The 144,179-nt window shown below is 36.9% G+C and overlaps 1 protein-coding gene across 8 annotated transcripts; it reads right to left on the bottom strand.

Annotated features, from left to right (window-relative positions):
• Positions 1-82,643: 82,643 nt before the first annotated feature.
• LOC126721174 (uncharacterized) lies at positions 82,644-108,859 on the bottom strand. 8 transcript variants are annotated; one of them, XR_007653864.1, is made up of 10 exons: positions 90,901-91,081; positions 90,395-90,539; positions 89,351-89,735; positions 86,775-87,240; positions 86,535-86,612; positions 85,760-85,858; positions 84,610-84,802; positions 84,000-84,424; positions 83,456-83,881; positions 82,644-83,327 (listed from the first exon to the last, which is right to left on the bottom strand). XR_007653864.1 is itself a non-coding variant. In XM_050424197.1 (7 exons), the coding sequence occupies exons 2-7, from the start codon at positions 87,183-87,185 to the stop codon at positions 83,666-83,668; spliced, it is 1,422 nt and encodes a 473-aa protein (XP_050280154.1). In that variant the 5' UTR covers positions 87,186-87,240; positions 89,351-91,081; the 3' UTR covers positions 83,375-83,665. The 8 variants fall into 8 exon arrangements, 1 of the variants encoding a protein (XP_050280154.1); XR_007653863.1 differs by lacking the exon at positions 90,901-91,081 and adding an exon at positions 108,491-108,859 and having other exon boundaries at positions 89,351-90,539; XR_007653861.1 differs by having other exon boundaries at positions 89,351-90,539; positions 90,898-91,081.
• Positions 108,860-144,179: the final 35,320 nt, after the last annotated feature.

The raw sequence follows: 144,179 nt of genomic DNA, 5'->3' as shown, positions 1-144,179 counted from the left end.
TCTAGACCATTGCAAAAACTAGGTGACGACTCCAAAAACCCCTTGTGTCCGTACATGTTCTCTGATGTTTAACTCTATTTAAGCTAATATAATGTATTTAATTATTTTCCTGGTTTCTTTTAGTATTTTTACAATGTTTGGTTTATTTGATATTTTTTCCTCGTGTGTTTTATTTAATTGTTATCTTTTCCTTTTTTAATATATATGTTTGATTATGTTTTATTTGTTTACTTTTATATTGTGATGTGATAATTAACATGTTGTGTGTGTTATTTTATTTAAGGGTATGATGTATGTTTAGATTAAGGATTAGGGCTCTTTTAATAACTTCTTTATCTAAATATGGCCCAACAACACATAATGGAGGCCAGCCCACAAGCTAGGCGGTCTTGGGTGTCTAACACCTTCCTAAGCAATACCTAAACTCTGGACACATAATCTGGTATATAGATCTATGTATGTAAGCGAGTGGCCCAAAAGGCCCAATATGGTTCCTAGACCTAATCTAGGTGGCAACTCCATTTTTCACCCTCTGTTACGGTCCACTCCTAAAGGCTGAGGTGTACTCCCATGCACCCACAGTTGCAACCCCATTGGAGATAGAGATGAAATTTAACTTTGACCTGTTGTTAGGCCATAATTAAATAAATATTTTATTAGTTGAGCCAAATCTTGTTTTATTTTTTTTCACGCACATGCTCTTTGTACCCATGTAACCTTGGTTGGTGATTAGTGGGAAAGTAGAGGCTCCATTCAGGCCAAGACTTTCCACAGTTCATCCCACCAACTCACAATCTGTGCCACTACCTATGATGGGTTTTGAGTACATTAAAGGTTTGCCACCAATCCATTACTGTCCATTTAGATCGAAGGTTGGAATCATGGCCCACAAAGTTGTGGGTGACCTACTGATCTGTCCCCTTAACTTTAAGGATCTTACTCACACGTAGATGAGCTTGAAATCCAACCATGTAGAGTTACCCAATTGTGTGTGCTTGGTGTGCTTTGTTTGAATTGTTTGTTGGGCTAGTAAGATGGATCAATCTCTTTAATAATAATAATAAAAAGAATTCTTTTATTTTTCAAAAAAAAAAAAAACCAAAAAAAAAAAGTAAAGTTTTCAAGTTACTTTTTTTAAATAAATTTCTTCAAGAAAAAAGTGTGAAGTTTTCAAAAAAAAACCAAATCAAATTTCAAAAAAAAAAAAAAAACTGAAAACTAAAAAAGAGACAGAAACCTTTTTCAACAAAAGAAAACTCTTGCTATTTTTCCAGAAAAGAGCCCTCTTCTCTTCAAAAGAAAACTCTGTTTTTTTTTTTTTTTTTTCAAAAAAATTCATTGTCATGATTTTCTTTTAAAATTTCTACATTTTTCAAAAACTAGTCATGATGGTTGAAAGGCTTTTTTTCAAAATACCCTATTTTTTAAATAAAAAAAGAGAAGAAAATCATTTCAAATTATCTATTTTTCTTTTAAGAAAAAAAAAACTTTCTCAAAGAATTTTATCAAAGTCACCTCATAACCATTCCAAAATAAAATAGGACTAGAAACTAGAAAAAGGTGAAAAATGCTGACGAGGTGGATAAGGATAAGGATGGAGCTGGCGTTGGTGTACTAGGGCACACCAATGCTAGTCGCCCCTTTGAAGGGGCAGTGCTACTAGCACTAGTGTACCATGACACCCTAATGCTAGCCTCCGCTTTTGTCCCTTTTTGCTATAAATATTAAATACCCCCCCCCCCCTCATATGTAGATAAAATTTAGAAAAAAAGGGTAGGAAATTTATGTAGGATTTGAGTGAGAAAAAGTGAAAAAAAAAAAAAAAAAGAGAGAGAAATATCCAAAAAAAAGTCCCTTAAAAAAAAATCTCTCTCTTGTTAGGAAACCCACACAAAAAGCCTTCTTCCTTTGTTGTAATCTTTTGTGGGTAAGGATTTGGGGGTGGGTTTAGTTCTTTAATAACTCACCCATCCCTCCCTTTTACTTTTGTAATCATCTTTCTATATATAAAAATGCTATATGTTCTTTACTTTGTTGCTATGGACACAAGGGGAGTTGCCACCTAGTTTTTGCAATGGTCTAAGAACCATATATATAGCATCCTCTCAAGGAAGGACCATTGATCTTATTGCCATAGATATGGGTTCAAAGTTTAGGTATGTTCTCCCGAAGGTGATAGGCATCCAAGATCTTCCAACCTTAAGGTTGGCCTCCCATCATTGTGTCTTACGTCTTAACCTTAATAAAATCACGTTCAATACATGTATCTTAAACCCACACTTATGGCATCAAAATAAACCCTAGTGTCAGGTAACCTTAAACTCAAGAAAATAGCTGAGGGTGTCCAGATCTTTCATCTCAAAATGCTGACTAAGAAAGTGCTAAAGAGATCGGATTCCTGCATAATCATTTCCAGTAATAATCATGTCATCAACATAAAGAAGAATAAGAGTGGTATTAGCAGAGGATCTTCGAACAAAGAATGCAGTGTCATGAGGACTCAAAGTGAAACCTTGCTGAGTAATAACTAAGCTAAACTTTTCAAACCAAGACTGAGGAGCCAGAATGAGGCCATAAAAAGCATAGTGAAAGCAATAAACTTGACGATTGGAGTCAGTATAGCCAGGGAGTGGTTGCAAGTACATTTCTTTTTAGAGGTCTCCATTGAGGAAGGCATTCTTCACATCCATCTGATAAAGAGGCCAATAGTGAATGACGGCCACAACAATGAGACATCTGATAGATGTAAGGCAAGCAATAGGAGCAAATGTTTCCTCATAGTCAATGCCATATTCCTGAGTAAAGCCTTTGGCAACTAGGTGAGCCTTGTATCATTCAATAGATTCATCAGCCTTGGTCTTAATATTGTAAACCCACCTACATCCTACTATAGACTATCTAGGAGGAAAATCATCCATGTAAGGTTGAATTTAATCAACCATCTTGTTGGCTTTATTCCGTGCCAAATTTGCTTGTATTTCAGCATTTAGTAACCCTGTATTTAGGTGGGTTTGTTGTAAGGGTAGTGAGTGAGATAGAGTGTTGAATGCTCAAGAGTGTGCAAGAAAACAGAGTCTCACGGCTGGATCTTGCGGGTGACTCGTGGCTGCAAGCCGCCAGATGCAGCACACGTGCCAAGCATGCCAAAAGGTGAACAGTCATGCTAGCTGGAGCACTACAGGACAAAATAGGACAACTAGCCATACGGTTATCTCACGACTGGATCTCGCGACTCAATTAAGTCGCAAGGCCAAGCCGCGAGCCACCCCTGTTTTGATAAACCTGACGCTTCACATTCTCTTCTCACCCCAGTATAAATACCCCTTATACCCACAAATGAAAGAGAGCTTCCAAAGAGAATTTTGAGAGAGAAACCCTAAAGTAAAACAAGATTGATTCATCTACAATCTATACATTAGAGTCTCTTCGAATTCCTCAACTCTCTTCCTTTCCATTGTCAAACCCTTGAAAGGCATTTTACCAAAACCTTGTTCTCACCCTATTCATTACTGTGAGATTGCTGTTTGGTGTTTTGGGAAGCAGTTAGGAAGGAACCAATCTACATTGGTTGATGCTACGGTCAAGTAGCGAAATCTGGGAAGCTAGAAAAGAAATAGGTTCAGCGCAACCTCGTTGGAGCAAGAAGCTTGGAGGGTTTAGGTGCACTGGGTAGATTAGGCTTGGAGGGTCTATTGCTATCCATGTATCCCAACTACATTTTCTAGTGGATTGTTTATCGCTTGGAAGGCGGCGGAGAGGTTTTACGCCGAGGGCTTCGGTTTTCTCTTCGATAACACATCGCGTGTTGTCTTTGTGTTTGCATCTTCCTTCCCTTTTATCTATGCCTTTTATTATCTGCTATGGGTTGTGATTTTAATTTGTCTTAGATTGTTTTCCAATTCTGTTTTATAGCTTTTGTTCATTTTCCGCACACTAGTTGTTTAACATAAAGCTTGAATTGGTTAATTTGTAAATTGGGGGTCTAAACGTTCAAGGGTGTTTTTACACTATTTGAACTTTCAATTGGTATCAGAGTGGGTGCACTTGTTGTGGTTTAATTACCTAAGTGTGATCCTAGACCCCTTTGTTTTGGTAGCTGTTATGGAAAATACCATGTTGAATTGTAGTTTAAGTATTTGTGAAAATGACTCTATGAGTATGTTTGAAGGGTGTCTTAACAATGAACTTGTAGAGTTGTTAAAAACTAAGAAACATGCTAGGATATTTGTTCACATGTTGGAATATTTTGAAAATCAGAATCACATCTTACACAGTAGCATATATGAATCTAAATCGTTGATTAAGAAATACAAAAGAAAGAATAGAATGTTGTGTGAGATGATTGAGAGTCTGAAAATGAAAGGTCAATCTAACAGAAGCATGAAAACTGATGATAAGTTTTTGTTTGAAGGTCAAGAATGTTTGTCTCATGTGAGCTTATTTGTGCATACCTCATTGAAGGTATTTAATTCATGCTTGTGGTATCTTGACAGCGATTGTTCTCGTCATATGATAGGGGATAAGTCATTGTTTAAGACACTCAAAGAAAAGGTTGGTGACTATGTGACTTTTGGTGATAGAAGTCATGCTCAAATTCTCGGCAAAGGGACTATCGAGATACCTGGATTACCTTTGTTGAAAGATGTGTTATACATAAAAGGGCTGAAGGCAAATCTTCTGATCATCACTCAAATTTGTGATGATGATTTCCTGGTACAATTCTCTAAGAAGGGATGCTTGATCATCAATGAAGAAGGGATTCAGGTCTTGGAGGGAAATCGGACTACAGACAACTGTTATGGAGTAGTTCCCACGGCACCCATTTCATGTAGAAGTGCTCGTGTTAACATGTTGGAACTTTGGCATCACAGATTTGGGCATGCAAATTTCAAACAAGTAGCTAAAGTGTCCAAACTTGAAGCAGTTGAAGGACTTCCTAAGTTTGGAAAGGTGAAGAAGACTATTTGTGATGCATGTCAAATGGGAAAGCAAACAAAGGCAAGTCATCACAAGGTGAATGTGATTGCTACTTCTCGGTGTTTAGAGTTACTTCATGTTAATCTAATGGGGCCTACCAGAACTGAAAGTCTAGGAGGAAAGAGATACATTATGGTCATTGTGGATGATTACTCAAGATACACTTGGGTTGAATTTCTTAGAGAAAAATCAGAAGCATATGAAAGGTTGGAAATTCTGTGCAAGAAACTACAAAACGAGAGAAGGGTCCCTATTGCCAAAATAAGAAGTGATCATGGGAGGGAATTTGAGAATGCAATATTCAAGTCTTTCTGTGAAAAGAATGGAATCAAAAGGGAATTTTCAACCCCCAAAACTCCACAACAAAATGGAGTGGTAGAGAGAAAGAATTGAGTGATTCAAGAAATGGCAAGAGTCATGTTACTTAACAAGCAAATACCTCAAAAGTTTTGGGGAGAAGCTGTCAACACCTTGTGTAACATTGGCAATAGAATATTTTTCCGAGTAGGAACAAAGAAGACCGCCTATAAGATTTGGAATGGAAAGAAGCCTAGAGTAAAGTATTTCCGAGTGTTTGGAAGCAAGTGTTATATCCTAAATGATCGGGAGAATCTTGGGAAGTTTGATGCAAGAAGTGATGAAGGTATTTTTCTTGGGTACTCTACTACGAGTCGGGCGTATAGAGTTTTTAACAAGAGAACTAAGACAGTGATGGAGTCCATCAATGTTAAGATTGATGATGCCTTATCTAAGGTGGAAATGATTGATGATGGAGAAGGGCCGAGCACCAAAGAACCCGATGTTGAGGTCCAAGCTCTTGATATAGAAGTTGAAGAATCTACACTAGAAAAAGAATCAACTCCCTTGAACCCAAGAATGGAAACGAGATCGATGTCTAGAACATTGAGTCTTCCTACTCCTCCGGAAGTCCATCCTCTCATCTCACGGAGTGATGAAGTCTCCACATCAAAGAAGCCATCTTCAAGAGTAATTAAGAACCATCTAGAAAGCAACATCATAGGGTCTCTAGATGAAGGTCTTCACCTCAGAAAAGGAAGCATCCTTTTGGCCAATCATGTAACATATCATTGCTACCATGCTCAATTTGAGCCAAAAAGGGTAGAAGAGGCTCTTTAAGATGAGAATTGGGTTGAGTCAACGCATGAAGAGCTAAATCAGTTTGTGAGGAATGATGTGTGGGAACTTGCTCTAAGGCCTGAAAATGTTCATGTCATAGGCACAAAATGGATTTTCAAAAACAAAACCGATGAAGATGGAGAGATAATTTGGAATAAATCTCGGTTAGTAGCTCAAGGATACACTCAAGTAGAAGGAGTAGACTTTGATGAATCCTTCGCTCCTGTGGCAAGACTTGAATCTATTCGAATTCTCATGTCCATTGCATGCACTATGAACTTCAAACTCTATCAAATGGATGTAAAATGTGCATTTCAAAATGGATACCAGAATGAAGAAGTGTTTGTTGAGCAACCAAAAGGATTTGAGGATCCTCACTTTCCTGATCATGTGTTGAGATTGAAGAAAGCCCTTTATGGCTTAAAACAAGCACCTAGAGCTTGGTATGATCGGCTTACACATTACCTCCTAGATAGAGGATTCAAAAGGGGATATGCCAACCAGACTTTATTTGTCAAAAGTGATGAAGATTATCTCTTTGTGGCACAAGTTTATGTTGATGACATAGTGTTTGGGGCTACCATTGAAGATCGTGCTATTGAATTTTCTGAGGAGATGAACAAAGAGATGAGTATGGTGGGGGAACTCACATTTTTCTTAGGTCTTCAAGTCAAACAACAGAAGGAAGGTATATTTGTTTCACAAGAGAAGTATGCTAGAAACATTGTCAAGAAGTTTGGACTAGACTCCAAAAAACATGCCTCCACTCCCATGTGCTCATCTACTAAACTGAATGTTGATTCTTCTGGAGTAGAAGTAAGTCCTACCTTATATAGGAGTATCATTGGGAGTTTACTCTATCTTACAGCTAGTAGACCGGACATTGCATTCAGTGTTGGTATTTGTGCCAGATATCAAGCTAATCCAAAGGAATCTCACCTGACTGTAGTTAAGCGAATCATTCGATATATTAATGGAACTTCAGACTATGGTATGTGGTATTCAAAAGACTCAAATGCTTGTCTTATCGGGTATTCAGATGCTGACTGGGCTGGTAGTGTGGATGATCGGAAGAGTACTTCAAAAGGCTGCTTCTACCTTGGTAACAATCTTGTCTCGTGGATAAGCAAGAAACAAAATTCCTTATCTCTCTCTACTGCTGAAGCAGAATACATCGTCGCTGGAAGTTGCTGCACTCAGCTTCTTTGGATGAAGAAATTACTTCATGATTATGGAATTTCTCAAGAGACGATGTGTGTGTTCTGTGACAACACCAGTGCCATCAATCTTTCCAAGAATCCTGTCCAGCATTCAAAATCTAAACACATAGAGATACGTTACCATTTCATTCGAGATCTAGTAGAGGAAAGAGTTGTGTGTCTTGAATTCATACACACCGACAATCAAAAGGCGGACATCTTCACCAAGCCTCTCGATGGTCCACGGTTTGAATCACTCCATAAGACCATTGGTGTTGGTACAATTCCTTGACTCTCTTGTGTGACGTGTGCTTAACATATTTACAATGTGTTAATTCTGTTTGTGTTGGGGCACACATTACTTTGTTGGCTTTTTGTATAGCATGATTCTGTTTGTTTGTTTTTGTTGTTTTTACTCTGTTGTCTTTGATCAATCTTTTTCTTCTTATGTGTCAAAAATCCAAAAATCACATAAAAAATAGAAAATCAAAAAGTTTGATTGACATTGTTGAGTTTTGTCTCAAAACTTGTTTTGCCTTGTACCTTTGTGCTAATGGCTTTGTGCATTTTCGAGCGTAGCTTGTTTCATTGCACTCTTATCACTGTGGGAGAAATCTTGAAATCTATGTAATTGTTGTAAATAGATCTTCAAACTTGTCATGAATGATTAGTGAATGGTTATGTTGATCTTGAGACATGCATAGACTTGTGACTATATATCTTCCCACTTTTTTTTTTTTGCTAAAAAGAGCTCACCAAATGTAAATCTCCAAATGAAAAGAGATATTGAGCTGCAAAAGCCTGTCACACATACTAGTATTCGACTAGGAAAAAAGGAAAGCGACCAAAAATTAAAGTGAATGTTTATTCAAAAATCCAAAGGCTATCTCATCAAAGTAAAATATCAAATATCACTCTCACAATGAGAGGTGATTGTCTCAAAAGGATCAAAAAAATCAAATGTTATGATTGAAAGTGGAGTCAAATGTAAAGCTCCAAATTATGTTTTCAAGTCTTGTGGGAGGTCATATATGCATATTTCTATAATTGAGACGGGTCACATGATCTAGTGCTAATTGTATATGCCTTGGTTGAATTGATCATTGAAACTTCACATTAGACTAAGGACTATCTCATTGTTGATATCCACAAACAACACACAAGTCTATGTTCAATAAATGTCATATTCATTTGTGTGATTGTACTTGATGAAATGTGTTTTCACATGCTCAATCTTTGTTGATTCAAGCACAAAAATATTTTTGAGTGTTTTAAGTGTTTTTGGAAAGTATTTTGTTCTTAAAAACTGAAAATTCCAAAAATCATTTTTGCCCTATTTTGGCGACTCAGTCGTGGGTAAGTCAAGTTGCATGCCACAGTCGCGAGCTTGTGGGTCAATTTTGGCGACTTGTTCGCGAGTGGAAGGTCCAGTTGTAAGGGTTACACAGAGATTTTCACGGCTCAGCTCGCGACTCCCTTGCGGGTAGACCCTCCAGTCGTGAAAAACACTTAGAAAATTTTTCAAAATTTTGTCTTTGAGTGTTTTGTTGGCGACTCATTTTAGTCGCGAAAATCGCGTGTTCTACAAAATGAGCTCATTTTCAACACTTTTCTCAAAAAGAGGTTCTCATTTTCTTGTCTTGCACTCTGTGTCTGTTCATTTGCTGGTCTTACTTTCACTTATTCAACATCACTGTGGTAATCTTCAAATTCTTTCACCATCTTGTTACCATTCAATCTATCTTCAAGGAAAGGTATGTGTTTTGTCCTCTACTCTTTGTTTGGCCTTTTCCTCATGGTTTTTGTGTTCTTCTTGGTATTCATATTTCTCTTACCCATGTTTGGTCACTTGAGTGTGTGATGTTCTCATTTTTGTGTGGTTTTAATCTGATCCACTCTATTTTGTAGCTACATTTGGGTCATTATTGTCCCTCATTATTATTTTCTGGACATTTCCATCTAGCTTTTAGGGTTTCTTCATTATCCCTAATTTGACACTAACCCACTGCTAATAATGTCTGTTGGATTGTGTCCTTTCTTTTCCTCTATTCATGATACAGACTGGAAATGTCTCCATTCAAGAAAGCAGTTGTGAAAGGAGGTAGTTCCAAAGGAAAGGAACCTGTCCTTGATGTTGATGACTACTCACTTCAAACAAAAGGGACTCGTTCTTCATCAAAAGGGTTCAATCCCAACAAGTTCAGATCCTATGCTGCCTTTCAGTCTCATGAGAATTATTTCCGAAATGCTACACCATTACTGGAAAGACCTGTTGACCAATCATCACTTCATGACACTGACATTCCGAAATGGTTTGCTCACAAGGATTGGAATTACCTTCTCTCTGATCTGGATGTTGCGTATGAGGATTTGGTAAAGGAATTTTATGCCAACACGATTGTGGAAGAAGATGAACTTAAGTGCTGGGTTAGGAAAAAGAGTTTTTCAATCTCTCCTGCATATTTGGCAAAGATCCTTAACATCAATCGACCAATGCTTCGACACTCACCGGTTTATGATGATCTTTGTCCTGATGAGGAACTTCTTAAGGAGGGTCTTGGACAAGACTTGGAATTCTCATCCAAAGGAAACTCCGTCAGTATTTCCTCTCTTCCTCCAAAACTGAGAGTGCTTACAGTTGTGATGTTTCACAATTTGTACCCCTTATCAAGCACTGGGTATATGAACCTCAGACGTGCCTTGTTTCTGACCTAATCTCTGATGTAGAAATTGACATCTGTGCTCGTATCTTTCATGTTCTGCGCAAAACGGTTCTACGAATTGAGTCTCGAACATGTATTTCTTTCTGCTGTCTCATTTCAAGGATCTTGAAACTCAAAGGAATTTATCCAATGGCAGATGAATCTCCTTACTCAAAACCAAGTCCAATCAACATGCGTACATTCAACGCAAGCATTGGACATAGTCGGAAGAGAGCCAAACCAGAAACTTCCACATCTCACAATGGTTCACATTTCAGCACTCTCTCCCTTGATGAAAAACTTGATCACATTGTATCCTCTGTACACGAGTTGAATACAAAGATGTCCAGACTCACATCTACTCTTCACCATCACAGAACTCGATGGGATATGAAGTTTACCTTAATCCAAACTCAATTGGATCAGATTCAGAGGAGGTTAGAAGAGAATGTGTAGCTATTCCATGACAAAAAGGGGGAGTGATAGCCTGATCAGAGGGGGAGGATATTACCTAAGGGGGAGTGTTTCTGCATTTTTCTTCAAATTAAGTTGTTATTTTGTATTTTGTACCCATGTTGCTTTTGTAAGCTTTTAGGGTTATGTTTTATGCATATTTGTAGGCTTATGGTTTGTACCATGCTTTATGCAGCCTTTTATGCTTTGTTTAAATCAGTACTTCTATCTAAATATCTTGCATTTTCTTTTTAGTATTGTCACTCTTGTGCCCTTGTAGGATTGTTCCTAGATGCATATACTTAGTGTATTATGCATTGGTTGAGTGTTGGGCATACAAGTAACTTGCTTTGTTCTTGTTAACTTGTATGTTCAAGTGTTTATTCCAAGTGTGAATAAGCACTGTGATCACTACCTTGTAGTGATTACTTGTTTGATCAAGCCATGATTTGGTTCTTAACTTCATCTTTGCTTGATCACTTTAAGCCTGTTTCATATGCATTTCATGCTTTTCTGCATACAATGATCATGGTGTATTGTTGTGTTTCAGGAGTTTCATGTTCTTATGATTCAAGTGCTTCACAACTTCTAGGATTAGGTGTGAGTGAGTTTTGCTCAATTGTTCCCAACTCACATGTTAAGTCTAGAGTCTGTTTTAGGGTTTTGTCACGGAATAGCCAAAGGGGGAGATTGTAAGGTTGAATTTAATCAACCATCTTGTTGGTTTTATTCCGTGCCAAATTTGCTTGTATTTCAGCATTTAGTAACCCGGTATTTAGGTGGGTTTGTTGTAAGGGTAGTGAGTGAGATAGAGTGTTGAATACTTAAGAGTGTACAAGAAAATAGAGTCTCGCGGCGAGATCTTGCGGGTGACTCGCGGCTGCAAGCCGCCAGATGCAGCACACGAGCCAAGCATGCCAGAAGGTGAACAGTCATGCTAGCTAGAGCACTACAGGACAAAATAGGACAACTGGCCATACGGTTATCTCGCGACTGGATCTCGCAACTCAGTCAAGTCGCGAAGCCAAGCCGCAAGCCACCTCTATTTTGAAAAACCTGACGTTTCATATTCTCTTTTCACCCCAGTATAAATACCCCTTATACCCACAAATGAAAGAGAGCTTCCAGAGAGAATTTTAAGAGAGAAACCCTAGAGTAAAACAAGATTGATTCATCTACAATCTATACATTAGAGTCTCTTTAAATTCCTCAACCCTCTTCCTCTCCATTGTCAAACCCTTGAGAGGCATTTTATCAAAACCTTATTCTCACCCTATTCATTACTGTGAGATGGCTGTTTGGTGTTCTAGGAAGCAGTTAGGAAGGAACCAATCTACATTGGTTGATGTTATGGTCAAGTAGCGGAATCCGGGAAGCTAGAAAAGAAATAGGTTCGACGCAACCTCATTGGAGTAAGAAGCTTGAAGGGCTTAGGTGCACTGGGTAGATTAGGCTTGGAGGGTCTATTGTTGTCCATGTATCCCAACTCATTTTCTAGTAGATTGTTTACTGCTTGGAGGATGAAGGAGAGGTTTTACGCCGAGGGTTTCGGTTTCCTCTTCGATAACACATCGTGTGTTGTCTTTGTGTTTGCATCTTCCTTCCCTTTTATCTATGCCTTTTACTATCTGTTGTGGGTTGTAATTTTAATTTGGCTTAGATTGTTTTCCAATTCTGTTTTATAGCTTTTGTTCATTTTCCGCACACTAGTTGTTTGACATAAAGCTTGAATTGGTTAATTTGTAAATTGGGGGTCTAAACATTCAAAGGTGTTTTTACACTATTTGAACTTTCAAACCATATCCCAAGTGTGATTTTTGTGAAGAGCATCTAGTTCTTCAGATATGGCTTGTTGCCAAAGAGGGTTAATATAGGCCTTACAATGGGTGTGGGGCTCATAGAGGATGGCAAGAGCAAAATAGCAGTAATAATCGGTGAGATAAGGAGGAGGAACGCTTACCCAAGTAGAGCAACAAAGGTTAGGACCAGTAGGAGGCTCAAGAGACAGTGGGCCACAAGATCCAAGACAAGCGAGTCATGTGCCAGGGACAAAATCAAAGATGAGTCATCTAGAGAGGCAACCAATGTTGAAGAATCCTCCACAAGTTTAGGATAAAGAGGGAGGAAAAGATTAGTAAAAGTGGGAGACTTTGAGGAAGAGGACATAAGAAACTGCTAAAGACTCATGAAAGGACGATGTTTCCAGAACTCAACATGACGTGAGACACAAAGGTGATGAGCTATGGGATTATAGCAACAAAATCCCTTTTGGGATATGCCATAGCCAAGGAAGCAATAGAGACGAGCATGAGGCTAGAGCTTTGTTCGTTCATGAGGAGGAAGAGAGGCAAAACAAGCACAACCAAAAACCCAAAGAGAGGAGTAGTCAGGGGTTTGACCATAGAGGAGCTCAAATGGTGATCTGTTATATATTGTTGGTAAAGGAATATAATTAATGGTGAAAACATCAGTGAGTGCTGCCTCACCCCAAAAGTGCTCAAGACTAGAGGCAAAAATAAGAAGGGTGCGGACAACATCAAGAATGTGATGAAAGAACAAGACCAGTGAGGGAAGGTACCATTGCTATCTAAAATGGATAGAAAAGATTTATCAATATATTCTTGAGCATTATCTGACCCAAAGATCTTAATGGTGCGATTGAATTATGTTTCAATCATTTTATGAAATGTTTGGTAAATGGACACAAGTTTAGACCTATGGTTAAATAGATAAATCTAGGAATATCAAGAAAAATCATCTACAAATATGACAAAATATTGAGATCCCCCCTTAGTGGGAGCCAGTACAGGACCCCAAATATCAAAATGTACAAGATTAAAAGGTGCAAAAGAAAAAGAGCACGATTATTAAAGGGAAATTTTTTTTGTTTGCTAAAATGACAAGAAGTACAATCAAATTTTAGAAACTCAACTGAACCTAAATTACCTTGAGAAGCTAATAACTAAAGATGAGATAATGATGTATGACTAAGACGTGCATGCCATAAATCAAGCGAGAGGGTGGTAGTAATAGAAATAATTTGTGAAGGAATCTTCAAGTCGTGAACCTCAAACATACGTCCAACCTTATGGCCTATCCCAAGCACTTGACCCATCCAACGATCCTGCACATCCACGCCATGATTAGTAAATAAAATATCTACTCTAAATTCACAAAGTTGACCAACAAAAAGCAAATTGAGGGACAACTTTGTAATATGAAAAGTGTCACTAAGAGATAAACTAGGAGAAGAGATTGTTCCTTTATGACTAACAAGCATAAGAATTCCATTAGCAATATAAATAAAGATGGGATGTGCTAAGTGTGCCTTAACAAAGAATTTTGATTCATCAGGGGTCATATGATTATAACATGTAATAGAAAAAACCAAGAATGCTTACTTGAGGTGACAAAAAGGGCAGTGGAAGTTCGGGATAAAACCTGTTGAACTACTGCCGTAATATCAACTGTAGTAAGTGAGGAAGTCAAAGATGGACCTATAGGAACCGATATATCTAAGGGACACATAGCAACTATCCGAGGAAGAGGAGATTTGTTCTACTCTTGCATGAATTTCTATAGTTCGCAACAAACAAGGATATAATGGCCTTTGGCATGGCAAAACTCACAGTGAGTACCTTTGGAAGACTAAAAGGTGGGACACCTAGAATTTATTCATGGAGGAGCAATGAATGCAGCAATGGGAGGCAGTGGAGGAGGAGAAGGTGTAGCCAACACATGATTAGATGATGACATGTGATAAGTAGGTCGACAGTTATCCTTAGGGATGAGCTCCTTGTTTGTAGCATCAAGAAAAGGAGTAGGAGACCAGCTAAGCAGAGAAGCCCTAATAGGCTCAAAATCCTCAGGTAAACCAATCATGAAATGCATAAATTGATTACGATCCCGATATTTGGCGAGGAGCTCAATGTCCTCAAGATAACATAGTGGAGGATTTGCAGCAGAGAGTTGTTCCCACATAGAGGATGTTTAAGAATAATAATCAAAAATAGATTGACTAGTCTCTTAGTGCATTTGATAAAGCTTTGATTCAATGTAGAACTCCAAGCTTGAATCATTAGTGCAATTGTAGCGATTGGACATAAATATCTAAGCAGCCTTAATAGTACCAAGACGAGGAAGAAGACTATGGATGGAAGGTATAGAGGTATTGATAAACCAAGACAAGATCTTACTTTGAATACTCTACCATTCTTCTAGGCATGCTTCATAATCATCCTCTATTATAACAGTAGTCTTGGAGGAACTGACATCAATTGTAGCTTTGGACTAAGGTATTGGCACTAGCTTGGGAATCGAACTGATTATAGATCTCCATATTTTGCAACCCTTGAGAAAAACAATCATGTTTTAAGATCATGCATGATAGCTACTAGAACCATCCAAGATAATGATGATAGGACGTATAATGTATCGTTCGTTTTATTGAGCCATAGTGAAGAAAATGACCAAAGAAAGGAATTTAGAGACCTCAACCAAAGAAATGGAGCCTAAAATTGGAATCTACATGAGAGTTCAATAAGTGTGTGAAACACCTTGAACGTTTAGATCCCCAAATTACAAATTACCAATTCAAGCTTATTGTCAAACAATTAATGTGTGGAAAATGAATATAAGCTTAATACAGAATTGATAAACAATCTAAGCCAAATAAAATCACATTCACAGCAGAAATTAAATGGAAAAGATTAAGGGAAGAGAGATGCAAACACAAGGACAACACTCGATGTGTTATCGAAGACGAAACCGAAGCCCTCGGCGTAAAACCTCTCCGCCGCCCTCCAAGTGGTAAACAATCCACTAAAGAATGTAGTTAGGATATATGAACAGCAGAAGACCCTCCAAGCCTAATCTACCCAGTGTACCTAAGCCCTCCAAGCTCCTACTCCAACAAGGTTACGCCGAACCTATTTCTTCTTTAGCTTGCCAGATTCCGCTACTTGACCGTAGCATCTACCAATATGAAATTGGTCCTTTCTTAACTACTTCCCAAACACCAAATGGCCTCCTCACAGATATGGGTATGGTGAGAAAAGGTTTTGGTAATGTACCTCTCAAGGATTTGACAATGGAGAGGAAGAGAGTAGAGGAATTTGAAGAGTCTCTATATGAAGATTGTGGATGAATCAATCTTACTTTTCTCTAGGGTTTCTCTTTCAAAATTCTCTCTAGAAGCTCACTCAATATCGTGGGTATAAGGGTATATATATAGTAGGGTGAGAAGGAATGTGAAAAGTCAGTTTTTCCCAAACAGGGTGTTCTGGCAACTTGACCTCGCGACGGGGTTGAGTCGCGAGTTCAAGCCACAAGCTAACGGCCTAGCCAGCTTAGGACTTTTGTCCTATAGTGCAACAGCTGGCGTGACTCTTCAGCTTCTGGCATGCTTGGCACGTGTATAACTTTCTAGTGGCTTGCAAGCAGCGAGCCACCCGCGAGATCCAGTCGCGAGTTCTTGCTTCTTTGCACAATCTTGAGCATTTCTTCACACTCTCTCACTCACTACCCTTGCGTAATTCCCACCTAAATATAGTGTTACTATTTGCTAAAATACAAGAAAATTTGGCACGGAATAAAGCCAACAAGATGGTTGATAAAATTCAACCTTACAATCTCCCCCTTTGGCTATTCCGTGACAAAACCCTAAAACAAACTCTAGACTTAATATGTGAGTTGGGAACAGTTGAACAAAACTCACTCACACCTAACTCTAGAATCTGATAAGCTCTTGAATTATATGAACAAGTAACTCATGAAACACAACAACACAATTTGATCATTGTATGCAGAAAACTTGTAAGGCATATGAGGCAAGCATAATGCGATCAAGCAAAATGGAATGAGAAATAAACCATGGCTTGACCAAACAGGCAATCACTATAAAATAGTGACCACAATGCTCATTCACACTTGGAATGTACATCCGAACATACAAGTTAATAAGCTCAATGCAAATCACTTGCATGCCCAACACTCAACCAATGCATAATACTTAAAGTATATGCATCTAGGAACAAAATCCTATTAGGGCACAAGAGTGAGAATACTTAAAGAAAATGCATAACATTTAGCTAGAAGTATTATGCATAACATTTAGCTAGAAGTATTATGGCAACAGAACATAAAGACTGCATAGCATGGTACAAACCATAAAAGCCTACAAAACACATGGAAACAAACCCTAAAAGCTTACAAAAGCAACTTGGGCACAAACTACCATAAATAAGTTTCATAAAATACTGAAATAGCATAAGCTAATAAAAAGCAAAATGATAAACAGAAATATTGAACATAGGCCTGCTTGTTGAAATCTCCCCCTTTGATAGTCTTCTCCCTCTTTCATTGTTCTCCCCTTATGAACATCATCTCCCCCTTTTTGTCATGGAATAGCTAGTCCATATCTTCTTCTAGCTTCCTCTGAATCTGATCCAATTGAGCTTGTAGGGAGGTGAATTGCATATCCCACCGAATGCTGTGATGATGTAAGATAGATGTGAGTCCGGACATCTTGGTGTTCAATTCGTGGACAGATGTCATAATGTTGTCGAGTTTGTCGTCAAAGGAGAATGAGCTGAAGCGTAAACCATTGGGAGGTGTGCAAGTTTCTTATTTGACTTTCTTCCGACTATGACGAATGCTAGCGTTGAATGTACGCATGGTGATTGGACTTGGTTTTGTGCAGGGAGAGTCATCATCTATTGGCCGAATCCTTTTAAGCTTCAAAATTCTAGAAATGAGACAGCAAAAAGGAACGCATATCCTTGACTCAGTTCGTAGAACCGTTTTGCATAGAATGTGAAAGATATGAGCACAGATGTCAATCTCTAAATCAGAGATTAGGTCATGAAGAAACAAGGCACATCCAAGGTTCATATACCCTGTGCTGGATAAAGGGTACAGGTTGTGAAACATGACTATTGTAAGTACTCTCAATTTTGGAGGGAGAGAAGAAACACTAACGGAGTTTCCATTGGATGAGAATTCTAAGTCTTGTCCAAGACTATCCTAAAGAAGTTCTTCGTCTGGACATAGATCATCATAAACCGGTGAGTTTTTGAGCATCAGTCAGTTAATGTGAAGGATCTCTGCCAAATATACGGGAGAGACTGAGAAGCTTTTTCTTCTAACCCAGCACTTGAGTTCTCCACCTTCCACAATTGCATTGGCATAAAATTCTTTTACCAAATTCCCATAGGCGACATCAAGGTCGGAAAGATGGTAATTCCAATCCTTATGGGCAAACCATTTTGGGATGTCGGTGTCAAAAAGTGACGATTGATCAACAACCCTTTCAAGTAAAGGTGTAGCATCTATGAAGTAATTCTCATAAGTCTGAAAAGCAGCATAGGATCTGAACTTGGTGGGATCGAACACTCCTGATGATGAACAAGTCCTTTTTGATCTAGGTGAGAGGTTATCAACATCAATGACAGGGTCCTTCCCCTTGTTACTACCTCTTTTCACAGTTGCTCTCTTAAATAGAGACATTTTCACTTTGCATCATATTTCATAAAGAAAGAAACTCCATAATACCACAAACATTATTAGCAATGGGTCAGTGTAAAAGCAAGGATAATGATGAAAACCCTAAAAACTGGAGATGTATGTGCTAAACATTACAATGAGTGTGTGTGTGTCACTAATGACCTAATATTAACTCAAGATAGAGTAGATCAGAAAATAACCACCAAAAATCACACAATGATTTCACCAAAAAAACATAAACCCATGTACAATCAAGAGATATATAGATATCAGAAGAAATACACAATCCAAGATGAATATGCAGGAAATGTGAAAGACAATGAGTAAGAGACAAGACCCAAACCTTTCCTTGAAGATTGAATGATGAAATGATGCAAGAACGGAGGATGTTCGAGAGAGACACAGTGATTTTAAGAGTGTGTCAGGTAAGGAAGAAGATGAACAGTCAGAAATGTTTGAGGGAAAACTGAAAAAGGTTTAAAAATTGACCAAGTTTGCCTAAAACACGCAATTTTCGCGACTGAGAAAAGTCGAGTGCAAGTCGCCAGGACTAGCTGAAAAACACTAAAAAGAAAACTTTGAAAAAATTTTCTAAGTGTTTTTCGCGACTGGAAGTTCCACTCGCGAGAGAGTTGCGAATTGAGTTGCGAAAATCTCTGTGTACCCCTCGCAACTGGACCTTCCACTCGCGAACAAGTCACCAACCTGAGCCGTGAAAAGCATGAAAAACCAATTTTTGAAAAATATTCTAAGTTTTTTTCGCGACTGAAGCATTTACTCACCAAGGAATCGCTAGTGAGTCGCAAAAAATCTCTATAAAGGACTTGCGACTAGGGCATACAATTGGTTCTACCCGCGACTGAGTCGCCAGAATAGGGCAAAACAATTTTTGAAATTTTTGGACCATTTTTGCAAAAACAAAGTACTTTCCATAAACAACTAAAACACTCAAAAATCTTTTTGTGATAGATCAACAAAGATAGAGCATGTGAAAACACATATAATCAAGTACAATCTCACGAATGAATATGGCATTCATTGAACATAGACATGTGTGTTGTGTGTGAATATCAAAAATGAGATAATCCTTAGTCTAATGTGAAGCTTCAATGATCAATTTAATCAAGACATACACAACTAGCACTAGATAATGTGATCCATCTCAATTATAGAAATATGCATATATGACCTCCCACAAAGACTTGAGTACAATAACTTTGAAGCTTTTCATTTGGCTCCATGTTTGACATATCATTTGATCTATTTGAATCAACACATCTCATTTTGAGATCGATGCCTGAAATTTTTTATATTTCATATGATGAGTTAGCCTTTGGCTTTTTGGGCATCATACACTTTTAATTTTTGGTCGCTTTCCCTTTTTCCTAGTCAAATACTAGTATGTGCGACAGGCTTTTACAGCTCAATATCGCTTTTCATTTGGAGATTTACATTTGGTGAACTCTTTCAGCAAAAGCAATAAAATAAAGTGTGGGAAGATATATAGACACAAGTCTATGCATGTCTCAAGATCAACAAAACCATTCACTAATCATTCATGTCAAGGCTGAAGATCTATTTACAACAATCACAAAAGATTTCAAAATTTCTCCCACAATGATATAAGTGCAAAGGGAACAAGCTATGCTCGTAGATGCACAAAGCCATTTGCACAAAGGTACAAGGTAAAACATATTTTGAGATAAAACTCAACAATGTCGATCAATCTTTTTGGATTTTCTACTTTTTATGTGGTTTTTAGATTTTTGACACACACGAAGGAAAAGATTGATAAGAAGCAACAATGAGAAAAAAAAAACAAAGAAATGAAACTAACAAACAATTTTCAAATCTCATAATCAATAAACAAACCAACAGTCACATAACATAGGAAGTATTAATGCACAGAGATGTGGTAATGCTTATGCATGAGTACCCTTCATCACCCACACGTCACGTGTGTTTGGGGTGATATCCTTATAGGATTGGGTACGAGGGTTAGGACTTTCAAACCTTCTAGTGAAGCTTTCCAAGCAGTTGGTGAATGCACCAATCATCTTCATCACGTCCATCATTCTGAGATCAACATTTCGATCTCTTGATGACTCAATAGCCCAAGTCCTTTTGTCATTTCTTGGCCTTCTTGACCTTTGGTCACTAGCATTCCTCAATGCTCTCAGCTTATGACAATTGGGTCGGGTATGCCCTTGAAGTCCGTAGTGATGGCACATATGGGTCATTCTAGGACCTCTTTGCGATCGTGGAAGAGATTTTGATTTGCCTTCAAACCTGACCACAGATTGATTACGGGGCTTGTTCAACACCCGCTAGTCAGTTACATTCTTCTTCTTCTCAATATTTTCCTTTTCAATAGTAGAGGCAACTACAACCGGCTCTTTGGCCTTCACAAACTTCACTTCTTTGAAGATGTTCACAGTTGAACTACTTTCTTCGGTATATCCTAATCCGGTTTTTTCGGAGAAGGTCTTTTGAGAAGAAAGAACATCATCAAGCTTCTTTGTAGAGACTCGCTCTACCTTGGCATTTGCTTGAACCACCTCAAGTTCAAGGAATTTTTTCTTGGTGTAAGCTTCGGTTAGCTCGCCATTTAGCATCTCTATTTCACACTTGGCCTCCTTATATCTCACTAGAAGACTTTTATAGTCTTCTTCAGCTTTCTTTATCTTTTTCACAGTTGCCTTGGCCACCTTTGCATATTCTCCTGACTTCTCAAGTAGAGAATTGTAGTTCTCTTTAAGACCGGTTGTATCTTCATCTTCTTCAGCATCTGATTCTTCTAGAATTCCTATAAATTCCTCATCACTATGCTCCCCAAGTTCTTCCACAAGCAAATTCAAGTCCTCCGAAGACTCAACATGAGCAACAGTCATGAATGTTGAGAAATTCCCTTCTTCATCACAGCTATCTTCTGAATCAGAGGTGGAGGAATCTGAGTCACTGAGAGTGGTGGCATACACCTTGCCCTTCGATCTCAGATAATTAGGACATTCCTTTTTGAAGTGGCCCTATCCATTACACTCAAAATAAGTGACTCCTTATGTAGATTGGGACTCCTTCCCTTCTCTCTTTCTGAAGTCTTTCTTCTCCTTTCCAGAACTCATAAATTTCCATTTATCACCAAATTTCTCATTGTTTTTGAACTTTAGAAATTTGCATAAATTCTTTGCAAGGTAGGCAACATTCTTTTCTACTGCATCCTCATCCAATGAACCATGACCTTCTACCTTTTCATTTATTGTCTTAAGAGCCAGTGATTTGCTCTTTCTTTGATTTGGTAATGAAAGTTCATACGTTTGGAGAGAACCAATAAGCTCTTGGACTTTGATTTCATCAAGGTCTTTGCTCTCCTCAATTGCTGTCACCTTTGCACAGAAGCTCTTCGGCAATGAACGAAGAATTTTTCTTACAACTTTCAAGTCCTCCATTTTCTCTCCCAAGTTAAACTTACCAATGACCACTTCATTTAGCTTACTATAGAAAGAGTCAAAGGACTCATCCTTGCTCATCCTAAGCTCCTCAAACCGGGTAGTCAACATCTGTAGCTTTGTGTCCTTAACTTTCTTGGTACCCTCATAAGTGGTTTCTAAAATCTGCCATGCTTCCTAGGCAACGGTGATATGAGAAATTCGATGGAATTCATCTAGGGACACACCACAAAAAATTGCGTTAAGTGCTTTATTATTAGCATTTTACGCCACGAGGGCTACCTTATCCCAAGTGGATTTGACTGCCTCTAGCTTTGTCCAACCTATTTCAACAGCATCCCAAACAGCCTCATCTATAGAACACAGAAATGCTCTCATCCATACCTTCCAAAATACATAGTTGCTACCATCAAAATATGGTGGAGCATTTAAAGATTGAGATCGGTCCATCTCAATATGGGGTCGAGGATCACACTATGGTAATGAAACCAAGAAGAGCGTACCCACTCTAATACCAATTGAGAGTTCAATAAGTGTGTGAAACACCTTGAACGTTAAACCCCCAAATTACAAATTACCAATTCAAGCTTAATGTCAAACAATTAATGTGCAGAAAATGAACATAAGCTTAATACAGAATTGATAAACAATCTAAACCAAATAAAATCACATTCACAGCAGAAATTAAATGGAAAATATTAAGGGAAGAGAGATGCAAACAGAAGGACAACACTCGATGTGTTATCGAAGAAGAAACTGAAGCTCTCAGCGTAAAACCTCTCCGCCGCCCTCCAAGCGATAAACAATCCACTAAAGAATGTAGTTGGGATACATAAACAGCAGAAGACCCTCCAAGCCTAATCTACCCAATGTACCTAAGCCCTCCAAGCTCCTACTCCAACGAGGTTACGCCGAACCTATTTCTTCTTTAGCTTGCCGGATTCCGCTACTTGACCATAGCATCTACCAATATGAAATTGGTCCCTTCTTAACTACTTCCCAAACACTAAATGGCCTCCTTACAGATATGGGTATAGTGAGAAAAGGTTTTGGTAATGTACCTCTCAAGGATTTGACAATGGAGAGGAAGAGAGTAGAGGAATTTAAAGAGTCTCTATGTGAAGATTGTGGATGAATCAATCTTGTTTTTCTCTAGGGTTTCTCTCTCAAAATTCTCTCTGGAAGCTCACTCAATATCGTGGGTATAAGGGTATATATATAGTAGGGTGAGAAGGAATGTGAAAAGTCAGTTTTTCCCAAATAAGGTGTTTTGGCGACTTGACCTCACGACTGGGTTGAGTCGCGAGTTCAAGCCATGAGCTAACGGCCTAGCTAGCCTGGGACTTTTGTCCTATAGTGCAACAGCTGGCGCGACTCTTCAGCTTCTGGCATGCTTGGCACGTGTGCAACTTTCTAGCGGCTTGCAAGCCGCGAACCACCCGCGAGATCCAGTCGCGAATCCCTGCTTCTTTGCACAATCTTGAGCATTTCTTCACACTCTCTCACACACTACCCTTACATGATTTCCACCTAAATACAAGGTTACTATTTGCTAAAATACAAGCAAATTTGGCACGGAATAAAGCCAACAAGATGGTTGATAAAATTCAACCTTACACTACATGAAATACTGAGCAAGATAAGCCCTATTGAAATTTTTTGACTTTCTGGTAAAAAGTCAACACTGGGTTAATAGTCAATGGCTGCTGGTCAATGCTGACATGGGACTCTGATGCAAACTAATGACATGGTAAGATAACATCGCTGTTAAGCCAACTAATGATATCACCCTAGGGCTGACGTGCTATAATGGACTGGATTTGGCACGTGGAGAGCGTAGTGGCACAGTTCTAGTGCATGGCGATTTCTGGTGGAGCATGGAGGTATGTGAGGCGCATGTTTGACTCACTATGAACCATTGGCGGCACATGTGGCCATGTAAAAAGTCAGATTAGGATATTTCCAACTGGGCTTTGCTCGGGATAGTCTAATCTATCAATTCATGGCTGTGGTTCAACGATTTGATGGGAGAACAGACTAGATCCAAGGGTTGTAGGGGTTGTGGCTTGACAATAAAAATTTGCTTTTGATAGTGGTTACTAGATGAAGGCGAGGGAAATGGAAGAATACCGAAGATGACCATAGGTACTAGAAAGTCAAAACAATGGCTCTAATACCATGTTAAGAATATAAGGTGAGAGAGAGAAAGACTGAATAGTCTGTATATTGATGTATATTTTGTGTAAATAACACTGTACAATAGAAAACCTTAAATAGGCTAAGTATGTGTGAAGTACAGGTAATATGAGTATACTACAAGTACAATATGCTGGCTAAGCCTAGTGGGCTAGGCTAGACTAAGCTATATACTAACAAAAACAAGCCAACCATAGCTGAGTAGCATTACTGCCACTTCTAAACGCCTCCCTCAATTGTGCCCCACATACCCCATAACAAGCCTAGCATCAAAATCAACACCACCATGACTGCTATGATGCTTGCAGCTGTCCACCCTCCAGTTGTTGCTTGAGCTTGAAGTTCCACTTCTTGTACACGCATTTCACCCTATGTTGCATAGACATGGATACGGGTATGGGTACGACATAGGTATGGGTATAGGGGTACAATAATTGTTTAAAAATAAGGATACGATACAGCATGAATACGATAATTAATTAATTAATATTTATATTTAGGTATATTTTTTAATATTTTTAGACATAAAATATGTTTATGTCTTGAATTCAAATTAAGTAAGAACAACAAATAAGTAAACTAACACCCAAAGTAGTACAATAACACCCATAAAATGTTTAAAGTACAAGCCAAAAGTTTAAATAGATTACGTTCAACATCAAACTAAAAATATAAAAGAAAAACAAGCTTTAAACTTTCAAGATGATCACAAAACAACAACATCGTCGTCATCGCCATAGTCATCATTCTCAACAAGACTTATCTCAATCTTTGGCTCGTCTGGTATGAGATTTGAAATCTCAAGCAACCCATGTCCTCCAAATGGCTCATCCCAAGTATGTCCTCCAATGTCCCACTTTTGAGATTTTCCTTTAGTGTACTCTTCCCTCCTCCTAGAAAGAAGTTGAAGATTAGAAAGAACAAACACTAAGGTTTTTTTTATTGTTTTTAGTTTTCAATTTTTAGCAAAATAAGCGGTATCCATACTCATCCTAAATCTTCATCATGTTTATGAGTAATTTTATTCCTCCTCAAACAATGGATGAATCCATATGCACTCCGATTCCTCTCAGCACATGATGAAGAACAAGGTTGTCCAAGAAGCTTTAGAGCTATGGTTTAAAGCATCAGTAACTTGGACCTATTGACTAACCACCAAAGCGATAGATCGAAGGTACACCTTTCTTCCATGCTATCATCATCATAGCTCATAATTCCTTAAAAAAAAAAAAAAAAAAAAAAAGGAAAAAAACTCCACATTTAACTTCTTTCTATCATCAATATCAAGAAAAAATCTATTGAGGCACTTGTTTCTCTCCTTAGAAATTTCAGCATCCTTATGTGGAGCAACACAGCCTTTGACTTCATCAATCCATTTATTGGCATAATACCTAGTTAAAAACAAATAAATAAGTACAACTAATGAGTTTATTTGTTTCAAAATGCCTAGAAGAAAAAACAAGATTAAAAAGATAGAAAACTTACTTAGGAATCAAGGAGTGAGCTAGGCAATGAAATGGTGTGCAATTTTTAGTCCACCAATCAAGGAGTGAGCTTTTCCATAATCATCTTCTTTATATGACATCCATTGCTAACCAATGACCATCTCTTGGAGATATTTTTTAACTTGATGTAATCTTTTGTTGAGGACCAAAATTTCACAAGAAAGCCCATTTCATGAAAAGTAAGGAAAGACCATGGCCCTTAACAAAAGAAGACCCAATTCATGAAGCTAAGAAGGACCATGAAGGCCCAAAATCCCAAAAATAAGGAAAAAGAAATGAATAATAATAATAATAATAATAATAAAGAAAAAAGAATAGGATCCCAATCAAGCCAGAAGAGGATCCCGGTCGGGCCAGAGGATATGCAGTAAGAAGAAGGATCCCAGTCAAACCAGAGGATATGCAGCAAGATGTATGTTCATATTTCCAAAAAAAGCCATTAAAAAATCCAGCAAAACCAGGTATTATCTTTGTAACCCATGGTCCAAACCCGTGGGATCTCGAGTGGATAGTAAGGGAGGAATGGTTTGGTCGGTAGGGGAGTGATTTCTGGTGAAAGGAGGATCCCGGGGGTTTCCCTTGGTTCATACATTTGCTTGGAATGCATGAACCAATGGAAAACTCAGTTCCCCCATGTGCATGACACCTCCCTACAATCTCTTCTCAATTGTCATTTTCAACAAAGCTGTCACAGTACACTGAGCAGCCCACCCACTGTTTTGACTTTCCAAGAAGGAATCTTTCACTTAGAGCTAAAGCCAAATGCCCCTTTTGAGTTATAATTGCCTAAATAATCTAAACCTCTACCCAATGCACCTTTTCAGGTCCCAGAGGACATGGTTTTACGCAGAAAACTAGGGGCGTCCTGGCCCAGGGTACCAGACCAGGTCTGCTATAAAAGGAACACTAAGGCATAGTAGAAAAGGGGGAGATTTCGAGGGAGAAAAATGGGATTTAAAGGGACAGTTTAGAGGTTCAAAAGATATATTCTTAGAGCTTTAATAGCCCAGCAAGGAAGAGAAAGAAAGAAACAAAATAAGAGATCCAAGGTAAAGGAATTTGTCCCATATCCTTGAGATCATTCAAAATATCACTTAGCTTCCAAAGAAACATATGCCAAAACATGCACACATCAGATATCACTCTCTCCCACAAAAATCCTCCTCACCTAACTATCTTGGAACGCAATGCCTAAGCAAAGCCACTTGGACTTGAGTTCCAAATCCCACAAGTCTTGTGCAAAAGCACTAAGTCTGTGAGAATTGAGGTTAGGATCCTCGTGGCTGAATCATTCTCATGGAATTCATTTACATATATGTATAAGTATTAAAATGTATATCCTAATCTAAGAAACTAACAATTATTTGAAGATATATGTGTTGTATAATTGTTCTTGTGCAGGACCTATAGAGGTAAAGGGAAATGACAAAACTCCATTCCATATAAAGCATGGTGAAAGATTGTAGAGTTCAAAGAATCAGCATTCTAGGTTCTTACAGGCCTAGTACCGCTGGGAACCACAACAATACGCCTGGGGTACCACGACAGTACGCCCGGGGTACCAAGTGAAGGAACTTTTTAAAAATGTTTACACAATAAAAGATAAGCCTCAAATACTATATTTCAATCTCTTTCTCATTGTGAATATTATGAATAATTATTTTATTTGTTTCATAACAGTAAAGGGTCATTTTATGACACTATGTTGAGGGCCAAAATTTCAATAGAAAGCCTATTCCATGAAAAGTAAGGAAAGACCATGGGACTTAACAAAAGAAGGCCCAATTCATGAAGTTAAGAAGGACCATGAAGGCCCAAAGTCCCAAAAAGAAGGAAAAAGAAAGAAATAATAAAGAAAAAAAAAAAAAAAAAGAGGATCTCGGTCAGAGGACATGCAGCAAGGATCTCGGGCAAGACCAGAGGACATACAGCAAGGATCTCAAGCAAGACCAGAGGATATGCAGCAAGAAGAATCAACATCAAGGCCCTATATATGTTCAGATTTCCAACAAAAAGGCCATTAAAAATCCAGCAAAATCTAGTGAAAGAACTGGGCTGGGATACCTAGAGGCTGCCAGAGGCTCGGGACGTGCAGCACAACTAAAGTGGGATTGAGACAGCTCAAAAGGGGTACCATGAAACACAAGAAACGAAGAACAGATATGTCCTTCTCAAGCACCCAGTGGTGCAGTAATGAACCAGAAAGCTTGGAGAGTAACAATTCATGAACAAAAGGCTGGTACCTCGGGGAACCCAAAATGAAGAACTATAAGGGGAAGTGGCTAGGAAAACCTTCAACCCAGCAGAATGAAATAGATTCTGCTCACTTGGGAAAAATGACAGCAAGGAAAGACAACAAAAAGCTGAGTATAAAAAGTAAGAAGCCTTAAAAGAAGAGAGATTGAAGGTTAGCTGCCTAAGGACACCCCGGAATGGAAAGTCAGCAAGTGACTTTTAGAGAAATAGCACTAAAAGATGAAAACTATTAGAAACAGGGAAAGAACCAGCCATTAAAGTGGTTGACATAACAAGGGCTCTGGTACCCAGGGAGCCAAAAGGGGGGAATCAATGGTATCCTGAACCCTAAAATGACATTATAAAAGGGGAAGGCAGCCAACATTGAAAGGGGATTTAGTAATAGAGAATCAGAACAAGAATCATTGAGAAAACTCTGTCAAAAACTCAAAGAAAGTAGAAAACAGCACCCGGTATCTTAGAAATAGCCTCTATAGAACATACTTGGATTCAAAGGGATTCAAACTTTGCAAGTTTTAGAGGCTTAGATAGCCATCTAAGTCTGTAATTTTTGAGCTTATTTGGACCTTGTAACATGTCTTAGTGTGCACATTGTAATCCACAATTAAGAAAAATAATGAAATATCTCATATTGATTTGAGGATCTCTAAAAATTATTTCGCATATTTCTTTACTATATTGTCTCCTTTACTGTTTCTTGCTGCTCAATACATATATTATTGCTTGTTAGTTTTTCCTTTTACTCAACCAAAAGCTGAGTCCTTTTACCGGGGTCCTCACTTAGCCTCCAAAGAAACATATGCCAAAACATACACATATCAGATATCCCTCTCTCCAACAAAAATCCTTCTAACCTAATCATCTTGGAAGGCAATGCCCAAGCAAAGCCACTCAGACTTGAGTTCCAAATCCCACAAGTATTGTGCAAAAGCACTAAGACTTTGAGAATTGGGGCCAAGATCCTCGTGGCTAAATTATTCCCATGAAATTCATTTACATATATGTATATGTATTAAAATGTATATCCTAATCTAAGAAACTAATAATTATTTGAAGATATGTGTATTGTATAGTGTGTTTTTTATGCAGGACCTATAGAGGTAAAAGGAAAGGACAAAACTCTATTGCATAATAAGCATGGAGAAAGATCATATAGTTTAAAGAATTAGAATTCTGGGTTCTTACAGGCCTAGTATGCCCCGGGATCCCACGACAGTACGCCCGAGGTACCAAGTGAAGAAACTCTTTTAAATGTTTATACAATAAAAGATAAGCCTTAAATATTCTATTTCAATCTCTTTCTCATTGTGAATATTATGAATATTTATTTTACTTATTTTGTAAGAGTAAAGGGTAATTTTATGACACTAAAACACTTATAATGGTATTTTTTTTATTACTTAGTAGGAATTGCATTTTAGTCTTGAGGAGCTTTATGTAACTTGCGCACAACTTTGTTTGTAATCAGCCCTATTTAGCTGCGGCGTACCAAGCCCAGTCCACCAAAACAACAAGTAAAGGGCCCAAGATCCTTGTTTCTACTTGGGCCTGGGTACTGTCCAAAAAGGACCCTCACACACTAAAACACTTATAATGGTATTTTATTGCTTAGGAGGAATTGCATTTTTGCCTTGAGGAGATTTATGTGACTTGCGCACCACTTGGTTCGTAATCAGCCCCCATTTAGCTGCAATGAACCAAACTCAATCCACCAAACAACGAGAAAAGGGCTAGGGATCCTTTTTTCTACTTGGGCCTAGGAAATGTCCAAAAAAGTACCCTCACATCTTTTAAGCATGAGGATTATTGAAGCAAATCGTGTTTCAGGAACAATAAATAATTTCAAAGGGGAATATGTGGACACAACAAAATTGTGGAGTGGCCACCTAGTTTTTGCAATGGTCTAGAAACCATATATATAGCATCCTCTCGAGGAAGGACCATTGATCTTACTACCAGAGATACGGGTTCAGAATTTAGGTATGTTCTTGGGAAGGTGTTAGGCACCTAAGATCGCCCAACCCTAAGGTTGGCCTCCCATCATTGTGTCTTACGTCTTGACCTTGATAAAATCATGTTCAATACTTGTATTCTAAACTCACACACACACCAGCATACATCTAAGCGTACAACATGGCATCATTCATCCCAAAAGACATACATATCCATCCATAAAGCATAAGGAACCTAACCACACATATACAACCCTAGCATTCATCTAATCATGGCATCAAGGCATTCATCACATTACAAACCCTAATCATACATCTAAGCATGCTCCATCACAAACTTCATCATATTATACCAAGGTAGCAACAAAACAAGGCACAAAATAGACATGGCAAGAAAACATAGATCATAACATGTATTTCAAACTCTTAGACATGAAATCACACAACAAACAAGAATATTCATCTCTATCATCAAAGCAAGACCATATCACAAATGCATAGGCATTTCTATTGCATGACTTACCTTTTACTTATCTTACACCAACTCAACACCTATGGCATTATGCATGAGTATATAAAGGCATGATCATGGCATTGAAATAAAACAAACACAAGGTGGGCCCTAATTCTAACATGTGCTAGCAAACAAACATGTGAAACAGAGACTTTGAAAGCATAAAAACATGGAAAAGAAGCTAAACAAAACAAACATGTGAAAGTAGAAGCAAAACAAACAAAAATAAAAATTAGGGTTTTTGGGTAGGGTTTGCGCATGCATGAACAAGCCTGCGTGTGCATAATCAAGCCTATGTGCATAGGCAAGATTATGCGTATGCAAGTTCTTGCCCAAAAACCCTAAAGACACAACCAAGCCTAAAACACTAAATCTGACACCTAAACATGCATTTTAAGCATACAAAAATATAAACTTAATCTAGAAAAGCACATTAAAACATATTATAACAAACAAATAAAGAAACAAAAATATTTTAAAGCAAAAATTGAAAGAAAGGAAAAAAGAAAAATTTAGACTAGATACCTCACACAAAAGTTTTCTAAGCTTGATTTTTGACTGTTCGCCTTAGTCAAATCTACTCACAAATCAATAAGAAAGTGACTAGCAACGTTAAACTAAAAGGATTGGGGCTAGAAAGGTCCTAATAAAAAAAAAATTGACTTGAGGGTGTTTCGTGAAAAACTCCCTTTTGATTCATTATTTTCTAATGAATCTTATATTCATTATTTTCTGTGTGTTTTGAAAATGTACCATGTAAGGCTTTATATAGTGGAAAAAATGGGGTTTGGAATGACTCCCAAACGATGTGGGATTCACTCCAAACCTTAACCATTATTGCAAAAAACTTGCATCTTTTATGTCTCTGAAACCCTAGCTACGTATGTAAAAGTGTGCTTTGTGTACGCATGCTTTGGCCCATGTACATGGGCTAAGGGCTACTTTAGTCATTTTATTTCCAAAAATAGATTTTATTTTCTCATTTAAAAGGTTATACTTTCCATTTTAACACTCCTCAAGTTAATTTAATATCTGATTGGGCTCTAAATTGGCCTTGGGCCTTAGAGTTTGGGAATCATTGGGGAACGGGGGCTCGAGTCGTAAGGGTTACAAAATGTGGTGTCTACAAAATATTCAATAAAAATTGCTAATGTCATGGAATGATTCATGATGAATTCATGAATGAAAGATGCCTCTTTAGTAACTTGCACAATCCATTTACATTCATTATATGTAGCCTCTTTCTGCAAAGAGTTTTTAGGTGCACATATATTCTTCAAGGCCAAATTAAGGGTTTGCACAACACAAGGTGACCAAAATATATGACGATATTCAGATTCAACAATAGATCCTATAGACTTCGTAACATATGCATAGTCAGTAATAATTTGGACAACATTTTGATGCCCAACCTCTACTACGACCTCTAGAAACAACATAGGAATGAAGTGCTTGTCTTTGCCATCAATGGATTGTACAAAAAGTGGCTCTTTCTCTGATGTAGTCATAAAATTGATAAGTGGAATTTTTTGGACATTTTTCCACCCATCACTTACTATGCTTAAACCATTTTCTTTCAAAGTATCTTTAATTGTCCTCAACAACTTCTCAATATATGCCCTCAATTTTTGCAATAGAGTTGTTCTTAATTTATTGTAACCTGGAGGAACATAGCGTGCTAAATTATTATTAGTTGCAAATTTGATCATCTCAATCTAGTATGGGTTTTTAGCAAAGTGAAAGGGTAAACCACCAGAATAAAATGTCCTAGCAATAAGAGAATCTAATTGCTCTTGACTTTGATTATTAAAAGCTAGCCTTTTCCAAAGGAGAATTCCTGAACCTTTTTTTTTTTTTCGAAAAAATGGTTGACTTGTAGCTGTAGTACTCTCACTAGGTCCCAGATTAGGATTACATGCAGAATCAATGGGTAAAGATATGTGCTTAGGCTTCTTCGTCCTTCGCAAAGATTCCTCATACGCATCCTCTAATTGCTGCATTTCAATATAATACTCATCTACAACCTTAATACATGATTGTATTCCATAATTAGGCAATTTTAACATGTGTGCCTTCACTCTTGAATAAGACCCCTTGAAAACTTTTTCACAATAGTTACATTTAAAAACAACATTTCCACCACTACCACTTGCTTTTTCTAACTTAGTAACATATTTCCATAGCGGACCAGCTAAATTGGTTGATTTTTTAGTACTCATTTCAACCATTTTACCTACAATATTTAACTTTAATAAATATAAAAACTGTAGTAGGACACACAAAAACAAAGAAAAAAACAAAGAAAAAAACAAAAAAAAAAGAACAAAAAAAAAATCACCAAACCCATAACAAACATGTAAACATTATAAGGCAAAGGCAGATTTCAAAGGGAAAAAAAACACGTATAAAATTAAAATCATAAACCAAAAAAAAAAAAAAATTACTAAACCTATTAAATATAAGAATTAAGAACACGTGTGTAAACCCAAAGCCAAAGGGCCAAAGCAAAAAAAGAAAAAGAAAAAAGAAAGAACAAAGGAAACGATAGAGAGAAGAAGCACGATACTTGAATGAGAGAGAGAGAGAGAGAGAGAGAGAGAGAAACAGCAGAGGGAGACAGGCTCTAGGGTCACCAGAGAATTTATGGTTGTCGCTGATCTATGCCTTACGGTGGTTGCCGACTTGCCAATCTTATCCCAAATGAAGGATAGAGAGGCTCAGCTAAGGAGTAAGAAGGGATTGGGAGTGTATGTGCTGTGTTGGCTTCAGTCCCACAATAGAGGCAAGCAAAATTTTAGGGCTTTTTAGCCCAAGACCAATGGTGAGTTCTTGTCCAAATGTCAAAATCTTGAGTTTTTTATTTCTTTATTTCTTATTATTATTATTATTTTTTATCTATTGTGTCCACTGTGTTGGTGCAGTGTCGAAATTCAAAAAAACAGAAAGTATGGGACACCTTTCGTACACGGATTTTAGGTGTGTCTTACTAGTACCCGTGTTCGACACTTGTCGGACATGGGTACTAGGTTGAAAATGTCGTGTCTGTGCAACACAAATTTCACCTCTATAGAAGCCACCTGAAACCCTTGGCTGTCTCAATCCCAAAAATAATAGAATAGGTTGCAAGAAACAAGTCTGTATGGAATCGTACAGGTTAAAGGGCCATCTCACACTTAAGAACACAACGCAGGCTATAGACTACTGTTAAGTTTTGAAACTATGAAAAATGTTGTTTTGTGAGAGTTTTGACCTTCGATTAAACCTAGGGTTAACAGGGGCATTTTGGTCATTTTAGCTTAAAGAGGCAGTTCGGGTGCTCCAATGCCCAAATGGGCGCTACATCATTCTAGATGTTCTCGTAGCCCCATGGAGAGAAAATGATATTTTTGGATTTTTCGAGGTTTGACACTAAAATTGAGGGCAAACAAAATACAGTATCAACAGCTACCCCTTCTTTATCTGACATCTCGAGTGTAATGAGAGGTGTCAGATAAAGAATGTGATTTCGAATTTTGTCACCCCAAAATTTGCGTGTGGAGACTATTCACGGATTGAGACTGGATTTTTACCTGACTAGACTAATCTGCTGCAACTGCTTCTGAAAAATTTTCTGGAATTTCCTCTAAGCTCTGGGAGAGGAAAATGGTTCTTTTTTTTTACCAGGTCAACGTTGACTGCCGGCCCTTATAGGACCGTTGGGCCTACCCGGCGGCCTTAGAAGGTGCGGGCTGCCTAGGGCCTGTAAATGCCCCATTTTGGCTCATTTGACCTCATTTCTCACTTTTCTTTCCCTTTTTCTTCTAAAAAATTCTCTGGAGCAACTCGCGCGCTAAGCGAGTCCGGCTTTTCAGCTTCAATCTGCTACATCAGTCTTTTCTGTACTCGAGGTCAGTGTCTTTTTTTTTTCTACCTCACTTCTTTTTTCCTGCAAAATGTTTGTAGCAATACTACTAGGGATGCACACTAGGGCTTATTTTATTTTTGAAATTTTCATAAGCATTTTTTTTTCCATGATTTATGCCATGCTATCTTAGGAAAATGCACATATTTTTTGTTTTTGTTATATGAGTGCATGAATATGTGGGAATTTATATGCTGAAAATAAAATGCGAGACATGGGTAAGGGGACTTACCTAGTAGTTGGGAATAGTGGAAATGGTGAGAAATTTGGGGGATCCGAGTAGAGATGGAGGATATCTAAATAGCAGTCTCGGGTAGTAGAAACTTGAGAGATCTCTGGCATTTAGTATGAAATGCTGGCGAGACATACGGCACAGCTGCTAGTTAGCCTCAAAATTTAGGGGGATCTGAGTACAGACAAAGGATATCTGAATAGCAATCCCAGGTAGTAGAAACTTGAGAGATTTTCGGCATTTAGTTTCAAAATGCTGGCTAGACGTATAGCATGGCCACTAGTTAGCCTCACATTTGGAGGGATCAGGGTAGAAACAAAGGATATCTAAATAGCAATCCTGATTTTTTGCCAAGTAGAAACAAAGGATATCTGAATAGTAGTCTCGAGTTGTGTCAGGTAGAAACAGAGGATATCTGAATAGTAGTCTTGATTTTTGCCAAGTAGAAATAGAGGATATCTGAATAGCAGTCTTGGTTTTGGGCCGAGTAGAAATAGAGGATATCTAAATGGCAATCTCGAGTTGTGTCAGGTAGAAATAGAGGATATCTGTATAGCAGTCCTAATTTTTACCAAGTAGAAACAGAGGATATCTGAATAGCAGTCTTGGTCATGGACCAGGTAGAAACAGAAGATATCAGAATAGCAGTCTCAAGTTGTATCAGGTAGAAACAGAGGATATCTGAATAGTAGTCTTGATTTTTGCCAAGTAGAAATAGAGGATACCTAAATGGCAATCCCTAGTTATGTCAAGTAGAAGCAGAGTATATCTGTATAGCAGTCCTGATTTTTGCCAAGTAGAAACAAAGGATATCTGAAGAGCAGTCTTGGTCTTAGGCCGGGTAGAAACAGAGGATATCTGAATAGTAGCCTTGATTTTTTCCAAGTAGAATTAGAGAATATCTAAATAGCAGTCTCGAGTTGTGTTAGGTAGAAACAGAGGATATTTTAATAGTAGTCTTGATTTTTTCCAAGTAGAAATAGAGGATATCTAAATAGTAGTCTTGGTTTTAGGCAGGGTAGAAATAGAGGATATCTGAATAGCAGTCTCGAGTTGTGTTAGGTAGAAACAGAGGATATCTGAATAGCAGTCTTGAGTTGTGTCAAGTAGAAACAGAGGATATCTGAATAGCAGTCTTGGTCTTAGATCGGGTAGAAACAAAGGATATCTGAGTAGCAGTCCCGAGTTGTGTCAGGTAGAAATAAAGGATATCTAAATAGCAATCTTGATTTTTGCCAAGTAGAAAGAGAGGATATCCGAATAGCAGTCTTGGTCTTAGGCCGGGTAGAAATAGAGGATATCTGAGTAGCAGTCCCGAGTTGTGCCAAGTAAAAACAGAGGATAACTGAATAGTAGCCCTGATTTTTACCAAGTAGAAACAAAGGATATCTGAATAGCAGACTTAGTCTTAGGTTAGGTAGAAACGGAGCACATCTGAGTAGCAGTCCCGAGTTGTGTCAGGTAGAAACAGAGGATATCTGAATAGGAGTCCTGATTTTTGCCAAGTAGAAACAGAGGATATCTGAATAGCAGTCTTGGTCTTAGATCGGGTAGAAACAAAGGATATCTGAGTAGCAATCCCGAGTTGTGTCAGGTAGAAATAGAGGATATCTAAATAGCAATCTTGATTTTTGCCAAGTAGAAATAGAGGATATCTGAATCGCAGTCTTGGTCTTAGGTCGGGTAGAAACAAAGGATATCTGAGTAGTAGTCCTAAGTTGTGTCAGGTAGAAACAAAGGATATCTGAATAGCAGTGTTGGTCTTAGGTCGGGAAGAAACAAAGGATATCTGAGTAGCAGTCCTAAGTTGTGTCAGGTAGAAATAGTGGATATCTGGATAGAAATCTTGGTCATAGGTCGGGTAGAAACGGAAGATTTCTGTATAGCAGACTTGAGTTATGTCCTTTGCAGTTATGTGCTAGGTAGAGCCCTGCACGTTTTTAAAATAGTGTTAGTCCACTTGTGTTGCCATTTGACTTTTGGGCTTACCAATTATGTTTGCATTTCTTGCTGTTTTGTAGATCATGTCTCGAAGGGCTAGTTCTAAGGGAGACCAAGGGAAGGCCCTCATTTATGCTACGTCCCATGGGGACAATTCTTTTGTTGATGAGACCACCTCGGCTAGCGAGCGAGTAGCTTGAGTTCTATAGAGCCATTTCGACTATGGGGGTGATGATAGCAAGCCCGCTGACTGTATCCCTATGGAGACCCAATCTAGGAGGCGACATTCAGTCGAGACGGCGACCATCTCCATTAAGTCCCACACTATTTCCAATGAGACTTCCTCATAGCGTAGGCTGGCTTCAGGGAGAGGGGCCTCTAAAGGAAAGATATGAGCTGAGGATCTCCTTATTAACCTAGAGGCTGATTTTTCCAGGGACAAGGTTTTGCCAGACTTGGGCGCTTAGAGGTGCAGTTTGAGACCGAAGTTCCCACCACGTCAAGCCAGGGCTGATGCTCATACTGGAGTTGTAAACAGAGGCATCAAAGACACTCACCTTTAGCGTGAGCTGAAGGATCATCCTTCTGGTCAAGCGCAGAAGGGAGAGGTATGTTGTATTTCTTCCTTTGCCATTCAAATTCTTGTTATATTCATGTGCTAACAAATAGATTCTGATTCTTAATGCAAAGGGCTGATAAGATCCGAGGTTGGGGTGCTTGGTCCACCTTTCTTCAGTAACTGTTTGCTCCTTGGATCCACCGGCGCCGTGCAGATTTTCTGAGAAAGCAGAGATTCGAGGATTTCTTGCAGATCCCTCTATACACCATGAGGCATGGGATTGGGGAGGTTTTGGTGCAGCGGTTTCATACCAAGATGGGCACCTTTCACTTGAGCTGTGGGGAGTATGCGATCCTTCCTCTTGATTGGATAGCCATCCTGGGCAACAGATTTGGTGGCTACCCAATCCAGACCGATGACAAGAGCTTCGATATGGCCTGCGAGCTTTTAGGCATCCCTCTCCCATTAACTACAAACACAAGAGGATATTTTGGGCCCATTATGTCACCACAGATCTGCACTTAGTGGTTGCAAGGTAGCATTCCTTAAGGTGTTACACCTATTGATGTTCATCTTCGGTAGTTCTTCCTGTGCTTTCTCGATAGTTGCTTCTTTGGCAACAACCGGTTGGTGTTGACCTGCTAGCTGCTGCAAGCCATGAGAGTAGTCTCCAACACTGGGAGATACGACTGGGGGTCTATCACTTACATCTTTTTCATCGCTTTCCTGAGGCAAGCTTCCCAGCGGGATTTCAAGAGTCTGGAGGGATGTTGGCAAATTTTGACGTGATGGGCATATGAGTACATCCCAGCTTTGTGACCATGGTATATGGGCTTGTCAAAGACAGTGTATCCTCGAGCATATGCGTGGGCTCTTTGTGTGATCACCAGGGTTGTCGTGGTACAGCCGGTCACTATCTCTATGACCTTAAACTACGTCACCCGAGATGAGATGGCAGTTTGCCCTTATGATGGGTCACTGCTAGGGAGGCCAGAGCTTACTACTTTTATGGGCTAGTTAAGGATATGATGATGGTTTTGGGCCCTATCGAGCTGGGAGTTCTTTTTGGCGGAGAGGACCTTCCATCAAGTTATGCTGGTTTATGGAGTTCGTAAATATCCACCTCCTCTTGGCTTGTCATTCAAGTTTGTTGTCCAGAATGACCTGGCTTACACAACGGGTACTTTTAAAGCCTATGTGGACACCAGCAGGGATTATGCCAATTAATTGGCAGAGTCCTCCGCTGGGCCCATTATTGAAGATGTTCCTATGAGTGGAGATGGGGTGCTGGGAGGCATTGTTTGCGCTCAAGTGGCCTCTGGAGCAAAGTGGAGAGTGTGTGCAGAGGCTTTGTAAGCCAGGGAGTAGAGGTACACATGTAGGAGGAGACTGCTCGGGCATTAGCTCGGGGGAGGGATCTTTGGCAAAGTGATAAGGAGACTCGAGCTACCATGGCAGAAAGAGAATAGAGCCACCTTCAGAGTGAGCTAGTCGTGGTTTTATGGCTATATCATGATTTTTACAAGAGAGTTACAAACGGTTCGTATTCCTATTCCGCCTTTTCCTCAGATTCCAAGTCGAAGGCCTATCATTCCTCCGTACGAGCCTGCATATATACCAATTCCTCTAGGCCCACCGGGCGGTTAAGACCCTTTTGCTCAAGCTCCGGGGCCTTCCCAAGACCTAGGGTACGCTCCCGGAAGTTCTGGCGGTGCGGGTCCTTCCACCAGCCCTTTTATAGGTGACGATGATGATGATATGGACCAGTTTATTAAGGGTGATGATTCTCCGTAGGGTTAGCCATTTGTTGTAGCATGAAGTAGCCCCTGCATGGGCCTGTATTTTTCCATATATCTTGTCGACATTGCCCCATGATGGGCCAGTTATGTATGTATATTATTCATTGCCTCTTGATAGGCCTGGACATGTGTGTATTGTATTTCCCCAAAGTAGGCCTTGATGTATGATATTATCTCCTTGCTTTATGGTGTATGTATGGAACAATGCCTCTAGTTAGGGCTTATACGTATGATTTTGGATAAATCGCCTTTGAGAGGGCTGCTAATGCATATGAAAGACAATGCCTCTGATTAGGACTTACATGTATAATTCTAGATAAATCTTCTTTAAGAGGGCTGCTGATGTATGACTTCTGGAAAGTTGCCTCTAAGAGGGCTACTAATGTGTGTGAAAAACAATGCCTTTGGATAGGACTTATATGTATAACTCTAGATAAATCGCATTTGAAAGGGCCACTAATGCATATGAAAGACAATGCCTCTAATTAAAACTTATATGTATAACTCTAGATAAATCGCCTTTGAGAGGGTTGTTGATGTATGCATGCACTATCACATTTTCATCGCAGATGGTGGTTTTGAACTAGCTTGTGCCACACTCAATTATTTTGCACCACAGTTTCACGAGTTTACTGGTGGCTTTTAACAATGATCGTCCCGTTAGGGGAGAGAGAATGGAGAGATCGCATGAAATAAATAGCCCCAGTTTAAGGTTTCGTGTGATTCTTGACATGAAGGTCACATCCTCAGCGAGACAGACCCATTCTTGTATATTGGACAAGGTGGAGGGAACCACACAAAATAAACTACCCAAGTTTAGGGTTTTGCAGGGTTCCAAGCCTGCAAACTGGCTAAAAATGGCCTTGACTCCATAGACCATACCAAATGCTGGTAATGAATGCGAACATTCTGAACAAGATTTCCTTTAGACACGCCATGAGACGGTGTGCAATGGTTGCCCCTGTTATTGTTTGGGTGGGCCAAAAATTCAAAGATAGGCTTCTTGAGGCAACATCACGAGAAACGACTCCCTCTATCCTCCAAATAAGCTAAAACAAGCTGTTGGATGGCTGAGGACGGGTTCTAGTGTTTTTCTGTTGTAAATTCTAATTATCGGGGCTGAATCTACCACTGAACTGGGTTTTAGAAAATGAGGTTCAAGACATCTAGAGGTGCTAGACAAGATGCACAAAGATAAACTACCCTAGTGTAGGATTTGTGCGGTCTTGGATGCACTAGAGAATTTTTGAAAATCTTGTTCTCTGTTAGGCCGATCGCGCACTACGGCAACTGCTAAAATGAGGGAATCTTTGCTCCAAGGTGGTAAAAAAACATGCCAAATAGTGGGAGAGTGCTCAGAATATATGTACATTTGTGCCTGGGGGGCTGAAAAGCCCTAACACGTGTCTTGAGGTTCGCAGCCCTTCAAGGATCGCTGCCTCAAGGTGTGTGCATAAAAGTTGGGTTTTAACCCAATCCTAGGTCATTCAAGTCTGCGATTTTTTTGGGTCTTCTTCTACCCTTTTCTTCACCCAAAATGCTTAGAAAATGCTTTTCATCATTTTTGCTTAAACTTTCATTAGATTTTTCAGATTCAGTAGGATCCGTTCATGGATGCTCTTGGTGCTCACTCCTATAACACTTTGGTCGAGCTTGAGGAGTCATACCATGAGAAGAAGCTTAAATGGTGGTGGAGCTCCTTTTCTTGTAGTGACCGAGCATTCATTCGGTGACTTCTTGGAGATGCTACTACTCTTCTTCACACCACACTAGATTGGCATTTGTTGGAGGTCATCACCTCTTATTGGTACCCTGTTTTGAGATGCATCACCATTGGAGATTTTGATTTGGTGCCTACCTTGGAGGGGTCTGATTGTTTCCTCTCTCTTTCTACCCCTCTGAGCACTACCTTTGTTCCATCAGTGTAGCTATGCTACTGCAAGAGGCTTACCGATCTGTTGGGCTTGAAGCGGCCCATTGTGGAGGCGCTAACTTGGTATGGCAGTAAGATAGGAGGGAGCATGTACTTTGATTTCTGTATGATCGGTTCCACTCATTGGAGTGTCCTATTGGCTATCGAGTTGATTTTATGGACTAAGAGGAGTGGTGGACATCCTACCGACGTCAGTCCTTCCTGGTGGCCTTATTTGGTGCGATGTTGTTTCCTTCATGGTACCTCTTTCATTCCCGCTTTACTTTCTGAGACTATTAAGTCCTTATCTTTGTGTCGAGAGATTGGTAAGTGTAAGCAAGGTTGCTATGTTTATATGTTACAACCGTGGTTCTGTAGCTACCTAGGAGTCATTGCTAGGGATCATCCTATGGGCTTTGTGAGTAGGAATAGAGTCTGGGCTACTATTATCCTTGATCTTTCTTTTTCTGGGGATACTAAGGGTTGGCTAAGATACTTGTGCAGCCTAAGTCCCACTAACTGGACCTGGAGAGTTAAATGGGGTATCACTAGATAGCAAAGGCAGACCCATTATGTTGGTTTACTTGGCATTCCCCTAGTGGGTATCTGGGGGTGCACGAGGTACTTCCCGAGTATAGCTATGCAGTAGTTTGGGGGTATCCAACATATCCTCTGACTTAGTGATCTCTCTATTGTCACTTGCAAGTACAGGCTCGTGGATGTTGATGTGGCAGTGATAGGGCATGCATGTAAGTTCTAGGAGGTGTGCAAGCCGAGCATTGACTTCCCCATTTGTTCTAAGGATGACCAAGAGTGGTTCTCTGTTGAGTTTAGAGTGTGGTGAGACAACAGAAATCCCAGCTTTATGTTTGACTTATCATCACTAGTCTCGACCGAGTTGCCACTTTTGGCTGATGTTTTGAAAGGCTATACTCTAGAGTTTGAGATCAAGGTTAAGAGGGCCTTTATGGATCGAAGGAAGTCCCTGAAGAAGGCTGTTAGGGATAAAGACTACTGCCGAGAGTTGGCCGATACCCTTATGGAGGATATTGAGGAGATAAGCAGTGCACATGAAAGTGAGCTCGCTACTCTTAGGACAGAGCTTGATCGAAGGGGGCCAGCCCTTTTAGCCATAGAGGCGGAGTATGGTCAACTGAGATCCTGAGTAACGGGTTTGGAGGATGAGCTTGCAAATCTTACTCAGAGGTTTTCCACTTTGGATTGTACTTGGGATGAGGAGAGGGCCGCACTAGAGGCCAACAGGGTTGCCGCACTAGAGGCCAACAGGGTTGAGGCTAGTAGCAGGGCCAATGGCTTAGCATTGGAGCTAGTACAGGCAAGGGCCTACATTCATTCCACGTTGAGCATGAAGTATGGGTGAAAGGGCAATGAGCCTAGTGAGCCACAGTTGTCTTTTTTTCATCTTCAGACTAAGCTAGCTAAGAGAGAGGAGGCTTTGAGAGTTGCTACTTCATAGGTAGGCACCTTGCAGGCTTTGCTAGAGACTGGGAGACAGGTCTGTACTTCTGATTCCACGATGGAGAAGGAGTTGGTCCATCTTCGACATTCACATGATAGACTACGAGAGATTGCCAAAGACCTGGGCTTTGATGCTACTGAGTTACTTCGTACTCGTGCTCATGATGACCCGATCCTTTGTACTGGTTTTGGGAGATTGTGCTAGGCCATATCTAATCGCTTGGGCCATGTTTGACTTACTGGTGTTATTTTCTACTTATTTTGTTTATGCACATGAGCTATGTAGTGAGTATCCTACCATGTATGGAAAGGTCCTTCGTAAATTGCTAGGCAATTGCGTAAGGCCTTCCTCTTTTTGCTTGAGTTCTTAAAGCGTAGTCTGGTTTGTTAGGCATGCTTAGAAACTAAGAAATGGTGGAGAGATATGTTTATGATGATATTCATGATATATTTATGAGATGAGATTTCATGTTTTGGTACCCAAATGTATGAAAGAAACAGAATGGCACAATATAGGCATGTTAATGAATATGCAGGCAAATGCTTTGAAAATGCAAGATTTATACAAATAAGTGATAGATGTAAAATCCATGCATATCAATATCTTCTTTTTCCAAGGATACATCTGGATCTAGACGGATCTTTGCCTTTACCCATTAAGGTGTATTTCCCATTGACATGAGCCAAAATATCTTGAGCAAACCACCGGGTCGTGGCAATATTGTAGACAGACACGTGATCTCGGAGGTGTCTTCATACCTTGTCTTGGATGCTGGATCGATCTAATTTTCTAAGCAGAAATTCAAGCAAGCACAACTGACTGATTTTTCTTTTAAGATGTGACCGAACCAAGATGGCTACCTACGTACCTTCGCTAGAAAGGATCAGGTCATCACGTAGTACAACTAATTTTTCATTGCCTTAATTTCTGCGTAGACCGCCCTTTTGGGTTTTCAATCTACCTTTTTGCATATTTTCTCATGCTTTCTTTCTTTTGGCTCTCCTTCTGCGTTGTTGTTGTTGTTTTTTTTTTTTTTTTTTTTTTTTTTTTTGACATCAAAATATAGAAATGAGGTGCACTGAGAGGCTCCTTCATGTAAAGTACTATATGACGGCATCAAAATTGGTGGGCATATTGAAGTCATGCCCGTCCATGTCGACTAGAATCAAAGCTCCTCCGAAGAAGGCCTTTTTTACCACATATGGGCCCTCGTAAGTCGGGGAAAACTTTCCTCTGTGATCAGTCATGGCCTAGTTGTGTTTTTTGAAGACTAGATCCCCTTCTTCGAAGACCCTGGGTCTAACTTTCTTGTTGAATGCTTGCTCAACGCGGTGTTGGTACAACTGTCCATGGCACATTGTGGCCATGCACTTTTCATCTATCATGTTTAGTTGTTCATATCGAGAATGGGCCTATTCAGCTTCTGATAGCTTTGTCTGAGACAAAATCCTAAGAGACGAGATCTCTACCTCTGCGGGGAGGACGACCTCCATGTCATATACTAATGAATACGAGGTTACACTTGTGGAACTACGAATAGAAGTGCGATATGCGCACAAGGCAAATGGCAAGTATTTGTGCCAATCCTTGTATGTGTCTGTCATCTTCACCAAGATTTTCTTTATGTTCTTGTTGGCAGCTTCCATTGCACCATTCATCTGAGGGCGATAAGGAACCGAATTTCTGTGCTCAATCTTGAACTGTTGGTAGAGTTGCTAGATCATTTTCCCATTTAGGTTCATCCCATTATCTGTAATGAGCTCTCCCAGCACTCTGTAGCGGCAAATAATGTTATGTTTCAAGAACCAAGCTACCACTACTTGAGTGACGCTTTTGTACGAAGTGGCTTCCACCCATTTTGTGAAATAATCGATGGCCACTAAGATGTACTCACGATCATTTAAAGCTTTTAGAATCATGGGTTCGATGACATCCATGCCCCAGGTTGAGAAGGGCCATGGTTCCACTAAAGAGTGCAAAGGTTGAGGAGGAGCATTCTTCCTATCTTGATAGGCTTGGTAATGATGGCATGTCCTCTCATGTTTAATGTAATCACCCTCTATGGTGAGCCAATAGTAACCAACTCTCATAATCTTGCAAGCCAATAGGGGTCCACTAGCATGGGCTCACAGTAAGCCTTCATGCATCTCTTCCATTAAATGATTAGTCTCAGAGGCATCTACGCACCAGAGAAAAGTAGAATCGTGGTTCCATTTATACAGGACTTCTCCACTTAGGAAAAATTGGCAGGCCATGCGCTAAATTAACTTCTTTTCACTGTCTATTGCATCGGGCGGGTATTCACTGTTCTTGACATAAGCATTGATATCATGATACCATGGCTTTCCATTGACTTCGACTTTGACGCTCATGCATTCTTCGATGTTCATGCAATAAGCTAGAATGACACAAACTTCTACGTGCAATTGTTGCATATCATCTTCTTTTAACAACTTGACCATGCTAGCCAAGGTAGCCAAGGCATCTGCAAACTGGTTGTGTGCTCAGGGCAAATAGGCAAATGTGATGTTTCAAAATTTCGGAATCAAGTGGTTGATGCATTTCTGATATGGAATCAACTTGGCGTCTTAGGCTTGCCATTTTCCTTCGATTTGGGAGATGATCAACATGGAATCTCCAAAGATGCTCAAGTCATAAGCACCGAACTCTAGGGCCACTTACAGGCCGACTATGCACACTTCGTATTCTGTGTCGTTGTTGGTGCAATCAAAATTCAGCTTAACTGAAACAAGGATTTGCTGGCCTTTAGGGGAAATTAATACTGCTCCCACTCCATTTCTGGTAGAATTAGTAGCTCCATCAAAATAAAGCTTCCTACACCACGGTTCGACACTATTAGGTTCTGGCTCTACTGCCATGACATCCTCATCAAGGAAGAGGGATTCTAAAAGTTCTGGCTTATTTAGTGGCTAGTCCGCTAGGTAACCAGTTATGTCCTAGCCCTTGATGGCCTTTCTTGTCACAAACACAATGTCCAACTCAGAGAGTAAAATTTGCCAAGAGATTTTCCCTGTAAAAGCTGGCTTTTCAAAGATGTACTTAATGGGCCACATGGTGTAATAGAGCATATACTACTGCAACTTGCGTGATGCCCACACTAGGGCAACACGTCTTTTCAATGGCGATGTAGTTGATCTCACAACTGGTGAACTTCTTGCTTAAGAAGTAAACCGCCCTTTCTTTCTGGTCGGTCTTAGCCGATTGGCCTAACATGCAGCCCATGGAAGTTTCTTGTACCACTAGGTAAAGGATCAATGGATATCCTGGTGTCGAGGGGACCAGAACGGGAGGGTTCAATAAATACCTGCTTGATCTTGTCAAAGGCTGCTTGTCACTCATCTTTTATTCTATCTTTGTGTCTTTCTTCAAGAGCTTGAACAATGGATCACATGTGGCGGTCAACTACGCTACAAAGCTAGTAGCTACGTAATTGACCTTTCCTAAGAAGCTGGGAATCTGTTTCTCAATTTGTGGTGTCGGCATGTCTCGAATGGCTTGGGCTTTTGTTGGGTCCACTTCAATTCCTCTTTGGCTAACTATAAAGCCGAGCAATTTCCCTAAACTAGCTCCAAAGATGCACTTGTTAGGGTTTAGTCTCAACCTGTACTTGATAAGGCGTTTGAACAGCTTCCTCAAATCTACCAAATGATCCCTGGCAGTGCGGGATTTGGCAATCATGTCGTCCATATTGACTTCAATCTCTTTATGCATCATATCATGGAACAAGGTTACCATGGCTTGCTAATAAGTAGCACCAACATTCTTTAGGCCGAATGGCATAACATTATACGCATAGGTTCCCAATGAATGGTGAATGCTATCTTGGCTTTGTCTTCTTCAGCCATCTTGATCTGATTATAGCCTGAGAATCTATCCATGAAGGAGAAGAACTTGTTGGTAGTAGTATGATCGATCAGGGTATCGATATGTGGCAATGGGAAATTATCCTTAGGGCTGGCCCGGTTCAAATCTCTGTAATCAACGCACATGCGTACTTTCCCATCTTTCTTAGGCACGGGAACAATGTTGGTGACCTAGTTTGAGTAGGCTATCGTGGTAAGGAAACCATCTTTCAACTATTTTTCTACTTCTTCTTTGATCTTCAAAATGATCTCAGATTTCATCCTTCGGAGGGCTTGCTACACTAGAAGGCATTCAGGTTTAATTGGAATTCTGTGCATGACAATCTCAGTATCTAACCCTGGCATATCTTGGTAAGACCAAGCAAATATCTCTTTGAATTACTTGAGTAGCGCTATAAGCTCATGTTTCAAGTCCTTAGGAAAATTTACCCTAATCTTAACGGGTTTTTCATTTTCGCCTTCATCGGCAAGGTTAACCACTTCTGTCTCTTCTATGTTGGGCTTAGACCCATCGTTTTCTCTGTTTAGAGCTTCCAAACGATCATGACGCAAATTTGGGATTTCCTCTAATCCTTCAATATCATGCTCCAACTCTATTGTCTCATTCATGTCATCAATATCCTCATTATGGAAACAAGACAATGTACCCACTTGGGAATCAGAATAGATCCTATAGAACGGAACATATACAAGGGGACATAAGACAATTTGCACACACATATTCATAGGAAAGCAAGTAAAGAGATAAATGCAAGGGTTTCCTGAATAATGCGCTAGATAATTTCATTAATGGATTATAGATAGGGGGATAACAAAGTTCATGCCTGATAATGATAAAAAGGGAAACATTTTTCTTTTTCTTTTTTGGAAAATAAATTGGGAAAATGCAACTAAGGAATGTAGGAACTAAGAAATAAACATGCAAAACAAACTAGATATGCTATTCCAACTCTTTTGAGCAATTGGAAGACCCAACCACACGATAATGGAATACTCCTTACTTAGTTGGTGCACCCATAAAGTAGGGCTTGACGGTCCAATGGCCTACGGTCTCGCCTGGCACACAGGGCCTAATAGTAGAAGTCAGATCATCCTCTGGGGATATGATGGTATTCATTGAGAATTCTTCTGGGAACAAGTGGATAAGATAAGCTAGATTTGATTCCTCATCACATGATTCCTGCATCGTTTCTAATATGATGATCTCGACCGAAGATGGAAAAGTGACCCTGATGTGGGGAATAGACATCCCTTGGCCAATGTATTTCCTTTTCTTCTCTATGGAAGCCAAGAAAATTTCTTCATTGGAGGGGTCGTAGCCTAGACCGGATCCTCCTTTGTTGTCCAAGAGTTCAATCAAAGAAGCCTTCCCATGTCCTACAGCACCGAGGCCTTGTCCTAACTGATAGCCGAATTTGAGCATCTCCTTGTCAACCATTAAAGTAGCAGAGGGCCATGCCAACTCGAGTTCTAAAGCTCTAGAAATCATGGAGACTAGCTCGAAACTGTGAAAAGTTGCCTCCGGAAAGGCATTACCACCAATGTAGGGGATAGAAGTCTCCTTGAAGAAAGTCAAGGGTTCCTCAACCATAATAGTGATCAACAAACCCGTGGATGGGAACTTAAGTCTCTGATGAAGGGTAGAAGGCCGATCCATTGCCAATTAGTACTCTGGCAACGATCATATCTTCACACTTTACCATATTGTGCATAGGCAAAGTATGCTCTCTTCCTTCTGGTGGTAGCTCATCATTGATGGAAAAATGCATGTGCACAGCGGAAAAATAATGAATCTACTTCATTCACAATAGATAACATGTGCTATGTAAGTTTCAAAATTTGAGAACAAGAATGCGTACCTTGATGTGGTGAAATTCAAAACTGAAGATCAGAAGTTCTTGGGAAGACTTTTAATCTTCACTCCAATTCCACTTAATGCTCAAGATGTGTGGTCTCTCAATCAGTTTCCAAGGAGAGAATAAAGAGTGTCCAACACTCACATACGAAACCATTTCATTATTTGTATGATCTTAAATGAAAGACCTTATGAACGTCTCTTATGAAAACCTTAATGAAATTCTGTATGTTTCTCTCCTTATATATAACTAATTATCTAATTGGGTTAGCCTTTTGGGCCATTCCAATTGGGCTCTAGTATGTGGCTTGGAGTGTGACCAAAAAGGACCAATAAGACACTAGTTCCAATGGGTCTTGGGCTTTTTTGTCAACTCTTGACAAGTCCAAAGTTACCATTAACTATATTTAATACCACTATATAAATATAGTTGCACTCTAGGCCTTATCTATAAATTATATCCCAAGACTTTATTATACATGCAATCTCTTCATTAAAATATTCGAAGTAATACAAAGTCATGAAATAGACTACCACTTTGAAGATTATTACATCTTAATCCTTGAGTACCTGATTTAATCTTTTATATTATTCATCATATATTTATGAAATCCAATTTCATAAATATATACTTTAGTAACTCCTTACTAAAGTGGTTAGGCCCAACACTCTGAATAACCAAACCCATTAAACTTATTTCAAGGGAAAATTTTTTATCTCCGTTAAGAGACTATGAATTCCATCTTGAGAATATATGTTCCATCAACATTAAATGCAGCTGCCCAACATACTGAGGTTTTGACCATAACTTATAGATCTCACTCCAGATATATTAAAGCAACCTACATCTCATGATCAGGTCCATTATTCTCTCAGGATTTAGAGTTTATGTAAATAGAAGTCGTGAGATTTATTATTCATTTGACAGTCGTTAGGAGAATAATAAATCTCACAGCGGTCCAGTTCAATATGTCTTAACTCTTAAAACATATCAACATACCAACTAGAAGTCTCCACTTCCATGATCAAGACAAATCATTATAGTTGATATGTTATAATCTTCGTAGATGAAACACCCAATTTCATCACCGACTACGAACTAAAATTCTAAGTTTACAAAGAACTTGTGATTTATATCTTCTATGACTTTTCACATAAATCGCATACTATGCATCTCATGGACTAAGATAATGTCCCATTAGTTCATTAATAAATAGTCTCATATAATTAAACAATTTAATTATTTATGTCATGCCAATAAATTGGATTTTAGGGCATAAACCCCAACAATCATTTGTAAAGGAAATCTAGTTGGTGGCCAACACCGTCGAGACCATACCTTCAAAGGAAGATTCTATGGCACTTGTAGGAACACACGTCTCTTTCAAGACTTTCAAGAGAGCCTTGTGGTGGACATTGGAGGATAGCAATTTCCAAGATAGAGATCTGATTCGGCAACTTGTTTAGCTGCTAAATCACACTGTACTCTGAGTTTTTGATAATTTTCAAGAATTCCTTGGCTTCTTCGGTTGTGACCCTGTTCCTAACGGGTTTGGCTGTACCCTTGCCAAGCTCTTTCCTTCTCTTTTTTAGCTCCTTGGGAGTATTGCAGCAGCCACTCCTAGTAAGCCTAGATAGACCTAAAGAGATATTGGTGCAAACCTCCTCTTTTTCGGTTCGAGTGGAGATCAAGGACATATCGTATTTCCATGGTTCATGATGGCTATCTTCATAAGGGAATAGCTTCAACATGCGAATGATAACACCCTCCTGAGTTTGCAAATTAGGCGATATGGATAACATCTTTGGATTAATGACCAACGGACTTGGCAGAATGGTTTCAAGGGCTTTTGAGTCGAGTACCCCCAGAGATTCCTAAGGCGAGCTTCGACAGAATAAGAGGATCAAAACCTCGGATAGTGGGAACAATGGCGGTTCTCTCCTGAACTAATGATAAATTGGCTCTACAATTGTAGGCAATGCAAGAACTATAGGAGTGAATCCCTTGATGGCTAGCAGGGCTTCCCTTTTCCTTGATTTGATGACCCCAGATCTGTAGGCGATTCTATGATCACCTCAATGACCACTGAAGAGGGAGGTGCTGAAGTAACCTTACCAAGGCATTTTTGTAGATATTCATCCCAATTTTTCCTTGACCCAACTAATATAGCATTATAGCTGATTCCTGACTAGGTAGCTAGAGGACATAGGCTGGCTGCCATGTAATCATCCTTTCGCACAATTTCCCTTTCAATTTAGATAATACCCCAATCAGCTAGACTCTGAACCCATGCTCAGAGCACTCTACAATAAAACAGGGCATGCCTATCTTCACTATCACAAAATGAGCAAATTCTCCAATTAAATCTCGAGGTTCCTATACCTTTAAGATCATTGTGGCTCTCTTGGACCAAAGCTTAGAGCATAACCTTCCATGGGAATGACGATGAGGAGAAATCCAAAGCCCTTTCTTCCACTGTGATGATGGCATTCACATTCCATTCCTAATGGGGAGGCAAAGGGTTGGTGATGATGTTCGGAGTTGCTACATTACTGAACTGTATCAACTTGTTGTCAATGAGATCTTGGATACGGTCTCTCAACTAGTAGCATTCTTCTAGAGTATGCCTTTCAGCCCCAAAATGGTGTTCACATTTCTTGGACGGATTAAAGCTAGGTGGGGGAGGACCTTCTCTGGGCCTTGCAAACATCGGGGTCACTAGTTTCCTTTCCAGAAGGTAAGCATAGAGATCTTCCAAGGGCATGGGTAACAGAGTGTACTTCTGGTTTTCCCTCCTAAAGGGACTAGGCAGGTCTGGCCTCCCTCTCTAGTTAAAGGCTCGGTTTGGTACTTAAGTAGACTGAACCTATTGTTGATAAGGTCTACCAGCTAGGGTAGCATAAGCAGAACCAACACCCCTAGGCCTTTCTGATGCATTATCGACCATATAAACATTGTCTTCCTTAGTCTTACAGCCGGTCATTTTATTAACCTTTTGTTCAACCATGAAACTCAAAGACTCGATATCCATGATCTTCTTGCTCCTAATACCCTCGCCAATGTGCTCCCCAATAGGGATGAGGCTAGCAAAATTTTGTGACTTAGGTGCTGATCATCTTCTAATAGTAAGAAGGCTTGAGGTTATCAATGAACCACTTGATCATCTCATTTTCCATCATGGGGAGTTGCACTTATGCGGCTAGCTCACGCCACCTCTATGCATATTTTCAGAAAGATTCCCCACTTTTCTTATCGGTTCTCATAAGGACCGTGCGGTCAGGAGCTATCTCGATGTTGAACCTGTAGTATTCCAAGAAAGAATTGGCCATTTCCCTCCAGCTAGAGGTGTTTTCCACTAGAGGTTTTTTCTAAGAAAGACTGAACTCGTTGCTGATAAGGTCTAGCAGCTCACGTACCATATGGCTGCGAGACTGGTTAGACTATCCGGGAAAATCTAACAAAGCAGAGGGTGATTATCCCCGTATGGAGCCATCTTCCTACAAAACATGCACAAGTGTGCGCAAGGGTCTCCCATACCATCATACTTGACGAACACTAGTGCCTTGAACTTGGGAGGCATAATGACCTGAAGGAAGTTGGTCAGACTATCTAGATCAACGCTTCCATGGGTGCTAAAGCCCTCTATGATATGAAGCTTCTTAACTAGAGTTTTCATTTGGCTCTTAACTTGGCCAATCCTAGATCCAGGGTTCTTGTCCTTAGATGGATCTGTTTCTTGGTCATTGCCCTGGGGCGGTATATTGTTGCCCTAATCCTATTCTAGTGGGGGCTGATTTTCATTCTCAGTTTGGAGACCTCTCTAACTATGACCAGAGGAGTTCTGTCCTCGTCCTACAGCCAGTTGTTTAATCAAACGCATCATTTCTGCCATTTGCTCCTTTAAAAGAGTAATTTCCTGAGCATTTTCCTCATGGGGAGAAGTACCACTAGTAGACATCTCTCTTGCATGAGACCTAGTGATGATGGGATCACAACGTGGTGATAGCTTAGACTATTTCCTTTTAGCAATATTTTGATCCTGAGAAAGAATATGAGGTGAACAAAATGAGGTGCACTTGACAATGTGGAAACACAACACCAAAATCAAGTTAATTTATGTCCTTGTTATTTAACATGCACCTACCATTTTCAAAAAAAGTTGGCTTCGCACCCTTGATTGGGTATTTATCATGGTGAGTTTCTACTATGATGCAAGATTAATGCACAAGATTGGCAAGTAACCGAAACTTTCATGATATGCTTGGTAATGCGAGAAGGACCCCTTTTTTTTGTTACATGCTTGTACAAGATTTGCTTTTACAATGCTGGGCTCATTAGCTCCAACAATGGGCTTTTTACAATACAAGGAAATGCAATTGCGAGGAAAAGCTTGGCTTCTGACAATGTGGACTTCTCAGGGAATCTTTTGGACACTTGGATCTCTTGGTAACTTTGACGGCATGGATCTCTTGGACCTTTGGATCTCTTGGTAACTTTGATGGCATGGATCTCTTGGACCTTTGGATCTCTTGGAGGAGCCCTTGAATTCTTGACATCTAGGACCTTTGGCAATTTTGACATCTTAGCAATTTAGATCTTTTGGCAATTTAGACAGCATAGATCTCTTGGACACTTTGACATCTTGTGATCTCTTTGATGATTAAAGCTTCTAGGCAATCTTTTTGGATCTTTTCTAGGAAAGCTCTTGAACTCTTGATGCTTTGGAATTCTTAACAACTTTTCTATAGCGCTTCATCCTGAACAGAGTTTCGGCTAATTTCCACAAATTTTATCTTTGCACAATTAGGTGACAGAACCAATTAGTGTATGCATGAATGCCCTTGTAGGGTTGTAAACCCTTAGGGATAGGGTATGATCTAGCATGTACCAGCAACAGGGTTGCTTTCCCTAGGGGTTTAATCATGGATGTTGTGCAAGCAGGATTGAAAAAACCTAGAGTAGAGCACAATTTCTTTTGGCGTAAGCAAAGGTGCACCTGTTGCAAAACACTTTCCCCTAACCGCTAGTCCTAGAAGGGTATCCTTTCCTAGGATTGGATGTTCACTCTTTGGGCTTTCCCCAGTCCTCATGGGCTCTGGGCTTAATCTAGTCCTTACGAGTTTGACATAACTAGGCCAATTGTATGCAAAGGCTTAACTGGTAGGTTGTTCCTATCCTACGGGGACTCAATCGCCATACCCCTTCCTTCATAAAAGTTGTAGGGTAGGAAGGATCGACGGGACCTTTTCAGCTACTCCTATCCACCCATGGACCTAGAAGTGCCTAAAATTCGGCCCTAGATCTAACTATAGGTAACACTGCCAATGTTTGTCTTTGGGCATCTGTAGATGGGGTAATAAAATCCCCAAAGAGATGTGAGTACGCTAGCAGTGTGGAGCTCGGGTTCAGCTCAAAAATGGTGTATATGTCATGCAATCTTAACGAAGGGGAAAGACTTTTTCAAAGCACAACAAATATATATATATATATATATATATATGAAAGCAAATAAAGGTGTAGCAGAAATTAAGTTTTGCTACCCTATGTTTGCATGTGAAGGAAAGCTGTAAAGCATGTGAAGGAAAGCTGTAAAGCATGTGAGGAAAGCAGTAAGCATGAGAGGAAAGTGGTAAAGCCCCATGAAAATACCTCACAAGAAAAAGGAATTTTTGGAAAAACAGTTTTTTGCTCTTTTGAAAATAGTCTACTAAGATATAGTAGAAGCCTTTTTCAAAAGAAAAGCCCTAAAGGCCAGTGCCAATTTCTGTGTTTTTAAAAGCCAATGTCCAAAGATTATGGTTTTATCAAAAGCTCTAAAGGAAAACCTCTCATCGATCCCAAGTGGAGTCATCAGTCTGTCAACGCCTGGCCTCGAAAAAACAGAGAACTGTCTTCGAGCCTTCGTTCGACCAACCGCAATGGCAAATCTCGGGCGTGCACGTGCGGGGGCCTGTTTGATGGCCCTCCCAGAAATAGATGTTGCGTGGTGTGCATGTGTGTAGTGTGTGGCATGGTTTGCACGGGACCTTAAGTAGTCTCTCTCTCTCTCTCAGTGGAGGAAGGTAGGTCTACCTTTGGCGTTATGGCAGGATTCTGGGCCAAATTTTAAGAGATTACCAAAGGTAAGTGGAGTTGCCACCAATCATTAGGTTTCTCTAAGGTGTGATTGGTCACTTGTTTCTAGTTGATTTTATTACCAATCCTAGGCTAAGAAAAAGGGCATTTTTCCTAATCTAATATGGATGGTAAATATCTTAACTCTTAGGTCCGGAATTTGGTTACATGTGGGGAAGGTGTTAGGCACCCCACAACGCCCGTCCAAGGACAGTCCTTTGTTTTGATAAAACCTTAATTTTTGGAGAGTGGCAATAAAAACATGATTTTGGCATTGGATTTTAAGGCTTGCATATATGGGAGCTTTGAGGTTTGGCTTTTGAATGGGTGTGGTCTCAATCTATGCTTCTTTAAGGCATTCAACAAAGTACCAGACTTCCACAGCAAAAATCTGGTGACATATCACCTTGCTTTCGCGACGGAAATTAGGCATCACTTTGCCTTAGGTGACACAGACTATGACAATCACACCAGGAAAAGGGTGAACAAGTATATATATACATACATCATGCACAATGCTAGCACACAGAGCAGGGAAATAAATGCCCATATCCCTAGAGCATGGCCCAAAATATAGGTGCAGGAAAATAAACAGGGGTCGCCATACTCTAGAGATGATGACAAATGGTTCATGGCATGATATACCTAATATAACTCATCTAAGAGAGAAAGGGAGGAGGAAGGAAGGGTTCTTAAAGAGTACAAAACCAAAAGGGAAATGCTGAACTCCTAAATCTACAGAACATTGCTACTTGGCTTATATCTACACGTTTGCAGTTGCGCCCTTTTTTATTGTGCCCAGGAGACTATGCCCTAGGTCCAAGAGTCCTTGCTCGATGTGTGTACATGCAAAGACAAAGACAAGAAACCAACAAACGAGCAATGGAAGGAAAAGATGCAAAGAGCATGTGAAAAGGCATAAAGCAGATAAGCATGATAGGCATGGCAAGCAAAGAAGCAAAAAAGAAAGTAAACAACCAAAGGGAAAACAAGCAAGAGAGCAAACAAAAGGTGGTGTTAGTGAGGATAAATATAGGTTTGGATCGGATGTCCATAGCTTCATTGTGTTGAAGCATGGACGACACACTAGCAAGCAAGACTCATGCATAGACATGTAAGCAAGCATGTAAAGATGCATAGAAAGCCAACAAGTGGCACAAACAAGCATGGTAAGCATATCATCACACGAAGCGGAAAAGGGAAAGGTATGCACAAAGCAACTGGCATCATGGCGATGCGTCCCAAATGGTTACATCCAAGCAAGGCCTTATAGGCGTCAAATGTAACCACACAACCACAAGCCCACTAAGGGCGCTAAGCATGGAAAAGCCTAGAACAAGAGAGGCTAACAGAAGTGTAAAGTATAGAAGCAAACAAGCATAGACATGAAAATAGGGAGATCCAAACCCTTTGATGTGGGCCTTGATGTATGGATGATGACAAAGGCCATGGGGTCTAGATCGGGTCCTAACTAATGGGCTAAAGCACAAGAAGTAAAAACAAAGCAACAAAAGGGCTACAATAGCACATGGCATGGCATAGAAACATGTGAAGATAAGGATCTAACCATATATCATGGAAATAAACACATAAAAGCATACAAGCATGTGAGCACGTAACCCTAGCACCAACCTAGAACAAAAAAGGCACAAAACATAGGAAAACATGGCATAAAGCCTAAACAGCATGTAGATCTAAACAAGTAAGCATGTAAGGATGTAGATCTAAGCATGAAACATGGCATAAGGCATAAAAGTAAAGAGATTTAAGCTAGAAACACAAATAAAGCAAGAAACATGCTAAAGAATGCAATAAATCATGTTATGCAAGCAAAAAGAAAGGATAAAAAGCTAGAAAAAGATTTAGAAGGTTAGAGGTGTGGATGGTAGCTAAAAAGCTACATCCACACCCCTAACCCCCAAATCCCAAGTGTAGAACCAAGGAAAAGAAGATTGGGTATACGAACAATATCTTGTGTTTTTGGTGAAGAGAGAAGAATCAAGAAGCTTTGATGGTGTTTTTTGTTTTGGAAGAGAGGAAAAGCGTGTAGAAAAACCGAGCAAAGGGCAAAATTTAGAAAATGTGGTCTCCTTTGGTCTGAAGTGTGGCTGGGGCATTTTATAGCCCTGGCACAAATTTTGAGGCAGCAGCCCTTCAAGGGCCACCAGCCTCAAACTTCCTCTGATCAGGTAGATCTTGACACCCCTAGAAATATTTTGACTTCCTGTTTTTGAAAAGGTTTGGATCTTGAAAATCCAACGATTGGATCAAAAGTTATGGCTCTCGAAAGTGAGTGGTGCATCAATTAGTGTGTCATCCCGGTTTTTGTGATATCTAGACCATCCTAACTTCGATTTCGACCCATGAATATTCATTGGAATGATAATTTGATAATCTTAGCAATGGCATTGATTTCAACCCATTTTGATAGCCGGATCAAAATTCGGGTTTTCAAGCCCACTCAAGATTGACTTCGGGTTAAACTTGGTCAAAATTGTTAAAAATCTCTGAGAAGCTCAAGTTTGATGTGAAACTATGAAAAATGTTTTTTTTGTGAGGGTTTTGACCCTTTTGACCTTCGGTCAAACCTAGGGTTGACTAGGGGCATTTTGGTTATTTTAGCTAAAAGAGGCACTTCAGGTGCTCTGATGCCCAAATGGGTTATGTCACGTCATTCTAGATGTTCTCACAGCCCCATGGAGAGAAAATGATATTTTTGGATTTTTTGAGGTCCGGCATGCAAATCGATGGCAGACAAAATATGATATCAACAGTGGCGATGAAGAAGTGGAGACCTTATCTGCTAGGTAGGCCTTTGGTGATCAAAACTGACCATCAAAGTTTGAAATACTTGCTAGAGAAGGTGGGAACTCTAGCACAGTGGAGATGGATCACAAAGCTTCTTGGTTGTGCTTTTATAGTGGAATATAAGCATGGAAAAGAAACTTTGGTGGCTAATGCTCTTTCTAGAAGGGAAGACACATTAGCTACTTCTGCAAAACCTTCCATTGTTGGAATTGGCACCTTGTGTATAATTTCTGTAAGGTTGAATTTATTCAACCATCTAATTGGCTTTATTCCGTGCCAAATTTGCTTGTAATTCAGCATTTAGTAACCCTGTATTTAGGTGGGATTGTTGTAAGGGTAGTGAGTGAGATAGTGTGAAGATTGCTCAAGAGTGTGCAAGAAAACAGAGTGTCGCGGCTGGGACTCGCGGGTGGACTCGCGGCTTCAACCCGCCAGAAGATGCACACGTGCCAAGCATGCTGGAAGATGAACAGTCATGCTAGCTGGAGCACTACAGGACAAAACAGGACAACTGGCCATACGGTTAACTCGCGACTGGATCTCGCGACTTGGTCAAGCCGCGAGGTCAAGCCGCGAGCCACCCCTGTTTTGGAAAAACCTGACGTTTCGCATTCCTCTTCACTCCAGTATAAATACCCTTTTAACCCACGATTGAAAGAGAGCTTCCAGAGAGAATTTTGAGTGAGAAACCCTAAAGAAAAACCAGATTGTTTCACCCACAATCTCTACCTTAGAGTCTCATAAAATTCCCTCACTCTCTTCCTCTCCATTGTCAAATCCTTGAGAGGCTTTATACCAAACCTGGTTCTCACCATTATCATCCCTGTGAGATAGACGTTTGGAGTTCTGGGAAGCAGTTAGGAAGGAGCCAATCTTCATTGGTTGATGCTACGGTGTAGTAGCGGAATCCGGAAAGCTAGAAAAGAAAAAGGTTCGGCGCAACCTCGTTGGAGCAAGAAGCTTGGAGGGCTTAGGTGCATTGGGTAGATTAGGCTTGGAGGGTCTATTGCTGTCCTTGTATCCCAACTGTATTTTCTAGTGGATTGATTACCGCTTGGAGGGCGGCGGAGAGGTTTTTCGCCGAGGTCTTCGGTTTCCTCTTCGATAACATATATGGTGTTATCTCTGTGTTTGCATCTTCCTTCCTCTCTATCTCTGCCTTTACATTATCTGCTGTGGTTTATTTTGTTGTGGCTTAGATAGTTGTTTAATCAATTCCTTATTATAGCATATGTTAAGTTTCCGTACACTTTTGTTTAACATATTGCGTGTGTTGATTAAATTGGTTTTTGGGGGTCTAAACGTTCAAAAGTGTTTTTGTACACGTTTTTGAACTTTCAAAACCCAACCAATTTGAATGGTTTTTCAATCCATTAACATCTCTAAGGTAATTATAAACTCTTTTCATTGATTTTGATCCTTAGATTATGTTTTGGAGAGTTTTGTGCTCTTGGTTGGGATTTTCATCATAGGGGTTGGGAAAACTTATTTTTTGTCAATTTTCTTCATGGGATTGGTTTCTTTTGTTGCTATGCATTGGATGTTGGCCCCTTGTGGCAGTAAGAACATGTATTAAGGGTGGTTTTCATGATGTTCATGCATTGTTTCACATTTTTGTTTATAGTGTGCATGCTAGGTGTTTGATAAAATGTCTCTTCGACATTTTCTCGCTTGTTTGGACTCCAATGAGTACCAAACTTTGGGGTTTCTCATGTTTCCTCATTAGGAACATGTTTGGTTCATTGGTTGTGTATTTTAACACACTTTGCCCCACATGTACATTTTTCATGCATTGGTCATGCATTGCACTTAGCCACCTCTTGCACACACCTTTGCTACCCTTGTCATGCATTGGTCTTTACCTTATTTCTTCATCCTAGCATTTCATGCTTACCTTATGCTTTGTCTTAGGTTTGAGCTTCATTTTCTCATTCATCTTGCACCACTCATGCATCTTTAGCATTGTTCATACCTTCATATCTTGCCCTCATTTCTTCTTGACCCTTTGTCTATTCCTGACAAAAAGGGGGAGAGTATACTCTAGAGTATGTTTCGGAGTATTTTGTCATTTCTATATGACTCTTGTGCACATCCTTAGGGGGAGAAATTCTATTTCTCATGCACATTTGTAGGGGGAGAGATATTCCATAGGGGAGATGCATATACCAAGGGGGAGAAGACATTGTGTTAACTAGAAAACCTTGTTCTGTTTGTTTTCTTATTGGCTTTATGGTGCTTTGTGTTATGCTTTGGTGTTCTCATTGCATCATGTTTGTGTTTTGGACATGCATATATCCCTATGTTATTATGCTTCATTGAATGCATGTTCAGATGATCATTTGCTTTGCTATGTGATCAGTGTAGTCATTTCTATACTTGTTATATTATACTTGTCATTTATTACTTGCTTTACCTTGAGGGTCTAATGTGTTTTGTGCAAGTGTTTCAGGGTACAAGTATATATATGTTCCAAGTGCATCACAGCTTCTCATCACTTTGAAGGGGAGAAATTTTAAGCACTTTTAGTTTATATTGTTTAAGTTTTTATTCAATATAATGTGTTTGTACCCATATGCTTATGTAAGCTTTTAGGGTTATTGTCTTATGCATAGTTTGTAGGCTTTATGGTATGTACCATGCTTAAGTGCAGCCTTTATGCTATGTTGAAATCAGTACTTTAATCTAAATGTTCTGCATTGTGATTGTTGTACTGTCACTCTTGTGCCCTTGTAGGATTGTTCCTAGATGCATATGCCTTGTGTGCTATGCATTGGTTGAGTGTTGAACATACAAGTGTCTTGCATTGTGCTTGTTAACTTGTATGTCCTTGTGTTCATTCCAAGTGTGAATGAGCACTGTGATCACTACCTTGTGGTGATTCACTTGGTTGATCAAGCCATGGTTTGTTTATTAACTCCATTTTTGCTTGATCCCATATTGCCTGCTTCATATGCATTTATAATTTTCTGCTTACAATGATCATGGTGTATTGTTGTGTTTCAGGAGTTTATGTTCATATGATTCAAGTGCTTCACAGCTTCTAGAGTTAGGTGTGAGTGAGTTTTGATCAACTGTTCCCAACTCACATGTTAAGTCTAGAGTCTGTTTTAGGGTTTTGTCACGGAATAGCCAAAGGGGGAGATTGTAAGGTTGAATTTATTCAACCATCTAATTGGCTTTATTCCGTGCCAAATTTGCTTGTAATTCAGCATTTAGTAACCCTGTATTTAGGTGGGATTGTTGTAAGGGTAGTGAGTGAGATAGTGTGAAGATTGCTCAAGAGTGTGCAAGAAAACAGAGTGTCGCGGCTGGGACTCGCGGGTGGACTCGCGGCTTCAACCCGCCAGAAGATGCACACGTGCCAAGCATGCTGGAAGATGAACAGTCATGCTAGCTGGAGCACTACAGGACAAAACAGGACAACTGGCCATACGGTTAACTCGCGACTGGATCTCACGACTTGGTCAAGCCGCGAGGTCAAGCCGCGAGCCACCCCTGTTTTGGAAAAACCTGACGTTTCGCATTCCTCTTCACTCCAGTATAAATACCCTTTTAACCCACGATTGAAAGAGAGCTTCCAGAGAGAATTTTGAGTGAGAAACCCTAAAGAAAAACCAGATTGTTTCACCCACAATCTCTACCTTAGAGTCTCATAAAATTCCCTCACTCTCTTCCTCTCCATTGTCAAATCCTTGAGAGGCTTTATACCAAACCTGGTTCTCACCATTATCATCCCTGTGAGACAGACGTTTGGAGTTCTGGGAAGCAGTTAGGAAGGAGCCAATCTTCATTGGTTGATGCTACGGTGTAGTAGCGGAATCCGGAAAGCTAGAAAAGAAAAAGGTTCGGCGCAACCTCGTTGGAGCAAGAAGCTTGGAGGGCTTAGGTGCATTGGGTAGATTAGGCTTGGAGGGTCTATTGCTGTCCTTGTATCCCAACTGTATTTTCTAGTGGATTGATTACCGCTTGGAGGGCGGCGGAGAGGTTTTTCGCCGAGGTCTTCGGTTTCCTCTTCGATAACATATATGGTGTTATCTCTGTGTTTGCATCTTCCTTCCTCTCTATCTCTGCCTTTACATTATCTGCTGTGGTTTATTTTGTTGTGGCTTAGATAGTTGTTTAATCAATTCCTTATTATAGCATATGTTAAGTTTCCGCACACTTTTGTTTAACATATTGCGTGTGTTGATTAAATTGGTTTTTGGGGGTCTAAACGTTCAAAAGTGTTTTTGTACACGTTTTTGAACTTTCAATTTCTTTTCCCACTCCTACTTGGCTCAGTGATCTCAAGTCTTGCTATATTACTGATCCTGCTATCCAAAGAATCATTCAAGCTATTCAATATGGGCAGAGTGTTCCCTTAGGTTTTGCTCTTCATAATGACTTGTTGTTTTATAAAGGCGAACTGTATTTGGGAGGTAATGCTAGGGATTTGAAAGCAATAGCGTTGCAGCAAGTGCATGATAGTCCTTTAGGGGGTCACTTAGGGTATTTGAAGACCTTCCATAAATGCAAAAAGGATTTTTATTGGACTGGTATGGTAAAGGATTTGAAACAGTATGTATAGGAGTGTGATGTGTGCCAGAGGCTTAAGAATGAGACTTGCTTCCCTGCTAGGTTGTTGCAACCTTTAACAATTCTAGAAAGACCTTGGCTTGATGTGAGTATGGACTTTGTAGAAGGTTTGCAAGTCCCAAATGAAGATAGTGTGTTTGTTGTAGTGGACAAACTCACTAAGTATGCTCATTTTATTCCCTTATATCCCCCCTTACACTGCTCCTAAGGTAGCTAATTTGTACATCCAATTTGTTGTCAAGTTGCATGGTATGCCTTCTACCATTGTGAGTGATAGAGATCCTGTCTTTACCCCTAAATTCTGGTCAGAATTGATGAAATTACAAGGCATTAAGTTTGCTATGTCCTCTTCTTATCATCCTCAATTTGATGGCCAAACTGAAGTTGTCAATAAGAGTTTTAAGCATTACTTGAGAGCTTTTATTGCAAACAGGCCTCATTCATGGGTTGATTGGCTTCCATTGGCTGAGTTTTGGTTTAACACAAACTTCCATTCTTTTCTTAAGTTCACTCTATTTGAGGCTCTATACGGTTGTCCTCCTCTTAAGGTCATGGATTATGTACGAGGCACTACTATAGTGGAAGCTGTTGATTTGTTATTAAAGGATAGATAGAAGCTCTTGTCCTTGCTTAAACACAACTTGACTACTGCTCAAGAGAGGATAAAATGGTTTGCTGATAAAAATAAGGTGGATAGGTCTTTTGCTGTGGGAGATTGGGTCTACCTCAAGTTACAGCCTTATAAGCAGGCCTCTATGCCATCCAAGAAGTTAGGGAAGTTGGCTCCTCAGTTTTATGATCCTTTCCAGGTCTTGCAGAAGGTTGGAGACGTCTCTTACAAGCTTGATTTACCTGCAAGATCACTTATTCATCTTGTGTTCTGTGTTTCCAATCTTAAGGTCAAATTGGACAACATATGCTATCTAGGCCTACCTTACCAGCTGTGAATGCAAACATGGTTCTTTCACCTGAACCTGTGTCAATTCTGGCTACTAAATCTCATCAGTTGAGGATCAGACTCATCACTTAGGTGCTGGTGCAGTGGCATGGTAAGAGCAAGGATGATGTTGCTTGGGCGAATTCGTTTGATCTTCTGCAGAGGTTTCCACACCATACGGGCAAGATGCTTTAAAGGGGAGGAAATTGTTAGGAGTGTGTGTGGTATGTTGAGATGTTATGAGCTGCTAATGTTGGGTTGCTGAGTTGCTAAGCTGTTGTCGTGCTGAGCTGATGTTGCTAGGTTTACTGTGGTGCCACTACATGCACGTGTTGTTGATGCTGGGGTGCTGTGGTGCTGTGGCAGTGCTACTGGAAATACACATTGTTGCTATGTCATAGAGTGTATTGTAATTACTTAGTTGGCATTGTATACCTGTACTATGATGTATGTACTTGTACTAGAGTATATCTAGGGTTAACCATTGATTAGCATTGGGTTGCATTAGCATTGAACCTAAGTTAGTTAACTATTTTACCTGAGTTAGTTAACATAGTTAGGGATGATGAGTAGGATTGGCTAGCTGGCAAGGCAGTTACGCAACCGTGCTTGTAAGTGGTTATGGTAGTTAGGGAGTTGGCTTTTGCTGTAGCTATTGAGGGTATTAAGCTTGAGGGGTGTATGTACAAACATATATAGAATATTGTTGTTTCCTCTATTATACTTTTCTCTCTATTGTTCCTTATCTCTCATCCTCTTCCTTCTCTGTTCTTGGAGGCCTAGCTGTCCTCAAATTCAGCTACCATAAAATTCCTTAAATCCAAGCATTTTAACTTCTCTAGAACTTGTAGCTTAATGGGCAAATGGTAGCTATAAAAAAAATAATTTAAAAAAATTGTCAGTGATAGGACTATGATGACAAATGAGAGATATGGAAAGCAAGTAGACTATTAGTAAATTTTATGGACATGATTATGTTAGGGTTTATGCCCTAAAATCCAATTTATTAGCATGTTATAAATGATTAAAAATTTTAATTATATGAGACTATTTGTATATGAACTAATTGGACATTATCATAGTCCTTGAGATGCATTGTATGTGATTTATGTGATTTAGTTACAAAAAATATAAATCACAAGTTCCTTGTAAACTCCAAAATGTAGTTCGTAGTCGATAATGAAATTGGGCATTTCATCTACAAATACTATAACACATCAACTAAGATGATTTGTCTTAATCATGGAAGTGGAGACTTCTAGTTGAAGTGTTGATGTGACTTAAATGTATAAGACATATTGAACTGGACCATTGTGAGATTAATTATTCAATTAATAGCTATTACCTGAATAATAAATCTCATGACTTCTAATTTTGTAGACTCTAAATTCTGAGAGGATAGTGAACTTAATCATGAAATGTAGGTTACTTTGATTTATTAAGAGTGAGATCTAATTTAACGGTCAAAACATCAGTATGTTGGGTAACCACACGTAGTGTTGAGAGAACATATATTCTCAAGATGAAATCTATAATCTCTTTCGATAAAGACACGAAATATTCCCCTGAGATAAGTTTAATGGGAATTGGTTATTCAAGGCCAGCCACTTTAGTAAAGAGTTACTAAAGTTTAAATTTAATGAAATTAGATTTTATCAATATGAATAACTAAAAGATTAAATTGGGGACTTAAGGAATAAAATAGTTGTTTGCAAAGTGACAATTTAATTATGACTTTGTTCATTATGGATATTTCATGGAGGGGTCAAATGATATTATAATAGAGTTTTGGGATATAATTTATTAATAAGGCCTATTATGCAATTATAATTTTATAGTGGTACTTGTTATATAATTAATGATAACTTTGAGCTTGTTAAGTGTTAACAAATAAGTCTGAAGCCCATTGGAGCTGGAGCCTTATTAGTCCCTTTGGTCCCATCCCCAGCCACACACTTAAGCCCAATTAGGCTGGCCTAAAAGGCTAACCCAATCAAATAATCATTTATTTATTTAATAAGTGTTATTAAATAAAGTAACTACCAAGGTAGTTAAAACATAAATATGATTAAAAGAAGAGAAAATAGTTTTCTCTCAAGAGTATCTTTTGAATACACTTTTCTTTTGGAAAATCAACATACTTAAGAACTAGTTGAGAGACCACTCATCTTGGGCACCATGTGGAATTGGGATGAAGATTGAAAGTATTCTTAAGTTTTGTTTTGAATTTCATTGCATCATGGTACGCTTTCTATTCTTTATTCTAGAATTCAAGGTTATATGTTATCTCTCATGAATGAAGTAAATTATTGTGTTGCTTCTGCTGCATGTTTTGTATGAGATGCAAAACCAATTTTTCCAACAGTTTCAAGGTCTAACCGAGACCTCCTAACAAGTAAAAGTTGACTTTTCTCATAAATATTCTAATGAATTTTTTATTAATGAGCCTAAGCTATATTGTAATATTTTCTGCATTAAGAAATACTTAAATGTGGTCCACATAGCATTTATTTGAATCGTTTAATTTTTTATATATTCAAATTTTTTTAATAATATGAGTGATATATAATCCTATTAGGGAGGAATTATTAGGTACACCAGGAGAACTGTTGATGTGGTCCTCCCAATCAATAAGATGATGTCATCTATGCAAATGTATAAGTGAGCTTCCTAATCAGTACAAGGGGAAAAAATACTAAGTGATGTCACATTTGCATAAATAATAGCATTTTATTGGTTATGAGGTCAAAGAGAACCATGTCAGCATCCTCCTAGTGGACCAAATAATTTCTCCCTATTAGGAGTCTTTTTGTAAACCAATAATTATAAAGCTATTTGGTAAATGAGACATCGTTTGGTTAACCTATATGTTTTTTTATTATGGAAGGAGTATAAGTAGATAACCAACTTTAAAGTGAAAGGGTTCTCGTATAGTTCTAATAAAAAATTTGTGTTCTCTATCAAAGGGTTTCTAAGGAAAATGTCATATACTAGAAATTTTTCTTCATTTTACAGTAAGTTTTCTCTACATAATACTTTCTTTGATGAAATTCTCTACAGAATATGAGGTATGTTAATTTCTTTCAGGGTTTTAGATTTTACACACACATATAGTAACCTTACAATCCAAGAATCAGAAAAAAGAAACATACAGCAAAGCTAAATGATTAAAATAAAGCAGCATAACCTATCCTATTGGTTACTGCTCTGTTGGATATACACAGTAGAGTCCAATTACTTTAGGAAAACCAAAGCTAGTCTATAAGAACCAAAGGCTAAAGACTAAGCTAACAACCAACGAAGATAAGCAACCCATATCTAGCTCCTACTCAAACTCAACAAGCTGGAACAAATCTTGTGCAATAGTGAAGCTCATCCGTTTGTGTAGCAGATTAAACTCATGCAATAGCTACCGTCTAATGAGGAATATTTTGACTAACTCCATAAGCTACTCTTTCGGAATGTTCTATACTTTCCAAATAAGTTGGTCTTCCAAAAAGCACATACTCACCAAAAGTGGAAGACCAGATGCCACCAGCATGGACATACGTCATGACCAAAAGCTAACGAGTGAGACCAAGCACACTGAACTCATGTTGCAATGCCAACATCACCTAAGACTCTCCTCCATACACGCGGCTACCGATAATGGGATAACCCTTATCTCATACAAATCAGTTAAGGATAACTCCTCACTCCCTATGGATCAACTACGGGATAGTTCCCAACTCCTACATGTTAGCTGAGGGACAACCCATATCCCTACAATTCAACTACGGTGATCATTCGAAAACCCTTATATAAACACTAAAATAGTCCAATCCCAAGGTACACAAAAAACACTTTTCAGAAACCCCTCTTTAAGAAATTCACTATCAGTTTCTGACTTGACCTTTGAGGGTCTTAAGCCGGCACCACACCGATACTCTTAGAAGGTGTTTCTATTTTTTACAAGTTCATTAATCTTCACCTTTCATCAAAGACTACGGGTTTAGGCGATAGACCTACTGACGATTTTGAGCATCATTAGTTGGCACCGTTTGTGGGAACTCGAGTGATAAGCCATCGCTATACTCCCGAGACAAAGGGTCATATGGTCCAAACTTGATCAATGGCATCAGTCAACCCGAAAGCTGGAAATCCCCCCACCACTATAGAGAGGCAACTACAAACGCTCTCAGCTACATTTGAATGATTTACGCAGCAGAATAAAGCCCTAATGCAACAGAACCAAGCGTTGGATATACGAGTCAAACAATTGCGAGAGCAACAACCTAAAGCCAGCAACCACCAAGAGCGTAGTAACAATCACTAGACCAGGAACGACCGCTGCAAAAAAGATGAGGTGGAAAGCAACACGCCCAGTAGGTAAACTAGGAGAGAAGATGCATCACCTTACGAGCCAAATGTAGGCAACACGCGATGAGTGGATGAGATGAAGGCAATGAAGGATGGGATGGACCTCATGATGAATGCTATGAAGAGACGAACAGCCACACTAGATGACTTGGTACACCACATTGATTCCTCTTTCACAGCATAAGTCATATCTTACCCTTTACCACTTAAGTTCTGGATGCCATCTTTGGAATCTTACGATGGGGCGAAAGATCCACTTGATCATCTTGAATCTTTCAAGACTCTCATGCACCTTCAAGGCATCCCTAACGAGATAATGTGTAGGGCTTTCCCTACTACCTTGTAAAGGTCAACATGAGTTTAGTTTAGCAAGATCAAGCCAAACTCTATATCAACCTTCAAAAAGTTGAGCAATAGCTTTGTCACCCACTTTATTAAGGGACACAAGCATAAACACTCAATGCACGCATTGATGCAAATCAGGCAAAGAGAAAACGAAAGCCTAGGTCATACATCACCCGATTCAACAAGGAAGCCCTGCTAATAGATGAGGCCGACAAGATGGTCCTTGTGATAGCTTTCTCTAGTGGGCACAAGGAAGGAGAATTCCTCCTCTCGGTGCTGAAGAATGAGGCAAAGACCATGGCTGATATACTTTTTAAAGCTACAAATACATGAATGCTGAAGACGCGCTCATTGCCCGAAAGGACTGAAAGGGTAAGAGGAAGAGAGAAAATACTAAAGATTCTCGATCTGACACTAAGAAGAAGACCTCCCGGTTCAAAGGGAAGAAGGATGACAGAGGACAAGGCCTCCCTCAAAACGAATCATCAACTTCACCCCTTTGAACACGCCCCTATATCAAGTGCTAATGCAGATTGGAGATGATCCCGCGCTCAAGTGGATAGAAAAGCTGAAGGGAGATCCAAACAAGCGATTTAGGGATAAGTACTACTACTTCCATCATGATCACAGTTAGATCGAGGCCCTTATCAGGAAAGGAAAATTGTAGTGATTCGTCAGAGATAGGACTGATGTACAACTGCCTCAAGGAACAGAACACCCAAAGAAAGTGGAAGAGCAACCTAAAACACTCATTGAGAAATAAAAGTGATTGTAGGAGGCTCCGCATCGGGTGTAACTTCTAAGACATCAAGGCAAGCATACTTATGCATGGTACAGATTTTTCAAATTATAGGATGACCTTCCAAGCAATGTAGGATGGAAGATTCTCAAGTCACTTTTACTGAAGAAGATGCCCAGCAACTCCATCACCCACATGATGATGCCTTAATGATTACCTTGACGATAGCTGATTACACCACCAGGCAAGTTTTGGTAGATAACGAAAGTTCTGCGGACATCCTTTATTACCGAGCATTTTCAGTAAATGAAGATTGATAAGAAGCTGCTCAAGCCACCAGACACCCCATTAGTTGGCTTTGGAGGAACGAAAGTGCACCTGATTGGAACGGGTTACCTTACCCATCACCATTGGTGCATACCCAAGACAACAGACTAAGGAGGTTGACTTTCAGGTAGTTGACTACTCGTCCGCCTATAATGCTATAATCTAAAGACCAACTCTTAATGTGCTAAGAGCTACTACTTCAACATACCACCTCTTGGTAAAGTTTCCTATAGAGTACAGTGTAGGGGAAGCAAGAAAAGATCAAGCTACCGCAAGGGAATGCTATGTAGCCATGCTCAACATGGACGAACAGTTGTCCACCATGAGCATTGGAGACCAACGATCAATGGTAGAGCCAATGGAGAAATTTGAAGAAGTCACTCTAGACGACGACCACTCAGAAAAAGTCATACCCTTGGTAACTCGTGCTAGACACAACTCAACAAGAGCTGCTGCTATTCCTGAAGAAAAACATCAATGCGATTGCATGGAGTCATGAAGACATGCTAGGGATTGATCTTAGAATAATGGTTCACAAACTCAACGTCTCACCATCTTTTCCTCTAGTTCGTTAGAAGAGACGTGTCTTCACCCCCAAAAGGAACAAAGTTATAGTAGAAGAAGTGCAGAAATTACTAGTCGCAAGGTTTATTAGAGAGGTTTATTATCCCGACTGGTACTCCAATGTAGTGACGGTTAAGAAAGCCAACAGTAAGTGGAGGATGTGCATAGATTTCACTGATCTGAACAAAGCATGCCTTAAAGACAATTACCCACTTCCGCGTATAGAACAGCTGGTAGACTTTACAGTTGGTTATCAGCTCTTAAGCTTCTTGGATGCTTTCTCAGTATAGAACTAGATCAAGATGCATGAGTCTGATCAAGAGAAGACATCCTTCACCACCAGTCAAAGACTATAATGTTATAAAGTCATGCCTTTCGGCCTGAAGAACGCTGAGGCTACCTACTAACAACTGGTGAATAAGATGTTTTAGCCCCGAATAGGTACAAACGTGGCAGTGTATGTGGACGATATGCTAGTGAAGAGCAAGGAGGAGAGTAAGCACCTGGCTGACCTACAGTAAACCTTCAAGACACTCCGTCACTATAACATAAAGCTCAACCCTAACAAATGCACGTTTGGAGTCTCGTCAAGCAAATTTCTAGGCTTCATGGTTTCGCAATGGGGCATTGAAGCTAATTCAAACAAGATTTGGACCATTTTGGATATGGAACCTCTTAAGAGCATCAAAGAAGTGTAAATCTTGAATGGAAAGAGTAGTAGCCCTTAATAGGTTTGTATCGAGAGCAACAGATAAATGCCTACCATTTTTTAAGGCATTGAAGAAAGCCTTCAAACGAGGAGCTTAAAGGCTTTTGAAGAACTGAAGGTTTACTTGTCGTCTCCCCTTTTACTCAATTTGTCGAAACCAAACGAAGAGCTTTTCCTCTACTTGGCAGTATCATCTACAGCCGTTAAAGAAGAAGAAAGGATACAGATGCCTGTGTACTACACCAGTAAAGCTTTGAGGGGAGCCAAGGAGAGAACCCCCTTATTGAGAAAATGGTACTCATTGTAGTTACGGCTACCTGCATGCTCAGGCCGTACTTTCAAGCTCATATCATAATCATCTTAATGAACAAACCATTAAAGAAAGCCATGAATATCCCTGACGCAATAGGGAGAATGGTCCTTTGGGCTATAGAACTAAACGAGTTTGATGTTCAGTACCAACCAAGAACAGCCATCAAGGCACAAGCTTTGGCAGACTTTATGGCAAAATTCACACCTACTGAGGATGGGGAAGGCGTGGAATGGGGGTAACACCATGGGTCATCAATACTAATGGTTCATCTAACAAGCACGTTGGTGGAGTTGGTGTTATACTGAAATCACCAGAAGGTGATGTAAAAGAGTGTGCTATGAGGCTTGAGTTGCAAACAACGAACAACAAAGCTGAATATGAGGCACTCCTTACTAGTCTCAACTTGGCCAAAGCCACTGGAGCATCTTCCATGGTCACCTGATGTGACTCCCAAGTGGTCACTAGATAAGTCAATGGAGACTACGAGACAAAAGGAGAGAACATGAGGAAATATTTGAACCTCATGAAGTAGCATGTAGGTCGTGACTCAGACATAAGATTTGTGCAAGTCCCAAGAGAAGAAAATGCAGACACTAACCGATTAGCCAAGGCCGCTTTGGCTAAGGGCATGATACTAGACGGAAGAGTACTCTCTTTCGTATAGCATGCACCTGCCACAGACCAGATAGAAGTGCAAGCAACTCCACCAAAGGACAATTGGATGGTCCCCATCATCTCTTATATAAAAGAGGGACGACTTCCCGTTGATCATGTTAGTGCAAGAAAGCTGAAGATTCGGGCATCCCGTTTCATCTTAATAGGAGACATACTATACAAAAGGAGTTTCACTCATCCATACCTGAAGTGTTTAGCCCCAAACGAAGCAAATTATGTAATGAAAGAAGTACATGAGGGGATCTGTGGTAATCATACAGGGGCCCGCTCCCTTATTCAGATGCTCATGCAAGCTGCATACTATTGGCCTTCTATGCAAAAAGACACCTAATCCTACATCAAAGCATGTGATAAATGCCAATGCTTCAATAGCATCCCTCGACAACCGCCAGAGCAACTCACTCCTATGACATCTCTGTAATGGGTTCATTCCCAACAACAATACAGCAGCTTAAGATCTTTGTAGTTGGCATCAACTACTTTACGAAGTGGGTAGAGGCTGAGCCTTTAGCCACCATCACAAATAGAAATATTAGGAACTTCGTATGGAAAAACATTGTTTGCCACTTTGGAATACCAAGAGTGTTGGCCTCTGACAATGGAAAGTAGTTTGGCAACAAAGCCTTTCGAGATTTTTGTCAACGACTGTCAATTAAGAATCACTACACCTTACCGGCACATCCTCAAGCTAATGGATAGGTAGAAGTGGCGAACCGATCCCTACTCAAACTAATCAAAACTTGACTCGAACAAGCAAAAGGAATGTGGCTAGATGAGCTCCCGAGTGTCCTCTAGGCCTACCGCACAACAACGCGGACTCCCACTGGAGAGGTTCCATTTAAACCTGCGTTTGGCACTAAAGTAGTGATACCAGCAAAGGTAGGACTTACCAGCCCCAGAGTGGATCACTACAACGAAGAGAGCAACATCAATGAACTACGCATCAACCTAGACCTACTAGACAAGGTCAGAACAAGTGTAGAGCAAAGGCTGGCTCAGTATTAGAACCTCATGACTAGGCACTACAATAGGCAAGTAATGCCAAGACGCTTTAATAAAGGGGAGCTATTCCTGAGAAGAGTAACACTTGCCATTAGAGGCTCGGCACAGGGGAAGCTAGGCCCAAATTAGGAAGGACCTTACAAGGTCGTCGACTACTTCAGGAGAGGCACTTACCACCTAGAGATGTTGGATGGGTGGAAGCTACCTCATCCATGGAAGGCTGAGCATTTGAGAAAGTACTACAAGTAGGACGTCTCCTACAGTTACACTCATTTTAATTTTATATGCTTTTCTTTTTTTCATATGCTACTCATGAATGTTAGGATTTGCCATAATTCATATTTCGATGATACTCACTTATTTGAGCTCATCCTTTGAATAAAATTATTTCTTGCCCATCATAACATATAAAATTAGATGACCAAAGTCGCCCACGAGTGGACAAATGACCAAAGTCACCTACTTATGGACAGTCTAAATAGTAAATTGCCTACAGGTGGACAGACAACCAAAGTCACCTACGGGTGGATAGATGACCAAAGTCACCTACGGGTGGACAGTCTAAACAATAAGTCGTCTACGAGTAGATAGATGACTAAAGTCACCTACAGGTGGACAGTCCAAATAGTAAGTCGCCTACAGGTGGACAAACGACCAATGTTGCTTACGAGTGGACGGTCCAAACGCCTACGGATGGACAAACAACCAAAGTCGCCTACGAGTAGACGGTCTAAACTTTAAGTTGCATACAGGTGGACAGAAGACCAAAGTCTCCTACAGGTGGATGGTCCAAACACTAAGTCGCCTACAGGTGCCAGATGACCAAAGTCGCCTACGGGTGGATAGTCCAAACATTTAGTCGCCTACAAGTGGATAGACGACCAAGGTCACCCACGAGTGGATGGTCCAAACACTAAGTCACCTACGGGTGGACAGACGACCAAAGTCGCCTACTGGTAGACGGTCTAAACATTCAGTTGCCAACGAGTGGACGGACGACCAAAGCCAACTACAGGTGGACGGTCTAAACATTAAGTCGCATATCATGACGAGTAGCAAAAGTGGATGCATAAGAATTCTTACTCCTATGCACCACTAAAAGCTGACGACTAGCAAGAGTGGATGAGTATGAAGGCTTACTTCTAAGCACCACCAAAACCTAATTACTAGCAAAAGTGGACAAGTAAGAAGAATCACTCCTAAGCACCACTAAAGGCTAACGACTAGCAAAAGTGGACGAGTAAAAGGACTTAATTCTAAGCACTGCAAGAATCTGACAATTAGCTAAAGTGGACGAGTAGAAAACGTACCTACTCCTAAGCAACACTAAAAGCTTACGACTAGCAAAAGTGGACGAGTAAAAAGACTTACTCCTAAGCACCACTAAAACTTGCAAGCATGAAGACATACTCCTAAGCATCACTAAAACCTAACGAGTAGCAAAAGTGGACGAGTAGAAAACTTACGTCCTCCTGAGCACCACAAAAACCTGATGAGTAGCGAAAGTGCATGAGTAAGAAGACATATCTACTCCTGAATACCATGAAAATCTAATGAGTGGCACTTGGTGGACTAAGAGAGAACCATTACTCTCAAGTCCCACCAACCAGATGAATAGCACCAAGTGTGCTAGTAAAAAATATCTACTTCTAAGTTTACCAATATCAGTCAATATAAGAAAAGACGAGTTAAAAGGTTAACAAAAACCCATACATTCAATAAAGTTATACATGTTCAAAAACCAAGGACTTATTGTCTCAAATGAAAGTATCAAACACGAATGTATGAGAATGAAAGTGTAGAAAATAAACTAAGTCTAGTGATCAGCTTGGTCGTCCCCTTTTTCCTCCTCAGTAGCACCATCTATTTCTTGGTCAGCACCATCACTTACCATAGTTGTAGTAGAACCTTCCTCAGCACAAATTTCAATCTTCAAAAAGTCTAAGTTGCTGAGAATTAACAAGCACCATTAAAGGATCCATTGCATGTTCTAGTTGGGCCTATTACTAAAGCAAGATCCAAGAAAATCAAAGTATGGGCAAATTCAAAAATGGGGCATTCCAAGCTAGGCCCAAAGGAAGATAAAGGCATAATAAATTTAATTCAAGCTATTAATGAGACTGATCTTGCTTAATTGGGCATAAGTTTTGTAGCAATGGCTTGGATCAATGGCTAATTGACTATCCAATCCATACCAATTAATTGGCTAATTAACTTGCCTTCCATAGGTGTGATTTCCTTGCCCATTTCAGACCTTAATTTTAGGCTTCTATTATTTAGTCCTTTTCTTTATCATCAGACCAAATCAACCTTAATTTTAGGCTTCTATTATTTTGTCATTTTTTATCTACTTTCCTATTTAGCTATGTTTTACAAATAGCATGCACTCATTGTAATCAAGCCATAAAATTTTGAATGAAAAATCAAGAAAAAAAAAAACGTGAGGTTTGCTTCTTCTATTGGTTCTTTAGAGAACTTGTGAACTTATCAAGGATTCTTCCTTGTGGCGTTCAAATTTAATACTTTCAATTCGTGATTCATTTATAATCATTAGGTCAAGGTTTGTTATTTTATACCATTGGTTCGCGTTTCATTTATAGACGTTGGGTTGGGGTTTTCTATCAAAAATCTGAGTTTTATCTTTCTTGGGCAAGTATTTCAATATTGTTTGTTAGGTCTCAAAGCATGTCGATTGAGGTTCGCATCATAAGTCCTTCAAGGCTGCAAAAGCTTAAGCTTAGAAGTGTTCAAATCCTCGCACATATTGGATGCCCAGATCATGAAGGTACTCTTATGAGGAGAAGTACTTAGTAATGGCGCTTGTCTAGGCATTGCTTAACTCCCTTCGCAGTTTTTCCAACTCCTTAGAGAGGCATACTTTCTCCTCCTCTATAGCAATGAAGAGGTCTGCCTAAGAAGAGCATCGCTCCTTGAGCTCCTTCACTTTACCCTCCAAAAGAGCAACTTTCTCTGTCAATAGGGTGACAGACCCCTGCAGCTCTTTGATGACCTCATTGTTACCCTTCACACACTTACCTTTGCTCAAGAGTCTTCATCCTCACCATTGCCTAAATGACAGACAAGTAGATGAGTAAGAAGGGGAAAAGTAATGAGTATTTATAAAAATAGAAGTGAAAAGGCTTTAGGGAAGTGTCCATGCCAAACTTCCTCTTGTCACTAGGCTTAGGAAGTTAAAGTTTCCCCTCTTAATTGCTGTTGTAGCAAGAGTAGCCGCCTCCTGAACCTTTTTATTTTTCTTGGCTGCACCACCTCCATCTTTACAAAATAGATGTCATTGCATATGCCAAAAAGGAAATGGACAAGCCAAGTTAAAACACTTACGTCTTTGGGAAGTACTCTCGCTGCTGCAGAGGGGACAAGTCCTGAACAATATTTGTGGAGGTTATCAACTACAACCAAAGCCCTCTAGTTACGTTCAGTAGCCGAGGAGCTTGTTGCCCTTTCAATCCTTCCTAGCTAGTCTGTAGTCAGTCTTCGTAAAACCTAAGCTAAAAAAATGAAAAGGAAGTTAGTAAAAAAGGAAGTAAAGCAGACAAGTAAGATGGATAGGTGACTCACCAGACTTTGGTAACACCCCTCAAGTACAATCTACTGGTTCTGCAGTAGCAACCTCCTCAGGGCTACATACCCAATCTGACCCAAGCACAAAGAAAAATTTCTCTTTCCAATCCCCATTGGATGAAGGAATCTTAGTGACTAACTGATGCTCTCTTTTTCTACAGTTGAAGTAATACATCCCCTCAGCCTTAGGAACACGAATGGGTTTATAAAAGTACAAAAATTCATCCAAGGAAAGGGTTTCTCGACCCTCACTCATAATCCCCCAAAAGGATTTAAGCTCCCATGAAAGCACGCCAAGAGTTGGGTGCTAGTTATGATATAGCTATACATAACCTCCTGAGCAACTTCCTAGTGAGTTCATTAAGTGAAAGCCTCAACCCACTTATAAAAGAGGCCTTATAAAGCCCAAAACCTTCTCCATCACGGGAGTAACACTTCTCATCAATTTCAGCTATCCTAGTGGGCACATGATGAGGAATTTGGAACTTGGACCATAACTTAGCTAGCCTCTTGTCAAAAAGAGAGGAACAATGCTTGTTCACCTCCTATTCATTAGGTAAGATAAAGGGATGATCAAGACCCTTAAATAGAGGAGAACCGTTATCCTCACTCACTAAAGCATAGCTTGATGAGCCAACTTCAGAACTGAACTTAAAAGACTCAAAACTAGACAAGCCCTCCCTTGGCTCATCTCTAGACGAGCCTATATGTGATGACTCTTAGGACAGCACATCATCATACTAACACTTCGCAACAACCAACGGTTACCCAATTCTCTACATTTGGACAATAAGGGGCTATTGGTGGACCTAAACTCACTCATTCTTACACCTACAATGACAAAATAAAACTAAGTCCACTCTAGTCGTCTAATTTTTCTTATCTAACAAGGGCAATAGAAAAAAAAAGGGTGAAATAACCTACGAGAAAATAGATGACCATGAGGATGTGAGCTTGAAAATACGAACAACCACCAAAGCGATGACCACAAGTACGTGAGTCCAAAAATCCAGATGACCAGCAAAGCAAATGACCACAAACGCATGAGCTTAAAAATTCTGACAACCACCAAAGTGACGACCACAAGAGCGGACGACCACAAAAGCAGACGACCACAAGTACTAGGACTCAAAAACTTCAGATGAGTAGGAAACGAGCTAGCACAAAGCAGATGACCACAAAGCAGACGACTAAGCGAGTTCTGAAGGTGGTTTGAATGTAAATTTCAAAAATGAATAAGCTCTAAAGTGGAAATTCACCTATTTATAGGAAAAAAATATCGAGAATACCAAACGACGTGACTATTGGCCTATCCTGGGTTGCCGCATGTCACCAAAAAAAAAAAAAAAAAGAGTAATTTCATGGCTTGCCAAAAAAGGGACAAACACAAAATGAGGGGCAACTGATGAGGAATATTTTACTCTTCCCAAATATGTTACTCTTCCCAAATAAGTTGGTCTTCCAAAAAGCACCTACTTACCAAAAGCAAAAGACTAGACACGACTAGGATGGACATAAGTCATGACCAAAAGCTGACGAGTAAGACCAAGCAGACTGAACTCATGTTGCAATGCCAAAATCACCTAAGACTCTCTTACATGCACACAGCTATCGGTAATGGGATAACCCTTATCTCCTACAAATCAGTTAAGGATAACTCCTCACTCCCTACAGATTAAGTATGGGATAGTTCCCAACTCCTACACGTTAGTTGAGGGATAACCCCATATCCCTACAATTCAGCTACAGTGATCATCCGGAAATGCCTATATAAACACTAAGACACTCCAGTCCCAAGGTACGCAAAAAATACTTTCAAAAACCTCTCTTCAAGGAATTCACTATCGGTTTCTGACTTGACCTTCGGAGAGTCTTAAGCCGGCACCACACTAGTGTTTTTTGAAGGTGTTTCTATTTTTTGTAGGTTCACTACTCTTCACCTTTCACTAAAGACTACAGATTTGGGTGATAAACCTACTGACAATTTTGATCATCATCACCATCCAAGGAATTTGCCCAACTAGCTGGCCCGTAACATGTTTGTTTTCAGTGCAATGCTATCCCAAATTGGATGGAAACTGGTAACAAGAAATGTTACTATTAAAACCATATATAATTTTTATTAGATTGGTAATTCAATAATAGTTCAATAAATGTCATAGATGAATGAAAAGGTAAAGTGTTAGGATTCACTAGATGTTACAACATGTGTTTCATGGTTTTTGACTTGAGAACTCATGAAAGGTATCACCTTGTGATCCCAAAACCCCAAAATCAAGAAAGGTAAAGAAAATAGGAGGGAAAGTAGAAAACTAAAGAATGAATAGCATAAAGCAAAGGAATGGCAGAGAATTGAAGGAAAGAAACGAATTTGAAACCATGAGATCCCTTACAAGTCCAACACAATACCATATTTTACTCTCTTTTTTCCCTCTTTTTTTCCTTTTAAAATTGTTGAGAAGATTTTTTTTTTTTTTTTTTTTAACGGAATTGTTTGAAAGTTCATAGAGGAAAGAACATAATAAATCAAATTGGATAGAATGGAATAAGAGGATTTAGATTAGATCCCTGTTTGGGGTTTTCTACTTTTTTATAATAAAAAAAATAGGGATAAAAAAATAACTTGTATCAATTAATGGGAGGAAATAGGTGTTCCAATCCTTTTTTTTTTTTCTTTAAGGATTCCATCATTATACTATTGGTCCATTAGATTTTTTGGGTGTTTGACTCATAGACAAGAAATGAAATAGTTTACCTGCTTTTGAGCAAAAGCTACTTATTAATTAAGTTAAATTATTTTTTCTTTTTTAAAAGAATCAAATTATAGTTTTACCCTATTCAATTATATCACCCAAAAAAAAAAAGTTAGGAATATATAATTATAATATAGATCTATAATGTTTTTTCTTTTATAATATTATTTTCTTTTAAATTTAACTGTTAGGTTCTAAGTACTTAGGAACTAATGTATTAGAACTCTAATTTGTATTGTTGGCAAATCATGATCAAAACAGGTTTTATAGTCTTGTTTAGACTTGCTCAAAGTGTATGTGTTTTATATAAAGTTGGAATCGAGTTGTAGCAGAAGTTATAGTATGATTCTGCCTAGCTCGATCGATCGAGAATTAGCCTCAATTAATTGAAAGTTGGGCAGAACGTTTTTCTTCAGAATTTTCCAAACTCAGCCCTAAGCCCATATAACGTGTAGGGTAAGGGTAAACACTAGCCACGTTTTAGGTTGCTCCTTTTGTTGTGTGTGTGAATCTTTTGTGAGATCTAAAGGTATTTGCCTTCACACATACTTAGGATTATCAAGAAGGAGAATTCGATTCAAGAACTTGATGATCATTCAGTTGCTGCAATAAAAGCTTGAAGATATACAAGCAAGAGGGCTTGTACTTGTTAGAGAATCCAAGAAAGAAGGAGTCTGTGGTCTCGGAGCTTGCACGTGGTCATGTCAATAAGTTTCTACTGGTGGGTAGTAATAGGATGTTAGTGGTCTAAGTCTCTATTGTAAAACTTCGATTCTTTCATAGTGGATTCAAGTTTACCTTGAGGATAGTTAGGTTAAATCATTCTCAGGTTTTTACCGATTTGGTTTCCTAGGTCATCATATCTTTGTGTTCTTTATTTTCCGCACTTTACATTGATATGATTATATGATTGTGTGTTAACCTAGATCTGAAATTTGGACTAAGTAATCATTTGGCTAATTAACTAGGTTAATCCAATTGTGTTTTAAGGAGTCTAAAAACAAACATTAACATACAAGAAAAAAAATGTGATATTTGATTCCTTTCTTTTCTCTTTCATTCAACATTAATGTTAATTCCTTACCATACCTTTAAACTATCTAGATTCTACTTTATAAAATCCATTCCTTTAAGCTATCTAGGTTCTACTATATAGAAAATTCAATAGAATAGAAGCTATAAATCTAAATCTGTGCAACATGAATCCATGCAACCAAATTAAAGGAATCTTACGTTATATTTTTTAGAGAAGCAACTTGGCAGCTTGACCAACAAAGTTTTGAACTCAAATCCAGATTTGTGCTCCTGAGTGAGTATTGCTTCTTGTAATGCTTTCTTTAAAAATTTAAAAAAAAAAAAATTAAAAAAAAAAAACCTAACATATATATATATATATATATATATATGTATGTGTGTGTGTGTTTTGATGAGATGTATGTATGTATATATAAAAGTAGCTTTTATTGTATCATAGAAGTGAATCGTGATAAGATTTTGTAGCTATAGTGCAATTTGAATTTTTGATGAATTAGCTATTATTTTTACTTCGCTTCTACCCCAATTGAGAGATCCAAGCAGATTTTCATTTGAAGATGATTTTCCCTTTTAAGTGCAGGAAGTGACTAAAGGGTGCATTATATTGATAAGAACGGAATGGTTCTTTTTTTTTTCGTTATTCAGGAGGTGAGTATTTAAGATTATCCTTTTAATACACTTCACATATATAGAACACGTATTCAATTATAATATAGAACACCCATGATGACTACAATGTCCAACAGACAAAAGCAGAGATCATCCACCAATTTCAAGTCCTTTAAACAAATTATTGAATTAGTCGAGTCGTGTGTGTGTCTGACAGTGACAGGAAGTTCAACACATCTTTCATGAGCATCCTTTGGTCAACGGTGAAGTTTCAGAGCCTGTAAAGTGTAATGGGTGCGATGAAGACATACAAGATTCATGCTACGGTTGCTTAAATTCATGAGTCATGTTTCGAACTACCACACGAGTATACACGACAAACATCGTCTCATTCTCCACAAAACACCATCGTATGATAATGGGACTTACATATGTGATTTCTGTGGTGGCCATTGGAAATGGTTTGTTTACCACTGTCCCGAATGCCAATTTGACATTCATTTTAAATGTGCTTTGCTATCACTCACCATTAAAGCTGAAGTTGACAACCACCCATTGACTCTATTCAGGAAGTTGATCGCATTCACTTGTGATATTTGTGGTAAAGATAGCGAAAGCATGCCCTACCTATGTAGCAACATTAATTCTGGCCTTGGGGTCCACCGCCATTGCGCTTCCTTAACCACCCATTGACTCTATTCAGGAAGTTGATCGCATTCACTTGTGATATTTGTGGTAAAGATAGCGAAAGCATGCCCTACCTATGTCGCAACATTAATTCTGGACTTGGGGTCCACCGCCATTGCGCTTCCTTGACAAGAACATGTTAGGATACGTGTCCTTTAAATCCTATTGTATAATGCTATATATGACATTATATATGATATTATGTTGTGATTAATAAAGTTTTTTTTTTTTTTAATAAAGTTGTTTTATTATTATCTAAAATAATGACAATATGAATATTTGGACATTATCATATAGTTCATGAGATGCATAATATGTGATTTATGTAATTTAGTCACAAAAGATATAAATTACAAGTTCTTTGTAAAATCAGAATTTTAGTTCGTAGTTGGTGATGAAATTAGGCATTTCATCTGCGAAGATTATAATATGTCAACTAAGATGATTTATCTTGATCATGGAAGTGGTATTGTAAGACTTTTTAAAGTGTGTTTCTGTTTACATTTAATAAAATCCCAATTTACACACACACACAAAAAAAAAAAAAAAAAAAAAAAAAAAAAAAAAAGATGCTGGGACTTGTTTCTGTAATTTTAATTTGTAATTTTTTAATTAAAATATGCCACATTATTAAAATAAAATGTCAAATCATTGTCCATTAGCCATATAAGTAACACTATTAATGGCAATTAGTAAAATGACTTATATTGCTCATTTTGAAAATTTGAGAGACCAATTGTACACGCTTCAAACTCGAAGGACCGATTGGGTACTCATGGCTAACTTGAGAAACCAATATCATAGTTTCAACTTTTTTTTTTTTTCCCTTTATTTTTAAATTTGGAATTTCGTACTTTCATATGGAACACTCTAATAGTTGGCAACTTGGATTATATGTTTACAAACGTGGTAGGTTAGACATTGAATTTAGACTTTAGAGGAATTGTTGTGAACTTTGAGGTAGGTTTGTGACTTTGAAACTTGAAATTTTTCTAAATCATTGATGTTGTCGGGTGGCTATTATAAGTGTTTTTTTTTTTTTTTTTTTTTTTTTTGGAGAAAGAGTGGCTATTATAAGTTGATACTTGATATTATACTTTTTGCATATAATATATCACCAGTTTTTTATGTTTTGATGTAAAATAGGTATAAAATGAATTTTGGATTTTTTGGATTTTGCATATACCCTTAGGTTAAAGGCTTATGGTATTAGAGCTAGTTATGTGAAGTATGTTGACCGGATTTTAGGTTTTGAAGATTAGATTGATTTTGACAAAATCTTTGAGAGATTTCTCATGCTCTTATATAAGCTTTTGAAGAAATTAGATTTTTGGGTATATTAACCTTTTTTGTCCCTAAAATTTGATTTAAGTTTGATTTTCTCATAAAATTTAAAATTTTAGGATTTGGTCATTATGCAACTATACTGATGTATCCTAATTCGAAGGAAAATTGAATCAATCCTAAATTTAAAAGGTAAAATCCAAACTAATCCAGTTAAGGGTCTAAAATTGAACTGACCCTATGCGAAGGGATAAAATTGTTCTCCTTTTAAAATTTTTGGGACTAAATCCAAACTATTTATGGGCTCTACTTTGTAGGAAACAACAAATATTGTTTTGTGCAATTCAAATTTTAAACATGTAATTTTGAAAATTTTAATATAAAACTTTCCTGTGCATGGCACGAGTTGACGACTAGTATATATATAAGAGGATTCCCCTCTTTTAATTGAATTTTTATGTGGGTCAAAATTACCCTCATTAATGAAGGATAACTTCATTTAGAAATAGGATTATAAATGTCAAATAACAACTTTCATTTTGAATTATAAAAAAAAAATTAAACTCCTAAAATTTAGGATTTTTTTTCCTTACAATTACTATTATCTCTAAAGTTTATCATTTTTATTTGTTTGAAAAATAAAAATATATATTTCTTAATTATAATAGATGCAAATTGTAAACCTTTACCCAAAATGAATTTATTGATTGGGATAAAAATTGTGATAAGGAAAAAAATTTGAGATTTGAACAAAAAAAAAAGGATAATATACTTTACTGTGGATGGATGGAGATTTATAATAACTGTATACAATTTGGATAATAAAAATTTTGGAATTTTTTAAATAATTAAAAAAAAATCATAGAAATTTCACAATAAGAATAAGTAGTTTTTATGTGAAGTAGTGGTTTTTTTTTTTTTTTTTTTTTTTTTTGGGAATAAGTAATGTAAGGGCTCAAAAAGAAAAATCCAAGCCCACTTAAAATACTAATGCCAAGTTCTTCAAACTAAACCCAAACAATGAATTTTTAAGAAAGTGGCCTTCTAAATCAAATGCAATGCTATGATGATCTCAAGTCTAAGGGTTTGTTTGGGATCTACTTATTTTGCTGAAACTGAAATTTTTTTGCTGAAAGTACTATAGATAAAGGTAACAGTTAGATGAAATAGTACAGCGGGACCCATAAATAGTCCCAAAAAATGCAGTGGGCCCTATAAATAGTAACAAAAATAAATTGAATAGTAAAATAAACTGATTTTTTAAGCTTGAGCCAAACACACACTAAGACTAATGGAGCCAAAGCAAATAAGAGTGAGGAGAACAACAGTTCAGTGTAAATTCTTCCTCGAGCGGGTCCAAGGATAGGCCTGGTATTAATAAATAAGGCTGATATTTCTTTATAAGGTAATTCTCTATTCTCACACTTTGCAATATATGGTGAAACTTTAGATCAACAAAATTAATGCGGATAAAACAAAGGTTTAGCAGCACACCTTTGCGGCCACACAGACAAATATAAGCTATGCTCGGAGTACAGGCCATACAAGATTTTGATCATAGTTTTCGATCATTTTTTTTTATTCATGTGTGAGAGATCATCCATTGGCTTTAAAGATTAGACCCGACAGAAATCTTTTAGAAATTAAATAACTTGATGTAAAAGAAAGCTTTATGTCTTGTGCTTTTAGTTGTAAAGTTACTCAAATTATCAAATTTCTAACTTCTAAGAAGAAAGAACTCAATTGTACTGTCCTGGGTACAGAACCGATGATGCAAGCATTTGCTATCCTGAATTTTTGCATAAATCAAAGAATACCCAAGGACAGAAATAAGCTCATTGATGCGGTACAAAATTGGTGCCATGCTTGTCACAAATTCCTATCAAGACAGAGTCCTAATTGCAGGGGCAGTATTCACATTCTGTTTTTGAAATGGCAATTCACGCTAAAACTTTAAGAGTGTTAGTTACACTATTTCTAGATTGCTCCTTTTAAAGATTACATAAAATGCATTTCGATCTTGGCCATGGAATGACTGGCAAACACTACTGCAAATTTGGTCAAAGTTCACTACAATTTACCATGACACATCTCCAGAACAAGGCTGTTTCTTCGAGCTGACAATAAAACTCCACAAAAGTCAACCTAAGTGCCTAATACGTTAGAAACTAGAATAGGGAGTTGAAGCTCTGAGCTTGAGGGCAAAATTGGTGCACATCGTCCAATACTCAAAGCTCAATTCACATTTGTTAATTGTCAAATGTCAATGCCAAGTGCCTTACCTCAATTGGCTCTTCATGATATTTCCAAAGGAGATATTCGGAATTAGAAACCCCCCTCCCCCAACTGTTAAGTTATTAAAAAAAAAAAAAATTTTAAAAAGTTATTAAAAAAAAAATTTAGTACATTAATCATCAACACAGATTTCCAGATCAGGGACCTCCATATGTAGCAAATGATGTGCGCCTATGCACTGGCATGTACCACATCAACCTATTCAACCCTCCTGCACAAATGTTAACAAAGCAAAATGTGCTTCAAAATGGCTGGCACTTGCAAAGACATGATGGCATAACCACCACTTTACACTGAACTTATAAACAAAATACTCACCTGTTGATAATTCTGTGGTACCTATATGAATTTTTAGGATCCCTCAGCTTTCTAGTCAACCAGATGCCAACTTGATATCAAGGCATACATGCTGATTATAACTATCTCCTCAGCATTTTGGTCAACTAAATGTCAAGGCATATATGATGTACACAATAAGGCTGCCATCAACATGCTCTACCTCCACCAAAAACAAAAACAAAAAAACAAAACAAAAAAAACAAAAACATATTACCCATACCCCTTTGTCCAAACAGGTACAGAGTATATTAATATCCCCAACCCGAATGAGATGCAAACGGTAATCAATGCATATGCATATGCCCTCCAAGGGTGTTCGCTTTCCCTCATTGCATAGAACTCGGCAATGAAGGTAGAGACAGTACTCAGACAGCCCAATCCAATTTGTATGCCCGATGCCACAGTATCATAAGTCTGGCTATTCACCTGCATCAAATGATTCAAGATTGTGGTCATGTGCTATGCATGTAACAAACGCTCATGGAGACATGTTAATTTTTATATGATTTGGGAAATTCCCAAGATTGAATTTGTCAACACTTACAGCTTTCTTCCCAGTAGAGAGTGCTGCCATGATGCAAGCTGCAGAAACATTGACAGCTAGAGTCCCAAATGGCACCCATTTAAACAAACCAGCCCTGCCTAACCCACGACCATTAAGTCTGGCTAAGAACCACCTGATCCACACACCTGGAGGTCCAACAAAACAAGCCAACCATAGCTGAGCACCACTGCCGCCACTGCTAAACTCCTCCATCAATAGTGCTCCACATACACCCCATAACAAGCCTAGCATCAAAATCAACACCACCATGACTGCTAAGTGACGCTTGAAGCTGTCCACCCTCCAGTTGCTGCTTGAGCTTGGAGTGCCACTTCCTGTACACGCATTTCGCCTTCTTAGAAGCCACCTGAAACCCTTGGCTGTCTCAACCCCAAAAATAATGGAATAGGCTGCAAGAAACAAACCTGCATGGAATCATACAGGTTAAAGGACCATATCACTCTTAAGTGCCAAAGCAGGCTATAGACTGTTGTTAAGTTTTGAATAGACTAAAGTGGGATATACAATTCAAATCTAATATTTCTCATTCTAATGGACCAGATTACCTACACTACTACGACAACATAGTTCTTACAGTATGGATTTTTACCTACAAGAAAACCAAGCACAGCAAGCACCCAGTGGCCATCAACAATAAGATCAAGCATTTTCTGGTTCCAACCGCTGAAAGTTGTAAGACTTCCCAAATAACCAGTCGTCAATCCTATTGCTAGGTAGTCTGACACGCTGGATATGTCTGCTTTGAAAACAATACCCCACCACCCCATCAAGAAAGAACCAACCTAAAAAATGAAAAAAAAAAAAAAAAAAAATTATTATTATTATTATTATTTGAAGCAGAATATCTTATATCTTCCAATTAATGTCTTTTGTGACCTTTATACACACATATGAAGGGTTGAAAGCAAGAAACTGCATATAAGAATGTCAGTCCTTGGGCACTCTTAAGTCCAACACCAAGCACAACACAAAGTTCCATCACAAAGACTTTACCAAACCAAAGAATCAAGATGAATTTCTAATTTCCCAATCCTAGCTATCCTGTACTGTGACGGACCTTCATAATTTATGCCAGACATAAGTTGTAATTAGGAGCATATAATCATATAAGCGATTCTTCAGAGCTAGGAAAAATGTACGCTAAAACACTTGCATAATCTCATCCACTATTGTAATTGAATATGGAGAGTGACTAACACAAAAGTCCCAACTCTAGAAGCAAATGTTGTCCAAAACAATTGTATCTTTGGAGTAAATGTAAAATACCTCTCAAACAATTTTACTTTGCATGACCATAAAGAATTAGCTACAATTGACTATAGTTATCATCAGTGCATGTTCAACATATTTAATTCTTTTATCATAAATTAACTTATCTTGATTCTTTAATCATATCCTCCAAATACTCATAACTTGATTTGATTTTTAACAAAGTAAACATTGAACTATCACCACATAGTTCAAGAATGAGTGATTCCTCAACCACATCACCTGCCACCATAATTTTCTCACAAAGCCCAAGCATATGCATGATATACACTGAAAAAAAAGACCAAATCAGTGATTCACAATGATTCTTCCAATGGAAATCAAACACTTAAAATAACATTGAAATAAGACACATCTTAATGTCAAATGTAAAGTAGTTCAAATGCATTTTTTTTCCAAGTGACTCCTTTAAAATGCTCTGAATGTGTGTGCATGCATCAGGAGAGAGAGAGAGAGAGAAAGAGAGAGACCATATTGGAAGGAAGGTCAAGGTACAGAATGTTTTCATCGTTTGTCAAGCCAGCGACTCCGGGACCAAACAGCTTTTGTAGCACATACCTCGTCAAAACCTGCACATTGTGTGGCATATTAAATATCATAATATTGCTGAGTATGCTTACCAACATGAAATTTACAATTAATCAAATGCAAAAGTGGAAATTCTGTCTGATCCAGAGAAGACTGAAATTCCAACCAGCCCAATCACAGAACTACAATTCATACATATAATAAATTAATAATTTTAGTCATTTCCAAATTCTTATGACAAAATGGAGGTAGTATGTCCAAATTATTAAGACACTAATTTGAGCCTCTCCAACTTTTGTCAAAAAACTATTCAGTTACTTCCAAGAGGTTGGATTGTTCAGAACTCCAGCACTATGGTTCATATCTAGTTATGTCAAACATGGATAATCAACAATAATGACGCTCTTAGAGAACTTCCTTTTTCTTTTCTTTCTTTTTTATGGATATTATATCTTTTGATCTGTATTCCTTTGGTTTAAAGAAGTTAGTTTTTAAACATATATTATCAGGCAACACAAAATACATTTGCATCAAAATTCTTCCCCAAAAAACCAAACACCACACACTTGTAAAAAGAAATAAGCACAATGGCATTATAAGTTATGAGCATATTGCATTTTAGAACTTAAAAATAAATATATAAATAATTAAAAAAATAAAAACTAAACTAAACTAAACTAAACTAAAAGGAGTGTGCATATATATAGTGCATATTACCCCAAGAATCCCAAAAACAGCTAAATGAATGAGGCAGAAAGCATAATCCAATAACTTTGGCAACCTTTCCTTATCGACCTGCATATAGAAACATGAAACACGCGCATTACTTGAACAATCAGATCAGAGGGAAACAAGAAATGTTTAAAGTAGTCATTAAATAATCAACAACTACCAAAAAAGTTCAGGAATTTCATTTAACAAAGATAAAGAAATGAGAAATTGTTGATGAAAGCTCACTTGCTTTTTGTCTTTAGAGCACACAATTGCATCTGTGGAAAGGGGAGATATGATTTCCTCAGGCAATGGTGTCACTACGGAGATTGTAGTCATTGTTGGTGGATCACGAGACCAATAACTATTAAGGTGCAACAGAGTATCCCCAGAAGTGGGGGCAGAAACTCCATTCTCTAATGCAGGATCAACAGAAAAGCGGTGGCTGTTACTCTCACTGTGCCTGTTGCCATGAAGAGCCCGATCCCCAATGTCTCCTGCCTCTGAGACAATCTCACTTTCAATGTCATCATCAATATGTACAGGTGCAGCTGCTGACAAACTTATAGAACGCCTTCTCAATGAAGAATTGGCACTGCTTGTGCAACTAAATGATCCACTTCGTCTGGGTTCAGAGTCAGCAGTCCCAATATCCATGACTTCCCACCAAAACCTCAAGGCTTGATTCCTCTTGGAATAACTTCAATATTCACTGAAATAAATTAGGATGTTCATTCAGAGGCCAAATCTATATGACTATAATAATAATCCAGCTACTGCTGACAATGATGATAATGTTAGTACTTTTAATTCCTGCAAACAATTCTCAACTACTACACTCTTGAAAAAACTAATTATGTGCACATAGGCACAAGTGAAGACACCCATTGTAATTCATTTTAATTAAAGGTTAATCTTGAGAAATATAAGCTCATTAATATGAGTTGGCATCTAAGTTCTGTGAGTCATGACATCAGAGAGATAAAGACACAAAAGAAGTAACATATGATAGTCCAAACATTTCAATTTTGATTGGTATTAGTACATCTTCTCCCTCAAACAACCATTCGGACAAAAATCAAAATACTTTTCCTATAAGATCATGGACTTAATGAATGATGTCTTTGAATTCAATTTAAAACAATTCGGAACATCGATATTGTCTGCTCCATCTCCAAGATTGCCATAATGTAAGAAAAAATCTTCTAGCATGGTCATAATTAAATTTTTTTCATCTCCGAACCCATTAAAAAAAACAAAAAAAACTCACATTATATGCAAATAAAAGTTATAAGTTTCTACATTGTCAGGGAGAACTTGAGATTCTCATTTAAAAGCACTGAAACATGATTAGAAAAACTTCTTAACCATAAAATAAATGACAGTTCACACAACTTTCTCAGCAGTACCTCCACCTCAGATCTAAAGTTCACCAAGAACAAAGAATATTTTTATTTTCTATGTACAAATTCTATTTAAACAACAGATAAATTAGATAAAAACTTTTGTTTTTCTCCAAAAAAAAAAAAAAAATAGGGAACATAAAAACAAAATGATATTCCTATCACTTGACACATAGCACATGCGCTAGTGGATTTCTCCATGCCCAATTAATAACTTTTTTAGGAAAAAAACTCAAACTGTTAACCAGAAATTTTATCATATTTTCAAAGCCCCTAGTAATTGGGTGTAAAATATGGTTGGCTAGCTAAGTTAGGCAGAGGAATAGCATTGACTTTCATGTTCAAAACACAACCTACGCTAGATCTCATGTAACAAAATGTCAAACATTAAAACTTGTATGAAAAGATATTAAATTATTGATACTTGTCAGGTTCAAATAATCATGACATGAGAGAGAGATAAAAGGCACAAAACCAAGCTTAATTTAGTATTCACTCACTTCATTTTGACATTTTCTAAATAATAAAGCAATTTACTCATGGACCCAATTTAATCAATGTGGTGCAGAGTATAACATCTGTTTTTCTCTCTTTTTACGCTAGTTACAGACTTATCTCACCTCTTAGATCAGCAGATTGCAAGATCAAGTCTGATGCATATAAGTATATAACTTAACACGTTTTCACCGATTTGAAAAACTAGAATGAACCTGTCACATGGGTTTTCATTGGGACGGATCCAAGAATTCAAGCTTGGGGGCGTAGATAAGAAAAAAAAAGTTCAAGCAAAGAAAAATACTAAAATCTAAGTAATATGCATGATGCATTTAATTATAAATTTAGTATTTCTCATTGCTTTTCAATTTATAAATTTATCTAATTTCAAATTATTAGTTATAGTATTATGAGTTACTAATAGGTACAAATGAATCATTGTTATTTTAATAAATTTATGTAACAATTTATCATATTATATGATTTGTCGTTTGTCTTTGCATCTTAGCCTTTATTTTATTTTATGTTTTTCCTGTCACTCACCCAGTGTTGTCTTTGTATCTTATCTTTTATTTTATTATTAATTTTTTTTCCAGGTCACTTAGTCCCACTACCAACACTATGATTTTATTGTACACTATCAACGAATCCTTTACCCTTTTTATTCCTTAGAAGTTGAATCACTTTTCCTGTTACTATGACTTGTTCCTATTTTATTGCCCAACTACCACACAAATATTCTCTCTCATCTCTACTCTCTCACCTATCTATATAATACAGGAGAGATAGTCACAACCATAGTCACATGTCACAAACACACAGTCACAAAGCTAAAAAAAAAAAAAAAAAAACATAAGCATAGATTCACTAAAACACAAACCCCACAAGTACAGATTTTGAGATTTTGAAGGATAGATTAAATACTTGAGTGTGAAAGTGTGAAGGCTGTAGCAGATCAAAGCCAGCAGCGGCGTCACGGCGAGATGGGTGTTGCGTGGGTCTGCGAGATGGGTCTCGCGTGGTGGCGGCGTCACGGCGTGGGCAGCAGCAACAAGCTCTCACATCGCGTTTTGGCGGCTTCACTCACGGTTTGGGCAGCGGCAGATCGAGTCTCTCTCAGTCTCTCGCCTCTCACTCTCTCTGTCTTGCCTCTTAGCCCTTGGTTTTCTTTTCCTTTTTTTCTTTTACTTTTCTGTTTGGAGACTGGAGTCTTCGGTGCTGGGTTTACATTTTTTGAACTTACCCTTCTTCTTTTTTTTCTTTTTTTGGTGTTTACATGTGGGCTGGACGGCTGAGTTTTACATGTGAGCTGGCCGGTTGGGTTAATGCCAATGGTTTACAACAAAACTAGTGTCACAACAAAAATTCTTAACAATTTCACAAAAAGCAATTTGTCTACCAACTCACACTTGGACCTATCACAAATCTACAATCTTTTTTAAAATGACCCATGTGTAACTAAGGTGGTAGGTAAAATTGGGTGTTGTTATGAAATTTTTGTGACTTTAGCTTTATTGAAATTATTAAACTCTATGACCCAGAAAAATTAATTGATAGTTCGAACAACAAGCAGAATCTTCAGCAGCAAACTCATTTTTAATGGCAATCCAATCATATAACTAAAAGATGTGTCCTCCACTAAGAGAACATGAAAAACGAAAAAGCAAAATACAAAACAAACCCCACTCAAATACTATTGGGAAAAATTTCCTTAGAATTTTTAAATCGATGAAACAACAATCTGAAGTGAACCTTTTTCAGATTAGCTCATGCATGAACATTGAACAAATAAAGAACATGAAAAGTGTACAAAAAAAAAGAGTAAAAATTACAACAGAAAAGCTATTACTTTTACGGTTCATTATAATAATATTAAATTGAAATATACCACGTGGTTCAATATACACTTGGAAAAATAAATATATAATGGATGCATGTATAATGAGAGCGAGAGAGAGAGAGAGATACCAAACAACTTGTAAGAAGGCAGGAAAGCAAGTCAAAATCGAACAGAGCGCTGGAACAGTTTTCTGTGATTTCTCATTCAACACGGCAATGGGTGACCGTACGTATGTGAGAGAATCGATGAAAGAGAAGCGAATGCTTTATGAACCTGCGAGCAAATGAAAAAGGAAAATAGAATCGCGATGATTCTTTGAATCGCAATGATAACTAAAACTGTGCAATACACGGGAATTCAATAAGTAAATATATAAAGTTCTAAATATTTAGATGTATGTTTGTGACTCAAAAAAACGTATGTATACTTATTGATTGCTAGAAACAACGTGAATGAGACTTTGAGAATCAATATTAAATTTTAATTTTCATCAATCTTCATTGAATGAAGAGCAATCATCAGTTTGGAGGTTTGTTTATGGAGTTTTTTGGTGTAAGAAACCTCAATCCCCAAACCCACATGGAATCGGAAATAAAATAAAAGAGATGAGAGAGAAGGAGAGGGCAGCAACCACTATTTGTGGTGGTGCCGCTGAGTTTTGTTGCCACCGATGCTGGCGAAGGCTTTGGGGCTCTTGCCTTTGGATAGAGCTCTGGCTATGGAGGATCGCGAGAGACAGAATTTTAGAGATAGAGAGAAGATGGTTAATTTGGAGAGAGAGAGAGAGAGAGAGAGATAGAGTATAGTACAGAAAAAATAAAGAGAGAAAGAATGTGTGTTTTAAAGTGGGCAAATGAATTCATAATAAATAAATAATTATAATTTAAAGAAAACAGAGTGTATTATAAATAATCTTATGTGTGTTTTTTTAAATTGTTTGTGTAAAATTAAAAAAAAAAAAAAAAAAAAAAAAAAAAAAAAAAGAAGAAGAAAAGAAGTGGGTTCTTATACTTTATAAACAGAATACTCTAAACTAATATGCATTAACATAAATAGAGTAATGATAGCAATATAACAAAATATCATAATAATTTCATAACAATCATACATGGTCCACCACAATTTCTAATTCAAATTTTTAATGTGTTAATTTGATAATATTGTTAAAAAATTGTGAATTTTTGTTATGTTCATGACATTGTTTTAGTCAAATTTAAAAAAAATAATAATAATAATAATCTAATTAAGAGTCTTGTAATTCAATTAATTAGTACTTCTTGATATCTCTAAGATTTAAATCACTCATTCCAATTATCAAATTCAAAACTTATATTAAATTTTAAATAAATAAAAAAGAAAAAGGAAAAAAAAAAAGGAAAAGAAAAGAAAAGAGGAGAAGAAGAGACAAATGCAAGTCCAATCGTAATGTGGCCACTTTAAATTTTAGCCAATCAAAGTTGAAAAATACTAAAGTTAGACATCATTCAAAGAAAAAGTAATGGTTTAGAACATTCACGTAGTCAGTATGAAAATGATTTTTTTGGTTGAACAGTATGAAAAGGATTGCTTACGCAGACGCAACAGATTCGGAAATGGATGGCAAGAAGCTCTTGAAAGTTTGGAATAATGATAGCGATATAACAGTTTCACAAATATTTTAAAACTAGTCGCTAATCCGTGCGATGCACGGGAAAACTATTAGAAAATAATAAAGCATGCATATATTAAAAGACAATTTAAGTTCATGTGTGCTTGCAAGGGATACATACCTAAATAGTTCTTGCGGTAGAAATAAAAGCCTTATCTTTGAGATAAGGAACTGATGTAAACAAACTAACCTTACATAAAACAAATTAAAAAAAAAAAAAACATAAAACTGATGTCACGAGAAATTCAGCCACATAGTAGTAATATATAAATCTCTTAAAACCTAAACCTAAACCTAAATCTAAACGTAAGGACTAAATATTTATGCGCCTTCTCTTGCTTTCCTGATGTATTTGGTTAAAAACATAAAACTGATGTCACAGGAAATTTAGCCACATAGTAGTAATATATAAATCTCTTAAAACCTAAACCTAAACGTAAGGACTAAATATATAAACAAACTAACCTTACAAAAGCTGAACTTTATAAGCTAAAATCTATACCGTGAGTTGTAAATCTTGAATGCTATACCGTGCGTTTAGGGCTTCCTACATCTGGAGAGAGAGAGAGTTTGCAGAAACCAAAGAAAATCTCTCTATAGCTTAAGAAACACAATATAATAAAATCAAAGAGATAAAATTTTCAGAGGAAAAAATATTATAGATAATTTAAAAGAATTTTGGTTTAATTCTTGAACACCGTAACTCCATAAAATTCATACTAATAATAATATTTTATGATAGCGCAGTTAGAATTTTGGTTTAATTCTTGAACACTAAATTGGAAATTGATTATATGAGTATTCAATGGAGAACAAAGTACTATGTATTAATTAGTATATAAACAAAACTAACCTTACAAAAGCTGAACTTTATAAGCTAAAATCTATACCGTGCATTGTAGATCTTGAATGCTTTAGGGCTTCCTACGTCTGGAGAGAGAGAGAGTTTGCAGAAACCGTGACTTTATATTTCTTAACTTGAGAGAGGGGTAAGGTTGCTAGGGTTTTGAGGAGTTATAATTTTTATTTATTTTTTATTTTTTAAATATTGTGCTGACGTGCATTGTAGATCTTGAATGCTTTAGGGCTTCCTACGTCTGGAGAGAGAGAGAGTTTGCAGAAACCGTGGCTTTATATTTCTTAACTTGAGAGAGGGGTAAGGTTGCTAGGGTTTTGAGGAGTTATAATTTTTATTTATTTTTTATTTTTTAAATATTGTGCTGACGTGGAAAATTGTGGTGCCAGCAAAGGCTTCGGTTTTATATATATATATATAGATTAGTACGCCAAACGGCCAAAGTGCAAAACTCATTTAATGATATGATGATATATTAATTTTGAAAATGTTGTCCGTAGGCTCAAGGGCGCTTGAGCCCAAGATTGTATATTGGACTTTGAGCTTTATCTAAAGATAAAAATGGGTCCGAGGAGAAGTAAATAATTATGAAATATTCTCGGACCAAGTCCCATTAGCACAGAGCAAATGAAGGGTCGTCCGAGGAATACATCTTCCTCGAACTTAATGAATAGGGTTTAAAATATATAATCCAGCAATTAAAGTGACCTTCCAAAAAGCTTCAATGATGTAGATGTACTTCACGAACATATGAGAAGGAAGAAAACCTGAAAATATCTAAGAGAAGGTTGTCACCACCACATTCAATGTACTGCAACTACTTTTCTAGCCGCATTTATGTGGAAAAGACCTCTGAACAGTGTTACCTTGGCTACTGCAACTCACAGAGAACTAGAAAGGGTGTCTGATGGAACAAGCACTCACGTAGAGATTTGGATGATCAACAAGTAGAGGGTAAAGATTATTCAAAGAAGGATATATAAGGTGAAGGACCCTTTCATGGGGAGGGGATCGAAAGAGGGAGAAAAAAGAGAAAAGCAATCTAAACCATTCAATTATTCTAGAGTGATAATTATATCCACATTTAACCTCCTCGGACTGAAAGTTTATTGATATCAGCATCCTTGGTTCATGTTGGAATGCCATGCAATTCAACACTAACTGTTGTCCAATTTATTAGGACCTAGTTCTTTGACCCATTCTCTACAAATTCATTGTATTAGGCCCCTTACACTTTAGGCTTGGGCCTCAAATTGTGACCCTACAATTGGTGCCATCTGTGGGAAGAACTTGTGCCTTAGTGAGAGCAACGGTTAAACATGGTGGGATCAGGTCCATACCAACCAGGTCCACACCAGACAAAGCCTGCAAGTTCTCAACGGTAGGACAATTTTCTTAACCTTGAGCGGGAAAGAGATCATGACAAACGTCGAGAGGGTAGTGTACGTACTACCCATACAAGCAAAAGCCATTCTAGGGTGAGAAGTCACGTATCCCAAAAGCAGGACGATAACAAAGCCCTACAGCAGGAGATTGACGACTTAAAAAAGAAACTACGTTGTGTGGAACGAAAGCTCTCCCCCTCCAGTTCAGATACTAGTGACAAAGGGGACGACAATTATAGGCAAAGGTCAAGAACTCCACCAAGTGAGACCTTTTCTTATGAGGAAGAGCACCACTATAAACACATTCACAAAAGTCCATCCCGTAAAGGCCTAGTGAATGACGCCATGAGCAAGGCCCTGAATTGAATCTTTAAGTCACCCTTCACATGCAAGATAGAAGGGTAGTGTACATACTACCCATACAAGCAAAAGCCATTCTAGGGTGAGAAGTCATGTATCCCAAAAGCAGGATGATAACAAAGCCCTACAGCAGGAGATTGACGACTTAAAAAAGAAACTACGTCGTGTGGAACGGAAGCTCTCCCCCTCCAGTTCAGATACTAGTGACAAAGGGGACAACAATTATAGGCAAAGGTCAAGAACTCCACCAAGTGAGACCTTTTCTTATGAGGAAGAGCACCACTATAAACGCAGTCACAAAAGTCCGTCTTGTAAAGGCCTAGTGAATGACGCCATGAGCAAGGCCCTGGATCGAATCTCTAAGTCATCCTTCACACGCAAGATAAAAAGGACTAAACTTCCTCAGCGATTCCATCAACCTACTTTCACTATGTACAACGGTCGAACGGACCCCGTAGAGCATATAAGCTAGTTTAACCAAAGAATGGCCGTCCATTCCAAAGATGAAGTTTTGATGTGCAAAGTATTTCCGTCCAGCTTGGGACCAGTGGCGATGAGATGGTTTGACGGCCTTAAACCAAATTCTGTGAGCTCCTTTAAGCAGCTGACCCAGACCTTTGGCTCTCACTTCATCACAACTAGCAGGGTTCCTCGGCCCTTGGATTCTCTACTGTCTTTGTCCATACGAGAAGGGGAGACCCTGAAAGCCTACTCAAACAGGTACTGGGAGATGTTCAATGAGATAGAGGGTAACTATGAAGACGTCGCCATCAGCACTTTCAAGAGCGGCCTCCCAACTAAGCATGGTTTTAGAAAATCCTTAACAAGAAAGCCTATCACCAGCTTGCGCCAACTTATGGACCGAATCGACAAGTACAAAAGGGTTGAAGAAGACCAACAGTTGGGTAAAGGAAAAGCGAAGGTTGTCCCTCAGGAAAGGAGGGACTTCAGGTCGGACCGATTTAACAACAACAACCAGCCGAGGAGAGACTTTGCAGGGCAATCTAGATCTGCCGACACGCAGACAGTTAATACTGTGTTCCGAGATCCGGTACATCAGGTTCTGGAGAAGATCAAGAACGAGACATTCTTCAAATGGCCAAATAAGATGACAAGAGACCCTATGAAGCACAACCAAAACCTGTATTGCCAATACCACCAAGAATCGGGGAACACCACTGAAAACTGTAGAAACTTAAGGAATCACTTGGACCAGCTGGTCCGAGAAGGAAAATTAAGGCACCTCCTTCATCATTCCGGTGGTCAACAAGGACAGGCGAATCCTGAATCCCGGAGAGACACCTCCTTAAGACCTCCTATAGGCACGATAAATGTCATTTTTGCTGCTCCGAGAAGGACCGGCTCCTGCCCTTCTAGAGTAATGTCTGTGACTCGGCTTTCCACCGAGGATGACGATCGGGAGTCCAAAAAGGCCAAGAAGAAGGCTTCACCAGTGCTGGGCTTCTCGGACGAAGATAAGATCAAGACCATCCAACCCCATAACGATGTTCTGGTAGTCACACTCAAGATTGGAGGATATGATGTGAAAAAAGTGTTGGTAGATCAAGGCAGTGCTGCGGAAGTAATGTACCCCGACCTGTACAAGAGGCTGAACTTAAAATTCGAGGACCTATCGGCGTACGATTCCCCTCTGGTAAGTTTTGAGGGAAAGACCGTTACTCCAAGGGGCCAGATCAAACTACCCATACAAATCGGTTCGGACGTGGTGGAGGTGGATTTCATCATAGTTGACGCTTATTCACCCTACACGGCTATTATGGCTAGACCTTGGTTGCATGCCCTAGAGGCTGTCTCTTCTACCCTGCACCAAAAGGTGAAGTACCCGTCGGAGGGCTAGGTTAGAGAGATTGTGGGAATCAGACCATGGCCAGACAGTGCATGGTGGCCACCATCTCACGCCAACCCAGTGTTGAGCCCTCGGCCTCTACTGGAGGGGGCTTATAGCAATCAACCACCCTGGCATTGTCCGGTAATGAATCAACCAAGGAGGCAAAATGCGAAGATCTAGAAAAGGTAGCCATTGGCATTGATCTAGAAAAGTTCTTTCAAGTCGGCTCAAAACTAGCTCTCCAAGAGAAAGAAGAACTAACTTGGTTTCTTAGAAAAAACGTTGACATATTTGTGTGGGACACCTACGAGGCCCCAGGGGTTGATCTGAGTTTCATCTACCACCACTTGAATGTTAACCCATCCGCCACTCCCAAGAAGCAACCACCTCGGTGCCCGTCGAAGGAGCATGCCAACATTGTTAGGGACGAGGTGATGAAGCTTAAAAAAGTAGGGGCTATCAAGGAAGTTTTTTATCGCGAATGGTTGGCCAATACTGTAGTGGTAAAGAAGAAGAGCGGTAAATGGCAAGTTTGTGTAGACTTCACGGATCTAAATAAAGCCTACTCGAAAGATCCATTCCTTATGCCTCGGATAGATCAGTTGGTAGATGCAACCGCAGACTATCCTTGGATGAGCTTCTTGGATGCCTTTCAAGGATATCATCAAATACCACTAGCTGTAGACAACCAAGAAAATACAGCTTTTGTTACTCCCATTGGAAATTACCATTACAGGTGATGCCTTTTGGTTTGAAAAATGCAGGTTCCACCTACCAGAGAATGATGACCAAAATGTTTGAGTCGCAACTGGGTAAGAGCATTAAAGCCTACATAGATGACATGGTGGTAAAGAATAAGATAGTGTCTGAACACGTGAGAGACCTTGGGGACATCTTTGAAATTCCGAGGAGACACAAGCTGTGTCTCAACGTGTCCAAATGTTTATTTGGGGTAGGATCAGGGAAATTCTTGGGCTATATGGTGACCCACAAGGGGATCGAGGTCAGTCCCGATCAAATCAGGGTTGTCAGCAGCTTGCTACCACCTCGGAATCCCAAGGAGGTCCAAAAGCTTACCGGCATAATTGCTGCCTTAAACCGTTTTATTTCTCGGTCGGCAAACAGGTGTAGACCCTTCTTTCTCTTGTTGAATAAATGGAAGGGATTTGAATGGACCGAAGAATGTGCTTTAGCCTTCCAACAACTTAAAGAATATCTATCTCGGCCACCAATCATGTCCAGTCCTGAGGCCGATGAAGTATTGTTCGCCTACATCGCTGTGACCCCTCATGCAGTAAGCCTAGTGCTAATACAAATGGACAACGGCGTACAATGACCCGTCTATTACGTGAGCAAATCATTGTATGAAGCTGAGATCCGCTACCTACCACTAGAAAAAGCCATCCTAGTGGTGGGTCAAGCTACACGAAAGCTTCCCTATTACTTCCAAGCACACACAGTTATCATTCTAACCCAGCTTCCACTTAGGTCCATACTTCGGAGTGTTGATTATACAGGAAGAGTTGCTAAGTGGAGCACAATTCTAGGGACTTTTGACATCAAGTACATGCCTCATACCTCCGTCAAGGGCCAAGTCCTCGCAGATTTGGTGGCTGAATTCGCTAAACCCTCGTTAGAAGAGGAAGCAAAGACACAAGACATGGATGAAAATCGGTTGGCACAATCTCTCTACAAGGGCTGACATGCTAGAAAGTATATGTTGATGGTGTAGCAAACCAAATGGGCCCCAAAGTGGAGCTAGTTCTGATTTCCCCTGAAAGGATCACCATCAAAAAATCGTTAAGACTGGGTTTCTCAGTCACGAATAATGAGGCTGAATATGAGGCCCTACTAGAAGGGATGTCCATGGTTTAGAAAACTAGGCGGAAAAGCAGTAAACATGTTCTCAGATTGAAGACTGGTCATTAGCCAAGTGAATGAGGAATTAGAAGCAAGAGACGAAAGAATGCAGGGATACTTAGACCAAGTTAAACACCTACAATCACGTTTCGATTCTTTTAGCTTACTGCATAACCCTAGAAGTAGGAACACACATGCCGACTCCTTGGCCACGATTGCCACCTCCTCGGCTCAAAGTTTGCCCTGGGTCATCCTTGTGGAAGATTTATACAAAACCTTCAGTGACGAAGAGAGAAGTGATCCATGTCCACAATGTCAGAGTGGGACCTAGCTGGATGGACCCTCTAGTACTGTTTCTGAAGGAAGACAACTTGCCCGAAAAGAAGACTGAGGCTGACAAGATACGAAGAAATGCTTCTCGATTCTGGCTATTTGAGGACCAGAAGCTGTATAAACGTTCCTTTTCTGGACCATACTTACTTTGCGTACACCCTGAGGTCTCAGAACTAATCCTGGAGGAATTACACGAAAGGATTTGTGGAAGCCACACAGGAGACAGGTTCTTATCTTATAGGGCCATCACCCAAGGCTACTGGTGGCCAAATATGCAGAAAGAAGCACTTGAATACATGAAGAAGTGTGACCAATGTCAGAGGTTTGCGCCAAACATACATCAACTAGGAGGGATCCTCAATCCATTGTCCAGCCCTTGGCCATTCGCTCAGTGGGGCTTGGATATTGTCGGGCCCTTTCCCAAGGCAGCAGGGAACAAAAGGTATCTGCTCGTCGGCACTGATTACTTCAATAAATGGGTAAAAGCTGAACCTTTAGCGAATATCAGAGATGTGGACATCAAAAATTTCGTTTGGAAAAACACTGTTACCCGGTTCGAGGTCCCTCACTCCCTCATCTTGGACAATGGTCTTCATTTCGATAGTAAAGCCTTTTAGGAGGTACTATTGCAAATTAGGAATTACGAATAAATATTCTACCCCAGCCTCCCCTAGGGGAATGGGCAAGCTGAGGCTGTTAACAAGGTCATAGTGAACGGATTTAAGAATAGGTTAGACGATATGAAGGGAAGGTGGGTGGAAGAACTGCCACATGTCCTGTGGACGTATCGAACCACACCCTGCAGGTCAACAGGAGAGACCCCCTCTTCGATGACTTACGGGGCCGAGGCTATTATTCCCTTAGAAACGAGTTTTTCAACACTGAAAACCAGCTCATTCTGTCCGAGCAGCAACAATGAGCTGCTAGAAAAAAGCTTAGACCTTATTAAAGAAAGAAAGGAAAGGGCAATAGTCCAACTGGCGTACTACCAACACAAACTTAAGCAAGGTTATGATGCCAAAGTAAAGTTGAGACCACTAGTGCCTGGGGACTTAGTGTTGAGGAAAGTTCTGGGCACTGCAAAAAATCCAGCATGAGGAAAGCTGGGACCAAATTGGGAAGGACCATATCGCATCACCTCAGTAGCTGGTATTGGGGCATATTTTCTGGAAGATTTAAATGAGAATGTAATACCACACCCTTGGAATGTAAACAACCTGAAAATGTACTATTATTAATGAAAATTTCATTTCTAAATAAGTTCTTTTGTTGTATGAAGGCCTGGTGCCTCTTGTCTCTCTATTTACTCATGTATTAAACAGAACCTAAATCCTACATGGCTCCTCGGACCACTGGTTTAGAGGAAATTAATTACTTTTGTCATCATTTCAATTATTAAATAGAACCTAAGTCCTGCATAACTCCTCGAACCACAGGCTTATAGGAAATTAATTACTTCAAACACCAAGCCAAGTATTTAAACAGAACCTAAGTCCTGCATGGCTCCTCGGACCATAGGTTTAGGAGAAATTAATTACTTTTGTCATCCTTTCAAGTATTAAATAGAACTTAAGTCCTGCATGGCTCCTTGGACCACATGCTTAGAGGAAATTAATTACTTTAGACACCTAGCCAAGTGTTTAAATAGAACCTAAGTCTTGTATGGCTCCTCGGATCACAAGTTTAGGGGAAATTAATTACTTTTGTCATCCTGTCAAGTATTTAAACAAAGCCTAAGTCCTACATTGCTCCTCGAACCACAGGCTTAGGGGAAATTAATTACTTTAGACACCTAGCCAAGTATTAAACAGAACCTAAGTCCTACATGGATCCTCGGACCATAGGCTTAGGGGAAATTAACTACTTTTGACACACGAGAGTACTTTTGTAAATGTTAAATAGAACTCGAGAAACAAGGTATATTACTTATCTCCTCTAGATTCAATACTCATTGTATGAGGATTAATTCACGGTATAAGTGGATAGCAACTCTCTATTGCTAATACATAGATAAATTTCTGGGAATGTCAATAATAACTTGTTGATAAGATATATTGGAAATAGAGCAACAACAGTTTAAACTCGTCTACAATAATAATCATAAATTCTAAGAGTGCAAAAATAAGATTTGGAGAATAAAAGGAAATGTTCATTCATTAACTTCAAAATATATTACAAGCTACAAAAATCTTAGGAAGAGAAAACAAGAAAAGTAAAATCCTACAACTACTTTTTCTTTGGTTGGGGATCCTCCTTGGTAGTGGCAGTCTTGGACCAAGCATCCCCATCTGTAGGCTTCTCGGCTACCTTAGCCTGAGAGATCACGTCCCTAATGGTGAAGGTATCCTCGAACGGAATGTCACTGGCTAGAGGAAAGCCCCCTTTACCTATACCTGCTCCAATAGAGGTCCTAACGTCAATGGTAGGATCCTGAGTGTTGGGGACCTGCTCAGGAGAAGGTAAGGGCAAAGCAGCAAAGGAAGGGTTGGTTGGGATCTCCCTGATGTGTTCTGGAAAATACTCTCTCTGCCCTCCTCAGCTTAAAGTCTGCCGGGACCCCTACACTATCAAGGGCCTCATTCCAGGTCACAGTGCAGTAGTCCTTGCACATGTCGGCCACCTCTTCAGCCAACCTCTACTCTGTCTCGAGCATCCCCTGCTCATAGGCTGTTATCTCTGTGGCCTTAGCATCTTCCTTGACTGCTTGGGCCTCTGTCTTAGCCTTTTCCAACTCGGCCTTCAAGCTTAGAACCGTAGCCTTCTCCATGGCTAGATTCAGCTTCGTAGTGAAGAGAAGCTTACACTGGTCCTCAGCCTAAGCCTCGGCAGTCTTAAGCCCTGCCACGGTACTTAGACATTCGTGCTCGGAGGTTTTGAGCTTCTCAGCCAGCTGGGTCTTCTCTTCCTTGACAGACCCGAACGCCTTCTCCACCTCGCGCTGGAAATTAGACTCGGCCTCGAATTTATTGTGGGCATTCTTGACGCATTCTTCGGCCACAAAGACTTTTTGAGTGACCTGCATAAAACAACAAGAGGATTACACCAAAAGAATATATGTGAATGGAAAAGGGAAATGAATTGAAATGCCGATGAAATTGTACTCACCATCACGAGGTCTCTTTTTAGAGACATAAACAGGTCAAGCTACCTCATCCACCTAAGGGCATCCATATCCTTTGGGAGGAGGAGAGGCTGCTTTAAGGCTTGAGCTAAGTACATGGAGTGCCCCCTACTAGATTCCCTTATTGTGGAATCATAGGGAATAGGGGCCCCATCCATCTCTATCACAGGAGCCCATATGCACTGCTGACGGTGTATCTAGACGTCGTCTCAGCTCTCCATAGACTTCGACCTCTTGTCTCGAAGGTCTTTTGTTTTTTGTTGCTTCGTGCCCTTCTATGGAGGCATATCCCCTTCTTCCAGCTCCTGAGGTGGTCTTTTCTTCTTTGGGTCAGGATTGACGCGCGGACCTTGGTCAACAGGAGGAGGAGGAGGGGGAAAAGGAAGGTTGGTAGAGGTTTGGGTCTTAGGAGCTTCAGGTGGAGTTGCTTCCTTACCCCTATTTGCGATCAGACCCCTCAAGCTCGACCTCTTCTTAAGATCCATGATCTCTACCTCCTCGGAGCTTGTTTCAACGAAAGCAGCGATCTGTCCTGGCTAATGAGCTGTAGAAAGCCTGTCGAACTTGGTCTCGAAGTCCAAAATCTCCACAAGCCTCTCGGCATTTCTCTCCTCCTCAGCAAAATGGAATATGTTTATCTCCTTCTTAAGTGACAAGTGTAAGGACGAGGCTATCCCTTCCGCTGCTGCTACGGTTGCGAGTGGAACTTGTTTGAGCGGTATTGCAAATTGCGGAGGATTTTGTTAAGCAGGTACCACGGGAGGTAGATCCCGCCTGGCAAGGAACCCCAGTTTCGAAACGTCTATCCGAGCAAGGCGGGGGTTACCTGCTCTCAGCGCTTGGCCTGCGTCCTGGTAGATGCGCGACAAAGGCTCATAACCTAGGATTAGGTGAGCGGCCGACAGTTGATTATCCTCGCTCACGAATATCTCCAATCTCAGCAAAAAGTTGAACCCGGGGACGTTAATAAAGCCGAGCTTTGGAGAAACGTGCTCTTTATCTGCAAAAACACCCGAGAAAGCAAACATTGTTAAACCAACAATGAACATCATCCGAGGAGACAGACTATCAAAAATGAATAGAGAGAGCTCATAAAACTAAGGTCTCGACCGAGAGACCTGGTCCTAGGGTACCCTACCTGGTATTCCTGCCCTAACTGGGCAGTGAAGACCGTCATGCCATCCCCCGGAGACAACTAGGTAATCTTCCTTCATGCCTTTGTTGGACTTTGGGATGCAGGATATCAATCTCACCTCGTCGGACCGAGATTTGAGGTAATATCCTCCTGAAAGGGAGTGACACTCGTACGCATGGGTAACATCGTGCCATGTAAGACCGAGGTTCATTTGGTCGTTTAACGCATCTACACATCCTAAGACCCTAAACATATTGGCAGCACATTGATGTGGACATAACCTATGATTGAGCAAATAGTCCCTAGTTATTCTACTCATAGGAAGTGTCATTCCTCCCTCTATAAAAGTGATCATTGGGATAAAAACTTCACCCTCTTTCTATCCGTAAGTACACTGTCTGGGGGACAGTATTGTAGACCTACTCTTGAGGGGATGTGGTACCTGGCCCTAAAGCTCTCCATGCTAGCTAGGGAGTCTACCAAATACTTAAATCTACCAATACTTAAAATCTACCAATACTTAAATCTACCCATTTGAACGAGTGGAAATGACGCAGAAAGAAGTTTTTAAAACAAAGGAAGAAGGCCGAGGAGGATGGCCGAGATTAAAAGGGAGAATATAAAAGAACAAGAACTTACAAGAATAAGTATGTTTATCTCTGTTGTTTTTAAAAGACTTTCGAAGAGATCTCGAAGAAAAGGTTTCAAAAGCTTTGCAGTCTAGAGAATTCTGTGAGTTAGAGCACTGGAGATCACTAGAGAGCTTAAAGATTGGTAAAGTAAAGGGAAGATAAGTTCCCTCGAGACTTTATATAGGGAGTGGAAATGAGTGAGAGTTATCCCACTCAAATTTCCAAGAAGAGGCTCAACCGTTGGATTTAAGCTTCACCATTGGATTTGGGGGACAACACGCCACCTGGAGCAATTAATGATGCTTTGTGGGCTGCGAAGCGTCAGGTGTAATCATAATGCACAAAAAAAAAAAAAAAAAAAAAAAAAAACGGAGCTTTCACACGTGCAGTCAACAAATTCAAATGATATTAGCTCTTAGAAAATCAAAACCTCACTTTTCTCCTCGAATGGAAGAAAAATCGAAGTTTTGAGGAGCTATTGTAGGGGCAAGGGCCCAGGATCGTATATTGGGCCTTGGGCTTTATCTGAGGATACAAATGGGTTTGAGGAGAAGCAAATAATTATGAGATATTCCCGGACCAGGTCCCATTAGCACAGAGCGAATGAAGGGTCGTCTGATGAGTACATCCTCCTCGGACTTAATGAATAGGGTTCAAAATATATAATCTAGCAATTAAATTGACCTTCTAGGAAGCTTCAATGACATAGATGTATTTCGCGGACATATGAGAATGAAGAATACCTGAAAATATCTAAGAGAAGGCTGTCACCACCACATTAAATGCACTACAGCTACTTTTCTTGCCGCATTTATGTGGAGAAAACCTCTGAACAGTGTTACCTTGGCTACCGTAACTCACAGAGAGCTAGAGAAGGTGTCTGATGGGACAAGCACTCAAGTAGAGTTTCGGATGATCAACAAGTGGAGGGTGAAGATTATTCAAATGAGGATATATAAAATGAAGGACCCTTTCATGGGGAGGGGATCGAAAGAGGGAGAAAAAAGAGAAAAGCAATCTAAACCATTCTCATATTCTAGAGTAATCATTATATCCACATTTAACCTCCTCGGACTAAAAGTTTATTGAAATCAGCATCCTTGGTTCATGTTGGAATGCCATGCAATTCAACACTAACCGTTGTCCAATTCATTAGGACCTAGTTCTTTGACCCATTTTTTAGAAATTCATTGTATTGGCCCCTTGGACCAAGACCCCATACACTTTGGGCTTGGGCCTCAAATTGTGACCCTACATTGTGGTTTTCTACTTTTTCTTATTTTTGTGATGCTAACACCATTGAAATTGATACAATTTTATAATATAACTCATCACATGATATGTCAATTTATGATTAATGAAAGTGTATTTGATACAATTTTATGTCACAACTCACCATATAACATGACGAATTATGATTAAAAAAAAGTGTGATAGTAGGCCATTAGGACGCACCTTCACCAATTTCGGTAATCCTAACATTATTCTTTTGTATACATTATTCAAATGTCTGCCCTGATTGCTTAACTTTGGCAGCATGTGAAGCATGTCATTTCACTAGCACTACACCAACTCTCTAAGTCCAAAGCCACGCTTTGAGCCGTTGAATTTGGATAAAAGGTAGAAAGATAATAAAAAATAGGCGAAAATAGTCAAATATCATGTTTTGGCAAAATTTGTGGTAAACTAACACTGTTTTAGAAATATTTAACAATCTACCACTTTTTTAATACTCGAATTTCACAAAATCGAGTTCTAAATAGTACTTGAGTTTAGTAAACTCGAGTTCTTAGGTGAGTCGCTAGCATGGTACTGCTAACCTGAAATTTGTGAAAAAAAAAATTAATATGGTACTCAATATTATGAAAATCGAGTACTTCTTTATAGTACTCGAGCTTACCAAAATCGAGTACCTTTTTTTTTTCCTACTTTTTGTTTCATACAAAAAAGCACCGGATGGCAGAGGTCTCATTAAGTATACTGTTGTAAAAGTGCTGCACAAAAAAATGATAAGAGTTGGTAATTTTATTTGATGGACAAGTTGACAAGGAAGGAAATGGAGCACTGGGCCATTACATCATGGGCAATATGGAACGCTAGAAACAAGTATTATTTTGAAGACACACAAGCGCAACCTGAGGCTATTTTACATAGGGCATCTTCTTTACTTGATGAATATCAGACACTAGTGGCAAATCAAGGAACTATGTAGCTAGTGCTAGGTTTGTACTACTGATATATGTCTTGTCTATGGGCTTACAAGGTATTAGACCTTTTGAAGCTCGAGTACTATAAAGAAGTACTCGATTTTCGTAATATCGAGTACCTTATTACTTTTTTAATTACACAAATTCTAGGTCAACAGTGTCATGTTGGCGACTCACCTAGGAACTCGAGTTTACTAAACTCGAGTACTATTTAGAACTCAATTTTGTGAAACTCGAGTACTAAAAAAGTGGTAGATTGCTAAATATTTTTGAAACAGTGCTAGTTTGTCACAAATTTTGTCAAAACGTGGTATTTGGCTATTTTCACCCAGATGATGGAATGAAAAATTGAAAAATTGGGGATAATTTGTATTTTGATTCTAATTTCTTGTCTTCTTTTTTTTCCTATCTTTTTTTTTTTTACCAAATAATGTAAAAATAAAAAAAAATAAAAAAATAAAACGAAGAACAAAATATCACATTTTTTCTCTCTCTTTTGTTTCCTCCTTTTTCATAGTATCTTTTCACTCCAAAAAAAGTATAAAATTGATTTGATTAAGTGTCCATTTAGGAACAATTTATTTAACTGAAACTAAGAACTTTTTGCTGAAAGTACTATAGATAAAAGTAAAAGTTAACGGAAATAGTATAATGAGACTCATGAATAGTACCAAAAAGTGCAATGAGACCCATAAATTATAGCAAAAATAAGCTAAATAGTAAAATAAGCTGACTTTTTAAGCCAATGCCAAACACAATCTAAGAATTAAACTCCTTGAACCCAATACTTCTTTGACTGGAATACTATGATAGGAGCAGAGCCAAAGAAAAGTTTGTATTCTCTAGGTTGTGTTAGCTTTCCAAATCCAACTATCCTAGAAAGGAGGAAGGTTTAAAGGATTTAAGACTTTTTACAAAGGGATAAGTAGACTTTAAAGAGAAATTTCTATCTTTGGCAGAACATCAGGCAAAAAAAAAATCATTTCCTATAGCTGTAAGAATTGAAAATTTAGGCTTGTAAAGTTTAGATGAGGTTATGTGGTAGAACAAAGGAGAGAGCATGCTAATTCTCACTTATTTTGTGTGTGTTTGTGATTGCTTAAAAAACCAACTTTTTTACTATTCAGTTTATTTTTACTACTATTCATTGGTCATTTTGTACTTTTTAGTACTATTTATGAGCCTCATTGTATCAGCTACCCTTTAGCTTTATTTACAGTTTTTTTAATAAAAACTTTTCAGTTTTAGCTAAATAAGATGTTTCCAAACAGACAGTATATCTACCTTCAGTTCCTTACTAACACTTTTTTTTTTCTTGTCCCGGTTAAAAGGAAGCCCAAGTAAATAAGAATGAAGAGGCATACAAAAAATAAGCAATTGATAGTTTGAACAATAAGGGGGGTGTTTGGTTGGGGATATTTGCAGAGTAGTTGTGTAAGGGTCTATAATGTAGTAAGTTAATACGCGTTTGAAATGTATAATCAAACTAGCATCTCGAGTTTTAGAAACTCGAGATCCATATTAAAACTCGAGTCTCAAAGACTCGCTTTCCGAGTCTTTGTGCTAGATGAGTTGGATAGAAAATGCCACATAGATCTCGAGTCTTTAAGACTCGAGTTCTAAAAAGCAAAACCGAGTCTCTGAGACTCGATTTTGGTACTTAAAGAACACCAGAACTGAAGAAGAACCGACGATGAAGAACAGACCTGAAGAATAGAGGAAGAACAGACCTGAAGAAGAATCAACGATCTGACGACAAAGAACCAATGATCTGACGACGAAGAATAGCAACAAAGAATAGAGGAAGAACAGATCTGAGTGGGTGATTAGATGATCTGAGTCTTATCTACACGAAGAACTCAGAAGATCGTGAGGAAGAAGAAGTCTGAGCTGCCCACCTACTTCAATTTCGTTTCCATGTTCTTCATCGTCATCATCCCAACAAGTTATTGCCTTTTGTCGATGGAGGCAACGACGGCGGAGCTAGGATCGGATGTGGCGGTGGTAATGGAGGCTGGAGTTGGTGGGTGTCACTGCTCGTGTTCTTGGAGATACATTGAAAGAAGAAGACGAAGGCTGATTTGGGAAAAAAAATGGTGGAACTCAAGTTTATAAAACTCGAGTTCTATGTGGAATATTTTCCAAGTCAGATGCCACCGGTTGGGTCTCCGCTTGGGTCTCGAGTTTTAAAAACTCGAGTTCTAATTGAACTTGAGTTTTTAAAACTCAAGATGCTAGTTTTCTAATTTGTTTTGCAACCTGACAACTGACGATATTCTTAGAAATTAACGCTAAATGGAAAAAAAATTCGTGTTTGGTTTGTGTTTTCAAACAACGATTTTCAGTATTTAAACAACATTTCACGCATTTTCACAAATTTTTCCACCTACACATATTTCCACAAATATTTTCAAATAATAATTTTCAGTTTTTAAACACACATACCAAACTGGTCCTAAATAAGCAGAATCTTCGGGAGCAAATTTATATTGTTAATGACAGTCCAATCATATAACAAAAATTGTTGAGAGCAAAAAGATGTGTCCTCCACTAACAGATCATGAAAAAAGTGAAGCATACAAAAGAAACCCCACTCAAAATACTATTGGACGTGAGCTAAAAATTTCTTAGAATTTTTAAATTGATGCAACAACAATTTGAAGTGAACCCTTTCAAAAATAAAAAAAAATAAAAAGATTAACTCATGCATGAATCCTTCAAGTAAAAAAATAATAAATAAATTTAAAATATACCGCGTGGTTCAATATACACTAGGAAAAAAAATTAAATAAAATAATTGATGTGACAGTATATGAGAGAGAGAGAGAGAGAAAATACCAGGGAAAGCCACAAAGGCGGAAAGCAAGTCAATATCGAACAGAGCGCTGTAAAAGTTTTCTTCAGATTTCTCGTTCAACACGTACAGCAAGGAGTTGCAAATGATGAACGTGTATGTATGTAAGAGAATCAATGAAAGAGAAGCGAATGACTTTTGAATCTCCGAGCGATGAAAAAGAAAAATAGAATCGCGGTTTCTCTGAGTTCGTTGTTGTTTCTTGTTTTAAGGTGATCATGGGAAAACTGACAAAACTGTAAGGAGGTTGAGAAGGTTTTTACTTGTCAATGGAGATGAGAAAGTGAGCTTGAGATTGGAGGAGATTAGGAGAAGGAGGGAGAGGAGAGAGACTCTGTGAAGGGATTAAGTCCATCTCCTCCAACTCCTATTTGTATTCTTGCCTCTTGGGACAGTTGGATGCCCCATTGGTTATTTATTACTTACACGGTTACCGCACGTTCCATGGTGCCCCTTTTTTTATATAATTATAATAAGGGATAGGGTCCATAGGGGATTTTGAATTATAAATTTATTTTAATGAAAAATAAAAGGGTAGTTAAGCATTTTATACCCCATAAATATAAATCAGTCACTAGAATCAAGGTTGAAATCAGGATTCAAACTCAGGGGTTGAAGTTTTTGGTACAAAATTTTTAAAATTTCGGAATATCAATATTAGAGGATGACCACAATACATTATTAGCAATAATTTTTTAATTATTTGTTTCTTTTGAAAAAAAAGTTAATAATAGGAATTTATAATTAAGAGTTTTCAAGGTTAGATCGATTCTTTATTCTATCCACATTATAATTTTTTTTTAATTATTTATTCTTTTCACATAATTCTATTACTAATAACTTCATAATACTATAAATATATATATATATATATATAGTTAAAAGATTCTAAAAACAATACAAAATAAACTATAGTTAAAAGTTTAAATCCATGTCAAGCATATCTCTCAAAAAAAAAAATAGCATGTCAAGCATTATATTAATAAAACAACCAAAACAATAGTTAATAAATATCATGCATTAATATTCAACGATAAAAAGGGTGAGACAATTATTGGTGTCTTGGTAAGGTTGAGATTTTTTCCTTTAAAAATTTGCAAGTTTGAAAAAATAGTAAAAAAAAAAAAAAAAAAAAAATCTATTAAACAATCATATGATAATGGACAGTAACTTTTTAACTAAGTAAATAATAATTTTTTTTTTCCATTATTACATTAATTTAGCTAAGGTATGGTTTATTACCAATAGACTAATCACACAAATGCTTTGATGGCATTTAGGTAAGGGCCATAAGGCACAAAACAATAGATTGCTATTGTTTCACACGTGCATGTATTACCATTTATGCATGCATGCCAAGCGTGTCCTAAAGTTAATAATAAAACATTAAAATTCAATAAAATTCAATCATTCAAAAATCAAATAAATGTTTTTCACGGATTGAGTTAAAGACACCAATTGATCCAAGTTATTGGTGATACTAACTACTATGTGGATGGGGTGATCAATGGCATCGAAGCTGTCTCTATGACTATGGGAGTGAAGTCATTTGAGAGGGGTATATAGCTCCCAAATGAGAGGGAGAAATTGGTTAAAAGGTTATTGGATTTTTGTAATTTGTTTTGCTTGGATTTTGTAATTGATTTGTTATTTTGTTTTTGCTTAGAATTTATGATTTGTCCAAAAAATTTTCTTATCATCCAGATATGTGCATTTTTTTATATATAGATTTTTCTTGTTATCCATTTTTGGGATCTCATGGGTTATTAGCTTGTAAATATTTTGGGGGAATGAGGCCAAGTATATAAATTTTATAGTCAATTTTTTTTTTTTTTTTTTTTTTTTTGTGTGTGTGTGTGTGTGTTTATATATATATACTTATGAATTTTTTTTTCAAAGGATGGAGAAGGGGGGGGGGGGGGGGGGGGCATGGCCCCCCTTAGCCCTAAGATAGTTCCGTCACTAACTAGAATCAAGTGGGAAAAAAAAATCAAGTGGTTATACATATTAGTATCACTAGCCTCTAGAAAGATTACTTCCACCAAGGGGAAATAGAGTGTAAAAATAATTAATTAGAAGAGAAAATATTTTTTCCAATTTTATTATTTTATTTTTTCCAAGAAGAAAAACATAGTTACCAAAAGAGATAAATGTTTCAAAAATAAAAATCAAATACGTGTGACAACATTATAAAGCTTCATTGATTCACTGACATTGAAATCCACAATTGCTTCATTTACATAGACCCGGATGATACTGTAAAAAGATGTTAAAACAATTAGATGAAATTCTATTTGATACTCTTTAAAGATCAAAAATTGAAATTTGATTAAATATGTTTAAGCTAAGTGGGAAAAAAACATATAAAAAATGAAATATAAAATTTTACAAGTTATAAAAAACAAAAGTTCATTGTGCTAGTCCTTCACCACAAACACTATACTACCTTTGCCCCCAAAATTTACACGTGTTATCAAAACATAATGATTCATAAAAGGGGGAAAAAATTAGAACCTATTATCAACCAAAATTTAATAGAGAGAAAAAAACTCACGTGGACTGAAATTGAAGTTGAAGAATACTACAAAACACGCGGGTCTTAGGCCGCGTTTTTTTAAGCCGCGTTTGAAAAAACGCGGCTACATACGAGCTAAAGCCGCGTTTTTAAAAAACACGGCTTAAAGAAACAACAGAGGCCACGTTTTAAACATGTGAGTTTTAAACAACATACGAGCTAAAGCCGCGTTTTTTTGAGCTATAGCCACATTTTTTGGGGTGGAGCTATGGCCGCGTTTAAAACACGCAGCCATAGAACCTGCATTTTTTTTTTTTTTTTTTTTTTTTAATTTTGAACTATGGCCACATTTAAAAAACGCGGCTCTAGCTTGCCAAAAGCCGCATTTTATAGACACGGCTTTAAATTTAGTCTAAAGCCGCGTGTTTAAAACGCGACTTCAAATTTAGTTTGAAGCCGCGCATTTAAAACGTGGCTTTAGTTTGGGATGGGGCTGCGTTTCTTAAATGTGGTTTCAGGTTTTGCCTATAGCCGCATGTTAAAAACGCGGCTTTAGGCTTTGTATAAATAGCATAGTAAATAATGAACAAACCCTATTTCTCAAGCTCTCAGCTCTCACAGACGCTCAAACTCTCATCCTCCACAAACTCTCATCCTTCACCGATTCCCATCATCCTCATCCACAAACTCTCACCGATTCATCAACCTCCTCACTGCCGCCACTGAAGCTCACGCACCATCGTCGAAGTTCACTCATCATTGTCGATCAATGCACCATCGCCGACCCGATTCATCACCCACGCACCCAATTCAAAAAAACACCGGCGAGTTCTCAATCACCAAGTGTGAAATCAAATGAGTTTGGAATAGGCAAAAAGGGGAGAGAGATAAGAGAGTGATGGATGTGGGAGTTTTAATTTGTCTAAAATTTAGAAGTTTTTAAATTAATAATTTTACATGTCTAACCATACTATTTAAACTTCTTAAGCAAATAAATTTGTGGGTATTTTGGCCATAAAAAAATAGTAATCTAAACAAGAGAAGCCCCTTAAAAAATAGTGGTATCAATAGAATAAAAAGAAAAGTTGTAATAAAATTTTCAAGGATTTCTTTTAATTAATCTTTAGACCGATTTAAGATTAAAAAAAAAAGAATCAATGAATCTTTTTTTTTTTTTTTTTTTTTTTGAGAAGGCAATGAATATTTCTTACTACACGTACACACAAATTATAGTCTTTCAATTTAGTAGATGCTTTATGATGTAGGATTTTTCTCCTAAAAAAATAAATGATGTAGGATTTTTTTTTAAATGGCTGTTATTGGTAAGTAAAAAAGTAATTTAAGTGGTAGTTTCAAATTAGAGCCAATAAGAACTTACCAACTATAATTTTTTGTAAAAATATTGTGTATGATTTACTTTTTTTCGCACATGTATGTGTCTTTAATTTTCTTTATTATTTTTTTTATAAAAATATTTTTATTTGTCACTCACATTGTTGGATTGTCTTGTATATTTTAGGATAATATCTTTCTAGAAATTAATTCGAAAGCTCATCTATATATATATATATATTGTACGGCACCGAGCTCCCAAAGCCCATACAGGCCTTGGGCCCAGACCCATCTAGGCCCCGGGCCCAAGCCCATACCAGCCTTGGGCGCAGGCCCAGCAGATAGTTCCCGTTACCTTATGCCCTTCTTAAAACTGCCTTAGGGCCAAAAACAAGTTTTGGTTATTAAGCTCCCGGGGTTGACCGGTTAACATTTCTCGGTAGAGCGCATGAGTCAATACCCGGGAAGGTCATGATATGCACGGGAACGTGAGTCGCCGAACATAATCGGTGAAAATGGAGCCAAGTTCCAAGATCATAAATGCTGCACCGCCCTCTCACCTAAAACAGCCACTTTAACCAGATAATACTGGACCTTCAATAGCACTAACGATGAACATAATCATGGTCTCCCCACTAACCTTGGCTATAAATAGAGGAAAGTTGGGAGAAGAAGGGGTTCAGAAAAATTGAGAGAAAAGGAGTGAAAGAGAGAGCTTTTCAGCTGATTGTTGCTTTGAGTCTCTCTGCCGAGAACGACCCATTGTAGGAAATCCTTAAACCCACTATAAATAAATTGTGAGCCCAAGGGATCTAAGGCCCAGAGTTCTTGTACTTGGTTCTTACATATATATATATATATATATATAAAACCGAAGCTTTTGAAGCCTCTACAATTTTCCACGTCAGCACAATATTAAAAAAAAACAATAATAATAATAATAATAAAACTTTTCTAAACCCTAATACTGGTGCTCTACTTCTCTATATTAAAACTTTTCTAAACCCTAAACCCGATGCTCTGCTTCTCTATATTAAATAAAAAAAACGACTAGAGAGAGAGATATAAAGAATAGAGAGCTTTTGTGACCGTAAAACACAAAGAAATCTGATAAGATGCAAAGAGTGTTGGAGAGAGAAACCTGAGGGAGGCCTCTTCATTACCGATCTCCCTCCATCTTCCAGTTCCACACAGTTGTTGGTAAGTTTCAGTTTCATGTTCTATTCTATTCTATTTTGTTTTTATTTTTATTTTTATTTATTTGGCTTGATATCTAGGTTATTAGACAAGAAGGTAGTGGAGCAAATTTCAAATCCACAATGTTTCTACTTACTCTCTCTCTCTCTCTCTCTCTCTCTGAATCTATCTATTATTTACCTTCTATTTTTTCGTTTTTGATCTTAGTTTCATATTCTAGGGTTTGTTTTTAGGTTTATTGTGTTTATGCGATCAAAATTATATAAAACCGAAGCTTTTGAAGTTTCTACAATTTTCCACGTCAGTACAATATTAAAAAAAAATAATAATAATAATAAAACTTTTCTAAACCCTAATACCGGTGCTCTACTTCTCTATATTAAAACTTTTCTAAACCCTAAACCCGATGCTCTGCTTCTCTATATTAAATAAAAAACGACTAGAGAGAGAGATATAAAGAATAGAGAGCTTTTGTGACCGTAAAATACAAAGAAATCTGATAAGATGCAAAGAGTGTTGGAGAGAGAAACCTGAGGGAGGCCTCTTCACTACTGATCTCCCTCCATCTTCCAGTTCCACACAGTTGTTGGTAAGTTTCAGTTTCATGTTCTGTTCTATTCTATTTTGTTTTTATTTTTATTTTTATTTATTTGGCTTGATATCTAGGTTATTAGACAAGAAGGTAGTGGAGCAAATTTCAAATCCACAATGTTTCTACTTACTCTCTCTCTCTCTCTGAATCTATCTATTATTTACCTTCTATTTTTTCGTTTTTGATATTAGTTTCATATTCTAGGGTTTGTTTTTAGGTTTATTGTGTTTATGTGATCAAAATTTGGGCAGTCCTGATTGATATATAATCTGGGTTTGCTTTCATTAGATTAAAAAATGGGAAATTTTGTTGTTTTTGTTGGGCAATTTGGGTTTTAATCTATGACTTATTATCTGATTTTTGTTTTCCTCCTTCCTGTTTTGACTTTTTAGTCAAAGATATATTTACTAATTTCAATTTTCGCTTAATTTCCGATTATTACTAATGAGTTTTGTGTTTTTTTTTTTTTAGGCTAACTTTATAATCTACTTGATAATTTAATGTGCTTTTGATTTTAATCCTATCAGGGGGTTTCTCTACTTGAAAAAAGGGTCAAAATTAATGAATTCCTTGCTTTTTATGAATACAGGTATATGACCTTTCTTTTGACGTTGAGAAGAAATACAAGCCTTTTGTTGTTAATTTTCTGTTCCAATTTTGTTTCAGGCCATTTTGTTCTGTTATAGTTTTCAGCGATTTAATTTTGATTTCGTTTTTTTTTTTTTTTTTGTATGAATATGTATTATGTAGAAAGAGTTGGAGAGAGAGAGATCTACGGGAGGCCCTTCACTACTGTCAGACCGGTGCCCTCTAATACTGATGAAGAGATTGCTGTATTAATTGCTGATCTGACACAACCAGATGAAGTATGGAGTTGAATATTATGTATATGAGATTGTTATGGTATTGGAAAAATTCTTTTTCTTCTCTTTTAGTTTTATACTCTTGCATAGATTGTTTGTTCTTCTCTTTTCCATTATTATTATTATTTTTTTATTTGAATGCAACCAAATGACCAATCTTTGGAACTCTGGCATATATTTTTTTATATATGTTTTATTTAATTATTAGGTGTCTATGTGTTAGGAGGAACTGGAGCATGACAATAAGAAGAAGAATGAAAAGCCACTTCAATCTGCATATTTTATAATTTTAATGAGAACCAAAGCAGTCACAATGAATCTAAGAGGAGATATGAAAAACTTGAAACCTTTGACTTTCAATTCTTTTATTCGTTTGTATATTATATGACTAAACATGTACCAAACATTGACTTTGTTATCATGCGATTGTTCATAATTGTTGGCTCATTCTAAGAAATCACAATGTGTATCACTATTGCACTCTTTTCTCTGTAAAGAAAAGGGGGTATTTGGTATCGGATGTTGATTGAACTCTTTTCTCTGTAAAAAAAGGGGGGGGGGTATTTGGTATCAGATGCTGACTGGTAAAAATAAGCTGAGTGGATGTGTTTTGTTTGATTAAATGATGGAGATTACTAACAAATTGTTTCTTATGATTTAGTATTTATCTGTGTCTTACACATTACAATTAGGTGTTGGATTTTGAAAATTTTCTTGGTTTTAATAATTGAAGGATGGTAGAGAGGAAGGTGCTAGACAAATACTACTCACCTGTCTTTAACCCAGAGGCTTTTGAGGGGTCAAGCACGCATGATGCTCCCCATAAGTAGATGTTATTGGTGACAATTATTTAGGTATTCGAAGGTTCTGATTCTACTTCAAATGTACAGATGCTTTGCTGAGCTTACCATCAAGACTGACCCACAAAATTTCAACTATATTGTTGAGTTTGGTGCTACCAAAAATTTTGAACCTGTGTGAAGAGGATGAGGTTAAATAAAATAAATAAAAATAAAAGTCTTGCAATCTTTTGTACATAAAACATGGTTTTTGACTAAATATTTTGATTATTCTTTTAATTCATTAGGCAGCAGAGACAATAACCATTAAAGAGAAGTTGGAGAGATGGAAGATGCAATGAAATCTTTAGAGAACAAAAGCCTTGGATTTGAAAAGAAAAATGGACATCATTACTACATTGGATGGGATGAAATCTATGAAGGTATTATTTGCTTTACCAATTCTATTTTTATTTATTAGGGTAGGCTATCATCTCAATTTTCAGCTTCAATCTTCTTGGGTTTAATCCTTATTCAAATATGTTAAAACTTTTAAGGTTTTTGTTTTAATTGGTGGTAGTTGAGACTTGAGTGAGGATCTTGCAAAATATGCAAAAGTGTTAGTAGTAGGGGCTGATGGATTGGGCTGTGAGCTACTAAAAGACTTAGCTCAGTCAGGTTTCCAAAATCTCAAGGTTATAGACATAGATAGGGTTGAGGTAATCAATCTCAGGAAAAAAAATATCAAGTTCATGTTTTTTTTCTTTTCTTTTTTTAAATCATCACACCCATGTCATAGGTAATTTAGAAGATGTTACCATATAATAATAATAGGAAAAAAAAAAAAAAGGTTATTTGGAAGATGTTGAAGCACTTGGGCAAAGTAGGTAAATGAAATCTATCAAGTATTTATCTTCCTATTTAATGATTAATTGTAAGCATATAAAACAGGCAGTCATGAAGGTTTCAGTTGCAATAGTGAAACTTGGGATAGTATTTAACATTTTATGGCTTTTACAGAAATTATGAACTTGAAGCAGATGAATGAATTTTGTTGCCAAGTTATGATGGGTGTGAACCCTCATCCCTCAATTTTTAGCAAAGACAACATTCCTGGTGGCTGTGATGTCAAAGTTTACTTCATGCTTTTTCATTTCATTTTTTACAATTTTGTGGAAAGAGTAATGGAATTGAAGTTGAATAAGACGAAAGAGAGAATCTTTTTTATGGTATGGCAATGGTATCTTCTACATCGTCACAATTTGGCATTCCAACTTCTATGATTGGTGAGAGCATGTATTGGTAACTGTTTCTTCATTGTGTTGGCATGCTTGACACAGCAATACATGATGGAAATGTATGGTGCTAAGGACATAGATATAGTTGTTTCTTCAAGTAATTTCTATTTGAAACCGAGGTAAACTACATATAGTTTCGATAATGTTTTATAGAAAGAGAATGATTGAAACTTTACTTTTAGTTTTAATATAGAGCTACATTCCATTTGCAATGAGATGTTGACTCCAATTTCATTGATAATTTACGAAAGTCCCCTCTCTATATACATGTAATCAATAAGTTATTTATGAAATGTTTTCCACATTGTCATTTGACCCTTTGACAATAGATTAATAGTTTTGTACATGAGCTATAATGCAAATTAGTCTCTTATTGGTTCTTTTAATATATATATATATATATATATATATTTACCATGTGGTTGATTAATTATCTTTTTATTTAACTAGCTCGTGCATCGCACGGGTTAGCGACTAGTCTCTAGAAATCACAAGCATTATGTTTAGATGTACGTGTACGTCTAACTATATAAATATATAAACTTCTAAATATTTAGATCTTACTATTCTCTTTTCGAAAAAAAAAAATCTTACAATTCTTTTTTAAAAAAGATATATTGAATGACTCCAAGCTACTATGCATAAGTACAAATAGAATAATGCTAGGAATATAACAAAATTTCACAAATTTACAATAATTTCATAACTTTTTAAAATTAGCATACTAATTCATATGGGCCCAGCACAATTTTTTATTTAAACTTTTTAATATACTAATTTGGGGAGTGTTATGAAAAATATATTTATATTTTGTTCATAGTGTTACCGGTGCAAATAATCAAATTTTAAATAAATATAACAAAATAACTAAGTGCCTTATAATTTAATTGACTAATACTTCTACATATATTAAATTTTCAAAATTGAAATCATTTATCCCAATTATTAAATTATAAAAATTAAATAAATAAAACGGCACATGCGAGTCCAATCCTAATGTACAGCCACTTTTAATTTTAGCCAATCAGCATTGAAAATAGAAGATTCACGTAGACAGTATGGAAAAGATTGCTTATGCAGATCCGGAAATGGGTGGCAAGGAGCTCATGACTTTAGTTGAACATGGAAAAGTTTGGTTTGATAGGTGCACGAAAGCTTAACCGCAAAAAAAATCTTAAAACTTGGGCAGCATGTTACGCATGTCATTTCACCATCACATTACAACATTGACAAACTCTGTTAAAAAAAGAAAACATTGACAAACTCTAATGAATGACAGCCTTTAGGTCCAAAGCCACGCGTTCAAAGAACAATATGTCACCGATTTCCCCACCCATAGAAATGCGTGCTAATTGGTCCAAGAGAATATAAAAAGGTACTAACAACCTGAGCTGGCCAACAATGGTTAATGAACCAGCTTCGAAGCCCCACTTGCAAAGGAAATTAGTAAAACATAACTTTTCCAATGCATTTATTTTAGCCGTGAAGCTTGGTTTCCCTAATAAGTATATGACAAAAATGTCTCCCTTTAACAGAATTTTAACACATTTCCTTCTATTTCACTTTTTATTTTCCATCCAATTTTACTTTATCAATATTTTACTCATAATCTCCTTTTACTTTACCAATATCAAACTCACTTTCTTTCATTTTACCATTATCAAACCCACTTCAAAAAAAAAAAAAAAAAAAAAAAGTAGAGATGAAGAAAAATTCAAATGTTCAATGAAGGATTAAGCAATTATTTTGCAAAGTACAATAATTTTATTTTATTAAATTCATATTTATTTTTAAAATATATTTGAATATGAGGTTAATCTTTACGTTTAATACATGTTGTATATTATAGCATCAATAGATGAGAATTTAGTTGTAGGTGAGATTCATCTAGTTGTTAAAAGAAATTGTTGTATACTCTTGAAAGTTGTATCTGTAAAAAATAAAAAAATAAAAAAAAGTTCTAGACCAATATAATAGGTACAATGAAACATGAAATCCCAAGTATTATATAACCCAGGTAACATATAAGAATATGTACTCTGAACTGTAAAACATACATAGACTTACCTCCTAACATGACTCTGTCCACAAATAATATAAAAGACTCCACGAACAATATTAATATGTAGAATTGTTTAGCATGAAATTCATTGTGCCTGTGAAGTAGGAAAATGCATGGCACAAATAATTTCTTGAAATGCTTGCTCAAACTAGGTAAAGTAGAGCACTTGTAATTCATATGCAAAAAAACAAAGGGGGCGGAGCTTTGGTAAAAGATATAATTGGAAAACTAAGAAAAGGTGAAAACTTTTTTGTTCTTTCATATTAACATGGAAAAACAAAGGCCATAAATAAATGTTGCAGGTGATAAAATCTAAGAAAAAATGGGAAGAATTGTAAATGCGGTGTTGTGAAATTATGTTGTTCTTTTTATTTTTATGCTGGCATAGAGCATTTAGTCATTATCTTATTTTATTTGTATCATGTTTTTTTTCATTTATCCTAAAATATGATGTGGATTGTTTTAATCTTATTTTAATATAGCACCAATGGATGAGAATTTAGTTATAAGTGAGTGTAAGAGGCAAAATTTTAAGCCAATTATAAAATGCCACATCAAAGTTTAGTGGCAAATTCTAAATTAATGTCATTAAATTAATTAAATTAGATAATGACATGTGTCATCCAAATTGGCATCATATTGGCATATCAAAATTTGTCATGTGTCATTTGACCCACAAGATAAAGATAAATTTCCTATTCAAAATTTATGGGTAATTATCTTTATTAAAATAAATAAATAAATAAAATAAAAATAAATTTTCTATTCAAAATTGGTAGATAATTATCTTTATTAAATAAATTAAATAGAGATAATTATTTATCTTTGTTGATTATTATCTTTATCAAAATATGATCTTTATCAAAATAGATAAATAGAGATGATTATCTCTAAGAAGAATTTGGGCCAATCAAAAGTCTACTACATACTTTCAAGCATATCAATTCATAGTGGAACTTATCCTCTGAAATCACTATAAATAGAGAACATTCTCTCTCATTTTCAAGACTAAGTTTTCAAGAGGCCCAAGCTCTGGAGAAATTCCATCTCAAGAAACTTTGAAGAACTTGAAGAATCTTTGAAGAACTTGAAGAACATTTGAAGAACTTGAAGAACATTCGAAGGGCTTGAAGGACAACAAATCTCTAATAAGCTCGAGGCTAGAAATTTATTGTGAAGACCAATCAATCCATCTTCCAATTAAAGTCAAGAAGATTCTTGTTCGAGTCAAATTCAGTGAAGATAGAATCAAAGGGTATTCTTTTGTAAAAGAATCGAAATAGAGATTGTACTCATTATACATCAATACAAATTTATATTTGCAAACCTATTTCTTTTCAATTGTTTGATTTTCTACAATTGAGAAAAATTTGTGTTTACAGTGAGACTCATCAAGTTGTTAAAAGGAATTGTTTTAGCTTGGATGAATTACTTCAAGAATGAACTATTATTTTATTTTATTTGTATCATTTTTTTTTTCATTTATCCTAAAATATGATATTGAATATTGACTGTTTTAATCTTGTTTTAATGTAGCACAAATGGATGACAATTTAGTTACAAGTGAGACTCATCAACTATTCCAATGAATTACTTTGACTTAAATGAACTGCCTCAAGAAGGTACTTTTTAAAAAAAAAATATTGTAATCCATATTTCATTTAAGACGGAAATCGCATTTTCATTTCTACATTTTTAGGCAATTTCCACTTTGGTCCCTAGATTTTATTTTTACTGTTTTTAGTCCCTATCCTGAAAAAGGCTTCCCGTTTTGGTCCCTGCCGTTACATCAGAGAGGGAAAATGCACACGTGACAAACAGCAGAATTAAAAAATATTAAAAATATTTTATTTTATTTTAAAATAAAATAAAATTTTAGTTATCATTTAATTATTTAAATAATAGTTGTTCTTCATGTTCTTCCCTCAAGAACATGGTTGCCTAAAAAATAAGAAATTCAAGATTTTCTTCTCTTTTATTTCATTTTCTTAGCATCCAAACAAGCAAAAACATATACAAAACCATGATCAAACTTAGATACTCTAACACAATTAACTAACAAAACCCAAAACACTTAATCAAAAAAAAAAAAAAATAATAATAATAATAAAACAAAACCCAAAACACGGTCAGATCAAAAACATAATACCAAAACTCAAAGCCAATCCTCATCAATAAAATATACCAAAACACAATTATGAGCTAGTCCATACCACAGTAACCATCAAACCATGGTGACCATCTGGGTTTAAAGAGAGAGAAGATTAGATCTCGGTCAAGGTGGGTTTCGGCCATGGATCTCAATCTCTCTCTGTTGCACTTTGCTTCTTTTCTTTTCAATTTGAGGATTGGAATTTTGGAATCTCTCTTCGAATTCACAAAAAGGGTTTGGTCTCAACAATGTCCTCTTCATAGTCATCACCAGGCTAATACAACACACTTCCTTCCACATCCACAACCACTGCCAACGCCGCCGCCGCACGCTCCATCTTCGCCACGCGCTGTCCATGGCTCGAGCTCGTCCAACCATTCTCCTCCTTCAAGCGCCCTTACACACTCGTCGAAGCCACCACCCACATTAAGCGCAACCTTGATCACTTCCGCGTGAACTACACATTCATCGCGCTTCTCATCCTCATCCTCAGCCTCCTCTGGCACCCGATCTCCATGATTGTCTTCCTCGCCATCTTTGTCGCCTGGTCTTTCCTCTACTTCCTTCGCGACTGGCCACTCCTCCTCTTCCACATCAATGTCGACGACCGCATCGTCTTGGCCTTGCTCTCCATCATCACCATCGTCGCTCTAGTCCTCACCGATGTCTGGCTCAATGTCCTTGTTTCGCTAACTCTAGGTTGATAATAATATGTGGGACTACTTAACTCTGAATTTGTATTTAAGGGGCCGTTTGGTAACATTGTTCTAGTAACATTGTTTGTATTTTTTGGAAATACATGTGAGTGAAAAAGTGTGTAATATTGTTTAAAAACTGAAAATATGTGTTTAAACATATGTACCAAACAACCCCTAAATCTGGTTGGGTTTTTTTTTTTTTGGAGAAACAACGGGTTTGTATTTTTGTTGTTCTTGTTCAAGATACACTTAGATCTTGATTTTGTGATTTTTGGTTTTTAATTATGTTTTTAATCTTTTTTATTTAGTTAAAATTGATAAATTAGTTTTTTAAATTTAGATGCTGATGTGGCATTTTTTAATGCCAAATAACATTTATTATTATTATTTTAATGGCCATGTCAGCTTTTAGTGTGCCAACAGTGCACTCCGTTTGCCACGTGTGCATTTTCCGTCTCTGATGTAACGACAGGGACCAAAATAGGAAGTGTTTTTCAGGATAGGGACTAAAAATGGTAAAAATAAAATCTAGGGACTAAAGTGGGAATTGCCTGAAAATGTAGAGACGAAAATGTGATTTCCGCCTTCATTTAATGTATAATATGATGTTGATTTTTTTTTTTTAATTCTTGTTTTAATATAGCACAAATTGATGATGATTTAATTGCAAGTGAGATTCATGGAAGTGTTTCAAGGAATTGTGTTGAGTTAAATGAGTTTCCAAATGATGTAAAAAAAATAATAACACATGTGGAGGGGAAATAATTGATTGGAATGAATGTCCAATAGATGAAACGGGGGTTATTGAAGAATATGAGGATATAAATTCAATAGAAAATGAATTTGAGCCTTTTATTGGTCAATGTTTTCTTAGTAAAGAAGAAGCTTTCATTTTCTATAAAAATTATGCAAATTAAAATGGTTTTACAATTCGAAAAGGTTGTTTGGAGAAAAAAAAAGGAGAAATGGGAAGATGTAATTTCTTTTGTCATTGGGAAGGTACGCAACCACTAAAAAGGGTGGATCTATCTAAGGAGCAACGAAATAAGAAGTCTTTAAAATGTGGATGTAAAGCTCGTCTAATTATTATATTATGAAATTCAATAGACATTTTTCCAAAAGAATGGCATGTCACTATTTTTGTTGTAGATCACAATCATGAATTGTTGTCCCCTTCAAGTGTACAATTTCTTCCGGCCAATCGAGTTATCATTGAAGATGATAAAAATTGCATTCTCTTATACAAAGAAGCTGGACTTTCAGTTAGAGAAATAATACGTGTTATGGAACTTAAGAAAAATATGAAACATGGACATCTTCCATTTTTTTAACGGGACATTCGTAATCTTTATGTGAAAATGAGAAAGATGCATGCTGTGAGTGATGCTATGGCTCTCTTACAATTTTGTAAAGTTGCTAAAGAAAGGAATTCTAAGTTTCAATATGCATTCACAACCGATGAAGAAAAAAGGTTAGAGCATATTTTTTGGTCGCACACTCATAGTTTTGATTGGTACCAAAAATATGGAGATGTGGTTGTTTTTTATATTACTTACAAGGTAAATGCTTATGATATGCCTTTTGGTATTTTTGTTTGCGTCAATAATCATGGAAAGACGATTCTCTTTGGTTGTGCACTTCTTTGAAATGAAACAACTAGTGCTTTTCGATGGCTAATGAAGATACTCTATTTATCTTACAACTATTTTTCCATTTTATTTAATTAATTAGTGGAATAATATTAATACATATCATTTGAAATGTTTACATATTCTAATAAAAAAAAAATCATTAGCAGAATTTTTCATGTTTAATGAAGAAACAACCTAAGGCAATTTTAACGGATCAAGATCCATGGATTACGGAGGGAATATCAAAAGAATTACCACTCACAAAACATGCCTTTTGTATATGGCATGTTACCACTAAGTTTAGTGGTTGGTTTACATTTATTCTTCGTAGTCAATACTCAAATTGGTGAATAAAGTTCTACAAGTTATGCAAGTTAGACTCAAGTGAAGAATTTGAGGATCAATGGACTCAAGTTATGGAAAAGTATGACATGCTTACTAACAAGAATATAATTGGTTTATATCAAATCAAGCACTTTTGGGTACCATGTTACCTTCGTGGACATTTTTTTGGTGGAATGACAACAATTGGAAGATCGGAAAGTATAAATGCCTTTATTAAATGGTTTGTTAGTTCTCACATAAACTTAATCCAACTCATTAAACAAGTAAGTCAATACTTACCATTGATTTCTTTTGTTGTATAATTTGTTTTATTTTTTTATTTGTTAATATATGTAGCCTTTATTTGTCATATAAAAGTTTTTAATTTATTTTATTATTTATAATCTTAGGTTGATCTTGCCATTGAAGATATTGAGCAAACACAATCATATGATACAATGTTAGAGACATTTAGAAGTTCTTTTTTAAGAACATTCTCACCATTAGAAGACCAAGCACACAATGTTTTGACACCTTATGCTTTCAAAATTTTTTAAAAGGAATTTGAGAGAGCAACACAATATTCAGTTCATCAAGAAAACCGTATTGAATTCGTGCTACAATATTATAAAGATGAAACTAGTCAAAAGCAGAAGGTCTTATGGGATGGTGAGATGACTAATTGTAGTTGCAAACATTTTGAATTTTGGGGTATACTTTGTCGTCACATTCTTCGTGTATTCCTTCACAAAGATTGTTACCATATTCCACCATTGCATTTACCATCACGTTGGTGTTGTGAAGCCTTATTAAGTGAAAAAGAATTGATAGTGTTGGATGATGAAAAGTTAGTAGGCAAGGAAAATGTGGTTGATGCCAATGTTAATGGTGTGATTGATGGAGATTGTTTCATTAATTTTCCTCCGCTATCAAAGACAAAAGGTCGTCCAAAGCAAAAATGAATGAAAGACGGAAGAGAATTAGGAAAGCAAAAGAAGACTTGTAGGCTTTGCAAGCATGTTGGTCATAACATCTCTACGTGTCCAGAGAAAGAGACTTGTACTTCCTCAAATGGTGCAAAAAAAGGAAAACATGTACTTCAAGTGAAATGAGATTGAATCCAATATTTTGTTTGAAATGTTAGGTAGAAGCTCTTGAACTTGTATTTTTGAATTGGGATTGAATCCAATATTTTGTTATTTTTGACAATCTTATGCCATTGCTTCTTCCCCACTATGACAATATTATGCCATTGTTAATTGATGCTTCTCTTCTCGTCTTTTTTTCTTTTTTCTTTTTCTTTTTTGGGTGTTATATTTTCATTTTGAGAATATTATGGCATTGTACTTAAATGTTTTAGTTAGCTAAGTACTCTTATTGATTTTGACTAGTTGTGATCAAGATATTTTAAATTATACTAATTATGGTTAAATATTCTTAAAAAAAGAGCAGCAAAATTAAAAAAAAAAAAAAAATTGTAAGACTACAATTGCAAATTAACCCTTAAATTTTATATCAAATCAACAACAATGATAGAAACAAGGAAATTTAAATAAATAAGAAAGCATGTTTGATAAAGTCACTATCTTCAAGGTCATTATTATATATATATATATATATATATATTAGTATTATGCCCGTGCGATGCATGGTTTAATAACAAAATTATATATAAATTTGTAAAAATAAATATTTTTTGATAATATAATTAAATTTAATAACAAATAAAATAGTAAATTTAGATAGATACAATTGTAGGTTGTAGTTGTATTGCACCAAACAACTAAATTTACTTCTCAAAGATAAAAACCAACTAAATTTAATCTCTTTTTGAATTCACTACACGTAAAAATAAGGATTAGATGGATCAGATGAAGAATTTGGATCATAATACATTACACTTAAAAATTAAGGATTAGATGGATTAGATAAAGAATTTGGATTGTAATCAAATTAAGATTTTTATCAACTTAGAACTTATAGTAGATGGATTAGATGAAGAATTTGGATTGTAATCAAATTATGAACTATATGATATATATATATATATATATATATATATTAGTCTAATATTAATATAATATTAGTCTAATGGAATTTTATAACATACTTTTTTTTTATAATACACAGACGTTAAGTATATATGATTGTTACGGAACTTGTTACATCTGAGCATATAAGCACTAAGCAGTAGTGGTGGCAAAATCTGACACGACCTGCAAACCTGACACGATTAACTCATTTACAAATAGGTCATGGGTTGAGGTTAAACGGGTTCGGGTCATATTTGGGTTGACACGGCTAACTCGTTTAATAAACGGGTCGTGTTTGTGTTCAACATGTGAACTTGTTTGACCCGTTTGACTTGTTAAGCTTATAAAGTTATTATTTATTTTGATATTATTGCTTCATTAATGGTTTGTTTTTATAAATTTATTACTATATTTATAGTTATAATTGTATTTTAATTTTAGATATATGAGAATTGATAAAATATATATATATATATATATCTATGTTAGGTATGACCTATTAATCAAATAGATTATTAAATGGGTCATTTGTATTGACCTTTACATGGCTTGTTAATTAAACGAATTGAATGTGTCGGGTCAAGTCAACCTATTTAATAAATAGGTTGTATTCAGGTTGAGGATTCCTGACATGTTTACTATACAGGTCGGGTTCGGGTCAATCTATATAGCTGAATACTCATGGCTCAACACAACATGAACCTGACCCACAAACATGAATTGCAACCCCGTTGCAGTACCCCATATCACCACATTATGATCTATCATCGCATTAATTGCAATTTTTTTTTTGAGAAGCATTAATTGCAAATTGAGACCATATGCATTGTTTTTCAGGGAAACAAACATCTCAAAGCTCAATCCATAGATGAAAATGTTTGGTTTGTTGCAACCTTAAACAAAAAGTTTAAGGTAAATATAATTTTATTTCAATTTGAATATATAATCCTTAAAGGAAACTGCACAATGACATATTAAGCACAGAAAGTGTAATTCAACTATAATCAAATTAAGATTTGTATCATGTGAAGCAACTTTTATTTAGTTCTTTAATATTTTTATTCATTTAGAAATTATAGGAGAAGAAAAATTATATATATTTTTTCTTAAAATCTAAAAATTTTAAAAATCTATAATTTGGTGAAGTCACTTGGTGCAACCACCGTGTCTAACCCCAACTTTTATTATATATAGGGTCTGTTTAGGATCCGCTTATTTTGCTAAAACAAAAAACTTCTTGTTGAAAGTACTGTAGATAAATGTAAAAGTTAGTTGAAATTGTATAGTGGAACCCAACAATAGTACCAAAAAGTGCAGTAGGATCCATGAATAGTAACAAAAATAAGCTGAATAGTAAAATAAATTAGCAAAATTAATTATGCCAAACGGATACATAATATGATATAAGGGATTATAGTTTCTGTCATAATTTTTTTTCCTTATTTTTTATTTTTTATTTTTTTATCAGGTCTTTTATACTTAATTATATTTTTTTATTAAATAAAAAGTTTTTTTATAACCTTACCCAACACCCACTGACCCACCAACGTATGACCCTTTGTTTTCTTTTCTTTTTTTAATTTTATTTTTTCCTCTATTTTTCTCATCCACCCATTTCTTCACAAATATCCACTTTCTTCTTCTCCTTTTATCTGCTTTCCTCCTCACCTTTATCTTCTTTCTTCTTCTACAATTTTCTATTTTCCTCCACACACACATCTTCAAAGAACCCACTCTCTCAAATTTCTCATCCATCCTCTTACCTACCAATTGAAAAGCATTAAGAGTTAATATTTCTCTATTTCACCCAAGACCAACTCCTCTCTCACTCTGTAGACCCAAAACCAAATTGAAATTAAAGTTAGATGGATGCAACAGAGCTACTCCTCATCATCTACACAACGGTGTTAGAAGATTCAAATCTGATGTTAAAGTGAGATTAGTGATGGTCCGATGAAGGTCCTTATCCATACCTAGATGTTGCTATGACTTTCTTTATAGGCGTTTTCTGTGTGTATTTTGTGGTTATAGAGTGGGGATAAATTTGGGAGTTCATAATAAGGCTGAGGGTAATTTAGAGATAAAAAACACGCTTTTTCAATTTTGGGTTCAAGGGCATTTTGATTTGGTTGCAAAATGATTTGACTTTCCCATCTAAACTGACATACACCTAATACATATACAGCTTTTTCCATATCCCTAAAAAAACATGAATAGTTTATTTTTATTTTTATCACATTAATGGGTGCTATACAGCACCCGTTAACAGAACCCATATATAAAAAAAAAGGTTTTAGTAACGTATGCCTAAGGTCTTTTTATTTATTATTATTTTTTGAGTCCGGTTAATATATGTTTTTAGAGCATATATTAACCTTCCATTTTAAATTTTTATGAAAAATTAACAAAAATGTCAAATCAGTTAGTTACTTTTTCATTTTTCTATAAAAAGTTTCTTAAAATTGTTTACTAATATATGTCCACATTAATAAAACCCTTATTTGTTTTAGGAACTATGTGTGTTTTATAAGTAAGATGAAAAGAAAAACAGATAATTTTTGTTTTTATTTTAAGAGTAATTTTAATAGTGAGTTGTGAGTGGTGGAGTTGTGGACCCACCTGCACCACTTTTACTCCACCACTCACAACTCACCATATGACAAGTTGTAACAAAAATTGTCCCAAAAGTTATAGACCTAAAATTTTTCTTATTTTAATGTTTTTTTCTCTTCCTTCTTCTTCTTCTTTTTTTTATTTTTTATTTTTTTTTATTTATTATTTTTTTTGTTTCAATGAAATAATGTAAAATAACATTTTTCTTTCTTTTGTTTCCTTCACCTTCATCATCTATTTTGACCCCAAACATAGCATAAAAATGACTTGAGGGACAATTTTTTTTTCCTAAAAAAGAAAAAAGAAAATTCAACCACAATATAAGTTAGTCTAAAGAAGCTAGAGACAAAAAAAAGGTGCTCTAGCCATAAATAAGCCATACCATAGTGCTTAGGATTGTCCATGGGTTGGTCCGAGTTGGGTTTGTGCCCAATCCGGAACCAACTTGATCACTTTGGGTCTCCCATACCTGGACCTACTGTTGACCAGTAAAAAAGAGGCGATTCGGGTGGTCAAATGCCTTTAGTTTCCGATTGGGTCTCGATTAGTTTCAGATGCAAAAAATGTCATCGAATTTTGTAGAAATCAGCTTGTTTTTGCCAAAATCTACTGGTTTTTGCTGGATCTAGCCGAATCTCAAAGAGATCAAGCCAAATCTCGACGAGATCTCGGCGAAAATAGGTCAGATCTTGACAGATTGGACAAAACAGACTGGCCAACCACTCCAATTGGCGAAGAACAACAAGTTTCCAATGTCTAGATGGTCGGGTCGGTTAGAAATTGGATTTCCATGCTTATACCAGTCAACTAACCCGCGTGTTTTGGGTTTTGGGGGAGGAGACCCATTGCTGACAATTTTCGGGCTGGATGGGTCGAGTTGGTCGGGTACTGGGTTTGGTTAGACACCCCTAGTAGTGCCCATAGTTCCATAACGACTATTAGCAAATAGCAATTACTTTAGAACAATGTTATGAATACCGTTTCAGAACCCATTTAAGTTTGTCTAGTGGAACAAAATATTTCGGTACCGGCTAATTTTGGTGTATTGTTTCAAGGTGTTTCGGGTTCCTAAAAAATTATATATATATATATATATAATTTCATATCCTATTACTTTTTATATTTAAAAAAACATATAAAATATTATTATTTTAATTAAAATAATAATGAATTTTTTAATGCAAAGGCAATTTTGAAATAAGCTAGTGGGTTCATAATTTGGCTAAAGCACATTGCCCAAGCCAACTCTATTTACAACATTTTTTTTTATTATTATATTTTTCCTCACCCGCCATATTTCACTTTCTTCCTATTTTTAATTTTTTTTCTCCTATTTTTTCTCATCCACACACGTCTCTTACTCCTTGATATTACACTTCTCACTTTTAAATTCTATCCCATCTTTATGAGATCTACACATTAACTGACACACTATCTTATCTTTTCATGATTTCATCTTTCTTATTATTTTTTTACTCTCACACGCAGCTTATCTTAGTTTTCCTCTCAAGTCTATTTGCTCTTCTCTATTCTCCTCTCTCTCTTTCTGATGGACATCCAAATTTGTTAAGCATGACTGTGTGAGCCACAACATTCCTCTAGTTTTGATATTGTTATTCTTCTACAACTCATCATATGAAGCAAAAGACTACAGTGTGTTTGAGGAAAGGAACAATGGGAATTTTGGTCTATTCTGAAGATCCAAGTTCAACTTTATGTGTAACAAACTCATATTGGCCAAATCTTTTATTTAGGGAAAAATCAATCAAAACAGCCCGGAATTGCTGAAACACATTGGAATAGGCCGAAATCTTACCCGAGGTGGAATAGAGGGGCTTGTCATTCTAGTTTGCTTGCCGGTATGAAATTTTCCGGCCATTCCGACCGGAACAGAATAGTATCCATAACATTGCTTTAGAAAACCCTCGAATCCAGTCCCTTTCTGAATCACATTGAAACCTCCACCTCTAGTTAGCTTTGGGTTTTGAAGAAATGATCCATCTTTGTTAAATTTACACAATCTTATAAATGACTTGAACTATTTAAGAATGGTCTTAGAATGAGATTATTTTTAGGAGTATGATTAAATGATTATATACACCATTTTCTGATAATTTAAGCTTATTATGTTATCAGAGTAAGAGATTTTGAGTTCAATCCGAGTTCAAATATTCAGTCTCACTTTTCATACTCTACTCTATACTCCACAAATAAAAACATGACATGTGTAACCTAATTAATTCAATTCTAATTTTATTCATTTAATAGATTAAATACCCAAAATTAATTAAAAAAAAAACTTTGCAAACCCCATCATCCCACCAGTCTACCACCTACGTTTAGCACCACTGATCCACCACTACATAGCTAGTGACGCTAGCAAGAGGTGGCCGACACCTTTGACGCTGCCGTTCACAGCTAACTTTTGCCTCCAACAAACCCATCTCTCTTCTACTTCATCCCTCTCAAACCCACCCACCACCACCACTCTACCACCCACAATCATGGCCAGCCACCCCTCTCCATGAACTTATCTCCCTTCTATCCACCACCAATTTCAGCTAAAAACAAATACCAAAATTGAACTTTTGGTCAAAACAAAAATCCCATCAATTTAAAGCAAAACCATCAATATTATTTTGAAAATAAATGAGATTATTGCAGGTTGATTTGAGTAGTCACAAACAAATCCTTAATAATCCTTCAATGTAAAGACGATAATGGTGGTGGGTGGGTTTAAGAGGGATGAAATGGAAGAGAGATGGGTTTGTCAGAGGCGGTGGTTGGCTATGAATGGCAACAGCAAAGGCTTTGGCCACCTCTTGCTAGTGTTGCCCTTAAAGGTAAGTGGTGGACTGATGGAGGTTTTTTGTGGTGCTGGGTGGGTGGGTGGGTTTTGAGAGGCATGAAGTGGAAGAGAGATGGGTTTTTTAGAGGCAAAGGTTAGCTATGAATGGCAACATTGAAGATGTTGGCCACCTCTTGCTAGTGTTGTTGGCAATGTAGTGGTGGACCGGTGGTGGTGAACATAGGTGGTGGGGTGATGGGGTTTGCTGAGTTTGTTTCTTTTTTTTCTTTTTTTTTAATATTAATTTTGGGTATTTGATTATTAAATAAATAAAATTAGAATTGAATTAGTTAGGTTACACGTGGCATGTTTTATTTGTGGAGTATAGAGGGGGAAAATGGACTTTTGCCCATAATTTTTAAACTATGCAACAATTTGTCCTTATTTTCAAACTATTTAAGTATATGTCCTTGTTTTGGAACTCGATTTTTCTGAATATCGAGTTCAGGTAACTCGAGTTTTCTTATTACCAATCCAATTATTACCAATCGGTATTTCAAGTTTTCTTATTAGTGCTGATTTGTATTAATTGGGAAATTATTAGTACTGATCAGTATTAATTGAAATCTGATTAATACGGATTGGTATTAATTGAAACATAAATAATACCAATTGGTATTAATATGATTTCCCTCCAAAAAATGCTAAAAAACCATTACAAATTTTCAGCAGCAACTTGAATCACATTTTTGGCCCTGTAAACTTTGAAATTTGGTTTTCTCTATTTCTGGAAAGGTTGTAGAGAATAAAATTTCCATTCAAAAGACTCCAATCCCAAATTAATTGGAATTATGAGCAGAAATTCATAGCCAAAACACTAGACAAGTGCAAAATATAACTTAGAAATGGTAAAGCCAAGTTATAAGGGGAACTCAACTTTCAAAAAATCAAGTTCTAAAAGAGGGACACACTATTATATAGTTTCAAAACAGGGATAAATTGCTGCATATTTTAAAAATTAAGGGAAAAAGCTCATTTTCCCTTAGTATAGAGTAGAGCATGAAAAGTGAGATGAAAGATTTGAACTCATTCAATCCCTATCACTACCTCACCTCTCATTTAAATGTTAAAAATCACATGTGTTAGGCACACTTATCAAGGGAAATTTAGACCCAAATGCAAGGGGGAATGTTGAAACTTGAAATTATAATTAAATGATTAAATTCACAATTTCTTAATAACTTAAACTTTAAGATAATTGATATTTTTTCATAAAGTGAGAGTCTCAAAAACCTTCATATTAATAGTAATTTTTCATGAAGTGAAAGTGAGAGTCTCAACAACCTTCATATTAATGCACTCTTCAAGATTATTTTAACTAGTAAGTTGCCCATGCAATACACGGATAATTTTGTGATATTTTATGTAAAACAGTTTTGAATAATGTTGTACATAAATTATAAAGAAAAATTAAACTAAATTAGAGTAAAGAAATATATACATTTTGAAATATTAAAAATTGCTTTAGTAGTTTCACTGCATATTTGTAGTCTTCTTAAGGTAAGATTATTATTTTTTTTTAAATCATGAAACCAAAAATAAATACAAAAGAGTAACGGGACCATGAAATAAACTAATTTGTGTTGTGTTCACATATTTTATACTATGAAATAAAAGTATACCCAACTCTCTAACTATCTTCCACTCATCGATAGTGCGACATTAAAACATGGTGTGGGCAAGTGTGTATGCATGTCTTATAGATGATTTAAAATTAAACCATGATAGAATATGACTTTACATTGCGCACCAAATATTCTCTCTACTTATATACCCCAAACAAAAACTAACTAACCAAATTACCTAACCTAAATCATATTTAAGCCCCTAATTTAAAAAGAAAAAAAGATTACCCGTAGGGGTTTCGATGTCTTGATGGTGGTGGGAGGTTAGTATAATGGAGGTGGTGACCTCTCAGATTCCTCTTTCTCTCTTTTTCAAATGTTTTGTTAGTCTCAGGTCTTTTATTTTGGTAATATATAGTGAAATAATGCCTTTTATTTAACAATCCACAAAATTTTTGTGTCCCTCTATCTCTCTCTAGAGTCTTATCTTGTTACTATTAGTCCTTATTTATTTATTTAAAAAAAAAAACTAAAATAGTGGGTATGCTAAAAGAGATGAAGAATAGTGAAAGGCGTGGTGTAAGCTTAGGCAATTAAATTAATTAGATAACAATAAAATAAGCTAATGTGAGCTTTTGGGTTACAATTAAAAAAAAAAATTAATGAAAGAGGTAAAAAAGGCTAAATGTAAAATTAGAGTGCCACTTGGTAGGACCTCGTGCAATCTCACATGAGGTCTCTAAGAGAGAGACATTTTGTAACAACTTTTATTCTACAATATTCCTCCAAAATTTTTTTTTTTTTACTCATTCCTTGAACTGAATAATTATAATGGTTATGTGTGTGCAATTTATAACTGTCGTTTCACTGCATATTTATAACCTTCTCAAGGTAAGATTAATTTTTCACCCTCAAAAAAAAAAAAAAAAAAAGGTAAGATTAATTTAATTCATGAAACCAAAAATAAATGCAAAAGAATAACAGGACCGTGAAAATCAAATAATTTGTGTTGTGTTCACATATTTAATACTATGAAATAAAAGTATGTCCAACTCTCTTAATGTCTTCCACTCATTGATAGTGCGACATTAAAACATGGTGTGGGCAAGTGTGTATGCACATGTTTTATAGTTGATTTAAAACCGTGGTAGAATATAACTTTACATTGCGTACCAAATATTCTCTTTTCTTATATACCATAAACAAAAACTATCCAACCAAATTACCCAAACCTAAATCATATTTAATCCCCTAATTTAAAAGGAAAAAAAAAAAAAAAAAAAAAAAAAAAAAAAAAAAAAAAAAAACCCATAGGGGTTATGGCGTCTTGATGGTGGTGGGGGGCCAATATGATGGAGGTGACGTCCCCTCAGATTTCTCTCTCTCTCTTTCAAACGTTTTGATTTTGTAGTGAAACAATGCATTTTATTTAACAATCCACAGCATTTTTATGTCTCTCTATCTCTCTCCAAGGCCTTATCTAGTTAGTTATTACTATTAGTCCTTAATTATTATTTTTTTTTCGTTTTTTTTAATATTAAAATGGTGGGTATGCTAAAAGACATGAAAAACAGAGAAATATGTGATGTAAGCTTAGGCAATTAATGAGAGACTAATGAGATAACAGTAAAATAAGTTAATGTAAACTTTTGGGTAATAGTAAAAAAAAATTTAATGAAAGAGGTAAAAAAAAAAATGCTATATGCAAAATTAGAGAGTCACTTGGCAAGACCTCATGCACTCTCGCATGAGATCTCTGCTTATATATATATATATATATATATATATATATTGATGATTATTCCTTTATAACTTCTAATCACTAATCAACATGAGTCTCAAAAAACTTTGTGATAGGACTTTATCATACGTACAAAATAAGTATAGTTTTTTTTTTTTTTTTTTTTTTTATCTTTATATTTTTTAAAGGATATTGCTATTGTGTTTATCCTTATAAGAATTTAAGCATAGACTAAATTTTCATTATTTTTAATTTATATATTGTGTTGGTTTAAATGAATTTTTTCTCAAGCTTTTAGAGGATGGACTTTAGATAAGATGTTCAACTTTTATACACCAAGCATTGACTATAAGTCTTGTACATGGAACAAATAGAGATAAGAAGTTAAGAATATGGTCCATTTTGGTCGGCCTTAGCTTGATTTGTCTAAACATCAATTTTCTCTCTTGCCAAGAGTCTGACTTATTTTAGGTGGAAGTTTCCTTGATTATTACTTGTATACAAAATTCCAGGATCATTAAATTGGAATAGGTCCCTTACTAACCTAACCAATTGGAATATGATGAAATTTCTTCCCATTTACACTAAACATTGTGTACACTCCAAATTTTTACCGCATCTCATAATGATACATTGTTGATAGGTGTCATCCAAGTCCAACATGATTGAGAGTTGTAATTGAGACTATGGCCCAAAAGCTTTATTATCCCATACTTTGCGAGAAAAATTAAACACTCATTTGATGTAACAGGAGACTATGGAATTTGACATTGTATACACTGGGGTTTGTTCTTGATATTGTGAAATTGTTGCAGGTACTAAAAACTCTAGTTTGATTAGTTGGCAAGTCATGTTCTTTAATCGTGAAAAGTCTACAATAGAAAACTTTTGTGTTCCTACAATAAATGTTTTGGAGAGAAAATTGTTAGCCCCCTCATCCCATTGGGACCCCCCTATTTATACAAAGGAAAAAGGGTCCAATATTCCTAAGTGTGACTTAGTTACATGGAATTTTTGTGCAAATGTGTCTAAATTTCTTTTAAAAATTTAATTATAATTTTAAACTCTAATTTGGTGATTTTTATATGATTTTTGTGGTTTAATTTTGATTCAGTAAAGACATATTAGCCAAAAAAAAACGAAGGTAGAGCTATTATACAAAGAAATATGTACTTTTAGATTAGTAATTACATATGGCTAATGCTACATTGTCATTTGTGGTTGTGGTATGAATAAGCGGTATGTTGTTTGGGCAACTGGTTGAGGAAAAGCAATTAACCATATTAAAAGGGATTAGCAACTTTTTCTTTCTCCTTTACCATTTGTGGTATGTATATGCCTTTTTCACATATTCTCAACTGAAGTACCGATTAGGATTTCCCTTAATTACGATAAACATATATATTTTTTTAAAGAAGTTTTATATTTATTAAATGAGATATATATATATATGTCGAGGGCCATGTAGCTGAATTGGAACCTCCCCATATACAAAGTGTCTACGGTTTAAGGGAAAAAATGTTCAAATTGCGGGAGTCAGGGAAAAAAGGTTCAAGTTGCGAATAGTAGCATATTGTAATTATCTCTGAAAAAAATAAAAAGATATAGTAATATATATATATATATATATTTATATTATTTCATTTTATAAAAAAAAGAAAAAGATATAGATATATATTGTTTTCCTTAAGCTAAAGCAGTTGCGATGGAAGTGTGGAGTGGATGGTTTTTTTTTTGTTTTTGTTTTTTTTTTTTTTTTTTGTTTTTTAGTCCTTGAGTATTTTGGATTGTTTCAAATGATTAATGGCTCCTCTTAGGCTCCTAAATTTTTTGGTTTATTGATTTTGCTATCTATAACTTTGATTCTTCTTTACCTAATAAAGTTTGGAATTTTCTGTAAGTAAATTTTTTCTTCAAGAAAATGAATAGAAATCTCCCTTCATGTTCATGCTCATGTTGATGTTCATATTTGTATCTTTTGCAATACTCAATAAGTTGTTTACTCATTTTGTGAATTATCAATTGTAGTTAAGAAAAAAAGTATAAACACGATACTATTCAATTAAACTAATGTGAAAAATTATATCTGTTAAATTAAAAAAATGGACATGAAAATGAAAATTTCACAAAATATTTCTTAAATAGAATTAAAATAATTTTTACTCAATATTGTTTATCAAGCAATCATGTACTAATTAACAACATTCCCATCATTACGTGTATAACGGGGTGATGAAATGGTTGTTCAGTTTATTTAAGAAATGTGATCTAGCTAATAGAAATTAAAAAAATACAATAACTTTCATGCGTAGTCATGAATTATACCTTTTTGTATATCTTATGCATTTTATGAGTTTTATTTTATATAAATGTATTTCATAAAATTAACAAAATTTATCATAAAACCCTTCATTGTATTTTTTAAAATCACTACATAAAAATAAAAGAAGTTTTTTTCCCAAAAAAATGTTCTCTAGTCATAATATTTACCAAAAAAAATCATACCAAAAAAAATTGTGCAATGCACAGGCCAATAACCAGTCTATATGTATAATTAAAGCCAAAACTGAGAGAAAAACCAATTAGATTCTAAATTAGATTCCAATTGTTGTTTAATTTTGTGTCATGTATCCAATTTAAGGTTTTTTTTTTTTTTTTTTTTTTTTTTTTTTTTTTTTTTATAATAAAAAAAAATGATTCCAAATACCGATGGGCTCACCATTCCAAATACATTGCAATATACTAACTCTTATTTTTATTTTTATTTTTTATTTTTTATTTTTTTTATGAGATAGTGGCTCCTAAAAAAGGGCCATATATGGGACTGTGATTTCATGAACAACATGTAATTTTAAATAGACTGATGGTAGTTTGCTACACACACACACACACACACACACATAGCCAAAATTGAGAGAAAATTTAATTAAATTCTAAATTGGAGTATAATTTTGTGATAAGAATAAAAGAGATTGATCACAAAATATAAGCCGACGGTTTATTAGTGACGGGATCTACTGAGCCGTCAGCCCCCATTTAATGACTGATGGTGGGCGAAAGTTGTAGGGAGAGGCACCAGAGGCATCCATAGGCTGACGGGGTCATAAAGCTGAAGGGATCCTGAAGCTGACAGGATGAAGACTGAAGGCATAATGTAAGCTGACGACACTAGTCAAAGAATGCTTGCTAACCACGTTTGCGTGTATAAGTAAATGACTTGCCCTTTTGAGAAACCTAAAAGGGATTCCTATATGGAAAGGATCCCGCAAAATACGCTCAAGAAGACTCCTATAAGGAAAAGACTTTTATTCCAAGGAAAAGGGGTCAACCCCTACTACTATAAAAACCCAAGCACCCTCACGAATCAAGGTACGCATAATTTACCCTCTCTAGCACTCTAGAGTTGTGAGAATAGTTCTAACTTGACCTTCGGAGGGTATTCAGCCGACACCACACCGGTGCTCTTTGCTAGGTTCTTTCTTTTTGCTGTGCAGGTGCTGTTTGGAGCGCGCAAGGACCGTGTGGCTTACTGGTGATATTTTCGGCATCATCATTTTGCGCCATGTGTCTCATCTAATTCTTAAATTTGTGTGTCAAGTGAATTATTAGGTACAAAAATCAAAGAGTCTAAATTCAATTAGATTCTAAATTGAATATTAATTGGAGTTCAATTTTATGCCATGTATCCCATCTAATATTTTAATTTTTGTAGAAAGTGAATTATTTCGTATTATTTCATACAAAAACTGAAGAGTCTAGATCCAATTAGATTCTAAATTATATATATATATATATATATATAATTGTGATTGTTTTTAAATGTACATGTGCATATGCATAGGGTTACACACTACTTTTATTAAATAAATGTATCAATTTTAAACACAAAATAGAAAATTAATTAGGAAATTGATTTCTTACCTTGTTGACATGACACTAATTATATTCATTACCAGTTAGTTTACAAGATTTTTATAATATAATTGGTAATAACTTTAACTTCTTAAAAAAATGACAATGTAAAAAATTGACATTTGGCTTTTGTTTTGTTTTGTTTTTTGTTTTTTGTTTTTTTTTTCATTTTAAAATTAGGTAAATAGTATGCTTTTTAGATGATGTTCATGAGCACTTTAACTAAAAAGTCAAGACTTAGACCCCATTTGGTTGCCGAGAAAGCAAAGGAAAAGAAAAGAATATTTTTTTTTCAATTTCTGCTAATAAAATGACATCTCATTCACTTATGGAGATGCAACTAATACATTTTCAAATATTTTATTTTATTTTATTTTCTAATTAAGGACATGTTATAATTCAAAGGATAGCTTAGATGGCATAAAAATATTATTTTGATATTAATGTTAGATACATCAATTCTTTTCATGTACTGCTTAATAATAATGATTATTTTGACTCAATACCAAAGGTTTAGAAACAAAATTGACACGTTTAAGATGTTGAAAACCATTTTGATACGTAGTACAAGTGTTAAAGACTAAAACGGTAATTAAACATGTTTTTTACATATTTTTATTAAAGATTAAATTCTATAAGGATGTGATTTAAAACCCAAGTTTTACACCCTCTAATTCCAACATGCCACATCATCTTATCACATATTAAAGAATAAGAACAACCACACTCAATCAATTATAATGCTCATCTGAAAATTCAACCAAATTGGGAGTTTATTAAGATGTTATTAATTATGGTATGATGTATTGAATTTTAAGTAAAAAGCTAATGTAACATCACTTATTGGATGGTTTAAAACATGAATTTTACACCCCATTCTTACCAAATTCAAACTCTTTTTATTAATATCCTCAAAACGCTTTTTTTTTTAGCTGAATTTGGAAACTAATATCCTGTTTGGTTGTAAGGGAGATGAAAAGGAAAGAAAGGAGGAAAAAGTAAGGGAAGGGAAAGGGAAGAAGAGAGAGTTTTACATAGAAAGATTGAATTAAACAATTTCTTCAAAAGAAAGGTCTTCTTTGAAAAAATAATGGGACCGTTTGAAGGATTGTGCTAAGAAAATTTCTAGAACACAAACTTTTCTCAAAATTATGGGTTGTGCGAAAAGCATGAAACTTCATCAAAAAAGAAAAAAAAAGTATGAAATATTGGTGAATCGATCAAATTGTGTATTCTCACTTTTAATAGAAAACTGAAAATGTTTGGGACCATCATAACACGTATTAATATAGAAAAACTTAATGAAAGAGGTAAAAAAAGGCTAAATGCAAAGTTAGAGCGCCACTTGGCAAGACCTCATACACTCTTGCATGAGGTCTCTGCTTTTATATATACTAGAGTTTAACCTGCGCAATGTGTAGGATCATTTTATGAATTAGAAAACCATCAACTTAATATATTTCACTTGATGCAGGTGTCCTAAAAGATAGACATAACGTAGCATCAACACATGATCTAGAAAAAATGTTAATTGAAATCCCATAAGTTATAACTAATTGGTTCAAGGTTTTTTTTAAAGGCTGTGGGTTTGAGAGAATATAGTTATTGAAGTATGAAATAAGTAGAAGGGAAATTTGGTTAATAAAATCATTTTGTAAAGAAAAAAGCTTGCTAAAACATATGAGATAAGTAGAAGGGAAATCAACGTCTAAAAATCTGTTGCAAAGTGTATAAGATATGTTAGTTATCAATCTGTTTATTTATTATTTAAAAATGCAGTAATTAACCCAAAAAATTCCATAATTCCATTTATAAAAAAATTATTATTACTATACGTTCTAAGGTATGCATATTGGAATCTGGTTATTAAAATCAAGGGTGAAAATCCTTAATGTCTAAAACAAAAAAAGTAAATTGCAAGCACCTTATGCCATTAGCACTTCCTAAGTCCAACATCTTTTTTTTTTTTTTTTTGAAATAGCTAGAGATGACAGCAAATCAAGTGCCAAAGGAAAAATATAATAAAATTGTACAATACAAATATGACTTCATATTTCAAGATACACTTTCAAAACTACAACTATACATAAAATTTGTTCCACTCTTAAAACAACATTAGAGATTCTCGGTTAACTTGAAACTATCTAGATCAATAGTGTTTTTCCTTTTTTGGTAAGATAGTTCTATAGAATTAGAATTTACCATTAAATTAAAATTAATTCTAGATTTCCCACCTAATCAATTTCATAATGTCTTCCTTTATTTTAACTCAATAAGAAACTTTGAAAGTGTACTATCCTACATATATTGTAATTATGGTAGTGAGTACTTTATAAGAGCGCAGTGTATATATATGAAACTACAATGGACTGTAAGCACTTTAGGGTAGTTATAGGCCTATAGCTTGGCGTCTTACTACTCTAACTCTAATATCCTTTAGTCCCAGCATCAACAAATTTATGTTAATATTTTTTAAAAAAAAAAAAAAGAAAAAGAAAAAGAAAAAAAAAAGAAAAGAAAGATATAATCCTTGTAGCCAAATGTGCTGTTGTTTCCAAACATTTCAAGGGTTTTAGCTAATTGCTCATACTCATACTCTTTCATCTCCATCTCTACTCCTACTTTTTCCACCACTCCAACACCTTCTAAAAAAAACTAAAATAACCCAATGATGTCGTTTAATGCAATCTCTTTTAACTCAATAAGAAACTTTGAAAGTGTACTATCCTACATGTATATGAATGTTCCATAATATATATTCATATTACAAAACCATTATTGCAAGTGCATTATTCTTCTTCAGCTCACATGTTAAAAACATATCATGACTATGCCAATGCAATTGAAACAAATCAATTCAGAATCTTAGATTGATAGATTGGTAAGACTAAAATAAATTATATTGAAAAGATTGCAATATGAGCTATCTAATGATCTATACTGATGGTTTTGTGCCGACTAGCTAGGCAAATGATAGCGCCTATTGCTAAATAGCCTTAAAATTATCAAGTGATTGTAGAAATATTCTACCCTGATGGGTTAGTTTTGAACTTAACTTTCATCCAACGAAATTGAATCCTGGAACACATCATGTTTTTACTGCAAAAGAGACTAGTAAAGCCTTTAAGCATCCTATCAGCAAATGCCTCAATGAAATATGAAGCAATTCACTGAATTGCAGTGCCTTTAGGAGAGGCAAGATAGGAAATATGTTCAAGCCTAGCATTAACACTATAAAGACATCTGGCAGTTACATGGCTAGCACATTCTCCAAGAAGTTCTATCAATTGCAAACCTCCTTCCTCAGATCGTGGTGATTTGAGCCAGGGGTATGGTGATCCTAATCCAGGAGAGGATTCATGGGATGAAGTTAAAGAAGATTTGCCTTCTTGTTTTGCCTTTGCCATCAATAACTGAGAGCAAACTCAATGCCCTGGGAATGGAGACCTGTATAACAGCTAGAATGGGATTAAATGTGAAGGAGAATAAATTTTAATTGCTGAAATAATAACACTATACCACTTGATGATAGAGAAAGTCGAGGGAAGGAAGAGAGAACTATATCTTGAATCTTTCCCTCCCTTTTTGTTGTTAGGTTTGTTAAAAAATTACAAACTTAAGCCTACCAAGGTAAAAATTGTTTGGTTTTTCAATACATTTTCAAGTAACAATTTTGGTTCTCAAATGGAAAAGAAGCAGTTGAAGAACACTTCAAATATATCACTCTTAAAACATAATTTTTTCTTCTTCAATAAATTCCTTTGGAAGTAAATGTAGGGCTATTTGGGTTGCTAATTACTCACAAAATCAAAAAATATTTTCAAGACAATGGAACTTTTCCTCCCTATATCTCAACAGCATAAGCCAAATGACAGTAAATTAGAATCATAAACTCAAAGAAACTTGTCGGACCGTGTGCCTTACCGATCCATCCAACGACCAATTGGTGAAGAATGAGGGGGCACAAATCTTTTATAGCATTTGATCGCAGACCAAGCCCATTGGTATTGGAGTGAATTGTGAAATCCCTCACAAAAATTTTAAGAAGCAGAAAAACCAATTTGTGTCCCTAAATTTTAAGCTGCAGATGTTTCGAAAATTAAATAAAAAGCTCAACAAAAGTAATCCAAAACCATTTTTCAAGTTACCAAAAAAATAAAAATAAAAGGCCAATCAAAATTAGTTTTCCCAGCAAAATATATTGCTTTCTTGATTCCATAAAACCAAAAAAATAAAACATAAAAACTTTGAAAACCTTAGTTCTATTCTGCTCCAACATTTTCCTAGTAACCAAATACAACTTGAATGAAAACCACGTTAATTTTTTTTTTCCTTTAAAGAAAACTTAAATGCAAGGAGTTCAAAAGAAAAGATGTAGTATATTACTTGTCCAATGCCTCCAAAAAGCCCCCTTAGTTCTTCAGTTGTCACATCTAGGGCCTCAACAGAAGCACCACCATAATCCCCCTCGACCACAAGTACCATGCCCACCATCATATCCACTTGGTGGGATAGATACTGATAAGGTGCAACAACAAATGGAGTCAGCCTACTCAAATTCAAAGACACATAAATCCTACGAGAAAAACATAAGATTCACTAGAAAATAGTGAATCAAAAGGAAGTTTTTCACAAAATACCCTTAAGTCAATTTTATTTGATTGGGAACTTTTTTAACCCCAATCCTTTGAGTTTAAGATTACTAATCGCTTGTTTAATGACTCGTGATAGATTCGAATTAGAGGAACAATCAAAATCAAGCTTGTAAAGCTTCTCATTTGAGGTATTGAGTCCAATCATTTCTTTTTCTTTTATGCTTTTCTTTCTGCATTTTAATTTTGTTTTCTGCATAGCTTATGTTTATGTATGCCTATTTAGGTTAGTTTTATAGTTCTTTTCATGTTTTATGCATGTTAGGTTGTTAGATTTTCATTTTAAAGTTCTGCTCTGTTTTTGTGCTTTTAGGTTTTTTGGGTAAGAGGCTACATACGCATAATCTTGCCTACGCACATAGGTTTGTTTTTGCGTGCGCAAGCTGCAACCTAGAAACCCTAATTTTATTTGTTTGTTGCTTCTGTTTTCAAATGTTTGTGTTGTTTAAGTTTCTTTTCATATGTTTTATGCTCCAAAAGTTTTTGTTTGCTTTGTTCATATGCTTGCTTTTCCTTAACATGTCTAGATTAGGGTTTTATGCTTCTTCCTTGTTTAAATGCCATGCACACGCATTTACATGTCCATGCACAAAGCCATAGGTGCCGAGATGCTGCAAGGTAAGTAAGATAAGTTGTGCATTCACATGAACATGCATGTTGTTTGTTTAATCCCCTCTTGATATACGTGTACATGATTGGTTTTGCTTGTTTGAGATGAGGGGTATAATAGGGTTTCACATGCTAGGGTTTATTTATTTGGGTGTGGGTTTGGCTCCTTATTGCTTTATGGATAGATATGATATGTTTTTGGATGATGATACCACGTTGTATGCTTAGATATATGCTAGTGTGTGTGTGAGTATAGA

Source organism: Quercus robur, chromosome 4, assembly GCF_932294415.1.
Source record: "Quercus robur chromosome 4, dhQueRobu3.1, whole genome shotgun sequence".
Taxonomy (NCBI): Eukaryota; Viridiplantae; Streptophyta; class Magnoliopsida; order Fagales; family Fagaceae; genus Quercus; species Quercus robur.
This window is presented reverse-complemented; position numbering and strand designations above follow the sequence as displayed.

What these genes read in the sequence shown, in the direction of transcription:
- LOC126721174 (XM_050424197.1), bottom strand. Translation starts at nt 87,185, where the DNA reads ATGGATATTGGGACTGCTGACTCTGAACCCAGACGAAGTGGATCATTT. An exon ending in TTGACCTTCCTTCCAATATG is followed by an intron (nt 84,803 to 85,759) that starts GTCTCTCTCTTT and finishes TTCATTTTTTAG; the next exon opens with GTTGGTTCTTTCTTGATGGG. An exon ending in TCTCTACTGGGAAGAAAGCT is followed by an intron (nt 83,882 to 83,999) that starts GTAAGTGTTGAC and finishes CATTTGATGCAG; the next exon opens with GTGAATAGCCAGACTTATGA.